This window comes from Ochotona curzoniae, unplaced genomic scaffold (genome assembly GCF_017591425.1).
Source record: "Ochotona curzoniae isolate NIBS_2020 unplaced genomic scaffold, NIBS_Ocur_1.0 contig_605, whole genome shotgun sequence".
Classification (NCBI taxonomy): domain Eukaryota; kingdom Metazoa; phylum Chordata; class Mammalia; order Lagomorpha; family Ochotonidae; genus Ochotona; species Ochotona curzoniae.
The window spans coordinates 392217-505941 of NW_024466491.1; the positions used below are offsets into that span (position 1 = coordinate 392217).

At 64.0% G+C, this 113725-nt stretch overlaps 9 protein-coding genes across 15 annotated transcripts; 5 read left to right on the forward strand and 4 right to left on the reverse strand.

Annotated features, from left to right (window-relative positions):
- Window positions 1-7332: 7332 nt before the first annotated feature.
- On the forward strand, window positions 7333-29293 carry EVI5L (ecotropic viral integration site 5 like). Of its 2 annotated transcripts, XM_040990265.1 has the most exons (20): window positions 7333-7466; window positions 14631-14822; window positions 16593-16782; window positions 17246-17470; window positions 17982-18056; window positions 18593-18718; window positions 19658-19801; window positions 19988-20077; window positions 20909-21006; window positions 21120-21180; window positions 21827-21880; window positions 22578-22610; window positions 24020-24160; window positions 24886-25014; window positions 25583-25723; window positions 25818-25973; window positions 26781-26927; window positions 27034-27129; window positions 27996-28091; window positions 28565-29293. In XM_040990265.1, the coding sequence occupies exons 2-20, from the start codon at window positions 14686-14688 to the stop codon at window positions 28835-28837; spliced, it is 2412 nt and encodes an 803-aa protein (XP_040846199.1). In that variant the 5' UTR covers window positions 7333-7466; window positions 14631-14685; the 3' UTR covers window positions 28838-29293. The 2 variants fall into 2 exon arrangements, with proteins under 2 accessions (XP_040846199.1, XP_040846200.1); XM_040990266.1 differs by lacking the exon at window positions 22578-22610.
- Window positions 29294-30868: 1575 nt separating this feature from the next.
- Window positions 30869-36769, reverse strand: PRR36 (proline rich 36). Its single transcript, XM_040990152.1, has 7 exons — window positions 36460-36769; window positions 36278-36358; window positions 36026-36160; window positions 35595-35930; window positions 33448-34967; window positions 32982-33291; window positions 30869-31365 (listed from the first exon to the last, which is right to left on the reverse strand). The coding sequence occupies exons 1-7, from the start codon at window positions 36767-36769 to the stop codon at window positions 30869-30871; spliced, it is 3189 nt and encodes a 1062-aa protein (XP_040846086.1).
- A 7174-nt stretch (window positions 36770-43943) lies between these two features.
- On the forward strand, window positions 43944-47124 carry LRRC8E (leucine rich repeat containing 8 VRAC subunit E). 2 transcript variants are annotated; one of them, XM_040990268.1, is made up of 3 exons: window positions 43944-44081; window positions 44815-45226; window positions 45299-47124. In XM_040990268.1, the coding sequence occupies exons 1-3, from the start codon at window positions 43944-43946 to the stop codon at window positions 47122-47124; spliced, it is 2376 nt and encodes a 791-aa protein (XP_040846202.1). The 2 variants fall into 2 exon arrangements, with proteins under 2 accessions (XP_040846202.1, XP_040846201.1); XM_040990267.1 differs by having other exon boundaries at window positions 44815-47124.
- A 2306-nt stretch (window positions 47125-49430) lies between these two features.
- Window positions 49431-60556, forward strand: MAP2K7 (mitogen-activated protein kinase kinase 7). Of its 3 annotated transcripts, XM_040990380.1 has the most exons (12): window positions 49431-49646; window positions 51398-51445; window positions 54678-54819; window positions 54933-54999; window positions 55098-55211; window positions 56183-56302; window positions 57121-57228; window positions 57322-57501; window positions 57605-57685; window positions 58063-58205; window positions 58527-58572; window positions 58656-60556. In XM_040990380.1, the coding sequence occupies exons 1-12, from the start codon at window positions 49523-49525 to the stop codon at window positions 58788-58790; spliced, it is 1308 nt and encodes a 435-aa protein (XP_040846314.1). In that variant the 5' UTR covers window positions 49431-49522; the 3' UTR covers window positions 58791-60556. The 3 variants fall into 3 exon arrangements, with proteins under 3 accessions (XP_040846314.1, XP_040846315.1, XP_040846316.1); XM_040990381.1 differs by lacking the exon at window positions 51398-51445 and having other exon boundaries at window positions 57605-57705; window positions 58047-58205; XM_040990382.1 differs by lacking the exon at window positions 51398-51445 and having other exon boundaries at window positions 49449-49646.
- A 372-nt stretch (window positions 60557-60928) lies between these two features.
- TGFBR3L (transforming growth factor beta receptor 3 like) lies at window positions 60929-64872 on the forward strand. The gene is made up of 6 exons (XM_040990153.1): window positions 60929-60982; window positions 61333-61641; window positions 62078-62398; window positions 62681-62822; window positions 62935-63096; window positions 64646-64872. Exons 1-6 carry the CDS (start codon window positions 60929-60931, stop codon window positions 64870-64872), a joined length of 1215 nt encoding a protein of 404 aa, XP_040846087.1.
- A 51-nt stretch (window positions 64873-64923) lies between these two features.
- Window positions 64924-68308, forward strand: SNAPC2 (small nuclear RNA activating complex polypeptide 2). The gene is made up of 5 exons (XM_040990155.1): window positions 64924-65106; window positions 66218-66334; window positions 66414-66482; window positions 67226-67904; window positions 68012-68308. The coding sequence occupies exons 1-5, from the start codon at window positions 64924-64926 to the stop codon at window positions 68299-68301; spliced, it is 1338 nt and encodes a 445-aa protein (XP_040846089.1). The 3' UTR covers window positions 68302-68308.
- A 2271-nt stretch (window positions 68309-70579) lies between these two features.
- Window positions 70580-70828, reverse strand: CTXN1 (cortexin 1). The gene has a single exon (XM_040990383.1). The coding sequence runs from the start codon at window positions 70826-70828 to the stop codon at window positions 70580-70582; it is 249 nt and encodes an 82-aa protein (XP_040846317.1).
- A 1469-nt stretch (window positions 70829-72297) lies between these two features.
- Window positions 72298-80839, reverse strand: TIMM44 (translocase of inner mitochondrial membrane 44). 2 transcript variants are annotated; one of them, XM_040990269.1, is made up of 13 exons: window positions 80731-80839; window positions 79495-79590; window positions 78135-78305; window positions 76806-76886; window positions 76459-76608; window positions 76184-76323; window positions 75966-76051; window positions 75461-75553; window positions 75157-75281; window positions 74649-74699; window positions 73296-73385; window positions 72541-72651; window positions 72298-72419 (listed from the first exon to the last, which is right to left on the reverse strand). In XM_040990269.1, exons 1-13 carry the CDS (start codon window positions 80773-80775, stop codon window positions 72300-72302), a joined length of 1359 nt encoding a protein of 452 aa, XP_040846203.1. In that variant the 5' UTR covers window positions 80776-80839; the 3' UTR covers window positions 72298-72299. The 2 variants fall into 2 exon arrangements, with proteins under 2 accessions (XP_040846203.1, XP_040846205.1); XM_040990271.1 differs by lacking the exons at window positions 79495-79590; window positions 80731-80839 and having other exon boundaries at window positions 76806-76881; window positions 78135-78286.
- Window positions 80840-88088: 7249 nt separating this feature from the next.
- On the reverse strand, window positions 88089-112059 carry ELAVL1 (ELAV like RNA binding protein 1). Of its 2 annotated transcripts, none has more exons than XM_040990385.1 (6): window positions 111858-112059; window positions 101041-101228; window positions 96067-96170; window positions 93564-93717; window positions 91000-91135; window positions 88089-89584 (listed from the first exon to the last, which is right to left on the reverse strand). In XM_040990385.1, the coding sequence occupies exons 2-6, from the start codon at window positions 101210-101212 to the stop codon at window positions 89260-89262; spliced, it is 891 nt and encodes a 296-aa protein (XP_040846319.1). In that variant the 5' UTR covers window positions 101213-101228; window positions 111858-112059; the 3' UTR covers window positions 88089-89259. The 2 variants fall into 2 exon arrangements, with proteins under 2 accessions (XP_040846319.1, XP_040846318.1); XM_040990384.1 differs by having other exon boundaries at window positions 91000-91225.
- Window positions 112060-113725: the final 1666 nt, after the last annotated feature.

Consider the following 113725-nt stretch of genomic DNA (forward strand, 5'->3'; position numbering starts at 1 on the left):
TAATCCCTGCGGCCTGGCATGATGGCTCAGTGGCCACATCTTCCCCCATCAAGTGCCGGGATCCCATAGGGACGCCAGTTCGAGTCCTGCCTGCTCCACTTCCCATCCAGCTCCCTGCCTGTGGCCTGGGAAAGCAGTGGAGGACGGCCCAAAGCCTTGGGACCCTGCACCCGTGTGGGAGACCCGGAAGAGGCTCCTGGCTCCTGGCTTCCGATCAGCTCAGCTCCGGCCATTGTCACCACATGGGGAGTGAACCAGCAGATGGAAGACCTTTCTTTTTCTCTCCTCTTCTCTGTTGATTTGCCTTTCTAGTGAAAATAAATACATCTTCAGAAAGCTTGTACATAATCAAAGAGGCCTTGGTCTTCTCCTTTTATTGGCTTTTTATTTTTTAAGATTATTTATCTGCATGCAAGAGTGACAGAATGAGAGAGAGAGAGAAGAGGGAGAGAGAGAGAGATTTCTGGCTTACTCCACAAACGCCTGGGACAGGTTGGAACTGGCCGGGGGGCTGGGATCTTCATCCGGGTTGCCCGTATGAGTGGCAGGTGCCCAAGGCCAAGGGAGATGAGATTAAAGACAGCAGTACCGGAACCACTGGCTGCATCTGTGTGTGACGCAGGAGATGAGCCACGGAATGAACCACGCTTCTCTCAGTGGCCCTTGTGTGTCCACCAACGAGTTGGCCCCGGACACTCGCTGTGTTGGATATTGGGATTCCAGCACAAATCTCACCATACCAGGGTTATTCCCAGGCCAAAGGGGGTGGGGGCAGACAGACCCTGCAAGAAATCCTGGACAACTTCCTGGAGGAGGAGGCTGACGGACTAAGTGTACGAGCAGAGAAGAGATGGGATGATAGGGAACGCAAAGATCAGGAAGTGAAAACAAACTTTTCGCAGGAAACGAAAGTTATTGGGTGGGACTGGAAGACTCAGGATTGGAACGGGCAGGCACCGGGCTCGGGTCGGATCACAAGACCCTGTGTACGAAGAAAGAGAAGTCAGTAGTTTATCATCAGGGAGGAAGCGCCACCCTCGGCTTGCGGGCTGAGGGGGGGGGGTGTTAGCACAACACAGAATGTCCCAGCCCTGTCACCTGTGGTTCCCGGAAAACAGGAAGGAACCCGGATTTTCTGGAAGTCCACATGGAAATGCTAACGGGACCAGAGTTGAAACTCCTGATTTCCTGCTGGGGAGGGCTCCAGATGGGCCTCTCAACTCCTGGCCCCGGGCGGCTGTTGACATCAGGCGGAGACCCGGATGCAGACGCATCCTAAACAACATGCAAGCACTCGCAGAGGCAACAGCCGCCATCAGTCACCCAGGGCGGCCCGTGTTCTGCCGTGTGACCTTGGCTTAAATATTCACGGATTGGGGCCCTGAACGGTAGCCTAGTGGTTAAAGTCCTCCTCTTACGTGTGTGGGGAATCCCATATGGGTGCGGGTTTGTATCTCGGCTGCTCCACTTGCCTTCCAGCTCCGTACATGTGGTCCGGGAAAGCAATAGAGGACAATCCAAAGCCTCGGGACCCTGCACCTGCGTGGGCCAGCTGGAAGAAGCTCCTGGCTCCTGGCTTCGGATGAGCTCAGCTCCAGCCACCGTGGCCACTTGGGGAGTGACCCAGAGGAAGGAAGACCTGTCTGTTTGTCTCTGCTTCTCTTGTAAATCTAACTTTCCAATAAAGTAAATCAATAAATAAATCTTTTTTTTTTTTAAAGTCACGAATTGGAAAGGCAGAGTGTTGAGTCGGGGTGAGTGTGGGATTCCCAGTGTACCCACTGAGTTCACCCCGCCTGGTTCACTCCACCACCAGGCGGCAGACCAAGAAATCTTGACCCTGCTGTGTTCAAAACTGTGAGCCCGACCCGGAGGCGTGGCCTAGTGGCTACAATCCTTGCCTTAAATGCGCCAAGGTCCCATACGGGCACCGGTTCTAATCCCGACAGCCCCGCTTCCCTTCCAGCTCCCTGCTTGTGGCCTGGGAAAGCAGTGGAGGACGGCCCAAAGCCTTGGGACCCTGCACCCGCGTGGGAGATCCTGGCTCCTGGCTTCGGATCAGCATAGCATCGGCCGTTGCGCTCACTTGGGGAGTGAATCATCGGACGGAAGATCTTGCTCTCTGTCTCTCCTCCTCTCTGTATATCTGACTTTCCAGTAAATAAATAAATCTTAAAAAAAAAAAAAAAGAAAAGAAAAGAAAGAAAATAGCTGCTTCCAGGGTAGTGACCCGGAACCCCAGGAACCTCCAGCCAGGCCAGGAAGGGAGAGAAAGCGGCCAGCCAACAGCTGGCGAGACGGCTGGCATGAGACGCTTCCCCCGACCACAGCAAAGACAGTTTCAGCATCCAGGGAGGACAAAAAAAAAAAAAAAAAAGAAAAAGAAAAAGAAAGAAAATAGAAAGGAAATGTCAGCGAAATGGTGAACAAAAATCTGCCTTTCTAGAAAAATCAGTGGGGTCAGGGGTGGAGGGAGACGGAGCAGGAGGTGAGATGTGTCAGAATCCACATTTCTCAGGACCCTAGCAATTCATCAAAAGCTGATGGTAATTCAGCATCAGAGTTTTTTCTTGCTTGCTTTATGATGTGTTGTTTGTTGTTTTGTGTTTTGGTGGCGGGGGGTGTGGTTTTGTTCCAAATTGTGCGCACACGAAACAGCAAGCTTTACAGAATGTTAACATACCCCTGGGCCTGTGCCCTCCTTACACCCCAACCCAGAAGCCTTCTGCCAAGGCCCACGGATGCCAGGCCTGGGCCAGGAGGGAGCAGGAAACTGGAATCTCAAACCAGCTCAACTGCATGAGCCTGCCTAGCTGCCCCGTCTCGGCCCCCCAACCCTCTCCATGTTCTGAGTGTCACATGCAGTCCCTGGGGTGCTGGCTGGGGCTCCCACACTGAGCCTGGGTTACGGTGGTGCTGGCTGGGGCTCCCACACTGAGCCTGGGCCGCGTGCGGTCCCCGGGGTGCAGACTGGGGCTCCCACACTGAGCCTGGGTTACGGTGGTACTGGCTGGGGCTCCCATACACACATACACTGAGGCTTGGTCACTCACAGTCCCTAGGGGACACACACACACACACACACTGAGCCCTGGTCTCTCACAGTCCCTGGGATGCTGGCTGGGACACACACACACACATTGAGCCCTGGTTAAGAGCCCCAGGTTGGAGCACGGGCTGCTGCGCCCTCTGATGTCCCCAAGGTGGAACAGCTGAGCCTTCCCTCCAGGGCACAGCTGGTGCGCTCCGGGGGCCTTAGGCGCTTCCCTCGGTCCTGCAGGGGGCACCCAACGTCCAGGAAACAGCTGTGGTCACTGCCGCCCGCACCCTTCCCTGCACAGCCCAGGGAGAAGCTCCCCTGGGCCAGGGCTGGGGGGACCTGGACGGGGGCGATGTGTCTCCTCTGATCCAATCCCGCTGGGATCCAGACGAACGTACCCGTTCCCTCTCTCGTGAGCCTGCGCCCCACCTCGCAGGACCCCCTGAGGCTCCACTTCTGGCTTCTCCGCCGTCCTCGCTGGCCGCTGGCCGTTCTCCACCTGCTCTGGTCCACCCCAAGATAAACCTGGCCTGTCTGGTCTGAGCCCTGAGCAGGGACTGCATCCCAGATTAGTTGGTCTCTACGCCTGTTCACCCCCGCCCTCCCCCAGATGCCTGCAACCGCCAAGGCATCTGGGTTTGGGCCACAAGCAGGAAGCCTGTATCTTCGTCCTGGTCTGCCTAAAGCCTGCCTCACGAGCAAGGAGCTGAGATTGGAAGCCGAAGATATTCTTTCTCCTCCTCTCTCCCTTACAAGTTAAAAAAAAAAAAAAAAACCCTAAGCAATTACCAAACGTCTGGAAGAATCTCAGCCGCTTCTGCTTACGGACAACACCTGCTAGCTGGATGATTTGCTTCCAAACCCTTGAGACATCGCGAGAGAGAGGCAGGAGCCGCGATGGCCCTATTTAAGCCTTGCAAAGTCCTGGAGCCTGGCCACGCCCCGACCACACCTTGGCTCCACCCGCAGCCTGGGAATCGGATTACAAACGCTCCCTGTTTTATGCCATGCAGTTCTGGGTTGGTCTCTTACTCAGCAATAATAATAAAATAATCATAATAATAGTAAAAGTGGAACAGCTGGTCGTGCTGCGTGGGAGTTGATTGGCTGGTAGCTGAGGCCAGGATGTGGCTGGGTGTCTGTTATCTGGGTCACCTGAGGCTAGTTCCTCAGATGCCCAGGAGCGACAGGGCTCCATGGCAGGGGCAGGTGGACCTCCAAGTGCTTGTGTCCCACCCACCACAGACAACAAGCAAGCAGAAACTCCCAGCCCCCAATATGGCAGGAACCCTAGGATTCCATCAGAGAGGTACAGCCCTCCGGTAAATGCGGAGTCAGGGAGAAGTCAAGTCGAGGGGTGGGCATTGGGCCGCATGGCTCAGACACTTCTGGGGGCACGTGCACTCCCATATAAAAAAGGGGGTCTTGGGAGGACAGCAGGGGAGGGGAACTGGTATGGCACCAGGATGGGCAAACGCCACGTGTGACATCCGTATTCCATGCGGGTGCCAGTTTGTGTCCCAGCTGCTCCACTTTCCTTCCAGTTCCCTGCTAATGCTTCTGGGAAAGGCAACAGGGTAGACCCAAGTACTCGGGCCCCTGCACCAAATGGAAGACCCGGATGGAGCTTCTGGCTCCCAGCTTCAGTCTGACTCAACCCTGGCTATTGCACTCATTTGGGAAGTGAACCAGTGGATGGAAGATACATGCGTGCTTGCGCTCTCTCTCTCTCTCTCTCTTTCTCTCTCTCTCTCTATAGCCCCGCCCTTTTCTGGTCCCAGCCGTCCAAGCCACACCCTCTCTCGGTTCCTCCTCTATTTCATTCAACCCAAGCTTCGACTCCCACCATCCTGGACGTTGGTCCAACCTCTCACTCGTCTCTCTCAACCGTTCAACAAATAAATACATATTTTAAAAACAGCGAGGTTTCAAAAGGCCATGTTTATGCACCCACAGCTTCCTTCAAGACACGGCATCAAGAAAAGCATTCCTGCTAAAAACGATTCCTACCAATCAATCCAACATGAAAACTCATGAACTTCAGATACGGTTTCAACACGCCACATAGAACAGCGGTCCAGGAAGCCTACGGTCCAAGCAGTTTGGGAGCGAACATGTCTTCCACCACACATTTGTTGGATGTCTCCCCCTCGGGTGCTTACAAAAATGGAATCAAAGAGTTCCCCAGAATAAAACCATCTTGTGTGTGAACTCCGTAGCGAGAGACAGAGAGGGTCAAGTGAATTTGATTTTGATCCACCTGGCACCAGCTGCAAAGACCCCCACAAACTAGGTGGGCGTGACCTTCCTAAGGGTATCCTGGCAAGCCCTAAATTAACTCCTCCCCGTAGCTTCCTCAGCACCACCCCCCCCCCTCCCGTCCCGGGGAGTACTTGCTGATCTCCCCCTCTCCCTCCTTCCCCCCCCCCGCTCCGCTCTGGAGTCAGCAAGCTGCACAGAATCATACAAGCTGGCTTTAGCAGAAAACGAGAAAGTGTTTTTTTTTTTTTCTTAAAAAAAATGGGGTAAGTGGCCCATGCATGATAACTGATATGTATTTTTACCAGCCAAGTTTTTGGGAAATTGGCGTTCGGAGACTTAACAGTTACAGAATTGTAATCGGTGTAACAGAAATAGGAAGGGAGAGGGAGGAGAGGCAGAGGGACCCGCAGCAGGTGCCAGCCAGGGCTTAGCTCTGACCTTGCCAGGGCCCTGGCACGCCCCGTCGTGTCTCCAGCCCTCCAGGTCCCCAGGTCTGACTGTCCTTCAGAGCTGACGGGGTCACCCGGCACCCCTGATTCCTGGGACTCGACCCCACACAGTCGGGGGCTGCCCTTGTAGGATCCCCTCCACCGCCCGTGAAGAGCCACGGGCCCACTCACTCATTCTTCCATCACTGGGCACGGGCTGCTCTGAAATGCTGGGCACCCAGATGGGGCTGAGGACAGCTGACCTAGGCCTGGCACCCTACCCCAAACCCCTAGGCCTGGCACCCCAAACTCCGAACCCCTAGGCCTGGCACCCCAAACTCCAAACCCCTAGGCCTGGCACCCACCCCGACCCCCAGGCCTGGCACCCCTCCCTGAACCCCTACGCCTGGCACCCCAAACTCCAAACCCCTAGGCCTGGCACCCCACCGGAACCCCCAGGCCTGGCACCACACCCCGAACCCCTAGGCCTGGCACCCCATCTCAAACCCCTATGCCTGGCACCCCACCCCGAACCCCCAGGCCTGGCACTCCACCCTGAACCCCTAGGCCTGGCACTCCACCCTGAACCCCTAGGCCTGGCACCCCATCTCAAACCCCTACGCCTGGCACCCCACCCCGAACCCCCAGGCCTGGCACCCCACCCCAAACCCCTACGCCTGGCACCCCACCCCGAACCCCCAACCCCACAGAGCTGTCAGTCCAGGAGGATGAGGGAATGCGGACGGTCCCAGCGCGATCAAAGGTGTAACGGAGGGGACTGATGAGATACAAAGAAGCCCCTTACCCCGGTCTGGACAGGAGGGCCAAGGCCAGGAGGTCGACCCCCCTACGTCAGCCCTCCGACCCCAAGCGCCCCAGGATGCTCTTGCTGGCCACGCCCCCTCCCACGAGCCCCGCCCTTTTCTGGCCCTGCCCCTCCCTCGGCCGTCCAAGCCACGCCCTCTCTTGGTTCCTCCTCCATTTCATTCAACCCACCATCCTGGACGTCCAACCTCTCACGCGTCTCACAACGTCATTGGTCAGAAAGCAGCGCTGCCCCGCCCGCCAGCGCTGTCATTGGCTTATCAGGTGTCAGTCTTCTCTCACAGCACCCCTCCCCGCCCCAGCAGTTGCCAGGGCTGAGGTTGGAGAGGGCGGATAATAATGGACGTTTCAGGACGCCTCGTTATTGGGCAGAAAGCCCGGCTCTGGGCGGGGCTTCGTGCCGAACGCTCGGCCACCTACGCCTGGGGTTCCTCAGGGCCTCAGTCTAACCTCAGGGACACACCCCTCCTCTCTTCCTATTGGCTGTTCCAGGTGTTGCTCAACAAGGTTCCTCACGTTGATAGGCAACACCACCCGTCCTTCACCGCTTCCCTAATTCCAATTCGTTTCTCTGTGCAGAGGCGACAGCCTTCTGACCGTAGCCAGGGACCCTCTCACGGAATGACCACGGATTGGACAGGAGGCCCGTCCGTCTTTAGAGGGTGGGCGGAGCTAGAGCAGCTGGGGGCGGTGCATTGGCTGACGGGACTCCGGGGGCGGGGCAGCGGCTCCTGTCAGCGGGTGAAATGGCAGCGGCGGAGCCGGCGGCGGCCGCGGCGGTCCCGGGGGGCGGCTGAGAGACGGGGGGCCGGGCCCGGGGCTGCGGGGCGAGCGGCTCGCCGGGGATCTGACAGCTCGCGGCCCGGGACGGCGAAAAGCTCCGAACGGAGATGGCGGCGAGCTCGGTGCAGGTAGGGCGGCGCGGGCCGGGCCTCCTGGGTACCTGCTCGGGCCGGCAGCTGCTGCTGTTGCTGCTGCTGCTGCTGCTGCTGCGGCTGCCGGTGGGGCCGGGCAGCACCGTGACTCGGACACCGTCTGGCTCCGGAGCTCGTGTCGGGGGACCTCAGCACATCCAGCCCCGACCCTGGGCCACCCCTCCACCCCTGGCGGCGCCCAGCCACCCTCGTGGCCCATCCCCTGAGGACCCCTCCCCTGCTGCGCTTGCCCCTCCCCCATCAGGACCCCTCCCCCGCAGGCCCAAGACCCCCCACACACACACACACACACACACGCCCACCCTTATGCACTGACCCCCCGCGACCCTCTCCGGGGACACCTGCAGCACTGCCCCATCCCCCACTCTGCAGACCAAGCACCACCCCCCCAGCCCTCCACAACAAGCTCTCTGCCCCAGGCCTGGGACCCCCACCCATTTACTGCCCACCCCCCTGTCAGCCCCTCACATCCGCCAGCCCCACACCATCTCACTCTTTGCCCCAGACCTGCCACCAGCAAGCTCCAGGGCCCCTCCTCCTTCCTTCTGACCCCCACCAGCACCCTTCCCTGACCTAAGGCGGGACTCCAACCCCCTCCCCACAGGGCCTCAGCTCTACCTGCTGGCCCCACTCCCATCACAGCAGCCTCCCAGGCCCCAAGGGCACCCCTAAAAAAAAAAAAAACACACACACACACTCCTTGGCGGAAGGTATCCCTCTCTAGCCCTCTCGGCTCGCTGCACACTTTCCAGATCCCAGGGTAGACCCAGTTTCCAGGAAAGTCTATGCTTACCACCTGCTGGGGACTGCCCAAAGGATGTCGGGAACCACCCCCTCCCTGCCCATGGACGTGGCCTCCCTCCTGGCCTTCTAAGGACACACACACACACACACACACACACACACACACACACACTGGGGTCTCCTGGACCCTCCCCTTCCCATCACACACAGACACACACAGAAACTTGAGGGCCTCTACTCACAATGACACCTTTACACATACTCACTGCCCATCACTGACCTGGACACTGTAGGCCTTACTGCCCAGACCCCTCCTAGAGAATGCTAGAAGATGACTTCCATGTCACGCCAGGCAGCCAGCCTGCTCCTTCACTTATAACCTCCATCCGGAGGGGGAGAGGTGGGGAGCCTGGAGGAAGAGGCTGGGGGGGGGGGTCCCAGGACCACAGCAGGCACCTGTTTCTGGTCTCTTTCCTTCATCCCATCTCTCTCTTTTTCCACTGGGCCTTTTCCAAAGGGGCAGGATACTTCGTCTTATACCCAAGTATCCTCAGAAAGTTTGATGCCCCCATCCCTGGAGTGGGCGGGGAGGGGAGGCTTCAAGACACCTGTTCCTGGCTCTAGTCTTGGAATCCGGGCATCAACAGGCCGATTCTTCCCCTCCGGCCCACCCACCCTGCCAGCTCAAGAGAGAGAGTTTGTTATTCATCACCCAGACAAAACAGCTTCGTTCTGTCCTGGCCTTTGGGACACGCGGGGGCTGGGTCGGGGGCTGTGCAAGACAGCTCTTGACTGCAGGAATCTTTTTTCAGAAAGAGGAAAATTTGTGCTTAGAAAGTAGCTTGGGTTGTCGGATGGAGGGAGTCGGGGGACACGCTTGATTTTTGTCCCTCTGCGCCACGGGTTGCGCTGGAAGACTCGCCGCCGTGTCCTTGTGTCTTGTCACCCATCCTGGGGTTCCCACCTGTGTGACCATGGCTGCTGCGGTTGATTGAATGTGTTGGTAGGGGGTGGTGCCTGGGTGGTTTGGAAGCCATGGCCAGTGGCTTGGCCCTGGCACAGAGGAGAGAGATCCCAGAACTGGCCAGTCGCTGTGGCTTAGCAGGGACTGCGGGGTGGGTGTGAAGGGGTAGGGTGAAGGAGCAGAGAGCTGGGAGACAGCCAAGCCACCCCCGTCCCTCCACCCCCATGCAGGCTGAATCCTGGGGCCTGGGGGTCTTTTCCAAGAACACAAACCCTGTTGGTCATTCTCCATGGGAGATGCGCTGTCAAATTCTGGAAAGTCTTGGGGGAAAAAATTTTAGGGCTGCAGGGAGCGGAGGCTGTGGCCTCGGAGGTCCCACCGTGGGGAGGGCGTGGTCAGGTCTGCAAGGACCATTGCCCACCTGCAAACTGCTATTTGTGGTCCGTCAGCATCTCGCCGAGGAAGGCCAGCCCCTGTGCCAAGCTGTGCTGCAGGAAGCAGGCCTCAGTTGGGGCTGGAGGGGGAGCGGGTTGAAGATAAAAAAATGGTTTCTTACAGAATTTTTTGTGGCCATGCAGAGGAGGGGAGCAGGTGGGGCTGGGGACTGCTGGCTGGCTCTCTCCTTCTTTAAGAGGCGGACAGACTGGCAGACTTTCAATCTGTTGCTTCTCTGCTCAGATGTCCCCCACCGAGGCCTGGGGCTGGGCCAAGGGCAAAGTCAGAAACTGGGAATCCAGCGGAGGTCTTCCCCCCTGGAGCTTGTCACCTGCTTCTTGCGCAGGAAGCTCAAGTTAGAAAGCAGAGTTGGGCATGGAGCCCCTGGGGCGCTGCTGTCGGTTGGCAGGCAGGTGCCCTACCCTGGCAGGCGTCTTTACTGCCAGGCTCCACGTCTGCCCCCGTAGAGACCTGCCATGCCAGTTGGGACGCGCAGCTCTGCCCACCTGCAGAAGGAAGGCGTGGCCCCAAAGATTCCTCAAGGTCACGGGCACACAGGAAGCCACAGGCCTCCTCAGGGTGGCACTTGAGGCCAGAGGGAGTGGAACGAGACGGTCCAGCAGCCGCAGGGAGAGCTGGCCGGGGAGTCTTTGATGTTCTGGGACTTCAAAGAGAAAGACGGGGGTTCAGTTTCCTCGGGCAGGAGTTTGAAGGGAGTGCAGAGCGCAGTCCCTGCCGGGTCCCCAAGCCCCCTCTCTGAGTCCTGGAGATGCATTTATGTGTCGTCTCATTTAATACACCTGCCTAAGCCGAGGGGTCAGAATGCTGCCGCTGTTCCTGTTGTTGCTGCTTCGGGGACAGTGTGAGGCAGGTTCATGTCCAGCTCTGCTGCTGTAGCCTAGAAGACCGGGGCGTGTCTGTGGGGCAGGCGCAGTCAGCCAGCAAGCCTGGCGGCGTGCAGCACAAGTTGTTCTAGACAGCGGAAGGGTTTGGCCCAAGCCCAGGGGTGCAAACAGGTGCCCCCTTGCAGGGGCTGCCCCAGGGTCCCTGTTGAGATGCACGTACGACAGCGGAGGTTTGGGGAGACCTTCCCTGCTGAAGAAGAGAGAGAACTTGGGAATGCACGAGGCCTCCTCTTCCTCCGCCCCGCCCCCAGGGGGAGGTCTGAAAACCTGCTGCCAGGAGAGGGAGAGCAAAGCTGCCAGGAGAGGGAGGGCAAAGAGCAGGTGGCTAAGAGAACTAACTCAGCAAGAAAGAGACTTAGAATGATCTTCCATCCACTGCTTCGTGCCCCAATTGGTTACCACAGCCAGAGAACTGAGCCAACCTGTAGCCAGGAGCCAGGAGCTTCTTCCAGGTGCCCCACATGGCTCAGGGTCCCCAAGGCTTTGGGCCGTCCTCCACTGCTTTCCCAGGCCACAAGCAGGGAGCCGGATGGGAAGTGGAGCAGTTGAGACACATGAACCAGCGCCCCTACGGGCTCTCCCAGCGCTTGCAAGGGGAGGATTAGCCAATGGAGCCATTGCCCCCTCCCTGTCCACTGGGGACGGATTTTTGAGTGTCCTTTTCATGGAGACCTGTTGCCCACTCCTGCATACGCACAGGCTGAATCCGTCCCAGGAGGGACTAGATGCTTGCCTCCCGGAAGCCTTGCCAGTGTCTGGAGCGGAGGGGGTGGCTCTCCAGGGAGACAAGGAAATCTCGCCGCTGTGGACCCTGGGAGGGCTCCTCGAGGAGGCAGGCTCAGGCAAGTCAGAGGCTAGACCTGGATCATCACAAGACCGCCTTCCTCAATGCCCCTCGGGCAAGCCCTGGTGGCAGCTGACTCAGGCTAGAGCAGGAACCCTGCAGAAGCCCCTTCCCCGCTGTGCCCCCCCCGCCCTCCCACCCCCAGGACAGTCCTCCGCCTGAAGTGACCCACGCGCCACCCCCAGGACAGTCCTCCGCCTGAAGTGACCCACGCGCAGATCTCTTTTTTTTAGCCTGGAGACTTTTGTTGGGACTGCCTGACAGACCGAGCGACAGCTGTCCCCAGCACAGGCTTGGAGCAGAGGGTGGAGGCTCGCTCAGGCGTGCGTTCCGCACACCCCGCGCCTCTGATGACCGCAGGGGATTCACGGGGACCCAGTGTGCGCAGTCCAAGCCCCTGTCCCCCACGGAGGGTGGGCCAGGCACATGGCAGGTGGGAGCTCCCCTGTGGGTCTCAGCATCGCCCCCCGAGAGACAGAGGCCCACACCGTGTGTGTGTGTGTGTGTGTGTGCGCGCGCGCTGCAGCGGGTTAAGCCGCTAGCTCTGGCTGATGCCAGCACCCCATGCCAAGGCACCTGTGTGAGCCTCAGCTTCCGGTACAGCTTCCTTCCCACGCGTGCGGAAAGCCAGGATGGAGCTCCTGGCTTCTGCAGTGAACTAGTAAATGGAAGATGTGTCTCTCTCTCTCTCTCTCTCTCTCTCTCTCTCTCTCTCTCTCTCAACCTCTCAAGGGAAAATGGCAGAGAGAAAATTACAATGCAAAAACAATATGGGGTTTTTCAATCAGATGTTACTTTTTTTTTTTTAGTATTTTTTTTTTCTTTTTAATTGGGAAGTCAGATATACAGAGAGGAGGAGAGACAGAGAGGAAGATCTTCTGTCCACTGGTGGCCACAACGGACAGAGCTGCGCTGATCCGAAGCCAGGAGCCAGGAGCTTCTTCGGGGTCTCCCACACGGGTGCAGGGTCCCCAAGGCTTTGGGCCGTCCTCGACTGCTTCCCCAGGCCACAGGCAGGGAGCTGGATGGGAAGTGGAGCAGCCGGGATTAGAACCGGCGACCCTATGGGATCCCAGAGCGTGCAAGGCGAGGCCCTTAACCACTGCGCCATCACGCCGGGCCCCAAGACTTGTTTTTTTTTAAGATTTATTTATTTTGGGCCCGGCGGTGTGGCCTAGCGGCTAAAGTCCTCGTCTTGAACACGCCGGGATCCTATATGGGCACCGGTTCTAATCCCGGCAGCTCCACTTCCCATCCAGCGCCAAGATTGGGCTGTGGGGTAGCGTGTTTGTGTGCACGTGTGTGAATGGGCGAGGTGGGACAGTGTCTGATTCTGTGAGTATCTGGAGGCACAGGTGGGGGAGGTGTGTCGTGCCAAGTACATATATGACTAAGCATAAATGCACATACACACACACCGTTTCATGCATGTATTTGTGTGTACTGTTTCATGTGTGTTACATGTGGAATGTTTCATGTGTGTGTTATAGGCGTACTGTTTTGTGTGTGTATCTGAGTGTATGTGCGTACACACACACACAGAGGGATGCTGGGCCATGGAAAGAGTCGAAAGAAAGTTCTGGAAGGCTCCGAAGGCTCCAGGCTGCTAACGTCAGCCGTGGGTATTTAAGTTGTCCTATTTCTCCAGCGCGGTACGCTTTCCTATATAATAACAGCCTGGCCAACTCTGCCAGCGCTGACCCCATCCTGTCCCCTGGGGCCAGGGAGCCAGGACTGGGGATAAATCATTCCTTCAGGCTTCTTGGGACAGCCTGGGTAAGGCCCGTGCCCCCTTAAGCTAGGTCCTCTCACTGTACAAGGAGGGGGCGGTCCTGGTGGTCCACTGAGCTCCCTTGAGGCTCCGAGGCTCTGGCTCTGGCCCCTACCTCCTGCCCTCCCTTCCTGAAATTTCCCTGGAGCATCCCTAACCCTCAATGAGTCACTCGTTAGGTTCATAGGGTGGGTGGTCCCTGGCAGTCTAAGCCGCTGGCTCGCTCTGCCCACCTCCTGCCATCCCCCAAAACCTCACCTTACTGATGGTGAAAGCAAAGCCCCTGGGGAGCCCCTGCGCGTCTGGGGTTGGCTGAGGAGGGTGATGAAGCAGGCAAGGGGCCAAGTTCTCGGTCAGCAGTGAGCCTGGTGCACCTGTCGGCTTTGGTGTGTTGGCGAGTGGCTGAGCCCAGGGCTTGCGGGGGGCGGGGGGGGATCCTGAAGTTGGCCAGATTTGGGGGGGTGGGTCATGTGGTCTGCCCACATCCTGTCTCCATCCTCTCTGTGGGGACCCCACCACATCCTGCCTCCTGAGCGTCCCCTACATGCCCTCCCCTCCCAGAGACCTCCGTTGGGGTTCCGTGGCTGTGGCAGAACCACCCCCCGCCCCAGAGTCCCGGCCTTAGTGGGATAACAGTGGGCTTGTGGGGACCGTGCGGGAGGGGAGTTACTGAGCAGCAGCTGCTGTTTCCCAACACCCACCCGGACTTCAACATCAGCTTCTGTAAGATCCCAGTCCCTGGAGACCAGAGGAACCCCATGCCTGGCCCCACGTCACACAGCCAGCCAAACAGGAGCCATGCTATAGACCCAGGTCTCTCTGCTCTCATCTGCTTCCTGCCAGGCTATGGCACAAGGCAGGGGTCCAGTCAGCATCCTGGAAGCACAACCCCCCTCTCCCGCCAAAAAAAAAAAAAAAAAACCAGAAGATGGAGGCTGATGGAGTGGGGGCAGGAAGAGCCCAGCTCCCCTCCCAGCCAGCACCCCCTTTGAGGACCTCTGTGATGAGGCTTCCCGGTCCAAGGGGACTCACTTCTTCCAGCCTGCTGGCAGTGGTGGACAAATAGCAGCAGAGAGGAGCCGCCGGGACCGTGCCAGCAGCCCACTGATGAGCTGGGAAAAAGGTCAGGTGCAAAGGCCGGGCCAGCTGCAGGAAGAGGACAAGGACCGAGTCGTCAGAAAAAAAAAAAAAAAAAGGCCACAGAAGTAGCCCCTGGGGTCCCTGTGGGGCCATCGGGACCCTGCGTGACCAGCAGTCTCTGTTGTGGGCCACCACAGTGGACTTGGGGTTGTGCACTTGACACTTGGCCTTGGCACCGTAGTGAGGGACCTCCAGTAGCCAGGGAAGGAGCCGGGTGCACAGAGGGGGGACGTGGGAGGCTGCTGAAGTGTCATGCGCTCACAAGAGAGGGCTTGGGGGGGGGGCAGGCTGGGTGGGCACCCAACATCAACCACCCCATGTCTCTCTAACCCCTCAGGCTGAACTGTGAACTGGCTCCCCCCCCGGCTGCCGACAGGACCCACCCGGCCGCCATGGCGAGCCCCACTCTGAGCCCCGACTCCTCATCCCAGGAGGCCCTGTCGGCCCCCACCTGCTCCCCGACCTCAGACTCCGAGAACCTCAGCCCCGATGAACTGGAGTTGCTGGCCAAGCTCGAGGAGCAGAACCGGTGAGGAGAGGGGCAGGGGTGCTGGGGAGGCAGGCAGGGGGCCAGGAAATGTGCCAGGAAGCCTGCCTCTGTAGAACCAGGCCTCCTGGCAGTCTTGTAGCCCCCAGCCTCGTTCTATCACCTCCTCCCACCCGGTCTTAACCTGCACTCTCGACTATTACTCAGAGATAGCCATGCCAGTGCTGACAGGTCCTGACATGACCTAGTTCCCCCGGGGCCGACTGGTCCGGTCGGATCATGGCCCAGAAGGTGAGGGCCTGATGGAGGCGGCGACCGGCCTGGGTGTGGACCAGGGGGTGCTGGTCAGTTTTGCAGGTGGCAAGGTGTACATGTTCAAAAGTCCCCACCATGGATGGCTAGGCCACGGTGCCGGGCCCGACACGCATTTTCCATATGACAGTTTCTGGATTCAAGCCCCAGCTCACTCCTCTGACATGGCCCAAGCCCTCGGTCCATCTTCTTCTGCTGTTTTCCCAGGCACCTAAGCAGGGGGTTGGATGCCGATAAGAGCATCAGGACTTAAGCCAGCGTCCACATGGGATCCTATCATTGCAGGTGGTGGCTTAGCTTTCAATTTCATTTTCCACGGGCTTTTACAAGATATTTCTTTCCAGGCCCGGTGCAATAGCCTAGCAGCTACAGTCCTCACCTTGCAACCACTGGGAGCCCATATGGGCGCTGGTTCTAATCCCAGCGGCTCCACTTCCTATCCAACTGTCTGCTTGTGGCCTGGGAAAGCAGTGGAGGACGGCCCAAAGCCTTGGGACCCTGCACCTGCGTGTGGGAGACCCGGAGGAAGCTCCTGGCTCCTGGCTCTGGATCAGCACAGCTCTGGCTGTTGCGGCCACTTGGGAAGTGAACCAGCGGCTGGAAGATCTTCCTCTGTGTCTTTCTTTTCTCTCTGTAAATCTACCTTTCCAATAAAAGTAAATCAATCTAAAAATAAAAATACGTTTTCACTTGCTGGTTCACTCCCCAAATGGCTTCAACAGCTAAGACTGGTCCAAGTTGAAGCCAACAGCCCGGAACTCCAAGTGGGTCTCTTCCGTGTGTCTGGCAGGGACTCCAACACTTGGGCCAAGATGGCCAGTGCCTCTCAGGGTACGCGTCAAACAGGAAGCTGAATCAGAGGCAGGAAAGTCAGGATTCGAATCCGGCACTCTGAGATGGCGTGCGGGGTCCCACGCGACAAGCTAAACTCTGTGCCACCATGTCCCTCTGGGCAGAATCAGTCTCTGAGATGGCACCTTACAGACCTTGGCCAGGGCCACCTCCATGTGTAAAATGCAGACTGCCAGCTTCGTGGCAGGCACACACTGAGAGACCCCAGAAATGACAGCTTCCCCAGGCCCCCGAGGCCTGAGGCCCTTGGTTCAAAGACTGGGAATCCCAGGGGGTTAGGGCAGGTGCCCCCCAGTCCCCCAGTCCCCCTGCCCCCCAGTCCCCCAATCCCCTAGTCCCCCAGCCCCCCCTGTCCCCAGCCCCCCAGTCCCACTGCCCCCCAGTCCCCCAGTCCCCTGCCCCCCAGTCCCCCAGCCCCCAGACCCCCTGCCCCCAGTCCCTAGTCCCCCAGCCCCCTGTCCCCCAGTCCCCCTGCCCCCCAGTCCCCCTGCCCCCCTGCCCCCCAGCCCCCCAGCCCCCCAGTTCCCCTGTCCCCCAGTCCCCCTGCCCCCTGTCCCCCAGTCCCCATGCCCCCCAGCCCCCCAGCCCCCCAGTCCCCCTGCCCCCCAGTCCCAGGGCATCTCACCCACAGCCCTGCCTTCCGCCCAGGCTCCTGGAGGCCGACTCCAAATCCATGCGCTCCATGAACGGCTCCCGGCGCAACAGCGGCTCCTCGCTGCTGTCCAGCTCCTCGGCCTCCTCCAACCTGAGCCACCTGGAGGAGGACACGTGGATCCTGTGGGGCCGCATCGCCAACGAGTGGGAGGAGTGGCGGCGTCGGAAGGAGAAGCTGCTCAAGGTGGCCGTGGAGAGGGGGAGGACGCGGAGGGGACACGGTGGGCAGCCAGCAAGGGTGGGTGGGTGCCAGCCTGGCGGGAGTGAGGGGTGGGGCCTGGGGGAGGGGCGGAGTCAAGAGGGGTGGGGGCGTGGCCATGGTGAGGGGGCGCGGCCAGGATCTGTGGTCCGGTGGGCAAGGTTCCTGGGCAGATGTGGAGAAGTGCAGGTGTTCAGGGGGCTTCCATCCAGAAAGGAGGGGCGGAGCCAGGAGATAGTGGGTGGGACCTGGAGTGAGTGGGCGGGCCCTGGAGGGAGTGGGCGGGGCTTTCGGTCCAGTGTCCACTGAGGACCTGGGGGACTCTGGGGCGGCACAGGAACCCCAAGATTCCCTCCCCGGGTGTCTGTGGGACGGGCTCCGTGCCTCCCAGGGCCCAAGTCCAGCCGCGGCCTGCCCCGCTCCCTTCCCCACCCCTGCCCGCCACCAGGAACTCATCCGCAAGGGCATCCCGCACCACTTCCGGGCCATCGTGTGGCAGCTGCTGTGCAGCGCGACGGACATGCCCGTCAAGAACCAGTACTCGGAGCTGCTCAAGATGTCCTCGCCCTGTGAGAAGCTGATCCGCCGGGACATCGCCCGGACCTACCCCGAACACGAGTTCTTCAAGGGCCAGGACAGCCTGGGCCAGGAAGTCCTCTTCAACGTGATGAAGGTGGGCACTGCCCGCGTGCAGGGGCCGGGGGACAGGGCAGAGCAGAGCCTCGTCGTGAAGGTGGGCGCTGCCCGCGTGCAGGGGCCGGGGGAGAGGGCAGAGCAGAGCCTCGTCATGGAGGTGGACACTGCCCGCGTGCAGGGGCCAGGGGAGAGGGCAGAGCAGAGCCTCGTCATGAAGGTGGGCACTGCCCGCGTGCAGGGGCCAGGGGAGAGGGCAGAGCCTCGTCATGGAGGTGGGCACTGCCCGCGTGCAGGGGCCGGGGGACAGGGCAGAGCAGAGCCTCATCGTGAAGGTGGGCACTGCCCGCGTGCAGGGGCCAGGGGAGAGGGCAGAGCAGAGCCTCGTCGTGAAGGTGGGCGCTGCCCGCGTGCAGGGGCCGGGGGACAGGGCAGAGCCTGGTCATGAAGGTGGGCACTGCCCAGCGTGCAGGGGCCAGTGGGGGTGGTGGGCAGAGCCTCGGGACTGGCCCTCACACCTCCTGTCCTGTCCTGTCCTTCCTTCCCCCAAGGCCTATTCCCTGGTGGACCGGGAGGTTGGCTACTGCCAGGGGAGTGCCTTCATCGTGGGTCTGCTCCTCATGCAGGTAGGCGGCCTGGGCCAGCCCAGCTGGGCTCCAGCGGTTGGGGGACAGTGTGTGACCTCTTCCTCCACCTCCCCTGCCCCCTCCCCATCCATACCCTGGGATGGTCAGGGGCCACACCTCCCCCCGGGAGGGTCATGGACACAGAGGGGCACCCAGGGAGCTCAGACCTGGGCTTGAAGCAGTCAGGGTAGTTGCAGGTGGAGGGGGTGGGGAGCTGGGGAGGAGCCAGAAGGGGCAGCAAAAGCAGCTGGACAAGAGAGCAAGCCCTGGCAGCCGCTGGACCCTAGGGTTCAACAGTCCCCCACCTCCCCCCACTTACCACTTCCCACCAAGCGGCTGTCTCTGAAACTGCGGTGGTGGCCACATTGACCAGTAGTATGCCGCGAGGGGTAGCCTGTGTACAATAAATATAAACGGAACAGAAATCGGCTCCCGCATGGGGACTCGGACCGTGATGCCGGGAGCCACAGGCAAGGCTCTCCCCACCACACATACCTGCCGGGTCCTCTGACTCCCACCCCCACCCGGCCCCCCAGATGCCCGAGGAGGAAGCCTTCTGCGTGTTCGTACGGTTGATGCAGGAGTACCGGCTACGGGAGCTCTTCAAGCCCAGCATGGCCGAGCTGGGACTGTGCATCTACCAGTTTGAATACATGTTACAGGTAAGCTCCCTGGGGCTGCTTCCTCACATCCCACTGCCCGCCCCCTGCCCCACCCCACAGGCAGTGCAAGGCATGCACACCCCAATCAATCGCATCCTGTCCCACCGCCCCACCCACCCAAGGAAACTTGTGGCCGAAGGTGGGCAGGGGTAGGGCCAGGCAGAACCAACCACTTATGTCAGGGAACTTGCAGAGAGGGGAGGGTTAGCCCACTCACACACATGCACACACAGCCCCATCCCCTGAGTGTCCCAGGCCAGGCAGAAGCTGTCAAAGTGTTGTCTGCCTGCCTCAGGCCAGGCCAGGGTAGGCCGGGCATGCCTCTCCCAGCCACACGGGTGGTGGTCTGGACCTGCTCAGGCTAGGCCAGGCTAGGCCGGGCATGCCTCTCCCAGCCACACGGGTGGCCTGGGGTCTTTTGCGTCCTCTGCCTGCCACACTTTCCAGAAAGTGTCAAGTTCAGGGTCGTCAGCCACAATGACGCCCAGGGTAGGCTCTGGCCGCTTACCCTGCCAAGGCTCTGGTACTGAGGGGTGGGAAGAGGGAAGGGGGGTTTGCAGCAGGGTTCTGTGGGCTGCATCCACTTGCCCTTCCGAGAGGAACCTGAAGGAATGACCCAAGGCTTCCAAGCCCAAGTTTCCCCATTGTTTGGGGGGGGGCGTGGAGTGTGTAGTGGAGAGCACTTGGGGGGCTGTTGGGAGTGGAGCAGTCAGCCAACACTCCTCCCCAGCGAGAGGTGCAGGGGCGGGCGGGGGGAACCTCCCAACACAGAGTGGCTGCTTTAGCGCCAGCCACCGTGGCCTGTGTCCCCCTATGCCTGGTGCTGCTGTGGCCTCCCCGCTCCCAACTCCGCACCAAGGAGCTGCCTGGGGGGGGCGGGGAGGGAGGCAGCAGGGGCGGGCAGAGGCACTGAGGCCCAGCACCCCTCCTCCCCTACAGGAGCAGCTCCCGGACCTCAACACCCACTTCCGCTCCCAGAGCTTCCACACATCCATGTACGCCTCATCCTGGTTCCTCACGCTGTTCCTCACCACCTTCCCGCTGCCCGTCGCCACCCGGGTCTTCGACATCTTCATGTATGAGGTGGGGTCGGCGGGTCCCCCACCCCACCCCACCCCACCCCACCTCACCTTCCACTCCCCTCCCCTGCCGCGCTCTGCCCACCAGTCCTCCCTGGATGGAGTGAGTCATGCTGGGGCTGGTGCGGTGCGTGTGTGTGTCGGGGGGACGCAGGCCGGGGTCTCACAGCCACGGCCTTGGTTCTTGCAGGGCTTGGAGATTGTATTCCGGGTGGGCCTGGCCCTGCTGCAGGTCAACCAGACGGAGCTAATGCAACTGGACATGGAAGGCATGTCCCAGGTAAGCCGCACCCCCTGTTCCCCACAGGCCCCCCCAAACATCCCTAATGAAGCCTAGAAGATTCCACCACCACCCCCTCCCTCCTTCCTTAGTCTCCCGCTAAGTCCCCCCGCCCCCCACAAGCCTGGGAGCGGAGAGTGTGGCCCTGGCCCCTACCCCGTCAAGGCTCTGATACCCATTTCCATCCCGGGCACCCGGCGCGCTGCCTGCCCCTCATCACCACTTACTTCCCCAGGCCACAGGCCCTCCGGCCCCCTTGGCCAGCATCCCCGCACTCCCCCCCCACCCCAGCTGGCCCTGCCGGAAGAATGCACAAAGCCATGACTGTGCCCGTGGAACACGGGCAGCCATTGTCTGCAGCTGCCGGAGGAGGCCAGCTGGGCCCAGAGCGCCAGCCCGCGTGCGCCCGCTCCCTTTTAACCCTTTGCAAAGGCTGCGGGTGACCCTCCGTGCAGATCCCCTCTGCTCGGATCCCAGCCTCTGCTTCACACAGTCTCCCAACCTTCACTGTCCCCAGGCAGCAGCAGGACAAAGCCAATCATTCCCTCTCCTCCCCACCACTGGTCTCGCTTCTCATCCTCACCCTTCATTCATTCACTCATTCATTCATTCCACCAAAGCTCATGCCCCGCATAGGGTACGGGGCCTTGGCCCAAGCAGCAGGCCACAGCAGGCCACGGCAGACCACAGCAGACCAGAGCAGGCCACGGCAGGCCAGAGCAGGCCACGGCAGGCCACGGCAGGCCACGGCAGGCCACGGCAGGGGTCAGGCGAGCCCTGTGTTGTCATTGACCCCAGTAACCATGACCATGACTGCCCGTATCCTCCCAGTATTTCCAGCGGGTGATCCCCCACCAATTCGACAGCTGCCCGGACAAGCTGGTCCTCAAGGCGTACCAAGTCAAGTACAACCCCAAGAAGATGAAGAGGTGAGCACTGGGCAGCTGGAGGGGGAGGGGGAGGGGGAGGGGGCGGGGAGCTGGACGACAACGTGACCCCCACCGACCCACCCACCGTGGGCTCTGCCGCACCCCCCTTGCAGGCTGGAGAAGGAGTACGCAGCCATGAAGAGCAAGCAGATGGAGGAGCAGATTGAGATCAAAGTGGGTCCTAGGGCGCAGGGTAGGGGTGCTCTCGGTGGATGGGGGGGCCCCTCCGAACCCCGAACGCTGGCCGCAGCCGGATACCCACCTCGCAGATGTCAGCTTAACCCACTGCACCACAGTGCCGACCCTTTGCTTTTTGATTTTTGGGTTGTCTTAGTTTAAGATTTTTTTAATTAGAAATGGGCAATGAGGGGGGGGGGGGGAAGACAGAAAGAGAGAGACATTCTTTCTGCTTGTTCACTCCCCAAATGGCTACAACGGCCCAGTCTGGGTCAGGTTGAAGCCAGGAGCCTGGGTTCCATCCAGGTCTCCCGTGGGTAGCAGGGGGCCCTGAGCCCTTGGGCCATCCTCTGCTGCTGTCCCAGGTATATTAGCAGGGAGCCAGATCAGAAATGGGGCAGGCGGGACTCGAACCGGGTCTCTGCTGTAGAATTGCCGGGTCTACCTGAGTAGCAGGCAGTGGGTGAACCCGCAGTGCCACCATTCAGCCATTCTGAACAGGCATGGATCCTGAACGTTTGCTGAAATGGCCGGCCCTATCTCACCTGGGTCCACAGACGTGGGGAGGGCACGTGGGCAGGGGAGGACAGGGGGGGCCTGACATGTGCCCGCCCCCCTCCCCCATACACACTCCACCCCATAGAGGCTTCGGACGGAGAACCGGCTCCTGAAACAGCGAATTGAGACCCTGGAGAAGGTGAGGGGGAGGGGGTGTGTCCAGCAGCCAGAGGCCAGCCGGCCCCCTGCCCCCTCCACCCTGGGGTCAAGCCCCCCTCCCTCCCCTGCCCCACATGGACCCTGTGAGGCCCTGAGGGTGTGTCCCAGCCCCGGGGGGCGGGATTCTGGGAGGGAGCCCAGCGATACCCTGGTGTTGGGGTAGAGTTGAAACTGCCAGGGTGGGGGTAAGGGTGGGGTGGGGGCGGGCCGAGCAGACCTCATGGGGGCCTGTCCCCTGGCTCCTGAGCTTGTAATGGGGAAATCTGCCCACACACACACACACACAAAATGGGTCCAGTAGAAGAAAACGGGGCAATCTCCCTTCCCACTCTCCTCCCCGCCTCATTGGGGCACCCTGGACCACAGCAGGGTGGGGGGAGAGCAGAGGGTCCGGGGATGGCTGGGGCCGGGGGGAAGGGGTGTTTCCCAGCTGGAACCCATCGCCAGGACGAGCTGGCTCGGGCTCTGGTCTTCCTCCGGCTCCTCTCCTGCTGGTTTTTTCTGCCCCTTATCCTCTCTGTCCGGCTTCTAGACTTAGTCCACTGCCTTAGTGACAAGCGGTTCTTGTCTGTCTCCCCCCCCCCAACCCAACCCCTTCTCCTGTCCCCCCCCCCTGCGTCTTCCGCTCCGCCTCCTCTCCCCCTGTCGCTGGGAACCCCCCTGGCCCGCCCGGGTAGGAGAGCGCAGCTCTGGCGGATAGGTTAATCCAGGTACTGTAGCTTTTTCTGTGCTGTTTCTTTTCTCTCTCCCGACCCCTCCCCGAGTTACTGGCCAGCCAGTAACTCGCCTTTCCCACGCCCCACCCCCCGGCCGCTGCCATTCCGGCCTGCCGCGTGCAAGGGGGCAGAAGGGGACGCAGCATGGGAGGGCAGGGGAGCAGGGCACTGCGGATGGAAAGCAAGAAGCAGGGTTATGCCCGGATGTCCGGCTGGACAGAGAGCTTCCTCCCTCCATGGGGGCCGGGATGCAGGGACCCCCTAAGAGCGGACCAGTTCTAGGCTCTGGCTGGCTGCCCCACATGTGTGCACGCAAGCCCTGTGGGCCCTCACGCTGTTGCGTGCAAAACCCGCCACCTTCTCTCACCTGCTTCTGCTGCTGCTGCTGCTTCCTGCTGTCCAGTGGCTCCACCTGGAAGCTCCCAGCTGCCACCTGTGGGCCCTGAGCCTGGCATGGGGGATGGGATCGGGTGGGGGAAAGAGAGGGGTGGGTTTAACCCCCAGGCTGAACCCCATCCTCACCCGCAAAACCACACAGTAAGAAGCAGTGTGCCCTAGACCCTGCACAAGAACTCGGGTTCTGTTCCTGCTCCCTCCTGCAGAGACCAAGAGCCAGAATCGGGAGGGCTGTCTGGCACTGGGGAAGGGGGTCGTCTGGCACTGGGCCCCGGAAGTGGGTCTGGAACCCCCAGGCTTCTCCAGGCACCGCGGGGTGCCCTGTCCCAGGCTCCCAGTGCGGGCACCGTGGGGTGCCCTGTCCCAGGCATTGAGTGCAAGCACCGAGGGTTGCCCTGTCCCAGGCTCCCAGTGAGGACACAGCGGGGTGCCCTGTCCCAGGCTATGAGTGCAGGCACCGAGGGGTGCCCTGTCCCAGGCTCCCAGTGCAGGCACAGCGGGGTGCCCTGTCCCAGGCTCTGAGTGTAGGCACCGAGGGGTGCCCTGTCCCAGGCTCTGAGTGCAGGCACCGGGGGGTACCCTGTCCCAGGCTCCCAGTGCGGGCACCACAGGGTGCCCTGTCCCAGGCTCCCAGTGCGGGCACCGAGGGGTGCCCTGTCCCAGGCTCCCAGTGCGGGCACCGCGGGGTGCCCTGGCCCAGGCTCCCAGTGCGGGCACCGAGGGTTGCCCTGTCCCAGGCTCTGAGTGCAGGCACAGCGGGGTGCCCTGACCCAGGCTCCCAGTGCAGGCACCGAGGGTTGCCCTGTCCCAGGCTCCCAGTGCGGGCACCGAGGGTTGCCCTGTCCCAGGCTCCCAGTGCAGGCACAGCGGGGTGCCCTGTCCCAGGCTCCCAGTGCAGGCAGCCCCCTCCCCTCACTTGCCGCCCCCCGCGGAAGGCAGGCAGGCAGGCCTCCCCCCCGCGGTGGCAGCAGAGGCTCACGGGGCCCCTGTGTCCTCGCCGTCCCCAGGGGCAGGTGACCCGCGCGCAGGAGGCCGAGGAGAACTACGTCATCAAGCGGGAGCTGGCGGTGGTGCGGCAGCAGTGCAGCTCGGCCGCTGAAGACCTGCAGAAGGCGCAGACCACGATCCGCCAGCTGCAGGAGCAGCAGGTACCGGGAGGAGGGGAGGGATGCACAGCGGGAGCCACGCCCACCGGGAGGCCACGCCCCAAGGGACACGCCCACGTGTGGCCACGCCCGCCAAGCAACCATGCTCCCAAACAGCCACGCCCCCTGCCTGCCAGTACCACAGGGGAGCAGGGGTGATGGCGGGGTCGGACCCAGAGGGCAGCAGGGGTGATGGCGGGGACGGACCCATGGGGGAGCAGGGGTGATGGTGGGGGACGGACCCAGAGGGGAGCAGGGGTGATGGTGGGAGACAGACCCAGAGGGGAGCAGGGGTGATGGTGGGAGACAGACCCACGGGGGAGCAGGAGTGATGGCGGGGACGGACCCACGGGGGAGCAGGGGTGATGGCAGGGTCGGACCCAGAGGGGAGCAGGAGTGATGGCGGGGACGGACCCACGGGGGAGCAGGGGTGATGGCAGGGTCGGACCCAGAGGGGAGCAGGGGTGATGGCGGGGGACGGACCCACGGGGGAGCAGGGGTGATGGTGGGAGACAGACCCACGGGGGAGCAGGGGTGATGGCAGGGTCGGACCCTGTGTGGCCCTGAGGTTTCCAGATCCCACCAGGCACGTGTCTCAGGGGGCAGCCTGAGGCCATAGGCGGCCCCTTGTGTGCTGGATCGGTCAAGGGCGGCTGGCTACCCCGGCCTCCGTGCCAGCCCCCTGAGGCCGCACCCGCACCCCACGCCCGCCCCTCCGCCTCCCCCAGGACAACCCGCGTCTCACCGAGGACTTCGTGGCACACCTCGAAACGGAACTGGAGCAGTCGAGGCTGCGGGAGACGGAGACCCTGGGGGCCCTGCGGGAGATGCAGGACAAAGTCCTGGACATGGAGAAGGTGTGCCGGGGCGAGCCATGGGCAGGGGGCACAGCCAGGTCCCAACAGGGGAGGAACAGCCAGGGCCTGTCCCCTAAAGGCACCTGCTGCTCTCCAGCCAGGGATGCCTCTGTCTGCAGTCCCCCCTGAGGGCCTGGGCAAGTTGGAGGACCCCTCCCCGCTCGCTGCCCGGCAGTCCCCGGCTCTGCACACACACACACCTACACCTGACTGCCCACATAGCAGCAGCTGTACCTGCTGGTCACCTTTATGCATGACCCACTGTGGCCTGCAGGGTGAGGGAAGGCCCACCCCCTACCACACTCAGGCAGAGACGGTGGGGGGGGGGGGTCCTGAGCTGTTCTGGGAATTAACTCCCCCCAAGTGCCTTGCACCCACACACACACACCAGGAGCCCATCACAGCCTCCCAGCCTGCACAGGTGTGCACCCGCAAGCATCTCCAATGCCCCCCCATGATTGCTGAGCTGGGAGGGGCGGGGCCCCAGGACTGGAGCTCCCCGTGGAGGCCTGGTGCCCCCTGACCCCGGGGGTCCGGGACCCTGAGTAGTAGCTCCAGCTCCCCGCAGAGGAACAGCTCGCTGCCGGAGGAGAACAACGTGGCAAGGCTGCAAGAGGAGCTCAAGGCGCTCAAGGTGCGGGAGGCCGAGGCGGTGGCAGCCATGCACGAGCTAAAGTCACAGCTGCAGGAGCTCTCTGACACCTGGCAGGTGAGGGGAGACGGGGAGCCCGTGCACGGGGCGCTGGCCCCGGCCTGGACGGAGGCTGAAGGACCGTCCTCCACCCCCCTACCCCGGACCCCAGGCCCATCTGTCCCGCGGCGGGCGCTGGAAGGAGTCTCCGCGGAAGCTGGTGCCCGGCGAGCTGCAGGACGAGCTGATGAGCGTGCGTCTGCGGGAGGCGCAGGCCCTGGCCGAGGGCCGCGAGCTGCGGCAGCGCGTGGTGGAGCTGGAGACGCAGGTGCGGGGTGTGTGTGTGCGTCTGTCTGTCCGGATCTGTGTGTGTGTGTCTGTCTGTCTGTCCGGATCTGTGTGTGTGTCTGTCTGTCTGTCTGTCCGGGTCTGTGTGTGTGTGTCTGTGTGTGTGTGTGTCTGTCTGTCTGTCCGGGTCTGTGTGTGTGTCTGTGTGTGTGTGTGTCTGTCTGTCTGTCCGGGTCTGTGTGTGTGTGTGTGTGTCTGTCTGTCCGGGTCTGTCTGTCTGTGTCTGTCTGTCTGTCAGCGCCCTGACCGCCCTCCCCTCCCAGGACCACATGCACCGCTCTGTGTGTGTGTGTGCGTTTGTCTGTCTGGGTGTGTGTGTCTGTCTGTCTGTCCAGATCTGTGTGTGTGTCTGTCTGTCTGTCTGTCCGGGTCTGTGTGTGTGTGTCTGTGTGTGTGTGTGTCTGTCTGTCCGGGTCTGTCTGTCTGTGTGTGTCTGTCTGTCGGCGCCCTGACCGCCCTGCCCTCCCAGGACCACATCCACCGCTGTGTGTGTGTGTCTGTGTGTCTGTCTGTCTGTCTGTCGGCGCCCTGACCGCCCTCCCCTCCCAGGACCACATGCACCGCTGTGTGTGTGTGTGTGTGTGTCTGTCTGTCTGTCTGTCGGCGCCCTGACCGCCCTGCCCTCCCAGGACCACATCCACCGCTGTGTGTGTGTGTCTGTGTGTCTGTCTGTCTGTCCGGGTCTGTGTGTGTGTGTCTGTGTGTGTGTCTGTCCTTGTGTCTGTGTGTGTGTGTGTCTGTCTGTGTGTGTCTGTCTGTCGGCGCCCTGACCGCCCTGCCCTCCCAGGACCACATCCACCGCAACCTGCTGAACCGCGTGGAGGCGGAGCGCGCGGCGCTGCAGGAGAAGCTGCAGTACCTGGCGGCGCAGAACAAGGGGCTGCAGACGCAGCTGAGCGAGAGCCGCCGCAAGCAGGCCGAGGCCGAGTGCAAGGTGCGCGGGGCCGGGTGGAGCCTGAGCGGCAGAGGCCCCGCCCTCCTAGGCCCCGCCCCGTTCCGAGGCCCCGCCCCTGACTCCCGCCCCCCTCGCCCGCCCGCAGAGCAAGGAGGAGGTGATGGCCGTGCGCCTGCGGGAGGCCGACAGCATGGCGGCCGTGGCCGAGATGAGACAGCGCATCGCCGAGCTGGAGATCCAGGTGAGCGGAGGGGCGGGGCCAGGCACGAGGGCGGGGCCTGCCCGCGGTGGGCGGGGCTTGACATGCGGTAGGCGGGGCTGTGGACGCCGTCTGGACGAGCCCTTCCCTTCCCTGGTCCTCCCCTGCCCTGCCCTGCCCTGCCCGTCTCTCTCTGCCCTGCCCGTCTCTGCCTGTCTCTGCCCTGCCCTGCCCTGCCCGTCTCTGCCCTGCCCTCCCCTCCCCTGCCCTGCCCGTCTCTGCCCTCCCCTGCCCTCCCCTGCCTGTCTCTGCCCTCCCCTGCTCTGTCCTCCCCTGCCCTGCCCATCTCTGCCCATCTCTGCCCATCTCTGCCCTTCCCTCCCCTGCCCTGCCCGTCTCTGCCCTGCCCTGCCCTCCCCTGCCTGTCTCTGCCTTCCCCTGCCTGTCTCTGCCCTGCCCTGCCCTGCCCGTCTCGTCTGCCCTGCCCTCCCCTGCCCTCCCCTGCCCGTCTCTGCCCTGCCCTGCTCTGTCCTCCCCTGCCCTGCCCATCTCTGCCCTTCCCTCCCCTGCCCTGCCCGTCTCTGCCCTGCCTGTCTCTGCCCTGCCTGTCTCTGCCCTGCCCGTCTCTGTCCTCCCCTGCCCTGCCCGTCTCTGCCCTGCCCTCCCCTGCCCTGCCCTGCCTGTCTCTGCCCTGCCCGTCTCTGCCCGGCCCTCCCCTGCCCGTCTCTGCCTGTCTCTGCCCGTCTCTGCCCTGCCCTGCTCTGCCCTTCCCTCCCCTGCCCTCCCCTGCCCTGCCCTGTCCTCCCCTGCCCGTCTCTGCCCTGCCCAGCCCTGCCCATCTCTGCCCTGCCCGTCTCTGCCCGGCCCTCCCCTGCCTGGCCCTGACCACCTGCCCCCCGGCCCCGCAGAGGGAAGAGGGCCGCATCCAGGGCCAGCTGAACCACTCGGACTCGTCGCAGTACATCCGTGAGCTCAAGGACCAGATCCAGGAGCTAAAGGCCGAGGTGAGGGCGGGGGCCAGGGGCACGGGGGGGGGGGCTGGGGGCATGGGGGGACAGGGGCGGGCAGGGGCGGGCGGGGGCCAGGGGCACGGGGGGGGGCCGGGGGCACGGGGGCCAAGGGCATGGGGGGCCAGGGGCACGGGGGCACAAGGCACGGGGGCACAAGGCACGGGGGGGGGGGGCCAGGTGGGGGCCAGGGGCATGGGGGGCCGGGGCGGGCAGGGGCACGGAGGGCACAGGAGCATGGGGGCCGGGAGCACGGGGGCCAGGAGCACGGGGGCTGGGGGCACGGGGGTCACAGGGGCATAGGGACACGGGGCGGGCGGGGGCACAGGGCACGGGGGCACGGGGGTCATGGAGGCATAGGGGCACGGGGCGGGCGGGGGCACAGGGCACGGGGGCACGGGGGGCACGGCAGGCCCGATCCCGCGTGAGCACCCGGGGCTCGCCTCCAGCGCGCCGGTCCCCCGCCCCAGGTGCGGCTGCTCAAGGGCCCGCCGGCCTTCGAGGACCCGCTGGCCTTCGACGGGCTGAGCCTGGCGCGGCACCTGGACGAGGACTCGCTGCCGTCGTCGGACGAGGAGCTGCTGGGCGTGGGCGCGGCGCTGCAGGACGCCCTGTACCCGCTGTCCCCGCGCGACGCGCGCTTCTTCCGCCGCCTGGAGAGACCGGCCAAGGACAGCGAGGGCAGCGAGGACAGCGACGCCGACGAGCTGGCCGCGCCCTATAGCCAGGGCCTGGACCATTGAGCCCGTGGCCGGTGTGCCTGGAGGCTGCAGCCGCCGAGGGACAGCTGGCAGACGCATTTTGCGGAGGGCAGGGTGGCCGCGGGCTCGCTCCCGTACCTTCCCGGGGCAGTATGCACCCCCCATGTGGGTCCGCTACCCCCCATGTGGGTCCGCGCCCCTGCGAGGCCGAGGTGCAGGGCGGACTGCGGGGGACAGCCGGCCGCTTTCCCGTGTCCAGCAGGCGGCCCTGGGGACGTGGTGGCCCAGGTGGCCCTAGGGCAGCCCTGCTGGGAAGGGCTGAGGAAGGAGGAGCAGCTGCAGGCTGGCATTGGCACAACCACTGGGGGGGGGGGAGGTGGCGGCCACTACAGCCAAAAACCAAAAGCCCCCTCGACCGACCACATGGGGGGGGGGTCACTTGAATGCAGGTGGCAGGGCCGAGCAGAGCTGAGGGCATGAGAGCCCCTCCCCGCCACACCCCCTCTCCCTCCCCACCAGCGTCTCCCAGCTTCCTCCAGGCGAAACCCTGCCAGGTGGGCAGGGAGAGGGACGAGGGGGAAGAGGGCAGGCAGAGGGAAGCGCCCCAAGGGTCCCAGGCGAGTGTGAGCCCAAGAACGGTGCCAAAGTCCAGCCAAGTCCTCAGAGCTCCCCCCTTCCTGCGACCCACTCACCCTCCACTCCCCACGGCCTCGAGACCCCACGGGGCCACATTTGGTGCTCCTGGAGCGGCTAGGAGCCAGCGATGTCCCCCCTCTGACCCCCACCACCTCCATCATAAGCGATTTCCTGACGCTGCCCTGGGGTGTGGGGACACCAACCCCCCCAAGCCCCCACCACCCCCCAGGCCTCCACTTCCTGGCCACCCGGCCACTCTTTGCAGTGTTTTCAAAGCCTGGGGGGGCCGGGGCAGGTGCACACGCGGGCTTCGGCCCCCTGTGCCCTCACACTGCCCACCACCATTTTGCACACTGCCTGTTCACACTCCATATGTCGCCCAGGTGGGGGAGGGGGGAGAGGAAGACGAGAAATAAAGTGTATTTACACGGCAGGGGCTGCCGCTGTGAGGGGTGGAGTGGGGGCGCAGCATGCTGCACAGGTCTGGGTATGGGAGGTGGCTGGGGGAACCGGACCACCCTGGGAGGCTCCTGCTGAGAGCGGGAGAGGGCAGGCAAGCCCACGGGTGTGAGCAGGTTAGAATCGGGGTGGGGAGGAGGTGGGCTGGCCAGTCACATGGTCTGTGACCAAGCAGGGAAGGCTTCCTGGAGGAATGGGGGCAGTTGTTGAACCTTCCAGAAGGTTATATATATATAAAAATATAGATTCCACACATGAGAAGGGTGTGGAGTAAGGACCCCCTAGCCTGCAACCCCAGCCCTGGGAGGGGTGTGCCGGGAAGGGAGGGGGCGTCTCTTGAAGAACCCCAGGCCCAGGCACTGTCCCGTCTTCTGCATTGCGACACCTGCGTGAACGTCCCACGCGAAGTTCGCAGCACAAGGGACCCGCCCTTCCCTGCCGCCTTTCCCTGGGCATCGGCCCTGGCAAGACCTGTGGTCACTCTGCTCCAGCTAGACAGCTGGACACCACTTCCCGGCTGGCCTGGTGGGAGCCAGGAAAGAGAGTAGAAACGGAGCAAGCTTGGGTTCACGGCTGAAGAGATGGGCAACCCAGGACCAGGGCTTCCCCCAGGGCTGCGCGGCTCAGTCTGAGCTCCAACTCGGGCACGCGCCCCTGGCCCCTTGGCAGGACCCCCCCAGCACAGACAGACATGGCAACGGTGTGCAGGGTCCTGGTTTATTGCAGAGTAGGGGGATGCACGGGGTACAGGGAGCCAAGGACAGGGAGGGAGGGGTCTGGGTGAGGAGGGGTGGGGGCTAGCTGGGGCAGTGGGCGTCCAGGGTTAAAAGCAGCGGATGCTTGGGTGGAACCGGAGCAGAGGCCAAAGGCAGGGGCTGGACCCTGGGGCGGACGGGGCAGACAGGACTGTCCGGCGCCATGACCCATCAGCCGAGAGCAGGACTCCGGGAGAGGGGGGGACGGGGGCAGGTGTAGGGCTCAGTGGAAGGTCTCCACCTCCACCACGGTCCAGTCCCCCTGCGGCGAGGCCACGTCGTCCGGAGAGAAGCTGGTGACGGAGGTGATGCTCGCCCGGGACTCGTCCAGCGGGGACAGCAGCTCTGCCCAGCGGCCCAGCTCGGCGTCGCTGAGCGCAGTCCGTGCCCCTCCTGCGCCGGGCCCCGCGCCGCCCTCGGCCGCGGCCAGCAGCAGCGTGCGGCTCAGCAGGTGCTGCACCACGCTGGCCTGCAGCGCCCCGAGCTGCAGCTCGCCCAGGCGCGCCGTGGCCTTGGGGCTGCGCGGCGCAGGGGACCCCGGCTGGCCCTCGGCCTCCGAAGCCCCGGACGCCGCCTTGCCGTCCCCCACGCTGGGCGCAGGGTCCTCATCCGGGGCGCCAGGGCCGGGGGTCGCGGCCTCGGGCCCGTCGGCCTCGTAGATGGTGCACAGTCCGTCGGCGGAGCCCGGACCGGCCACCGGAGGCCACGACAGCAACGCTCCTGAGGGGCAGGGAGAGACGCCGGGCTGGACGCGGGACAGGCACCCGGAACGGGGAGCCCACCCTGTGTGGACACGCCAGAGACCACCCTGCACGGGGAGCCCACCCTGTGTGGACACGCCACAGTCCACCCAGAACAGGGAGCCCACCCTGTGTGGACACGCCACAGTCCACCCTGCACGGGGAGCCCACCCTGTGTGGACACGCCACAGTCCACCCTGCACGGGGAGCCCACCCTGTGTGGACACGCCACAGTCCACCCTGCACGGGAGCCCACCCCGCACGGGGAGCCCACCCTGTGTGGACACGCCACAGTCCACCCTGCACGGGGAGCCCACCCTGTGTGGACACGCCACAGACCACCCTGCACGGGAGCCCACCCCGCACGGGGAGCCCACCCTGTGTGGACACGCCACAGTCCACCCCGCACGGGGAGCCCACCCTGTGTGGACACGCCACAGTCCACCCTGCACGGGAGCCCACCCCGCACGGGGAGCCCACCCTGTGTGGACACGCCACAGTCCACCCTGCACGGGGAGCCCACCCTGTGTGGACACGCCACAGACCACCCTGCACGGGGAGCCCACCCTGTGTGGACACGCCACAGTCCACCCTGCACGGGGAGCCCACCCTGCATGGACACGCCACAGACCACCCTGCACGGGGAGCCCACCCTGCACGGGGAGCCCACCCTGCATGGACACGCCACATTCCACCCTGCACGGGGAGCCCACCCTGCACGGGGAGCCCACCCTGCATGGACACGCCACATTCCACCCTGCACAGGGAGCCCACCCTGCATGGACACGCCACAGTCCACCCTGCACGGGGAGCCCACCCTGCATGGACACGCCACAGACCACCCTGCACGGGGAGCCCACCCTGCACGGGGAGCCCACCCTGCATGGACACGCCACATTCCACCCTGCACAGGGAGCCCACCCTGCATGGACACGCCACAGCCCACCCTGCACAGGGAGCCCACCCCAAGGAGCTCTGCAGTCCCCAGCACCAGCACCAGGCCGCCCACCTGACGACCACGCCCCCAACAAAAGGCCCCGCCCCCAGGACCAGGCAGCCCACCTGATGACCACGCCCCCAGAAGGCAGGGCTCCCCATAGGCACGAAAATCCACACTGAGCCCTCCCGCCGGCCCCGCCCTCCTCCACGGCCGGCCCCGCCCCTCGCTCAGGCCCCGCCCACATCGGGCCCCGCCCTCTTACCTGGTGTCCCCTGCACGGGCCCTCGGCTCCAGGCGGGCTCTCCCTCCCTGCTGCAGGCCCCGCCCCTCGTTAGGCCCCTCCCTCCTACAGCCCCACCCTCATGCAGGCCACACCCCTCGTTGGGCCCCTCCCGCAGCTATGCCCTTCCCTCCCTCAGCCCCGCCCTCATCAGGCCCCTCCCTCCTTCAGTCCCGCCCTCCAGACCCCTCCCTCCTCCCACCCCACCCTCCCGCAGGCCACGCCCCTCCCTCAGCCACGCCCCTCCAGGCCCCTCCCTCCTCCCGCCCCGCCCCTCCCGGCCCCAGCCCCTCCCTTCCGCAGGTCACTCCCTCCCGCCGGCCCCACCCCTCGTTAGGCCCCTCCCGCAGCCCCGCCCCTTCCGGCCCCTTCCTACCTGGCGCGCCCCGCGGCGGCCCGCGGCTCCAGGCGGCCGGGTGGCAGGCGGCGAGCTCGGCGTCGGCGGGCGGGGAGGCGGCGGCGCCCTCGGGCCCGCTGTCGTAGCCGCGCAGCTCCTCGGGCGTGCTGGTGGCGCTGCTGCTGTGCCCGGCCAGGTCGGGGCCGCTCAGCGTGCTGGACGGGCTGCGCGAGGGCGGCGCGGGCGGCGCGGGGGCCAGGGCCAGGCTCAGCCGCGACGACGAGGCCGCGGGGTCGGGGCCCGGGGTGGGCGGGCGGCGCGGGGGCGGGGCCTCGGCGGGGGGCGGGGCCTCGGGGAGGGACGAGGCCGGAAGTGCCGGCGGGGCCTCCGTGAGGGGCGGGGCCTCCGTGAGGGACAAGGCCGGAAGTGCAGGTGGGGCCTGGACGAGGGGCGTGGTCAGAGGTGAAGATGGGGCTTGGATGAGGGGCGTGGTCAGAGGTGGAACTGGGGAAGGCGGGGCCTCGACCAGAGGCGTGGTCAGAACTGGAGCTGGGGAAGGCGGGGCCTCGACCAGAGACGTGGTCAGAACTGGAACTGGGGAAGGCGGGGCCTCGACCAGAGGTGTGGTCAGAGGTGGAGCTGGGGAAGGCCGGGCCTCGACCAGAGGTGTGGTCAGAGGTGGAGCTGGGGAAGGCCGGGCCTCGACCAGAGGCGTGGTCAGAACTGGAGCTGGGGAAGGCGGGGCCTCGACCAGAGGTGTGGTCAGAGGTGGAGCTGGGGAAGGCGGGGCCTGGGCGAGGGGCGTGGTCAGAGATGAAGGCAGGGCCTGGATGAGGGGCGTGGTGAGAGGTGGGGGCGGGCCCAGGGAAGGTCCTGCCGGAGGGGGCGTGGCTATGCTGGAGGGCGTGTCCTGCAGAGCAGCAGTCACCAGGGCGGAGGAGGCCTCAGGCAGGGGTGCTGGGGGCGTGGTCACAGGAGCATGGGAGGCGGAGTCAGCAGGTGGGAGGTCCTGCAGGGAGGGCGGGGCAGGAGGGTGTGCAGCGGGGCAGACCGAGGCCAGAGGCGGGGATTGCAGACTGGGCGTGGCCAGAGGTGGGGACTGTGGACTGGGTGTGGTCAGAGGCGGGGATTGCAGACTGGGCGTGGTCAGAGGCGGGGATTGCAGACTGGGCGTGGTCAGAGGCGGGGATTGCAGACTGGGTGTGGTCAGAGGCGGGGATTGCAGACTGGACGTGGTCAGAGGCGGGGATTGCAGACTGGGCGTGGTTAGAGGCGGAGATTGCAGACTGGGCGTGGTCAGAGACTGGGATTGCAGCATGGGTGTGGTCAGAGGCGGGGATTGCAGCATGAGCATGGTCAGAGGCGGGGATTGCAGACTGGGCGTGGTCAGAGGCGGGGATTGCAGACTGGGCGTGGTCAGAAACTGGGATTGCAGCGTGGGTGTGGTCAGCGGGGAAGGCGTGGCCTGCAGAGAGCCTGACCCCTTGGAAGGGGAGGAGGCTGCAGAGGGAGCAGCCTGCAATGGAGGTGAAGCCGGAGCAGGTGGGGCCAGGGTGGTGGGCGTGGTCAGAGGTGTGGCCTCTGTGTGGGGTGTGGCCAGAGGTGTGGCGTCGGTGAGGGGTGTAGTCAGAGGCGTGGCCTCTGTTAGGGGCGTGGTCAGAGCAGGTGGTGCCTGGGTGGTGGGCGTGGTCAGAGGTGTGGCCCCCACGAGGGGTGTGGTCAGAGGTTGGGTCTTGGTGGTGGGCGTGGTCAGATGCATGGCCTCCACGAGGGGTGTGGTCAGAGGTTGGGTCTTGGTGGTGGGTGTGGTCGGAGGTGTGGCCTCCACAAGGGGTGTGGTCAGAGGTTGGGTCTTGGTGGTGGGCATGGTCAGAGGTGTGACCTCTGTTAGGGGCGTGGTCAGAGCAGGTGGTGCCTGGGTGGTAGGCGTGGTCGGAGGTGTGGCCTGCAGGAGGGTAGTGGTCAGAGTGGGTGTGGCCTGCACGAGGGGTGTGGCCTGCAGAGAGGGGATCCCCCAGGAAGAGCCTGGAGGAGACACAGACCTAAGAGGGGGACCCTGCAGGGTGAGTGTGGGAGAGACTTGCAGAGGGGCTGCCTGCGAGGGAGGCGTGGCCTGGGCAGGGGGCGGAGACAGAGAGGGGCTGGCCTGGGCAGGGGGCGGAGACAGAGAGGGGCTGGCCTGGGCAGGGGGCGGAGACAGAGAGGGGCTGGCCTGGGCAGGGGGCGGGGACAGAGAGGGGCTGGCCTGGGCAGGGGGCGGAGACAGAGAGGGGCTGGCATGGGCAGGGGGCGGAGACAGAGAGGGGCTGGCCTGGGCAGGGGGCGGGGACAGAGAGGGGCTGGCCTGGGCAGGGGGCGGGGACAGAGAGGGGCTGGCCTGGGCAGGGGGCGGAGACAGAGAGGGGCTGGCATGGGCAGGGGGCGGAGACAGAGAGGGGCTGGCCTGGGCAGGGGGCGGGGACAGAGAGGGGCTGGCCTGGGCAGGGGGCGTGGCCGGCGGGGAGGGTAGGGTCTGCAGGGCGAGCGGAGCAGGTGCACAGGTGAGGGCGGGCGTGGTGGGCGGGGCCTGCAGGTGCAGCCCGGCAGGTGGAGGGGGCGTGGCTGGCGGGGAGGGAGGGAGGGCGTGGGCTGCGGCCTGCGGGGGGCGCGGACCCTGGGACCCTCTGGACTTGGGGGGCTGCTGCGTGGGGGGCCGTGCTGCGCCGCGGGCTGAGCGTGCAGGGGAGGGCAGAGCGGTGGTCGCAGAGCCCAGGGGGCGCGAGGCCGGCCTCTGGAGCCCCCCGCTGCCCACCGGACGCCTCCTGGCCGCGGGGCTGGGCTCCGAAGCGCTGCGCTCGGCCGCACTGCCCACTGCTTTCCTGGGCACGTCGGCGGGGGGCTGCGGCCGGGCGCTGGGCGCTGGCCGGGGGAGCCCCATCTCGGCCCCCGCAGGCCGGACACGTCGGGCTGTGGCCGGGGAGGGGGCGGCCGGGGTGGGCCCTGCAGGGTCTGGGAGACAAAAGCAGCAGGCCAGGTGTGACAGGTGGATGCGGGGTCACCCACGCATGCCAGCTGGTCTCTGCACTCGTGCCAGGGTCACGCACCTCTCCGAGGCCCCGAGTTCAGACTGTTCCTCTTGGGGGGTTCCGCAGGTTTCCTTCTGGCTACCAGTTCCTCGGTGGAGGGGCGCAAGCCCTTCTGGCCCAGAGGGCCGGGCCTGCAGACGGACAGACATTTTCCTATCTGTAAAATGGGTCCAACACCCCTGGCTCCCCTCTCCGTTCGTGCCGAGGGATTTGTGCGAAGCCTCTCAGGGTGGAGGAGGTGTTGTGGTTACCTGGTGGTCCCCATGGTACGCCCTGGGCTAGAAGTGGAACCCTGGCCGGGGGTCCTGGCAGGGGGCCGCTCCCCTCTCCCCACTGCTGGGGGCCTGGAGGCTGCGGGGAGGGGGCAGAAGGTGGGGTCAGGGGTACCCCGGGAAGGGGAGGGCGACGGAGGGAGGTGGGGTGGGAACTGGGCGGCGGGGGAGCTGTGGTACCTGGGCTCCGGGGACCTGCCCCTGCACTCCGCCTGGCTGCCGCTGCTCCCGAAGCCCCAGCCGCCGCCTCTGGCAGCGCCGGCGAGCCCCTGCTGCCCCCTGCCCGCTCCCCTAGGGGCCTTCGCCCGGCAGCAGCCCCCAGCAGCCGGAGAGCCGCTGCCGTGACCGGGGGCGGGGGCCGAGGAGAGCCCGGGGGCTTGGGGCTGGGAAGGCTGGGAAGGCCGGGAGGGCGCGAGGCCGGGGTCCGCGTCGTCGTCGCCGCCCCAGCCCCAGCCCCAGCCCCCGCCTTGGTCTTGTCTCTCTTATCCATCGCGCCCCTGAGGAGGAGTCAGACTGGTCAGTGTGTGTCCCCCACCTCACCCCACGTCCCAGGGGGCTTGGCTGCCTGCAGGGATGTGGCTCCTGCCCCCCATCCCCCCCACCCCCTCCGCGCACATCACCACACATGGCGGCCTGGATCCGAGTCCCTGCATCCCGCACACGCTCAAAGCTGGGGGTGAGGAGGGGGACCCTGCCCGCCCCAGCCCCTCCCCGCGCACCCCTGTGCCCCCACAGCCTCAAGGGGAGCAGGGAGTGGGGCGGCCACGGGTTCCTGATACCAGCAACCCGGGGCTCCCGCCCGAGGAACCACGCCAGCCCCCGGCGCCCGTCCCCCAGTTTCCCCGGAGAGACGCAGGCACCTGCCAGCAGGAAGAGCCTCCCGGCTGCCCCGGGAAGCGGCTCTCGGAGACAAAGAGCCCCTTCCCGGCGGGCCCCGACCCTCCCGTTGGTTGCTGGGTCCCCCCCATCCGCCCACGCGCCCCGGGGCGCGCACCCCGTTCCACCTGCTCACCGCGGGTTCCGCTGCGCGCAGGGTCGGCCGGGGTGGGGCTCGGGCCGATCCGGGTTAGCAGCAGCAGGGTCAGGAGAGGAGGGGGCGCCGGCGGAGGCAACCAGGGGAACCCGGCCAGCCCCGCCCCTCAGCCGCCGCGGGCGAGGAAGAGCTGGGGAAGGGGCGGTGGGAATGGCGGGTGACGCGCCGGGAGCGCGGCCGGCGGGAGCGCGCCCAGGAGGTGGAGGGGGAGAGGGCGCGGTGCGCGCTGGAAGGGAGGGGCAGCTGGAAGGCTGCGCCTGAGAACCCTGAAGACCCTCGCGAGGGGAGGAGGGGAGTCGCTAAGGGACCCCCTCCACTTTCCCCCCCTCATCCCCGGCACTCGTTCAAGCACCTGCCGGGACCCTCCAGCCCCAACCACCTGGAGACCAAGATGCGGATAGGCTGGACCCTGGCAACCAGGAGGCGGGACCACCGCGCGCCTCTGGCCCACTGACCAATCCGGTCAGTCAGTGTCCCCGACCGGGGGGGGGGTCCTGGTGAGGGAGGGCCGCCCAGGGTCCCTTGGCACGCACGCACGCGCGCGCGCGCGCACACATAGACTGGGAGTCGGGGAACAGTTGGAGTAAAATAGTCCCGGCCAATGTAGGGAATGACAGATTTGGAGGGAAAGGGGGAGGGAGGAGAGAGAGAGAGAGAGGGAAGGCGCTTCTTCCTTTGGTGGGGGAAGGGGAGGGTGCCAAGCCCCTAGCTTACCGGAGGTCAGAGCCGGGCACGGCTCAGTGACGACAGCAGGAGGGAGGAGATAAGATTATGGCAGGAGCTGGAACGAGTGTGGGGGCCCTTTGGCCCAGAGGACTAAGCTGCCACCTGCCACACTGGCATCTCCGATCCCTGCGCCAACCTTAACCAGCTGCTCATCCAGCTCCTTGCCAAAGCACTGCCTGTGCTCCCCTGCCACCCACGAGGGAACCCCTGGCTCCTGGCAGCAGCCTGGCCAGGCCCTGGCAGTTGACTCTATTTGAGGAATTAATCAGTGAATGGAAAAATCAACCTCTCTCTCTCTCTCTCTCCGGTCACTCCGCTTTCAAATGATTATTTTATTGCATCAACGGATAGAAATGCTCCTGTCCCAGTGGCCCGGCACAGCTGGACAAGGGAGAATGGCAATCATTGGGTGACTTCATCAGCCGGCTTGCAGGGGCGCAGAGGGGATCTGAGCAGGGAGGCAGACACTTCACCCGCCTCCCATCAGCCTTCTGCCAAAGGCTGCCTTCTCCAGGACCTGGCCCGGTCAGCCCGGTCAGCCCGGTCAGCTGTGCGACTTCATTGGACACATCACATCCCTGTGGACTCAGTGGCCTCTCTCCCCATTCCATCCCAAACCACCAGCCTCTGCTTCCCCCCCCCCCCCGCCCCACACACACACACCTGGACAAGCCAGCTCACCTGCTCCTGGGACTCGGGGGGCTTCTGATCCCAGAACGGGAAGGGTCGCGGGAGGCAGCCCAGGATGAACCAGAGATCCTGAGGGCAAAGTTGTCCCCGCACAAGAGACTTTTCTGATGTCTGTGTGTAAGTGAAACGGGGTGTCATGCCCCAACTAGCTAATCCGCCACCTGCTAGCACCAGCATCCCGTATGGGCACCGGTTCACATCCCGGCGGCTCCACTTCCCATCCAGTACCCTGTTTGTGGACTGGGAAAGCAGTGGAGGACGGCCCAAAGCCTTTGGGATCCTGCACCTGCGCGGGAGACCCGGAAGAGGCTTCTGGTCCCTGATTTTGGATCAACTCAGCTCAGGCCATTGTGGCCGCTTGGGGAGCGAACTAATAAATGGAAGCTCTTTTTGTCTCCCCTCTCTGTAAATCTGTATTCCCAATTAAAAGAACTTTTAAAAGATGTGGTGAGACTCTGAAGTGGGCATCTCCTCCAAGGCCTTGCGTGCCACGGGTACCTGCTGCCCCCCACCCAGGGCTCTGAGAGCAGCAATGTCTCACGCGCCCTGGGAGCCCCATCCCCCTGGGTCCTCCCCTTCCAGAAAGTGACAGGCACGAGTTAGCAGCTACCGCCCCTTGGAGCCTCGTCCATGCCAAACCTGCAGCGACCTGCGGCCATTGGCTCCCTCGTGCCTCCTGGCTGGCTCACCTATTTGCTCCGCGCCTTTGCCCTCCCCGCCCTCCCCAGCCAAGGCTGCGGCTTAGACCCAGACCGTGATACCAACTCAATGCATCCACTCCCCTCGCTGGCCATGAGCTCCTGGACTCTGACGCCTGAGGCATAGAGCTGCCCAGGGGCCAAATGCTTGCTTCAGCACGCGGGGTCAGCCCGCCGGCTGGCAACCACGCTGCCTTCAGCGCCAATCTCACCAGGCTGGGCACGCAAGGACTTAGAGTGTGGCCCCCACACAGGCTTGTGTCAAGGGCAGGAATCAGACAGACAGCAGGGGGGTCTGTCGGAGGGGGGCCTTCCTCACTAATCTGCCATTGTGGACAGGTTTTTTTTTTTTTAATTTAAACTTTCCCTCCCCACAACATGGTCTAAATACAACTCCAGATGCCCCACCCACCCCCCCAGGCCCAAGTGGAGATTTGCTTATGTTTTATTTATCTGTTTCTGTTGGGGAAGGGAGGAATGGGAGGGGCAAGGCAATGTTGATCCAGGGGCAGGTCCGACCAAGGTTGGCTAGGGACACCCAGGTGAGCACCCCAACTTTGCTGGGCTTGCTCCCATCCCGCCCACAGCTCCTGCCCCACCTGCCGTTTTTGGTTCATCCCCTGCGCTTCGGCCAAGCTCGCAGGGGACGAGGTGGTTGCACCACGCGAGGTGACAGACGACCCCCCTCCCGTGGGTGCCTGACTCCGGCATCGTCCTCCAGCACCTGCCGGGGAGCCAAGCCAAGCTGCAAAGTTTCAGGGCCGGGAAGTTTGGGATTGCCGGCACGCGCGCTTGTCGACCTGGCCGCGCCCGCGGCAGGGCGGGACCGAGGCGGCCCCGGGAGGCGGGGTGAGGCGGGCCGGTTCCCCGGCTCCCTGGGCTCTTGTCCCGCCCGTCCGTCCTGACTCACCCCGGCCCGCCCCACCCCGGCCTCGGGAACTCTGCGGGAGTCCCGGGCCTCTCCACTCCCGGGGACCCAGGACTCCGCGCGCCCAGCGTCCATCCCGGAGCGGTGAGTCAGGGGTGGGGGGCTCTGCGCACCCATCTCCGGCTTCTGGAGGAGGGGTGGCAGGGTGCGGGTCGGGCTGGGACCTGGGGTGCGACCCAGGAGGAGGAGGAGGAGGAGGGCCGCGCTCCAGGTGCGCTGCCACTGTGGCCTGCGCCGGCTACCCTGACGCCCAGGAGCCGGCGGGGTGGAGGGTGTGCGAGCCGAGGCGCGCGCCCTGGGGGGAAACCACGCAGGCTCCCACAGCAGCACGTTAAAAACTAATCCTGGAGATCTTGACCTGTTTTAACCTTGCCAGGGAGCGAGCTGGGAAAGCAGCCCTTTTGGGGAGAGGGTGTGTAGAGAGCAGTGGGGTCCACTCCATCTTTAATTCTGAAATGCGGACGTGTGGAAAATGCCTCCTGGGCTCCCAAATCAGGCCAGATGCAACTTGTTAAGAGTCCCACGTTGGAAAGGCACCTGCTGGGTCCTGGCCCAACATTTGCTACCTGAGAAGTGACTCTCCCCTTGCCTTCTTTCTTCCCCCTGCCTCACTTTCCCTATAGTGTTAAAAAAAAAAAAAAAGGCTCCCTCGAGGCTTGGAAATGACTGGTTTCTCATTGGGAACTTCAGCCAATGTCAGGTTAGGGGTGATGAGGTGGGGGTGCCACAGGCACTCACCCACCCACCCACCCACCAGGCCGAGCCCCAATAGGGAGGGGGTCAGGACTCAGTGAGTGGCTGTATTTGGGGATGGTCTGAGAGAAGTAAAGCTGGGGTGAGGTATGCGGGTAGTCCCAGACTGCTAAGACCCCCAACCCCCCGTCAACCGCCACCCTTCCCTTCCCCAGCCATCACCTTCCTGCAGGTTTGACAAAATTAAAAAAAAAAAAAATACAGGTGCTTGAGGACAGAGTGGAGGGGCAAGGGGGCCCAGCTTGACAGCCACCTGTAACCACACGAACTCTTGGAAAAGTTGCATTCCTGAACTGCTCTGGCCCCAGAGGCAAGAAGGGGAAAGAGCTAGGGAGAGAATGTGTGGCCTGGCAGGTGCAAAGGGCGGTGTGTGCCGGCGGCCGGAGGGGGTCTGTCTTCAGTCTTTCCCCTCCCTGCTCCCTGACTGCTGCAAGCCCCTCTTCCCGGACTCCCCTCCCCCGCTAGCTGCGGGCAGACAGAGGTGGAGGGGCTGGTCTCCGGTGCATCTGCGGAGCTTTTAATGGCAGGTTTGAGATGTCCGACGTTGAGTCATGGAGACAGATAATGACCATTTGGGCGCTGAGGTCTGGGTCCTGCGTACGGACGGACGGATGCACCTTGCGTCCGTGGGAGCTGAAGGAAGGCGTGAGAGACCCTGACGGTCCATCCATCATCACTGCTGAGTACCTGAGGTGGCGGGAAGGACCCTCGGACGATGTGCCATGAATGGTGGCTGGGACATGGGACCGTGTGTGTGTGTGTGTGTGTGTGTGCCATGAATGGTGGCCGGGACATGGGACCGTGTGTGTGTGTGTGTGTCATGAATGGTGGCCGGGACATGGGACCGTGTGTGTGTGTGTGTGTGTGCCATGAATGGTGGCCGGGACATGGGACCGTGTGTGTGTGTGTGTGTGTGTGTGTGTGTGTGTATGTCGTGAATGGTGGCCGGGACATGGGACCGTGTGTGTGTGTGTGTGTGTGTGTGTGTGTGTGTGTGTGGCGGGTGCTTCTGTCCACAGAATGACTAAGCTTAGGGAGAGCCACTAGTAGCCGAAGGTTCCCGCAAGGTCTCTCCCAGGCTCCCACACTCCCACCCCAGCCCCGGGATGGCTGGAATGTCTCTCCCATTGGATGCTTGATGCCCTTGTCCTGCGCATGTTCCAAATGACCCCCAAGCTGTCCCTTTGCGTACATCCAGCCCCCATCCAGCCCCGCCAAGGCTGTTGAGCCACCTGTCTGCTACCGGATCAGACGCAGGAGTCCAGGAAGGCGCTTCCTTGTGTGTTGGACAGGAAGCGTTTAAGGAACAGGTGAGAGGGGCCTGTGTGTATGTGTATGCTGTGGATCCTGAAGGGGCTCAGCTGAAAGACCCCAGGGCACGCCAAGATGAAGCTAGGAGCCAGGAACTTCTTCTGGGTCTCCCACACAGGTGCAGGGTCCCAAAGCATTGAGCTGTCCTCCACGGCTTACCCAGGCCACAAGCAGGGAGCTAGAAAGTGGGAAGTGGGGTAGTGCCCATATGGGATCCCAGTATATGGCAATGTGAAGACTTTAGCCACTAGGCTACGGCACCGGGCCCACCCCAAAGCTTTGAAGGAACAGAGAGAGATAATACAGGTGGCTGAAGGGTAGGATAGGGTAGGGTGGGAGGCCTCAGGGCTGCCTGCCTGCCATGCTGTGCCCCCTGGCAAGCGAGTCATCCATCCATGGCCACACCAGCACACAGGAGAATGTGGGCGGCGGGAGCTCCTCCCTCCCTCCTTTTCCTTTCCCTTCCAGCACTTTGGGATGACTGCCCAGGGGCCTGTGTGTGTATTTTCAATAATGACATGTTGGTCTAAAGTGAAAGCCAGGGACAGAGTGGGCCGGCTGCCCAGCTTCAGCCTGGACGTAGGTATCACCCCGACAAGCCATCTGGCTGCAGTCCACCACTCCTGGCCCCGACCCTGCCCGGGTCCCCCCCACCGGGCTCAGCTCCCTTGGGAAAGTCCGGTATTTCGGTCACCACCTGCGGCTCGGGCCCTCCACCCCCACCCCGGGGCTGTCTGAGCCTCACCTTGGCCACTCCCTAACCCCTGAGGCCGCACGGAACCCAAACCTGGCTCTAGCCGGCTTTTCCGGTTGGAAGTTTGGAGGTGGGTGCTGGGAGCACACCCCCCCCCCCAGCCCGGAGAAGGGCAGGGGGAGGGACTCGAGCCCTGGAAGTCACGGCTGTCTGGGCTGGTGACCTAAGGGCTCCCCAACTGGGTCACAGATAAACGGGAGGGAAGAATGACAACGTCGGAATTTGGGAACAAAGTGACGCAGGGGGAGGGGAGGATTCCTGAGCTCAGAGGGGGCAGGGGAGCAGGTGACAAGGGGCGGGCGACAATGGCCTCTCCCCTTCCCTTCCACAGCCCCGGGAGGAGGGTGAGGCGCAGACCAAGGTGGAGGAGGTCAGGCTAAAAGGAGGGAACAGGTGCACACAGCCTGAGCCGTTCTGCTGGGATGCTCTCTGGTTTCCTTAAGTTTTATTTGCTTGCGCGACCCCTCATCTATTGGTCATTCCTCCAGGGTGCCCCGTGGCTGACCTGTGTGGGGAGGGGAGTGGATGGGAGTCCGGAGACCAGAGCTCCGTCCTGGTCTCCCACGTGGGTGGCAGGGACCCTACCACCTCCCAGGATGTGTGTGCATGAGGAGGAAGTTAGAAGGAGGACCCCAAGCATCCCATGCAGGGTCCGGGTGGTAGCCGGGTCACGTGAGGATTGGGGGGCGCACACCTGGGGCTTATGGTGGGGGTAGGAGGACCCCTCCTGGTGTCCCCTCCTCCACAACCTCTCCCTGTCCAGGTGGCGCGATGATCCCCGTGGCGGAGTTCAAGCAGTTCACGGAGCAGCAGCCTGCATTCAAGGTGCTGAAACCCTGGTGGGATGTGCTGGCAGAGTACCTCACCGTGGCCATGCTCATGATTGGCGTCTTTGGCTGCACCCTGCAGGTGAGGGGTGGGCCCCCCCACACCCATGCAGCAGGGGCGTGGCCAGGCAGGGAGGGGAGGGGTCAAAGGCAGGGGGGTCAGGAAGCCTTGCCCTGGGTCTGTAACCCGCAGGGCAATGCAGATCCCCGTCCTGGCTACTCTTGGGAGCTCAACGTTACCCTGGCATTCGCTGCTAGAATCTGGAAATTCCTTTTATCTGAAAGGCAGAGTTAAGAGAGACAGAAAGAGAACAGAGAGCTCTTCCATCAGCTGGTTCATTAATGACTGGAGCAGGTTAAAACCAGGAGCCAGGAGCTCCACCTGGGTCTCCCACGTGGGTACCAGGGACCCACTCCCTGGAGTGGGCCAGCCTCTGCTGCTTTCCTAGGAGCTTCAGCGGGGAGTTGGATGGGAAGTGGAGCAGTCAGGACTCGAACCACTTTAAGGTGGAGGATTAGTCTGTTGAACCACGATCTTGGTCTGGGACTTCAGTATCTTTTCTGGAAGGTGACGCAATTCAACCCAAGTTCTTGTTGATGCATTCATTCAATGCTTAGCCGGTGCAGTTCTTCCAAAAGGCTCACCCAGGCTCAGGGCCCCTTCCTCCCACCATCATCTCCCACCGTCATCATCTCCCCCCACCATCATCTCCCCCCCACCATCTCCTCTCCCGCCATCATCTCCCCCCCACCATCTCCTCTCCCGCCATCATCTCTCCCGCCATCATCTCCTCCCTCCCTCCCGCCATCCGTAGGTGACACAGGACAAGATCATCTGTCTGCCAAGCCATGAGCCCCGGGAGAACGTGTCGGAGGCCCCGTGCCAGGAGCTGCTGCCGCGGGGGGTGTCGGAGCAGATCGGGGGGCTCCGGGAGGTCAGTGGCCTCAAGAACAACCTAGACCTGCAGCAGTATAGCTTCATCAACCAGCTGTGCTACGAGACGGCCCTGCACTGGTACGCCAAGTACTTCCCCTACCTGGTGGTCATCCATACGCTCATCTTCATGGTATGTACCAGCTTCTGGTTCAAGTTCCCGGGCACCAGCTCCAAGATCGAGCACTTCATCTCCATCCTGAGCAAGTGTTTCGATTCACCCTGGACCACGCGGGCCCTGTCCGAGGTCTCCGGGGAGAACCACAAGGGTCCAGTGGCTGCCAGCGGCAAAGGTGCGGCCACCGGGACGTCTGTTGCTGCCACTGCCGCTGCCGCTGCCGCCGCCGCCACCACCACCCATGCAGCCGGGAGCGGGCCGGGCAAAACGGGCGAGGGTGAGAAAGAGAGGGAGAAGGTTCTGGTAGAACCCGAAAAGGTGGTGACCGAGCCGCCCGCCGTCACCCTGCTGGACAAGAAGGAGGGTGAGCAGGCCAAAGCTTTATTCGAGAAGGTCAAGAAGTTTCGCGTGCACGTGGAAGAAGGGGACATTCTGCACAGAATGTACATCCGGCAGACGGTCCTCAAGGTGTGTAAGTTCTTGGGGATCCTCATCTACAACCTGGTCTACGTGGAGAAGATCCGCTTCCTGGTGGCCTGCCGGGTGGAGACGTCCGAGGTCACGGGCTACGCCAACTTCTGCTGCAACCACACCAAAGCCCACCTGTTCTCCAAGCTGGCCTTCTGTTACATCTGTTTTGTGTGCGCCTATGGCCTCACCTGTCTCTACACGCTGTACTGGCTCTTCCACCGGCCCCTCAAGGAGTATTCCTTCCGCTCGGTGCGGGAGGAGACGGGCATGAACGACATCCCGGATGTGAAGAACGATTTCGCCTTCATGCTGCACCTCATCGACCAGTACGATTCGCTCTACTCCAAGCGTTTCGCCGTCTTCCTCTCGGAGGTCAGTGAGAGCCGCCTCAAGCAGCTCAACCTCAACCACGAGTGGACGCCGGAGAAGCTACGGCAGAAACTGCAGCGCAACGCCCGGGGCCGCCTAGAGCTGGCCTTGTGTATGCTCCCGGGCTTGCCAGACACGGTCTTCGAGCTGAGCGAGGTGGAGGCGTTGCGCCTGGAGGCTGTGGGTGACATCACCTTTCCTCCGGGACTCTCGCAGCTCGTGCACCTGCAGGAACTCAGTCTGTTACATTCGCCCGCCCGGCTGCCCTTCTCTTCGCAAATTTTCCTGCGGGATCGGCTCAAGGTGATCCGAGTCAAGTGTGAGGAGCTGCGGGAGGTGCCCCTGTGGGTGTTCGGGCTGCGGGGCCTGGAGGAGCTTCATTTAGAAGGGTTGTTTCCTCCCGAGCTAGCCCGGGCAGCCACCCTGGAGAGCTTACGGGAGTTGAAACAGCTCAAGGTGCTGTCGCTGCGGAGTAACGCAGGCAAGGTGCCAGCCAGCGTCACCGACGTGGCTGGCCACCTGCAGCGGCTCAGCCTGCACAACGACGGGGCCCGCCTGCTGGCGCTCAACAGCCTCAAGAAACTAACGGTGCTGCGGGAGCTGGAGCTGGTGGCGTGCGGGCTGGAGCGTATCCCGCACGCCGTCTTCAGCCTGGGCGCGCTGCAGGAGCTGGACCTGAAGGACAACCACCTGCGCTCCATCGAGGAGATCCTGAGTTTCCAACATTGCCGGAAGCTGATCACGCTGCGGCTATGGCACAACCAGATCGCCTATGTCCCCGAACACGTGCGCAAGCTCCGGAGCCTGGAGCAGCTCTTCCTGGCTTACAACAAACTGGAGACGCTGCCCAGCCAGCTGGGCTTGTGCACCGGCCTCCGGCTGCTGGATGTGTCTCACAACGGCTTGCGCTGCCTGCCTCCCGAGCTGGGCCTCCTGCAGAACTTACAGCACCTCGACGCCTCTTACAACGCCCTCCAACTCCTGCCCGACGAGCTGTTCTTCTGCCGCAAGCTGCGCACGCTGCTGCTCGACTACAACCAGCTGAGCCACCTCTCGCCCCACGTGGCGGCCCTGGGGACCCTCAGCCGCCTGGGGCTCAAGGGCAACAGGCTGGAGGCGCTGCCCGAGGAGCTGGGCAACTGTGGGAGTCTCAAGAAGGCCGGGCTGCTGGTGGAGGAAGTCGTGTATCAGGGCCTGCCTGCTGATGTGCGAGAGAAATTGGAGGGAGAATGAACGGGGCAGTGGGGGGCATCTGGCAGCCCCCCCTCCCCGACCCCATTGAGGCCTTTAGACGTTCCGTCTGTCCCTATGCTTCCAAGAGAGGTGGCTAAGCCAGGGGAGAGGAACGGGGTGCCTTGGGGAGCCCCAGGTGAGATCTTGGGGCTGATTCAGGTGGGGCGGGTCAGGCAGCTGTGGATTCAGGGTGGAGCAGGCAGAGAGGGAATTAACCCTGTCCTGGGCGTTTCAGAGACCAAAACCACACACACCTGTGGCTCAGCCCCTCCCTTGAGGCATTCTAGCGTCATCCAGGCCCCTCCTACAGGGCGGAGGGCACATCCCATCCTAATGGGAGGGCACAAGCATCAGGCACAAGACCCTCCCTTCCCAGCCCATCAGAGAGACTGGTTAATCCTTGCTTTTGGTGCCACAAATGGACTCAATGTTTCTCACGCTGGGATGGGTGCTCAATTTGGAGCTGGCTCCAGGTCCCGCCCTGCGAAGACTGACTCAGGAGTGGGCGGGCCGGGGGCCCAGGCAGCTGTCTGTGGATGAACAGTGCCCAGGTAACTGTGGTGGGTGGTCCCTCCTTGGTACTTAGCAGCGAGGGGCAGGCAACACTGGGCTTAAGATGTTGGGGAGTGGGGTGCTTTGAGAGGGAAGAACCCCTGGTTCTTTCTGCACAAGGCTTTGGACTACCCCTTGCCCCCCCACAAGAGCTGTCCGTGGGCTTTCCAAGGCTGGCGGACTCCGGGGTGAGAACTTTTTTTGTTGTTGTTGTTTTTCTTTTGAGGATGTGTGGTGGCCTTACCGGGAGCCACCTAATAAACATGATGGATCCATGGACAGCTCACGAATTGATCTTGCATGTCCACCCCTCCCCACCCCATCGTGGGCTAAGCCGATTCCTACAGACTTTTGCCTGCTGCTCCCCCAGGTGGAAGATGCAACCCAGAGGGAAAGAAATCCAAAGAGGGGAGGGAGGCCTTGGAGAATCAGAAGGAGAAGCTGAAAAACCCAGAGGAGCTTCCACCACGGGCCTTGCAAATCAGATTCTGAGATCCCCAGAAACGATCAGGACTCTGAGGTCGATCCATGTGCACAAGGCTGGTTTATCGAAGCTCAGCACAGCCGAGCCTGGGGTCTTGGTTGAGGGGAGGCAGCTGGCTGACCGGCACCCCTTACCAGGAGTGCCGACCCCCCCAAACAGCACATTCATAGGTTTTTTTTTTTTTAAAGATTTATTCTTATTATTTTTTCATTGGAAAGGCAGATATACAGAGAGGAGGGACAGAGAGGAAGATCTTCCATCCATTTATTCACTCCCCAAGTGCGCGCAACGGCCGGTGCTATGCCGATCCGAAGCCAGGAGCCAGGAGCCTCTTCCGGGTCTCCCACGCGGGTGCCAGGGTCCCAAGGCTTTGGGCTGTCCTCCACTGCTTTCCCAGGCCACAGGCAGGGAGCTGGATGGGAAGCGGGGCTGCCGGGATTAGAACCGGCGCCCATATGGGATCCCGGGCGTGCAAGGCGAGGACCTTTAACCACTTGCGCCACCGCGCCGGGCCCCATATTGAGGGTTCTTCACTGCAGCCTTGGAGCTCAAGTGGACACGGCACAGCCTGCCTGGCCTTGAGAGCTGAGGCTCATCCACCTGCAGCGTGGCCACGCTGCCCTTCCCGCTGGGGTACCTGCCCAGGGCCTCCCGTGACCAGTACCAACCCCAGCGTGCACACGTGCGTGCAGGAGCTAGCTGGGTTAGCTTCCCCACCGGGGAGGGCAGCAGACCAGGCCCTGGGTCCTGTGCAAGGAGCTGCAGGTCAGGGGCGAAGCAGCATCACCCCCTAGGCACGCCCCTCCACATGCGCACACACACACACACACACACACACTTCGGTCCTCGACCCTAATCGAAGGGATTGAAGCTCTGACAGGACGCCGCTGACCGAGACCCAATCGGGAAGAGCAAAAACGCTGGAAGACTGACCACAGGTGACCTGCAGCCGAGGCACCTGCCGTGCGCATGCGCGACAGGCATCACGCCGCGCCTCCCCCGCCCGCGCGTGCGCCCAGGACGCATGCGCGTCGCGGTCCCCGCCTCCTGCGGGAGGGAGGGAGGGAGGACGACGGAGTGGGCGCATGCGCAGCACGGCGTTGCTGGTGGCGGGGAAGACAGGCGGCGTGGCCCGTTTCCAGCCGCGACCTCTAGGTGGCGCGATCCTCGGTGGTGGTGGGGGGGCGCTGAGCCGCAGCGCGCAGGCGCGGAGGGTCTCCCGCGTGGCCGGGGCGGGTGCGCGCCGCGGGCATGCGCCCTGCGGGGCGAGACGGCGGCTCGGCGGGGTCATCCGGGCGCAGGCGCAGTGCGGTGTTTGTCTGGCGGACTTGACGGGCGGCCGGGCGGTGCGCGGCGGGGAAGATGGCGGCGTCCTCCCTGGAGCAGAAGCTGTCCCGCCTGGAAGCCAAGCTGAAGCAAGAGAACCGCGAGGCCCGGCGGAGGATCGATCTCAACCTGGATATCAGCCCCCAGCGGCCCAGGCCCAGTGAGCACGGCGGCGTGGGGGAGGGGGCGCGCGGGGCGGGGACCCCGTCTGCAGGTCCCGCCCCCGCTTCCGGGGCGCCCCAGCTCCTCCTCCTCCTCCTCCTCCTCCTCCTCGTCCTCCTCGTCCTGCTGTCGGTCGGCTCGCGGTGGGGGGGGGGTGGAGACAGGAGAGCGGGGTGACGGGTCCCTGCGAGCACCCCGATATCCCAGCCCTTGTATGGCAGTGAGTGTCAGGACCCCATCTTTACAGCCCCCCGCCCCATCCCTGGCTGGGCAGCAGCTTGTCATGCGGGGAGCGGCGAGCAACGCTCACGACTGGGTTGGGGTTATGCACCCCGCTACACAGGCGGTGCACCCCCCTACACAGGCAGTGCATCCCCTACACAGGCGGTGCACCCCCCTACACAGGCAGTGCACCCCCTACACAGGCAGTGCACCCCCCTACACAGGCAGTGCACCCCCCTACACAGGCAGTGCACCCCCCTACACAGGCAGTGCACCCCTACACAGGCGGTGCACCCCCCTACACAGGCAGTGCATCCCTACACAGGCAGTGCACCCCTACACAGGCGGTGCACCCCCCTACACAGGCAGTGCACCCCTACACAGGCAGTGCACCCCTACACAGGCAGTGCACCCCCCTACACAGGCAGTGCACCCCTACACAGGCAGTGCACCCCTACACAGGCAGTGCATCCCCTACACAGGCGGTGCATCCCCCTACACAGGCAGTGCACCCCCTACACAGGTGGTGCATCCCCTACACAGGCGGTGCACCCCCCTACACGCACACACACGTACACACTCCCGGGTGTCGCATCCTAAAGATCTTGATCCTGTCATGGGGAACCCTCCTGCACTTAGGACAGCCACCTCCATGGGGCTCACTCGGCAAGCCCCCACCCCCCACTGCCCATCTTCATGTACCAGCCCCTTCAAACCCAGGTAGCTAGCCTGTTTCCTGTCCCTTGGGGTGTAAGGCCCGGCTCCCTCGTGGGTCCGGTCCCTTGGACCTTGGGATGTAAGGCCCGGCTCCCGCGTGCGTCCTGTCCCTTGGACTTTGGGGTGTAAGGCCCGGCTCCCGCGTGCGTCCAGTCCCTTGGACCTTGGGGTGTAAGGCCCGGCTCCCTCGTGGGTCCGGTCCCTTGGACCGTGGGGTGTAAGGCCCGGCTCCCTCATGGGTTGGTCAGTGCTTGGCACCCCTTCTCCGTCCACCTGCCAGGGTGCTACCCGAAGGCAGCGTGACTCTGTCTCCTGGGTACCAGCTCCTCTAGCCAACATGCCCACTTAGAACTTGGGCTCCTCTGGAGGGTCCCACCCACCCAGCCCCGCTCCCTTGGGATAGATCTTACCTGTAGGCTCACCTTAGGGGTGGGGTGGGGGGAAGGACCCCATAGTGCAGCTCAGGGGGCGGGTGACCATGCCCGGTGGCAGCGTGGTGGGCAGGTCCCAGGAGCCCCCTGCAGGTGTGTGTGTCTGTTTCAACATCATCTGGCTGCCCTCCCATCTCTGTCTGTTCCTCCTCCCATCTCTGCAGTTTCCGGTACCTCGCGCCTACCTCCCCCAGACCACCCCACTCCTTACCCCCGGCCCCCCCACCGTCCCCACTCCTTCCTCCCCTCCTCCTCCTCCCTCGTGGCGATTTGATTTCTATTCTGTTGGCCGGATCGGGCGTTTCCTGCTGTAATTGATCGTGCTGTTGTTGTTGTTTTTTTTTTTGTTTTATTTTTCTTCCTTTTCCCCCCCATCCAGTTATTATGATCAGTCTAAGCCCCGCTCCTGCTCCGTCCCAACGAGCAGGTACCAACCTTTATGTCATCGTCTGCTTGGACACCCGCACCATCGACACCTAACCGCTGCCAGGCTGCAGCATGGCCCCCCGCCCCTCGCCCCGCCATGCTGCGTGCGTGTGCGTGCGTCCGTGTCTGTCCGTCCCGTCCACCCTTCCTCTCGCTCTCACTCCACACGGGCGGCCGGCCCTCTTCCCCACTCACCCTTCCTAGGCTCGGGTTGGACTGCTGCCTAGGGAAGGACACGGGCTGCCTTACTGTGTGGAAGTCCGTGGCCTGCCGACAGGTGGGGAGCGAGTGTGTGTGTGTGTGTGTGTGTGTGTGTGTGTGTGTGTGCACGTGTGCAAGAACAAACACAAGCCCAGCAAGAATGAGCTATCCGAGCAGCCCCACGATCGGATGGGCACGTGGCTGCACGCAGGGACACCCCCTGGCGGGCAGGGAGCGCGTGCCCTGTGGACAAGAAGCTCCTAGTAGTGGGGGAGAGATTGACTGTACAAGAGGGCCCTGTGTCAGGGGGCGCGCAGGAGCGAAAGTCCGGGAGGAAACGCCGAACAGCCTTGCTCGAGTCCCCGCCGGCCACAGGCGCTTGCGTGCTGAGACAGACGCAGCGGTTCTGAGCGAGAGGCGTGTCTGCGGGGCGGCGTAGGGGCTCTCCCACACGTGGAAGTGTGTGCCAGAAGGAAGGACGTGTGCCGTGTGCACGCATGTAGCCGCACATGTGTGGGAGTGTCTGCCGTGTGGCCAAGGAGGGTGTGCATGTGTGGGGGGGAGTGTGCCATGCACGTATGTGCTTGCATGAGTGTATATGTGTGCATGTGTGGGAGTGTGCACCGTGTGACGGGCAGTGTGCACCGTGTGTGGGAGTGTGCACCGTGTGACGGGCAGTGTGCACCGTGTGTGGGAGTGTGCACCGTGTGTACCGTGTGACGGGCAGTGTGCACCGTGTGTGGGAGTGTGTACCGTGTGACGGGCAGTGTGCACCGTGTGTGGGAGTGTATGCCGTGTGACGGGCAGTGTGCACCGTGTGTGGGAGTGTGCACCGTGTGACGGGCAGTGTGCACCGTGTGTGGGAGTGTGCACCGTGTGACGGGCAGTGTGCACCGTGTGTACCGTGTGACGGGCAGTGTGTACTGTGTGTGGGAGTGTGCACCGTGTGACGGGCAGTGTGCACCGTGTGTGGGAGTGTGCACCGTGTGACGGGCAGTGTGCACCGTGTGTGGGAGTGTGCACCGTGTGTGGGAGTGTGCACCGTGTGACGGGCAGTGTGCACCGTGTGTGGGAGTGTGCGCCGTGTGACGGGCAGTGTGCACCGTGTGTGGGAGTGTGCACCGTGTGACGGGCAGTGTGCACTGTGTGTGGGAGTGTGCACCGTGTGACGGGCAGTGTGCACCGTGTGTGGGAGTGTGCACCGTGTGACAGGCAGTGTGCACTGTGTGTGGGAGTGTCTGCTCTGTGACGGGGCAGTGTGCACCGTGTGTACCGTGTGACGGGCAGTGTGTACTGTGTGTGGGAGTGTGCACCGTGTGACGGGCAGTGTGCACCGTGTGTGGGAGTGTGCACCGTGTGACGGGCAGTGTGCACCGTGTGTGGGAGTGTGCACCGTGTGTGGGAGTGTGCACCGTGTGACGGGCAGTGTGCACCGTGTGTGGCAGTGTGCACCGTGTGTGGGAGTGTGCACCGTGTGACGGGCAGTGTGCACCGTGTGTGGGTGTAGCGTGTGACGGAGTGCCGTGTGGGAGTGTGCACGTGTGCGCAGTGTGCACCGTGTGTGGGAGTGTATGCCGTGTGACGGGCAGTGTGCACTGTGTGTGGGAGTGTGCACCGTGTGACGGGCAGTGTGCACTGTGTGTGCTTGCACGTGTGTGTGTGCACCGCGCATGTGCTCATCGGACAGGCAGCCTGTCTGTCCTTCGCTGAGTCCACAGCTGTGTACCCCTCCATGGCCTCCTGCTCCCATTCTCATTGCTTCCACCTCTCTGCCCTCCTCCTCCATGTCCTCCCCACCAGCCCCCCCACCTGCTGCGAGGCCGTCATCATTGCAGATCTCTTTAGGGCCTTTATGTGACACACCCCCCACCACACACACTCCCCTTACCTCCTGTCACTCAGGCCCCCACTCCCGGCTCTTACCTCGCCCCAAGCTGTGGGCCTCCGGTGGGGGCCTGTCCATCGGGAAGGGCCCAGGACGTCCACCCCTAGGGTCCCTGGTGCAGAAAAGGGCTCAGGTGCAGGGGTTGGACACCTGGGAAGGGCTGGGGAGGGAGGTGCCCTGCAGCCTTTTGCTGTGCCCCTGCCAGGCCCAGGCTGGGGGAATTGAGGGACTTGGCACCAGCCCGGGGTACTGGCCACACTCGGGGTTGCAGGCCAGTGGGTGGGAACCTGGCTGCCGGCACCTCTGCTGCAGACCTGTTGGTTACTGAGCGGTTCTGGCAGCCCCGGGGTGGGGGGCAGGGCGGGAGCCAGCACCCATTGGGAGGGTGAGTGATGGGTGAGCCTTCCAGCTTCCAGGGGACCCCAAGCTCTTCAGGGCTCTGCTGCCCTCTGTCCTGGCCCGGTCTTGGCTCCTTCTCTGTCTTGTCTGTCTCCTCCCCCCCCCGCCCCCTAACACCGCCTGCCTATCCTGGGGTTCCCGCTGCCTGCCCGCTGCCTACCTCCCTGCCTGTGGCATGCCCAAGCTGTCCGCATGCCGGCTGCTGGAAAGAGCCCACCCCCTGCCTGGCCCGAGCCTCCCCCTGCCTGGCCCGTGCCTCCCCCTGCCTCCTGCCAGCCTCAGGGCGCAGGCACAGGCGCTGCCTGGCATCCCCCGTGCCCTCCAGCCCTACGTGGCCCTGGTTCCGTTTGCCTGTGAGTCAGGCGAGGCAGGCAACCCAGGTCCTGGGTTCTGTGCCTGCCTCCTGTCCCCCGCCCAGGCCTAAGCGCCCCCTGGCAGAGGTTCTGCTGCCCCACCCCTACCCCGGGCTCGCAGTGTGGGTGTGGCGGATGAGGGTGCCAAGTGTGCCCAGGGCCCTCCACCAGCCCCCCTCATCACTCTGTCAGCCTAGGCTTGGGGACGAATCCTCAAGTCTCCAGGGACGCCCCTCGCCTTCCAGCCCCCTCCCTTCCCTCATTCTGGGTCCAGGGTGGGGAGGGAGTCCTCGGCTCCCCAGGGCTGGGAAGGGAGGTTGAGAGAGTCCCTACCCCCTCCCCCTGCACGGGGCCAGACCTCACCCCGGGCGCACCCCTGGTTCTCACCCCCCCAGCCCTGCAGCTGCCGCTGGCCAACGATGGGGGCAGCCGCTCGCCGTCCTCCGAGAGCTCCCCGCAGCACCCCACGCCCCCCGCCCGGCCCCGCCACATGCTCGGCCTCCCGCCCACCCTCTTCACGCCCCGCAGCATGGAGAGGTGAGCAGGGCACCGGGCCGGCCTGGCCAAGGGACCCCAGGGCTGGGAAGGGCTGCCGGGCAGGGGGAGTGCGCTGAGCCTCCACTAGCACTGTCCGTGTCCCGCCTCCCCAGCATTGAGATCGACCAGAAGCTGCAGGAGATCATGAAGCAGACTGGCTACCTGACCATCGGGGGCCAGGTACCCCCCCAGCCCCGTGTTCTGCACCCCGGCCCCGGGGGAGGGAGGGCAGAGGGGGCAGGCCCTGGGGACGCTGCAGCCCTCGCTCTCCTGGCCAGCGTTACCAGGCGGAAATCAGTGACCTGGAGAACCTGGGCGAGATGGGCAGCGGCACCTGCGGCCAGGTGTGGAAGATGCGGTTCCGCAAGACGGGCCACGTCCTTGCCGTCAAGGTGAGGCGGCACCCCTCCCTGCCCCCCACCCGCTCTGGTCAGGGCCAGGCCCCTGCACCCCGGCGGCAGCCCCTCCAGCCCCGCGCTGCAGCCCCCCCCGCTGCAGCCCCCCACCCCTGTGCTGCAGCCCACCCAGCCCTGTGCTGCAGCCCCCACCCCTGCTGCAGCCCACCCAGCCCTGTGCTGCAGCCCCCACCCCTGCTGCAGCCCACCCAGCCCTGTGCTGCAGCCCCCACCCCTGCTGCAGCCCCCCACCCCTGCTGCAGCCCACCCAGCCCTGTGCTGCAGCCCCCACCCCTGCTGCAGCCCCCCACCCCTGCTGCAGCCCACCCAGCCCTGTGCTGCAGCCCCCCACCCCTACTGCAGCCCCCCACCCCTGCTGCAGCCCACCCAGCCCTGTGCTGCAGCCCCCACCCCTGCTGCAGCCCCCCACCCCTGCTGCAGCCCACCCACCCACTGCTGCAGCCCCCCCAGCCCCGTGCTGCAGCCCCCACCCCCGCACTGCAGCCCCCACCCCCGCACTGCAGCCCCCACCCCCGCACTGCAGCCCCCCACTCCTGCTGCAGCCCCCACCCCTGCTGCAGCCCCCCCCCTGCTGCAGCCCCCCACCCCTGCTGCAGCCCCCACCCCCGCACTGCAGCCCCCACCCCCGCACTGCAGCCCCCACCCCCGCACTGCAGCCCCCCACTCCTGCTGCAGCCCCCACCCCTGCTGCAGCCCCCACCCCTGCTGCAGCCCCCACCCCTGCTGCAGCCCCCCACTCCTGCTGCAGCCCCCCACCCCTGCTGCAGCCCCCACCCCTGCTGCAGCCCCCCACCCCTGCTGCAGCCCCCCACTCCTGCTGCAGCCCCCCACCCCTGCTGCAGCCCCCACCCCTGCTGCAGCCCCCCACTCTTGCTGCAGCCCCCAACTCCTGCTGCAGCCCCCACCCCTGCTGCAGCCCGGAGCTGAGGTGCCCCCGCTCCCCACAGCAAATGCGGCGCTCGGGCAACAAGGAGGAAAACAAGCGCATCCTGATGGATCTGGACGTGGTGCTCAAAAGCCATGACTGTCCCTACATCGTGCAGTGCTTTGGCACCTTCATCACCAATGTAAGCCCCGCCCCGAGGGACTGCTTGGCCCCGCCCTCATGCCCAGCTCCGCCCCCACGCCCCAGCCACGCTCTGTGTGCCCATCTGGCTCCACCCCCACCCAGCCCCTCCCCTGAGCCCGCCTGGCTCCGCCCAAGCCCCACCCCCAGCCCTCCTGGCCCCGCCCCTGAGTCCTCCTGGCTCCGCCCCAGCTCCGCCCCCTTGAGCCCTCCTGGCTCCGCCCCCACGCCCCAGCCACATCCTGTGAGGTCATCTGACTCCGCCCCTACTCCCCAGTCCCACCCTGTGGGCCCATCTGGCCCCGCCCAAGCCCCGCCCCATGAGCTCTCCTGGCTCCACCCCAGCTCCGCCCCCTGAGCCCTCCTGGCTCCGCCCCCAGCCCCTCCCTGAGCCCTCCTCTCTCCACCCTGTGAGCCTTGCCTGGCCCCGCCCCAGCCCCGCCCTGAGCCCTCCTGGCTCCGCCCCAGCTCCGCCCCTGCGCCCTCCTGGCTCCAGCCCTGCCCCCTGAGCCCTCCTGGCTCTGCCCCAGCCCCGCCTAGTGAGCTCTCCTGGCTCCGCCCCAGCCCCACCCCTGAGCCATCCTCGCTTCGCCCCAGCCCCGCCCTGAGCCCTCTTGGCTCCGCCCCTGCGCCCTCCTGGCTCCAGCCCCGCCCCCTGAGCCCTCCTGGCTCCACCCCAGCCCCGCCCAGTGAGCTCTCCTGGCTCCGCCCCAGCCCCGCCCCCTGAGCCCTCCTGGCTCCGCCCAGCCCCGCCTCGTGAGCCCGTGCCCGGCCCTGGTGTCTCAGACCCTCCCGTTGCGTGCCCCGTGTGCCCTGCAGACAGACGTGTTCATCGCCATGGAGCTCATGGGCACCTGCGCCGAGAAGCTCAAGAAGCGGATGCAGGGACCGATCCCCGAGCGCATCCTGGGCAAGATGACGGTGGCGGTGAGCGGCCCAGCCGGGCCCCGGGGGGCCGGGGCGCGAGGGGGGCCGGGCGGTCGCCCCAGGTGCCGGGCTCACCACGGCCGTGTCCTGCAGATCGTGAAGGCGTTGTACTACCTGAAGGAGAAGCACGGGGTCATCCACCGCGACGTAAAGCCCTCCAACATCTTGCTGGACGAACGGGGCCAGATCAAGCTGTGCGACTTCGGCATCAGCGGCCGCCTGGTCGACTCCAAGGCCAAGACGCGCAGCGCTGGCTGTGCCGCCTACATGGCCGTGAGTTGTGGGGGTGGCCCACGACGGGCGGGGGGGACCCCCGGGAGGCCAGCTGCCCCCCCACACCCCTCCTGGGGTACATCTGCCGCCTCCCTCCCCGCAGCCCGAGCGCATCGACCCCCCGGACCCCACCAAACCTGACTACGATATCCGGGCGGACGTGTGGAGTCTGGGCATCTCCTTGGTGAGTACGGCCTGCCCGTGTGCGCGCCCAGGGCCAGGGGGGCACCAAGCCGGGCAGGTGGGAACCCTGCCTGCTCCTGCACCATCCAACCATTTGCACGCCCAGGGCCCAGGGGGGCACCAAGCCGGGCAGGTGGGAACCCTGCCCGCTCCTGCACCATCCAACCATTTGCGCGCCCAGGGCCAGGGGGGCACCAAGCCGGGCAGGTGGGAACCCTGCCCGCTCCTGCACCATCCAACCATTTGCGCGCCTTGGGTCAGGGGGACACCGAGGGTGATGGGCGGCTGGGTACCCCGCCCACCCGTCCCCACGCAGTGCCAGTGGGGCACCGCCCGCTCCTGCATCGCCCACCCACCCTTGTCCCCTCCTCCGTACAGGTGGAGCTGGCCACGGGGCAGTTCCCTTACAAGAACTGCAAGACGGACTTCGAGGTCCTCACTAAAGTCTTGCAGGAGGAACCCCCGCTCCTGCCAGGCCACATGGGTTTCTCGGGGGACTTCCAATCGTTTGTGAAAGACTGGTGAGGACTGTGCCGCCTCTGGGGGGGGGGGCACCGCGGGGCTGTTTCGGGGGGGGAGTTTGGGCGTGGTGATCTCTGGAGCTCTGTGTGTGTGCCAGCCGGGCTGCCCGCAGACTGCGGCCCCGGGGAGTGGGCCCTGCCCACCCTGCTGGGCCCGGGTGACTGTAGGGGCGCTTGGCTGGCCTGGCTGGGTCCCACCCACCCCCGCAACCATCAGAGGCTCGAGAAGGCTAGGAGCTGTCACAGGTCGCTGAGTCCCGACCCCGGCAGCAGGCTGACCCCTTCCCGGCTCTCCCCTGTCTGTGCCCTGCCTCCTTGCAGCCTTACTAAAGACCACAGGAAGAGACCAAAGTATAACAAGCTACTTGTGAGTACCCCGGCACCCGCGCCCCCCGCCCAGTCCTGGAGGAGCACCCCCCTGGTCCTAAGCCGCATCCTTCGGGCCCCCAGGAACACAGTTTCATCAAGCGCTACGAGACCCTGGAGGTGGACGTGGCCTCCTGGTTTAAGGACGTCATGGCCAAAACCGAGTCGCCCCGGAGCAGCGGCGTGCAGAGCCAACCCCACCTGCCCTTCTTCAGGTAGCCGTGTGGCAGCGGCCAGCCCTCCCCTCTCCCTCACCACCGGCCCACCCCCTCATCCCCGCCCAGCTGCCTGCCTGGGCAGATCTGGGGACCCTGGACGGCCGCCGAGGCCGAGGCCGAGGCAGGGCGGAGGACAGCCGGGAGGGGGCGCCCACCTGCCTGCCTGCCTGCCTGCCTGCCTGCCTGCCCACCCACCCGGCCTGGGCTCGGCTGGCTGGCTGGCTGGCCGGCCGCGCGGCCCCAACAGACACTGTGAACGGAAGAGGGCAGGCCGCAAGCGGACTCGCTATTTATTCAGTCGGAACCTCCAGGCCGGGGTGGCAAGAGCCTTGCGCCCCGCACCCCCTGTCACAGGGCGAGGCCCCCCCACCCCTGCACATGCCCCTCCCTGCCCCCCCCACGCCATCCCTGTGTCCCTGCCTCTGTCCTGGCCCAGGACGCACTGTGGGTGTGATAGGTTGTGGCCACCCCAGCTGGCTTCTCTTCCCCTCCTCTGCCCCCCCCCCTTCTCTCTCCCTCTCTCTCTCTCTTTGATCTCAGGGGGTCCTTTTTTGGAGTTTAATGTATTTTATTGTACTGGGTGGGGCGCTTGGGAGAGGAAAGGAGGAGCGCTTGGCATGGGGTTTGTGAGTCCCTTCCCAAGTTTTACCAAAGTCAGGTTTAGCTGCTTGAGAAGAAGGTTGCGGGCGTGGGGGTGGGGGCTGGCAGCCCAGCTGTGGCTCGTCCTCAGGCCTGGCTCTCTCCCCCCCCCCAGCCCCGGGGTCAAGGCACGGTCACAGCCAAGCCAAATGGAGCTCAGGGGGGTGGCGCGGGGAGCCCAGGGGTGCTGCAGCCACCCAGGGAGGCCTTCAGGGAAGGTGGGTGCAGGTGCGGCTCTTACGGGGGCATGGCAGGGCGCTGCCCGGAGTGAGGAGGAAGAGCCCGTAGGGAGTCAGGAATGGAGGGCCAACGGAGTGGATGTGGGGGTTCGCGGAAGTGTGACAGGTGTGCGCCCACGCCCCTCGGCCTACCCCCCCCCCAGGGCCGGTCCCTGGGAGTCCGCTGGCCGTGACCGTGGCGGTGGCGGCCACAGTGGCGATGGCCAGAGCAGGACAGGACCCGGGAAGTGTGCGTCCTCTTGGTTGGCAATGGCCACAGACCAGGTGGGCTGGAGAAGCAACCAGAACCACAGACAGAAAAATCCCAACTGCACCAAAGCGAGGCGCCTCGCCAGGGCTGGCGGGGGGCCAGGAGGCCTCCCGGGGGGGCCCACGGCAGCCACTCCCCTCCCCCCCCCGTGACATGCTGCATGTGTCCCCCGGAGTAGCCGTCACACCGCCCTCCCTTCCCCACTCGGCTCCTCGTGGCGGGGGCCCCCCCGGAGTCCCAGTGCTGCCCACCCTTGGGCCTGGGCTGGACCTCCCGGTTTGACTTTTATTTAAACTTTGACTCTCCGTTTGTGTGTGTGTGTGTGTGTCCACCCTTCCCTGACCCTTCTCCTCCCTTCAGTGTCGGGCGGGGAGCCCAGGGGTGACGCTCTCCCACCTTCCCGCCTGTCCGTTGCTCTCACCAGCCACCGCTCTGGACGAGGCCCAGGGTGGACGGGGTGGGCCGGGGTAGGGTGGTGGTGCTGGGGCTTGCACGGCCCCGGCCCACCCCGGCTTCACGGACGCCCCCCCCGTCCCCCCCTCAGGCTGCCAGTGTTGTCCGTCCCTTTTTCAAAAATGAGACGTCCTTGTTTGTTAACTCTGTAGACGCTTCAGAATAAAACCCCTCGTTTTTCCTCCAGGGAGTCTGGTGTGTGTATCTGTCACCACGGGGGGCAGGGGGGTGTCTGGCAGGGAGCCCTGGAGAGGGTCAAGCCAGGGGGGCCCAGCCCGGTGCGCCCCCCCCACCCCGGGGATGCTGAGACAGTGCTGGGGGCTGGCAGGGTGGAGACAGGCAGCCAGCTGTTCCCCCTCCATGCCCAGCTCCCAGGAAGCTCTGACCTTCTCATTACTGCCTGTAGCAGGAACCTTTAATCCCACAAGGCCTTGGGAGCCGGCTCTGATGTCCCTTTCTTGCTTGGTCCACCACCCCCGCTCCCCGCCCACCCCGGGTGGCCACACACAGCTTGCCCTGCTGCCACCCCTGGGCACTGCGACCTCCCGCTGGTGCAGCATGCTCGGCCCTGCCCTCCTGCTGCTGCTGCTGCTGCTGGGCCTCCTGCCCGGGGTCGGCCCCTCGGCTGGCAGGCCACTGGGTACGTACGGATGCCTGCCTGCAGGAGCCCTTGGACGAGTGAAGGGGTGTCTGCCCAGCTGGGCGCCTCCTTAGCAAGTCACAGCCAGGAGACCCCACAGCGTCTCTTGAGCATCTGCTGCCCCCTCCCTCTCACGGCCTTTGCCTTCCCTGTCACCACAGGTGACCACCTGCCTCCCTATAGAAAGGGGGAGCCGCCTGGGAGAAGGGCAACACCCCATCTTCATCACCCAGCCTCCGGGGGGCAGGCACAGGATTTACCCTCCCCGGCATGTGGGGCGCTGTGCCCGGGGGGGTGGCCGCTGGACCAGGCTGTGCAGTAGGGGAGCGAGGGGAGTGACCTGGTTAAATCCAGGCCCTGTGCCTCAACCACATCCCTTTTCGGAAGGAGCCGGCCAGGAGGTGGGGGAGACAGAAAGGGGAGGCAAGGGAGCCGGGCTGCGTTACCCGGGGCACAAGGAGCAGTTCATTCCCTCCCCCAACCCTGGCCAGCGCCCCCTTTCCCCGCGTTGGCGCCGGGGCCCTGGTTGCGTAGACCCCTGTTCAGTTTGGAGCTGTCGGAAGCCGAGGACGTCTTCCCGCGCCGCGGGGGACCGCTGGAGGTCCCCGCTGACAGCCGGGTCTTCGTGCAGGTGCGGATAGCCAGAGGCCCTGGGGCTCCTGGGGGGGGGGGGCAGGAGGAGGCCTGGGGACCCTGATGGGATGGATGACCTGTCCTGGGGGCTGGGAGTCAAGAGGAGGTGTCCAGGGGGCTGGGGGCAGGAGGAGGCGGTGGCCTGGGGACCTTGATGGGATGATGGCTGTATCCCTCCCAGGACCGGTCCAGGGGGCTGGGGGGCAGGAGGACGCCTGGGGCCCCTGAGGGATGGATGATGGCTGTATCCCTCCCAGGCGGTCCTGGTCCATCCAGGGGGCTGGGGGGCAGGAGGAAGCGGTGGCCTGGGGACCTTGATGGGATGATGGCTGTATCCCTCCCAGCCAGTCCTGGCCCCTCCCGGGGCTCCTGGGGGGCAGGAGGAGGCCTGGGGCCCCTGAGGGATGGATGGTGGCTGTGTCCCTCTGTCCCAGGCGGCCCTGGCCCGTCCGTCACCTCGCTGGGGCCTGGCCCTGCACCGCTGCTCCGTGACGCCATCCTCGCGGCCCACCCTGGGGCCAGCCCTGGTGTTGCTGCGCGGGGGCTGCCCTGCTGACAGCTCAGTGGCCTTCCAGCCCCCTCTGTCGCCCCTGCACCCTGGTGCCATCCTCCCCGTACGCTTCAGTTTCCGCCTGCGCCCGGTCTTCAACGCGTCCGTGCAGTTCCTGCACTGCCAACTGAGCCGCTGTCGCCGCCGCCTCCTCCGGGAAGGCCGCCGGGCACCTGCACCTCAGACGCCCCTGCCACCTTTGTGGGTGAGCGCCACGAAGCGATTGTTCGGGGATTAGGGATCTAAGGGCGAGGAAAACAAAGAGTTTTGGGGTATAGAAAGGGAGGGCAGGAATATATGGGATCTTAGACTGAGGGGACCCCCGGGGCAAGGGCTCCCCTGTGGACACAGCTCCGGGAGACGGAGGGCACGTTCACAGATGCCCCCTGGTAGCCTCTGGGCCGCGGCGGAGAGCTAGCGTCTGTTTGGAGTCCTTCAGGAAGCAAATGCCAGGCTTTGAAGTCCCCCCCGCGCTTCCCTTTGCCAGTGCCCGTCTCAGGGTGAGGCGTGCGCCGGCGGTGGCGGCAGCGGCAGCAGCAGCGGAGGTGGCGAGAGCCCGGGTGCAGAGAGCCCGCACGTGCACACGCTGACACAGCCCATCGTGGTCACCGTGCCGCGGCCGCCCCCCAGTGAGAGAACGCACGGGGGTCCCTGAGGTTGCAGGGTGGTGTGTGTGTGTGTGTGTGTGTGCATGCATGGGGTCCTGAGCCAGGTCTCAGCGTGCTGCTCCATCCCCAGTAGGACCACCCAAGGGCGTCCCGGGCAGGGCCGTGCGGCCGCCGAAGCCGCCCTCGCCAACCCCCGCAGCCCTGGAGCCCGCGCCCGTGGTGGCCCTGGTGCTGACCGCCTTCGTGCTGGGAGCGGCGCTGGCCGCAGGCCTCGGCCTCGTGTGCGCGCACACAGGTACCCAGCTCTGCCCTGCTCCGGGGAGGGGTCTCCCAGTCTAGGCTCGGCTGTCGCCCCAGGGGTCTCCCTCCCTAAAGCGGATCTCTGGCCGGGGAGGGGAGGGCGCTGACTCCCGGGGCGCTGCGTGCTCCTCTCTCCAAGCACCTGCGCCCCCGAGAGCCTCGCCCTGCGTCCCGCTTCCCTGCTGCCCCGGAGGTCCCAGTGAGGCCGGTAAGAAACGGGGAGGTTAGCGGGGAGGGGCGGTATCGGGGACCCTTCAAAGCGTTTGGTGCTTTACGCACGTACACCGGGACCAACCGCAGGCAGACACTTTAAGGTGGAGAAAACCAGGCGCCCTTGGACACCCCGGGGCGCCGGGCTGGGGAGCATGGTCCCCAAACCCTCGGATAGGAGCATTTGGGGTTTGGAACCCCTGTTCCCGCGTTCATCCCTGCCTGTGGACTCACGCAGGAGGCCCATCGTGTGCGGGGCGGGGATGCAGGGGGGCGACCTGCATTGTGCACCCCGCTTTCCCTTGTCCAAACACCGCGCGCGCCCCTGGCAGGATCCGCACATTCGCCTCCAGCCCCCCAGCACAGGAACTAGGCTCGCCGGAACAGACCCTGGACCCGGAGGGACCACCACGGCTCCCCCGTTTCTCCCCTCCTCCTTTTCCTCTGCCCCAAATAAACGTGTGCACTGGTGGGCTGTGTCCGTCCAGTGCACGCGACGTGGCACTGGGTGCAAGGGCCCAGCCGGAGGGGGATCTGCACTGGGAGACTGCGTCAGGTGGCCACGATCGATCGTCGGGGGGGATCAGGGGTCGATCAAGGGTCTCCCCACCCGTGCCCCTTGCCTCCTCCCGCCCCCACCCGTGCCCCCTCCCGCCCCAACCCACCCGTGCCCCTTGCCTCCTCCCGCCCCCACCCGTGCCCCCTCCCGCCCCAACCCACCCGTGCCCCTTGCCTCCTCCCGCCCCCACCCGTGCCCCCTCCCGCCCCAACCCCCCCGTGCCCCTCGCCTCCTCCCGCCCCCACCCGTGCCCCCTCCCGCCCCAACCCACCCGTGCCCCTTGCCTCCTCCCGCCCACCCGTGCCCCCTGCCTCGGTCTCCCGACCCACCCGTGCCCCTTGCCTCCTCCCGCCCACCCGTGCCCCTTGCCTCCTCCCGCCCACCCGTGCCCCCTGCCTCGGTCTCCCCCCACCCGTGCCCCCTGCCTCCTCCCGCCCCATCTTCACTTCAATGCACGCCGCCTGCTGCACCCCTCTCCCCTTACACTGTCCCCAGCTGCTAGTTCACTGCCCTCCAACGTCCCAACGGCCAGGGCTGGGCCAGCCGGGGGTCTCAGACCCCATCCAGGTCTCTCCCACGCGGGTAGCCGGGTGCCCAGGCACTGGGGGCCATCGCCTGCTGCGTCCCAGGGCGCGCGGGAGCTCCCTGCTGGGGTCAGGCACTTCAGAGGTGACAGACAGGGAAACTGAGGCTCGCGGGAAGGCCCGCAGGTTCCCGGGCCACTTGGACACTCCCATCCCCTCAGCTAGGCTCGGCCTTGCCCGTGCCCGGACAGCCGGCCCTCGCGTCGCCCTGTCCCTCCAGTCGCCCTGTCCCGCCCCTGCTGCCCACGCGGGCGGCGCGTCCCCGTCCACTTCCGCCTCCGCGCCGAGCTGTCTTGGCCGCGGCGGCCGCCGTAGCCCCGCCCCCGAGCCGCAGCCCCGCCCCCGAGCCGCAGCCACGAGTGCGGCGCAGGCGTTCGCTGGTAGCCCCGCCCCCGAGCGCGCAGGCGTTCGCTGGTAGCCCCGCCCCCCGAGCCCGCGGTCCCGAGTGCGCAGGCGCTCGCCGACCAGCATGAAGCCGCCGCCGCGGCGACGCGCCACCCCGGCGCGCTACGTGGAGGAGGCGACGGGGCCGCAGGCCTGGAGCCCGCACGAGAAGCGGCAGCTGCTGCAGCTGCTGCAGGCGCGGAGGGGACGGCCGGAGCCCGACGCGGCCGAGCTGGCCCGGGAGCTGCCGAGTCGCAGCGAGGAGGACGTGAGCGGTGGGGCGGGGCCTGCGCGGCGCGGGGGCGGAACTGAGCGGCTGGGGCGGGGCCTGCGCGGCCTGGGGGTGGGGCCTTCGTGGCGTGGGGCGGGGTCAGAGAGGCTGGCCTCAAGCGGGAGCTGTGCGCTGCTTAGGGGCGTGGTCTTGAGCGGTGGGGCGTGGCTTGTGCAGCGTGGGGCGGATTCGCGTGGCTGACCTAAGGAGGCGTGGCCAGGGTGTGGGCGCGGCTTGGGGGCGTGGCCGCGCATGTAAACAGGGCGGGGCCGGGGCGCGCTCACCTGTTAGGTGGGAGTGACTCAATCACTAGGTCCCATTTGGGGGTCGTGGGCCAGAGGGGAGGTGTGGGAGGCCCCGGTCAGCCTGCCCTGCTCTGCCCTGCTCGGCTTGCCCTGCTTGGCCTGCTCTGCCCTCCTCACCCTGCCCTCCTCAGCCTGCCCTCACCCTGCCCTCCTCTGCCTGCCCTGCTCTGCCCTCCTCAGCCCTGCTCTGCCCTCCTCACCCTGCCCTGCTCTGCCCTCCTCACCCTGCCCTGCTCTGCCCTCCTCAGCCATGCTCTGCCCTCCTCACCCTGCCCTCCTCTGCCCTGCTCAGCCTGCCCTCCTCTGCCCTGCTCAGCCTGCCCTGCTCTGCCCTCCTCACCCTGCCCTCCTCTGCCCTCCTCAGCCTGCCCTGCTCTGCCCTCCTCAGCCTGCCCTCCTCAGCCTGCCCTCCTCACCCTGCCCTGCTCTGCCCTCCTCACCCTGCCCTCCTCTGCCCTGCTCAGCCTGCCCTGCTCTGCCCTCCTCACCCTGCCCTCCTCAGCCTGCCCTCACCCTGCCCTCCTCTGCCTGCCCTCCTCTGCCCTCACCCTGCCCTCCTCTGCCCTCAGCCTGCCCTCCTCTGCCCTGCTCAGCCTGCCCTCCTCTGCCCTCCTCACCCTGCCCTCCTCTGCCCTCCTCACCCTGCCCAATCTGCCCTCCTCACCCTGCCCTCCTCTGCCCTCCTCACCCTGCCCTCCTCTGCCCTCCTCACCCTGCCCTCCTCTGCCCTGCTCAGCCTGCCCTCCTCACCCTGCCCTGCTCTGCCCTCCTCAGCCCTCCTCAGCCTGCCCTCCTCTCCCCAGATCCACGACTTCGTGCGGAGGCTCAAGGCCCGCGCGCTCCGAGAGGCGGTGCAGAGGGCGCGTCGGGGTGACCCGCGGGGGCCTCGGAGCGAGGCGCAGACCCCGGCGCCCATCGAGGTGAGGCGGGGGTCCCGGGTGCAGGAGGACCTGGGGAGGACGGGGGGAAGGGAGGCTCACCCCCGTCTCGCCCCCGCAGGTGTGGCTGGATCTCACGGAGAAGATCACAGGCCCGCTGGAGGGAGCGCTGACCACGGCCTTCTGCCAGGTACTGCCCGGGCAGGGCTGTGGGACGCAGGGCGGGGGGCAGGGGTGTGTGGGTGCAGAGGTGTGTGGGTGCAGGGGGCGGCTGGGTGCAGGGGTGTGTGGGTGCAGGGGTGTGTGGGACGCAGGGGTGTGTGGGTGCAGGGGGCAGCTGGGTGCAGGGGTGTGTGGGACGCAGGGGTGTGTGGGTGCATGGGGTGTGTGGGACGCAGGGGTGTGTGGGTGCATGGGGTGTGTGGGTGCAGGGGGTGGCTGGGTGCAGGGGTGTGTGGGACGCAGGGGTGTGTGGGTGCAGGGGTGTGTGGGACGCAGGGGTGTGTGGGTGCAGGGGTGTGTGGGACGCAGGGGTGTGGGATGCAGGGGTGTGTGGGACGCAGGGGTGTGTGGGTGCAGGGGGCGGCTGGGTGCAGGGATGTGTGGGTGCGGGGGTGTGTGGGTGTATGGGGTGTGTGGGTGCAGGGGGCGGCTGGGTGCAGGGGTGTGTGGGTGCAGGGGCGGCTGGGTGCAGGGGTGTGTGGGTGCAGGGGTATGTGGGACGCAGGGGTGTGTGGGTGCAGGGGGCAGCTGGGTGCAGGGGTGTGTGGGTGCAGGGGCGGCTGGCGCAGGGGAGGCCCAGGCGGAGAAGCGCCCCTTTCTTCCTTCCCGCCGAGTTGACAGGGTGGGAGATGGGGGTTCAGGCTGCATGCACGGGGGGCGGGGGCGCTGCAAGCAGTGGCAGGTGAGAGGACGCCCCCTTCCGCCCGCCAGGCACTCACCATCGCCACCACGGAACCCACCAACCTCCTGCACTCCAAGCCCCCCAAACCCACGCAGGCCCGTGGGAAGCCATTGCTGCTGAGTGTCCCCGGCCCCGAGGCAGCTGGTCCCACCGCGGGGGCTCCGGGCTGCGCCCCCAAAGTGCCTGACCCCGCCCCCAAAATGACTGACCCCACCCCTATAGTGCCTGACCCCGCCCCCAAAGTGACTGACCCTGCCCCTATAGTGCCTGACCCCGCCCCCAAAGTGACTGACCCTGGCCCTATAGTGCCTGACCCCGCCCCCAAAGTGACTGACCCTGGCCCTATAGTGCCTGACCCCGTACCCAAAGTGACTGACCCCTCCCCTGAAGGAACTGACCCCACCCCCAAAGTCACTGGCCCCGCCCCCAGGGCAGCTGACCCACCCCTCAAGGTGCCTGACTCCACCCCTGGTGCACCTGGGCCGGCCCCTATAGTGACTGACCCCGCCCCCGATGCTCCTGACCCACCCCCTGAGGCAGTTGGCCCCGCCCCCGAGGTGCCTGGCCCCGCCCCTGAGGCAGTTGGCCCCGCCCCTGAGGCACCTGCCAAATCCCCTGGCGGAGACTTCACGGTGGATTTTGAGAAGATCTACAAGTACCTGGCCTCCTCGTCCCGCGGCAGCCAGGGTCCTGAGCTCTCGGCTAGCGGTAAGCCGGGGCTGGGAGGGGAAAGCAGAGGGGTCGGGTGTGTGTGTGTTCTGGGGTGCACAGAGCAGACCCCCTCCTCACGCCTCCCCCCCGTCTGCCCGTGCCAGAATCGGCCGTGGTCCTGAACTTGCTCATGGCCCTGCCCGAGGAGCTGCTGCAGCTGCCCTGCACCGCGCTGGCCGAGCACATGGCCCAGACGTATGAGCACTTGACGGCCCCTGAGCGCAGCCCCGCCGCCGCCGAGGGGAGCCCCGAGGCCCCGGCCAGCCCCCGAGCCCCCGCAGAAGCTGGGCCCAGCGCTCCGAGGTCCCCCTGGCACACAGCTGGCATCTGTCCACTCAACCCATTTGCGGTGCCCTTGGAGCTGCTGGGCAGGGTGGCCAGCCCCACAGGGTGAGCAGCTGGGCGGGCTCGGGGCTGCCAGTGGAGGACATGAGGGAGGAGCCAAAGGGGGTGCTGGGCCCCACCCCAGGGCGCCACCTGCCATGCTCTCAGCCCCTGCCAGCCCCTGCCCCCTTGCTGTGCCTTGAATAAAGTGCTTGTTTTATGTTGGATTCCCGGAGTGGGAGAGCTTGGGGTTTGGGGACCCTGCATGGGGTGCGGAGGTCCAGGCCCTGTCCAGGGTCACCTTGGTGAGAGGCGTGGCTGAGGGGAGGAGAGCTGAGCCAGGGGCCAGGGCGACAAGTGTGTCAGCGGTCAGGACAGCGAGCCAGCCAGTGTCCTGTGGTGACGGTGGGGACGGGGAAGCAGCAGGGTCAGGGAGAGCTGTATGGGTGGGGTAGGTTGGGTGAGCTGGCCAGAGTGTGTGTGTGTGTGTGTGTGTGCTGGGGGGGTGCTGCAGGCAGGGGAGTGAGCCCCCTGGGGGGCTTGCAGCTTTAGGGACAGGAGAAGTGAGGGGCAAGGCTGGGGAGGGGGCGTCTGGAGCCATGGCACCTGCCATAGCCGTGTGTGTGTGTGTGTGTGTGCTGGGGGGGTGCTGCAGGCAGGGGAGTGAGCCCCCTGGGGGGCTTGCAGCTTTAGGGACAGGAGAAGTGAGGGGCAAGGCTGGGGAGGGGGCGTCTGGAGCCATGGCACCTGCCATAGCTCTGTGTGTGTGTGTGTGTGTGTGTGTGTGTGTGGCGCGGGGGAGCCAGGCATCCTCCCAGGCTCCCGCTGAGCGGTGGCGGTAGGTTCGCAGTTGGCAGAGCCCCGTGCCTTTTATAGACAACGCGCGCTTCTCCCCACATGGCACACAGCCCCCCAAGAGCGGGCGGGGGGGCCCCGCCACACATCCCACGGGCAGGCGGGCGGGCAGGCGGGCAGGCCCTGGAGCAGAGCCAGCCTGCCAGCACACTGCTCCACACACACAGTCCTGCTTCCAAGGCAGGAGGGAGGGGAGGAGGCCACCTCCAGGACTGGTCAGGGCACCCCGAATTCCCAGGAGCCAGGGAAGGAACCTGGGGAGGGAGAGAGGGAAGGAGGCCACCTCCAGGACTGGTCAGGGCACCCCGAATTCCCAGGAGCCAGGGAAGGAACCTGGGGAGGGAGAGAGGGAAGGAGGCCACCTCCAGGACTGGTCAGGGCACCCCGAATTCCCAGGAGCCAGGGACAGAACCCAGGGAGGGAGAGAGGGAAGGAGGCCACCTCCAGGGCTGGTCAGGGCACCCCGAATTCCCAGGAGCCAGGGACAGAACCCAGGGAGGGAGAGAGGGAAGGAGGCCACCTCCAGGGCTGGTCAGGGCACCCCGAATTCCCAGGAGCCAGGGAAGGAACCTGGGGAGGGAGAGAGGGAAGGAGGCCACCTCCAGGGCTGGTCAGGGCACCCCGAATTCCCAGGAGCCAGGGAAAGAACCCAAGGAGGGAGGGAGGGAAGGCAGATATTGCCCGGAACTTGGGGTGGTCCTGGATTCAGGAGTTTACAAGCCTCTGCCCACCTGTGTATGTCGGGGCCCCCTCCCCTCCCCACGGGACTCGTGGCACGTGGCAGCAAGGAGTCTCCCGGACCCCCAAAATGGACCTGCCAAGGGGGACATGGTTCCTTCTCAACACGCCACTGACAGGAGGTGCCAGCTCAGCGCGTGCATGCAGTAAGCGCTCAGTCACAGCTTTTATTCTCATCACCGCCATCGCTCAGAGAGGCAAGGGAGGAGTGACGAGGTGTGGGGGTGTGGCGGGGAGGGGGGCCGGGGGAGCCAGGCTGGTGCTGCATCTTCGGGGAGTGTGCAGTGGCCACACGGCGCGCGGGGGTCCAGCGAGCCTGTCCGGCAGGGCTGGAGCCCGCGCTCAAGTCACGGTGGAGGAACCGGAGGTTACAAGGACCACAACAGGGGTGCGGGGGACCGGGGAGTCCCCACCTCCGGGGGTGGACATGACACTTGTGACCCACCCGGAGGGGAAAGGGCAGTGCTGGTCCCACGCTGGGGCCGGGGAGTGGGCGCGGGGTTGATGGGGGGGGGACCTTCCTGGCCTTCAAGGTCAGCCAGGAGGGTGACTTTGGGGCAGGGCGTTAGGGACAGCGTCGAGAAAGGCACAGGTGAGGTGGCGAGTGGGGGTGGCTCCAGCCGGGCCAGAAGGGGAGACACGAGAGGGCCCCTCTCTCCCTGCTTCCCACCGCCGTCTCAGGGTGCTGGGTGGGGGTTCCCAGCCCAGTCCCTCCCCGGGGCAGCCCTGGGGCGCCGCGCCCCCCCACCCCGTCCTCACACCAGCGCGTAGTCGAACTGCCCGCGTTCCAGGGCCTCCTTGTGGTCGGTCCAGGATGAGGCGGGCATGCGGCTGTAGGGGTCCAGCAGGATACGCACGCAGCGCACCATCAGCAGCACCAGCACCACGAGCAGGCAGAGCACGAAGGCGAACACGGTGCGCTGCTCGGCGTCCAGGCCTGCGCCCACCGGGGGCCCCGTCGACGGCGGCAGCGGCTCGGGCGACAGCGTCCACGCCGCGCTCATGGCTCACATCGCCACGCTCGCGCGCGCGCGCGCCCCCTGAGAGAGGAGAGAGCAGGGATGAGGCCCCTGCGGGAGGAGGGAGCAGGGATGAGGCTGCGCCCTCCCACGCCGCCCGCCGCCACCATCACCCCGACTCCCGGCAGCCGCCCTCGCCACCGCCGCCCGTCCACTTCCCGGGGAGCCGGCCACGTCCCCCGCCCCCCGACATCGGGCGTATCTCGGGGTGAGGGGAATGGGTGGGTAGGGGGGTCCCCGCCGGCCAGCGCCCCACATCCATCCACCCATCCTCGTGCGCGCCAAGGCGGTGATGGGGGGACACCGGACCCCGAGCCGCCCGGCCTGGGCACAACAGGTGCGAGTGCGCGCGGCCCCGCGGCGTGGGTGGGCGCGGGTGGGCGCGGGTGGCCGTGGCAGGGCCGAGCTGCCCGCGGCGCCCACCTCACCTCGCTCGGGCGCCCACCTCGCTCGCGCTCTTTGTTCTCGGTGGCCCGGGACCCCCTCCCCCCACGGCCGCCGCCCCCGCCCCGGCGCGCGCCCCTCACCCTCGCCTCCACCTGGACGCGGGCGCACAGACCGCCTGCTCCCGGTTCCGGCTCCGGCTCCCGCACAGCTCCGCTCCGGACCGCACCCCGCCGCCGGCGGCCCCGGCTCAGCCCACCCCACCCGCCCCTGGAGCCGTGGCGACCGAGGCGGGCGAGGCGCGCGCGAGCCGGGCCGCCGCCGCCGTTCCCATGGCGACGGGGGCGGGCCCGCCAAGGATGCGCGCGGGGAGCGGGGAGCGGCCGGCTGGGGTGGGGGGGGGACCCCGACTCTGCTCCGGCCTGCGGGAGCCCACCCGCCCACCTCCCCGCTCCTCATCCTGCCGGGACCCCTGGGCGGACCAGCGTGCCCACCCCCCAACAATGGACACCTTTCACGGCTGCTGTGGTGATGGGGTCCCCCACATGCAGGTCGCAGGGAGTGGTACCCTGAATCTTCATGCTCCCCCATCTTCCCCAATCCCTGGGCGGCCTGCCATCCCCTTCCCCCAGACACTGACGCCCCACGCGGCTCCTCCGCAGTTGGGTCTGTTTATTAGCTCAGCTGACGTACGGGAAGAAGGGCAAGGGCGAGATACAAAACGGGGCCTCGGGTGGTGGCCGGGCTGTGGCCGCCACCGCCGTCTCGGGCCAAGTCCGCGCCTGCTTGGATCTCGGGGGCTGGGTGGCCTCCCCCACCCCCCGGGGAGGGTCCCTGGCTCGGAGGGTCCCTTGGCACCTGCGACCCTGCTCAGTGCCGGCCGCCAGCAGCCCCACGTGGCCCCGGGCGGGGCGCGGTCCTCGTCCAAGGTGCTCTGGCAGCCCGGCTGGCGGCCCTGCAGTCCGGTGGCGCCGCGGGCTGTGCGTGCCCTGTTCTGGCCGTTAGCTGGCAGCGCGGGGGGGAGGACCCCCGGCCCCGACCCGGGCCCCTGGACCCCCGGCGGGCTGGTGGCTCAGAGGATCTGCTCTGTACTGGAGGCTGAGATGTCCAGGAGGCGCCAGGCTGCGTAGGGGTTCAGTTCGTCCTGGTCGCGGCAGAGCGCCCACACGTACAGCATGCGCAGTACCTTGTCCTGCACACACACACACACACACACACACACACACACCCCACAGGGGCGGTGGGCTCAGCGCGGTGGGGGGGGGGGGGACGCGCCCTGGCCCGCCAGCAAGTCGGGGCTCCCGTCCACTCACCGGGTCGCCCTCCACCACCTCGCCCCTGGGGTTCCTGACCACCATCACCAGCTGCGCCTGGAAGGTGACGATCAACACGGGGCCCTGCTCCATCATCTTGCCCATGGCCAGCTGTGGAGGGAGCACGCGGGACGTGGGTCCTCTGCCCACCCAGTACTCTAAGGCCCTGGCCTCCGCCCAGCCCAGCCCGTGCACCCCGCTGTGAGCGTCCATTCTGAGCTTGCTGGCACAGGAGGTGTGTGTGTGGGGGGGTAGTACCTGGGTTGGCCAAGTCCCCACAGTCACGGGGATCGTGCCGGATGCCCGGAAGTGGGACCCCTTCCCCATGAAGGTGCGGGCAAGAGGGGGTGGTGCTGCGTGGGGTTTGGCATGGGCAGTGCCCAGCAGCTGCCTGGGACTTTTGCCCTGATGCATGGTCCCCCAACATGGCACACCTCCTTCAGCCACAGTGCCCACAGCGAACCCCGGATACCACCTCTATTTGTGTGCCACCCACGCACTGGGGAACTGGGATCAAGGCGGTTCATGGCCGCCACGGGGGCCCACCTGTGTGCCTGCTCCCCGGGCCCTGCCCACGCCCTCCTGGCCCGTGCCCTCGCCCTTAGCCCCTGCCCACGCCCCCGGGCCCTGCCCACACCCCCGGCCCCTGCCCACGCCCTCCCGGCCCCTGCCCACGCCCCCGGCCCCTGCCCAGGCTCTGGCCCTGCCCACGCCCTTAGCCCCTGCCCACGCCCCCGGCTCCCCCGCACGCTCACGTCAACGTTGTCGATGTCCAGGATGCGGGAGTGAAATTGCAGACCCAGGGCCTTGGCCTGCTGGATGGGGTGAGCCAGCTGGCTATACGTCTACGAGGAGAGAGGAGGGTGTGAGAGAGCCGTGTGCAGCTTGGTCCCGACCCCCCCCCCAGCCCGCCTCAGGGCCACCCCCCCCCAGCCCTGGCCCACCCCGATGAGAACACCAAGGCTTGATCCAGAGCCCGTGCTGGCAGCCAGCAGCCCTCCCCGCCATGCTGGCCCCTGGCGGTCACGGCCACGGTCATTGGGTTCATCTCCGGTGTAGCCAGTGACCGACCAGATCTGATCAGCTGAGGGGTGAGGAGGTGAGAGGATGATGGGGGGGCGCATGGGAGTGGGTGGGAGGAGGGCAGGGTGTCAGGCCTGCAGGTGCAAGAGTTTTAAAGATGACTTTTTTTTTTTTTTTAATTGCTTCCCGTGGAAGCCACGGGCAACTTGGGCTGCGATGGTAGCGGCCACGGGGAGCTGCCTGGCCGAGGTCACGGGCCTCAGCGTGATCCTTCTAAGGGGGAATCAAAACAACGACAGGAAAGAAAGCGAGGAAGAAGAAGCCAAACTCAAAAGCTGCCTGGCGGATTAGTCACGGCCCAGGGGAGGGTTCGCCAGGCACTCCGACAGCGCTGCCTCCGCGCGCTCCAAGTTCTTTTTGCGAGTTGGCTGCAGAACGGGCCGAGCCAAAAAAAGCCTCGAGCTGGGGCTTTGCCCAGGGGAGGCCGCAAAAAAAAAACCTCCAAAGAAAGTTGAGGCCAGGCCTGATGCGGTCAGGGAGTTGGCAGGGTGAGGGTGAGGTGGCCGAGTAGCCAGGGCAGGCGGCGGCCCCAGGACCTTGGGCTTGGCCCTTCCGGTACGCGGCAGCTGGGGCGCCATCGGGACACACTGGCCCTGGACAGGAAGTCCTCCGAGGGTCTGTTTTGGGTGTGTGTGTGTGTTGGGGGGAGCTAGAGGACAGACCCCTCAAGGGTGGTGCTGGGGAGGTTCTGGGGCTGAGCGGGTACGTGCAACCACACACATCCCCCCTGACCCCCAACCAGGCATGGTGTGTGGGGGAAGAACCCAGCCCGTACCCCAAGTCCAGCTGGGCAGCGGAGCCTGCCTTGTCTCTCTAGGGGAGGCAAAAGACGGGATGTGGGGGCAGGCGGAAAGGGGCTGCCTTGCAAGACCCCGGCTGTCCCTCGGGCGAGGGAAGGATGTGCTGTCGGGTGGGGGGCCCAAGGGGTGGCCCCCCGGGCCCTGTGGGTGATGGGGTGATGGGCCCTGCGTGGCTGCTGGGGAGGACACCGAGGCCGGGGGAGAGAAAGGGGGTCCCCCACTCACAGCCTCGTAGCACCAGTCCCGGAGGATGTCCAGCTCCCCACAAATCATGGCCTGCCGAGGGGAGGAGAAGGATTCAGGGCCGGAGCCGGGGGAGCCCCAGGAAGCTTCTGTGTGTGTGTGGGGGGGGGGCAAAGGGGGGCCAATTCCTGACCTGGGGAATAAGGCGGGGCGCGAGGGGAGGGGAGAGGGAGCAGGGCTCGGCTCCGGGCGCACAGGGAAGGCGGAGGGGTCGGCCTGCTGGTTGGGGAGGTAGAGGCCAGTGGCTGGGGGTGGGGTGGGGCTGGGGTGGGGGTGGGGAACGTGAGGAGCCCGCAGCCCCTGCACCTCCGGGCATCTCGGGCCCTGACCCTAAGGATGCCCTAGGAGTGAAGTCACCGAGGGCAGGATGGGACACTGCCCGGACGGGCCCGGCGTGGCCCAGCCGTGGGGTGGCAGGGGCAGTGTGTGTGTGTGTGGGGGGGTGCCCGGCCGGGGACGGGAGGGGCTGCGGGGCGCGGGCCACGCGCACCTCCAAGATATTGGGAATGATGTCACTCTCGCACTGGCGCAGGAAGCGGTCCTTGTCGAAGGCCGGGTCCACCCGCAGGATCTCCGTGAGCACCTCGGACATCTCCGTCTTGGAGAACAGGCCCCCTGGGGTGGGGGTGGTGGTGGTGGTGGTGGTGGTTGGGGCGGGGAGCGGAGAGGGAGAGCGGGGAGGCAGGGAGGGGGCGTCTGGTAAGTCCAGGTCCCCTGCAGGAGTGCGGGGAGGGGCGGCCGGCACTGAACCCCTCCCTCCCTCCCATTCCAGCACCCCCCACCCCCCCACTCACCCAGGAGGTCAGTGACCTTGTCTGTCAGGGCCCGGGATGCCCGGATGAGCGCGTTGTCGCTTTCGTCATATTTCATCTTCATCTCGAAGAACCCTGGGTGGCAGGCAGGAGAGGGTGGCGCTGCTGGGGGTGAGGGTGCTTCCGCACTGCCACCACCCACTGATGGCTGGCTGGCTGGCTGGCTGGCTGGCTGGCTGGCTGCCACCATGCGCCCAGCACCAGGGTTGGGGGACCTTGAGCGAGGCCCCCAGCTAGCTGGCCAGGCCGCGGATGCTCGGCGGGGCCCCTGGAGAGACACTGCATTGTCCCGAGCGGTGCCCGCCCGCCCCCCGACAGTACAGAGGCCTCCGGGACGGTGGGGGGGCGGGGGGCATACAGCACCGGGGACACTCGGGGTGCAGCCACGGCCTGGTACCTGCAGCATCAGCCCCCCGCCAGGGCGGCTGCGGGCAGGTGGTGGTAGCGGGGTCCCCCTCCTACGCCACGGACGGATGGACGGACTCACGATTGAACACCACGTTGTTGTCCTTGAAGTCCTTCCACTGCTGGTACCACTTGGAGTCTTTGTGTAGCACCACGCCCAGGGCCTCCCTGGGGGAGGACGGGGCTGTCACCACCCACCACCCACCCCCAGGACACCACGCACCTGCCGGGGCCACGCCCCACCCCGTACCCCACCCCCCTCTCCACCCAGGGCCAGCGCCGGCTGAGCCCAGGACCTACTCGTTGGCCTGGAATACTCTGCTCTCCTTGAGTTTCTCTCCCGCAAACTCGGTCCTCTTGCGGAGGCGTGAGGGCCTGCGGTAGGGCCCCGTCTGGCCCAGCACACTGTCATCAATTTCTTTCTTGACCGTCTCTACTCCCTGTGGGGGTGGTGGGACAGCAGGGGGTCTGGGTGCAGAGCCTGGCAGGCGTGGGGCTTGTGGTGTTCCCCCCCCCCCACTCACACACACGAGCCCCAGGCTCCCCACTCCCCAGCACTCGCCCCACTCACCCACCTGGGACAAGGCTCTGAAGGCGGCCGTCTGGCCCAGCTTCTCGCCGCCCTTGGACACGGACTCGGCTGACTGCTTGGCCGTCTTGGCCGCCTCCTCCACGCCTTCCTTGATCTTGCGGCCCAAGTCACTCTTACTGACTTCCTCGAGGCTCTACTGAGACACGGATGGGGGCAAGGAGGGAGGGAGGAGCGCTCGCCCTGCCACCCCACCGGGGACCCCCCCACCACCCCAGGACCGTCCTGGCCCAGCCATCCTCCATGCCCACCTCCGCTCCAGGAGGGTAGACCTTCATGACACCCCACGCACCCACCCTCCTCTGCGGGGACTGCCCTGCCGGGGGCGCTCACCTCCTTCATGGTGCCCGACAGCTCTCCCAGCTTCTTTCTGATGGCCTCGCTGGTACGCAGGGTTTCTGACTCAATGCTTTTCTAAGGCAAACGGGGGGGTGCTCAGTTGTGTCTTTGGGCTGCACCCGCACCCCCTCCCACGCAGGAAGCTGTCCTCTCCAAATCTCCAAGCCCCCCCGACCCAGCCCCTGCCCACCCCTGAGCTGCCTGCCACACCCCACCCCCCCCAAGACAACTTCATCCTTTGCGTGGAGATTCAGAAAGCAAAATGAAGCAAAATGAACTTTCCTCCACCTGCAGGTGCCGGGATCCCAAATTGTGCACTGGTTCTAATCCCGGCTGCTCCACTTCCCATCCAGCCCCCCTGCCTGTGGCCTGGGAAAGGAGGACGGCTCAAAGCCTTGGGACCCTGCACCCGCGTGGGAGACCCAGAAGCAGCTCTTGGCTCCTGGCATCAGATGGGTTCAGCTCCGGCTGTTGCAAACCAGACAATGAAAAATGTTTCTCTTTGCCTCTCCTTCTCTTTGTAATGCAGTCTGCCTTTCAAATAAAAATAAATGAGCTTTAAAAAAAAAAAAAAGCTGACTCACTGAACTGAAAGGGCAGAGTAAGAGAGAGATCTTCCACCTGCTGGTTTACTGCCCAAATGCAGACAACAGCCGGGTACTGGGCTGGGCTGCAGCCATAAGCCCGGGGCACTATCCAGGTCTCACCTACAAGCAGTGAGGACCCGAGCACATGGGGCCATGTGCTGCTTTCCCAGGCGCGTGAGCAAGGAGCTGGGGCAGAAGCGGAGCAGCCGGGACTCGAACCCCGGCCCTCGGATTGGGCATGCGGGTGTTCCCCAGAAGTAGCCTAAACAGCTGCCACCCGACCCTGACCCCCTTCACGCCATCGTTTCCTCCCACCTCGCCCCCTCCTGCCCCTCAATGCTTTCCCGCAGGGCCTTCCTCGGGGGGACGCACACAGCGAGGAGGGTGGGCCCAGCCCCGGTAGCAGCCACAGTGGCTTTGGTGATTGCGAACCACGCTGGCACTGTACCCTGGTTTCCGCCAGCACGACCAGCAGCTCTGAGAAGCAGAGTGGGGCAGGGCAAAGCCCGGGGTGCAGCAGGTCACCCAAGGGCCTGCCAGACAGCCACGCCGCTGCCTGGCCACATCGTACGTGTTCCCCGGAACCCGTTGCCTCCATCGCCTGTGGCGGTCGGGTCTGTGGGTCACCTGCTGGGCTGTAGTGTGACCGCTTAAACCCTGTCGCTCTTCCTCCTGGGCGTCGGGGACAAGCATCACAGCCCGCGACAGCTGGGAGGGACGAGGGCAGGACACTCACGTATTTCCTCCGGGCTTCCTGGAGCGCGTCGGACTCTTCCAGCCTCCTGGCCTCATCCCGGAATTTCTGGATGTTCTCTCTCATCTCTTTGTTCTTGGCCAGCTCCTGTTTGATGTTTTCCAGCAAGCCCGACAGGAATCCTTTTCTGTTTCCAGTAGAGTATGCTCTGGGCTGGGAAGAATGAGATCGGGGTGGAGGTGGGGTTAAAAAAAAAAAAAAAAAATCTCTACATCTTGGGTGACCCAGATGGCGAGAGCTTCGGGAAGAAGTGCCAACAGAGTTTAAGTACCACGCCAGGGCCTGCCAGGGGCCTGGGGGGGAGGGAGTACAGAAACTAGCAGGGCTGTGAGGCGGCTGGTGGCGGCCACGTGTCATCACAGGTGTGTCCGACACAGCTGAGGATGCCCCCCCATTAATGGTAACACGCAAAAAAAAAAAAAAAAAATCACATAGCAACAGCAGCGGCTGTAACAAGGTGGCTCTCCGTAGCCAGCCCAGAAACTGTGTCGCCGGTCAGGAACGCTGTGTACTCAGACTGCTGGGAAAGGTCCAGTCTCTCTCTCTCTCTCCTTGATTTTGAGGTGCCTTTGCAGTGGGAGCCACAACAGCTTGCCTTTCCTCTCCCCTCCAAGGACAGGGCGCAGGCCAGACCAGGCAGCCTCCGTCCCGGGGACTCCAAGCAACACACAGGCGGCCTGGAGGGCTCCGGCTCCTGCTGTCCAAGGGGCAGGTGTAGGCTGCTACTCCCTGGGCACGCGGTGAGCTGTCACTCCCCTGGGGCCACTTGCAGGTGTCCAGATGGCACCTGTCTCACTCAAAGGCCTATGGCCAACGGGTGGATTTGCCCATCTCAGCCGCAGGATGGCAGTCAGTGAAACACCCCAGCCCCCCACCCCCCCGCCACACACGGGGGGGGACACGCCATGGACCAGAACCCAAGACTCAACTGCAAACTCAAACTCAGGCTACCCGGGGGCACTCTGCCAGCTCTGGGGGGGGGGTGGGCACTGGCCACCCTGGGGCCTTGGAAAGAAGCCCTCACAGGGCCTCGAACCCCCCAGGGCTAACAGATCCCCCTGCCAGCAGGCCTGTCACACCCTCTGCTGCCGTGGCCAAAGGCTGGGCACAGGGGGCGGGACCCGGCCTGCCATCTGCCATCCTCTTCCTGCCCAGCTCGGAGAGGGGTCAGATGCCACCAAAGGGGACATAGTACTGTACCCAACAGCATTAAAAGCAAGAAGCTGGCCTCCACTGGGGACCCCTGGCCGTGGCCCCTCTGCTCCTCCCCCACCAACAAGGTCACTGACACACCAACACACAGACAGGGGTCCTGTCTGCTTGGGACCCGCTGGTTACTTACCAGGGTCGGTGCTCCACCTGGCTGGCCAATCTGATAGGCTGGGCCATGGGGGAGGCTGTGGCCGGAAAGAAACTGGCTCCCACTGCGAAGGCACCTCTAATCAAGGAGGAAGGGAGGGAGGGAGAGAGAGAGAGCCATTTAAACACTGCCTGCCCAGGAAGTGCCCAGGGGTCCCCGTGGGCCAGGATCTCTACAAACAACCCGGAAGTCCCAGAAGCCAGCGGACAGGGGTAGACTTGCGACGGGTCACTTTGCCTCTGGAATGAATCTGCTATGTCAGGGTCAGGGTGAAGGCATGCTAGCCAGGCCACCTTGGGGTGGGGGTGGGTAGGAGGGTCTCTTTGGCAAGGGACTCACTTCACCATAGGGGGAAAAAGCACTGATGGCCTCTTGGAAGTTTCCTGCAAGTCTGTACCCCAGCACCGAGCCTGGCCACCCGACAGCCCAGGACCCAGGAGGACCCCAAGGGCATCTGGTCCTCTCTGCTCCCTGCCTCCTGGTCACTGTGGCGGCCCTGAGCGGCATCCCCCCCAGCACCTCCTTAGCCGCTCTGCAGGGTCCCTCTGTATGTCACCTGTCCATTGGCCTACGTCCTCTGATTCTCTGAGAGGAGAACGCAGGGACCCCCCCTTCTACAACCGCCAAGCGGGAATGGGCAAGTTGTGGTGGGGTTGGCCTGGCGGCTTCACTTCCCAGCCAGTCTCCCAGGTTCAAGTACTTGGGGGGGGAGGAGGTGTCCTTGCCACCTGCCACGTGGGAGACCCAGAAGGAGCTCTCGGCTCCTGGTTTGCAACCAGCAGGTGGTATACAGGTCCTTGCACGGTGAAAAGGAACACATTTGAAAGGCAGCGAATCCATCCCTGAGTTTCAGATGGGGTCGGCCACCTGTGGGTACGGGAGGCGGGGGTGGGGGGGGGACAGGCCATGCAGGACGGTCCGTCCTCGCAGGACGGGCTGTGACTGTCACGGGTGTGCGTGGGTCTTCCTCCGCCTCGTGCTCCCCGGAGGGCCTGTGGGGGGCTCACGCGGCGGCCAGCGTCTCCTCAGACCCCGCACATGGCCGACCCCTGCCCGCTGCGCTCGGTCCCCGCCCTCGCGCCCGGGCTACGTGCTCCCGGCCACGGCCACGGCCACGCCTGAGCCCCGAGTGCAAAGCCCAGGGAAGCGGCCCGCGGAGGCCTGGAGGAGTCCCTGCGAGCCGACACCCTCCCCGACCGGCCTCGCGGATCGGCTCACCCGCGGACAGCGGCACCAGCCACTCCGCAGCGCCGCCGCCGCCATGTCGGAGGATCCCGTGTGACCTTCTGGCGTCGCGGCCTGATGGCGTCACTCGCCGCTCCTGCCTGGGAAAAAAAAGTCTACCTGGGAGGTGTGGCTTCGGGGCAGGGCGAGGCCTGTGATTGGGCAGGACGAACCAGAGTGACGGACGCTCCTAATAGGGGGCGGGACATTTCTAAAGGCCTTACTTCTGAAAGGGTTGAGTTCTGCAAAGGCGGGGCCTTTGATTGGACACACCCCAGGAGGAGGGCGGGCCCTGCTGGGACGCTCAGGCCTGTGATTGGCGGAAGTCTGCCGAGGGGGCAGAGCCAGGGAGAAGCTGCAGGATCCTGCAGGAGCGTCCGGCGGGCGGGCCAGCCCCGGCGTGCTCGGCTCTGCCCCTGCCCGGCCGTGAGGGACACCCCTGCTGGGTGGACACACCAGCCCTGCCCGGCCGTGAGGGACACCCCTGCTGGGTGGACACACCAGCCCTGCCCCTCCCTGACCGTGATGGACACCTCTGCTGGGTGGACACACCAGCCCTGCCCGGCCGTGATGGACACCCCTGCTGGGTGGACATACCAGCCCTGCCCTCCCCGGCCGTGAGGGACACCCCTGCTGGGTGGACACACCAGCCCTGCCCTCCCCGGCCGTGAGGGACACCCCTGCTGGGTGGACACACCAGCCCTGCCCGGCCGTGATGGACACCCCTGCTGGGTGGACACACCAGCCCTGCCCCTCCCTGACCGTGATGGACACCCCTGCTGGCTCCGGGCCGCTGTCCACCCTCCTGGGGCTTCTGCACAGAGGAGCCTGGAGCGGGCGGGGGCCAGGGTCGGTCCAGTGTGGGGTTCACTGGCATTCCCTGGAGCATCGGGCCCAGTGGGGTTTCGCTGGCATTCCCAGGGGCGTCAATGCCCAGCGAGGGTTCACTGGGATTCCCAGGGGCATCAATGCCCAGCGGGGGTTCGCTGGCATTCCCAGGGGCATCAAGGCCCAGCAGGGGTTCGCTGGCATTCCCTGGGGCATCAAGGCCGAGTGGGGGTTCACTGGCATTCCCAGGGGCATCAATGCCCAGGAGGCAGCAGCTGATGGCCCCCTGCCGCCACCCAGGCTGGACAGCAGGCTGGAGAGCTTCCTGGCTCTTGCTGCTGACCAGCCCAAGTCCTGGCTGTTAAGGGCATTTGGGGGCGTGAACCAACATATGGGCGCTTTCTTTTTGCTTCTCAATTGGGCGAATGAATGGTGGGATGGAAGCTGAGGTTTTTTTCCCCCCACACACACAAGTGTGTGGAGTTAGCTTTGTGCTGATTCCCGAGAGCCAACTGGTCAACTGCCAAACATTGGAAGCCAGTTATCAGAACACGGCCAACACTTAGCAACTAATTGTTTAAATGTAATAGACTCAACGTGCATCACTTTCTAATTATCTGACACTATGTAACGATCATCTGTGCCCTTAAGGTCAACTTTAAAGTCTTCTTATGTGGAAGACACAATAAAAACGGATGGACAGATCTTCTACTTGCTGGTTCACTCCCCAAATGCAATGCCAGCCAGGCTGCGACCAGGTTACAGCCAGGAGCCGGGGGGCTCCACCAGGTCTTCTCAGGTGGGGCAGGGACCCCGAGCTCTTCAGCTGTCACCCCTTGCCTTCCAGGATGTGCACCAGCAGGGAGCTGGGACTTGAACCTGGATATTCTGGTGTGGGCCACGGGCATCGTGGGATGCCCCTGACTGCTGTGCTGCCCCGGGCACTGTGGGATGCCCCCGGCTGCTGTGCTGCGCCTGGCCCCAACGCTGCCCAGTAGGGCGCTTGCCCTGTAGGTCTCTGGCAGTCTCCCATCTAGGAAAGTCCCTCACAGTTTTTCCCCACGACCTTGACGGTCTATTAAAAAAAAAAAGTCAGCTGCCTGAGCTTCCTGGTTACAACTGCTGAGGACACACACCATACAAATAGTCGCCCCAGGATCTCGGCCACCCTTACCAGCCTCAGACACACATCCACACCACAGTCCCAGGATCGTCCCAGGGCCTAAGACACACACACACACACACACACACACACACGCCACGGTCCCAGGGTCCTCCCAGCACACCTGTGTCCCAGGCAGAGAGGAGGTGGCCTTACACACGCGGGCTGCCAGATTCCTGTTCCACTCGGTTGCCTGGCCTGGGCCTCCACACTCCAGCAACCTCAGGCTCGCCGTTCCTTGCTCCCTGTGGGTTTTGGCTGCCATCTCCTTCCCCCCCCCTCCCCCCGCCTGGCTGCCTCCTCCATCTCTTCTACTTCTTGCTGGAATGGTGATAGCAACTGGCCCAGGTTGCTAGGCCGCAGGCGGCTGCGTCTTCACTTGGCCGCAATCTGATAGCCTATCTTCAAAGGGGGGTGGGTTGAGTCCCCGCGTGCTGGGTTCGATTCCCCGCTGTGGCTCCAGATTCTGCCTTCCTGGTTTCACGAAGACCCCGGGGGAGGCAGCACCTAATGACTCAAACACATGGGTCCCTGCCACCCAGGTGGGAGACCCGGATGCTGCTCCTGGCTTCAGCTTGGATGAACCCTGGCCGCTGCTTGGTATTTGAGGAGTGAACCAGGGGGTGGAAGCTCGACTCTCAAAGTAATAATGAGACACTAAGTGGATGAAGCTCTCGCCTTTTTGGTACCACCAACAAAGTCATTGGGGACCAAACTCCTGAGCTGTGGGGGACAGGCGGAAACCATCACACACCAGCTTTGTCAAATTAGCGCTGAGTTTCTGTTGGTACACCCTGGCCTTGGCCGAGGCTGCCCACCTTCCCCCTGGCAGCCCAGACTTGCCCTGCGAGGTCCTGGCAGCCTCCTTAGCGGCTCCAAACTCTGCCATCTCGCAGTGCGCCCCTCTTGCCCTTTCACACTGTCAGGGCCCACTGATTGGGGTTGGGGAGGAGGTGGTGCAGGAGTACCCAGTTTCTGGTGACTCACAAGGGACCCCACTGACCAGGAAGCAAAGGACTCTGTGAGTGCCATGCTATCCCCAATCCCCGAACTTGGACAGCCAGCTCCCGGGGCCTGCACCCTTTGTCTGTCCGTTCAAGAGGTTCTGCAAGCTGGACCCATCTCTCGGGACCCTCCATCTGGAGACGTCTGTTGGAACAGGGAGAGCCTGGTCTACCTGGAGGGGTGATGCCTAGCTTTCGGGCACGTGACCCGTGGGCACCTTAGCCCCTTCCTTTCCTTGTGGCCCACACTGGCAGCACCCCTGACTTCCCGTCATTTCGGAACCCTGAAAATGAAAGAATTCAGAGGTGTGAATGGAAAAGGCACCGCGAGCCTTGGGATGGACACTGTCCTTGATTGGCCTGGAACGTCTGGAGGATGGGTGCGTGAATCAGGGTACTTGATTGTACCCAGTGCCCACCAGCCCGACAACCCCACCTCCGCTGTCTTGAGGGTGGGACCACTGGGTGGGCTCAAAGAGGGCCTTGTCCCACTAGCCTTTAATTCAACAGGGTTCCTGGAAGCCTCTCAAAGGGGTCACCCACCCACCCACCCTGTCCACCGGGGGCAGAACAAAGGGCAGTTGCTTCTCCCTGTCCCGGTCTGGTCCCGTGTCTGTCACACACACTGGTGGCACTTCTCCCGGACAACGCACTACCCGTGTTCTAGAACCCCCTTTCAATACTGCTGAGAAATCAAGGCTTGAAGGGAACCAGGAGGTGGGATGAGCCTGGCTGGATTCTGGGCTAAGGGAGGGTGTCCCTGGGAGACCACCAGGGTGGGTCAGGAGATCCACTGGTTCTAGTAGCATCCTTGGAGAGGCCGGCCTCTCTCCTCTCAGTGAGGCTTGATGGGGCTGCGTCACCCCGACTGAGGATTGACCCCCCCCCTCTTGTTTTTGCGTGCATGGGGGCACCCTGGCCCCACTGCAGAGAGGGTACAGGACGCTCACCCCGTGCCTGGCAGGCACAGACCCCTGCAGGAGTCAACCCAGGTCCCTCCTGCTGCTTCTCACCCTGCTCAGGCTGGACAGGCGCTGGGCCTGTGGGCCTGGAGAGGGGCGCCCAGGATAAGGCTGCTGGCAGAACAGACCTGGCAGCCCTGCCAGGCCCTCCTGGCAGGGGGTCAAGGCCAAGGCCTGGCACAGGCTTCCCTGGGGGGGGTGGGGGGGGTGGGGTGAGGAGGGGCGGGCAGAGGTGATCCTCCCTCCCCGCCCCCACGCCTTCCCTTCCTGGGCCGTGGGCTGCTGTGAGTCACACACCATCACCCCTACGCCATTCACGTCTCAGTTATCCCACTTCATTTATTACCAAAATATCACAGAATTCCAGTCATTGGTTAACATACAGCACGGAACACAAACCTGGAAACCTGTGGGAAGAACCAAGGACTTGGACAGTTGAGTCGTTTGGAATCAGTCGTTAACACCCCAAACCGTATCGCTCCGAGCTTCAAAAATAGGCTTTTTGTTTTTATGTGTTTTTTTTTTTTGTTGTTGTTGTTGTTTTGTTTGTTTTTGAGAGCTTTGGAAACTGAATTAAAATGTCTACACAGCTATGAACAATTGTTTAATAAAACTTTTTTTTTTTCACGTTTCCATTACATGTAAATATATCAATTTGGCATCTCTATAAAAACTCTGAAAATGGTGCAAAAAAGTTTCATTCTCTTTGAGAAAGCCATTGACAAAAAATATTCACACTTCACTAAAATTTCGAAAAATGGTCTTCTTTCAAAGCTTCGTTATTAATCTGAAATCTTCGCATTTATCAAAATCTACGTTTGCTTCTTCCTCCTAAAACACTAAAGAACATTTATTCACACGGATTAAAAAAAAAAAAAAAAGAGGCGGGGGGGGGAGGAGAGATGGAAAACCGATAACCATTTTTTTTTTCCCTTTCTGAAAATAATTGTTTTAAAAAAAAAAAAAAGGCAAGTCACATGGAAGCATCCTTCAGAGAACACAGCGGGACTCATTTATTGCCGACTTTTGGACAGCAGTCGTCAGATTTTATTGGAGACGAACTCGGGGAGGAAAACAAAGTTAAAATGAAAAAAAAAAAAAAAAAGGCACCTCAAGGAAAAAATAAATAAATAAATAAATAAATAAAATCAAGTATTTCATAGAAAATAAAAACCGGAACTTGACACACGCCAGGGTACAAAGCGGCTAGCCATCTACCGTGCAAGGGGGGGGGGGGAGCAGGTGGTCCCCAGGGTCACCGGGCAGCCCCCTCAGGCCTGATGCTTAACACAGCTTCACACAGCTACCTGTAACAACTTCCGTGGGGGGGAAAAAAACCAAAAAGTTTCATTTTTCTCCCTTGAAATGATCAAGAAAAAAAAAAAAACAAAACGCAATGAGCTGACAGCGATTTGCAGAAGCTAAGAGCCCGGAGCGGGGGTTCCCGCTTGCGCCCTGCACCCTGACCCCACTGGGGGGGCTGCATGCCCTCCTAAGGAGCTGCCCCAGGGACTGGGAGGGGAGTGCTAAGTAACAGCAGCCTGATTCTCCCAAGGCCAAGGTGGACGGCTCTGGCTCTGTCTCTCTCACACCTTTTAGGTCAACCGCCCTCGCTGGCTGCCCTGGCCCAGCAGGGACGCTCCCGGAGTGGCCCATTCAGGCCTGGGTGAAGGGTCTTTCCATGCCAGCACCAAGGGCCCACTCTGACATGTTAAGGCCACTGCCCTTGGTGAGGGAGGACCACCCCAACTCCCACTTCCAAGAGGAGACAGAGGGGACCTGGCACCACAGCCTGCTCCCAGGCCCCGGGGTGCCCTTGTCAAGAGTCCACACGAGCTGCAGGTGTGGAAGGGACTGAGCGTTCCAGAGGGGCCCAGTGGCTGGCTACAGGCAAAGGCTGGGCAAGCTACAGGGAGAAGTTCAGTTCGGGCAGATGGGCCCCTCAGGGTGGGGTGGTGGGTTCAACCAGTCAGCCTTGCAAATCCACAGCCACTGGGGGTCTCCTGGGGGGCCTGCGGTGGCAGGGTGGTGGTAATCACACATGGCCACAAGATCTCCAATTCAACCTCAGCCGCTGGGGCTCAGCTAAATGCAAATGTCAGGAATCCACTCTTGGGTCCCTGAGCTGCTGTGACAGCGGAATTCTGACCCCCCCCCCCCCCAGCCCCGGCAGAGAACCACACACCCTGCCGTGGGCCACTAGCCCTTCTCAGAGCCCAGGGAAGGGAGGGCTCACCTTCACTATAGAGGATGGGGCTACGGGAATGCGGCGAGAACCCTGGAGCTCCTGCCAGCGGGAAGGGGTGGGGGGAAGCCCTGGGTGGACAGGTGGGTAGGGGGCAGGGAGGAGACGGCGGCTAAGCCTCTGGACCAACCTCCCACTTTAAATACACAGATAAATAAAGGAAGAAATCATAGCTAGCTCCGCAAACCCAACAGCTCAGTCAGGCCATCATTCCATCATACCCAGAGTAAAGGGGATGTCGGCACGTGGCCCTGGCAGTTAGGATGCCGTGTCCCCGTCACGGGAGACGTGGGCCCAGCTCCCTGCTAATGCGAACCCAGCAGCAAGGGCTCCAGTGGCTGGGCTCTCCTGCCACCCACCCACCCACCCACTCATGTGGGTGACGTGCCTGTGTCCCGGCCTCTACCCTCTGGCCCCCCAAACAGAGCACCTGGGCAACGGGGTTGGTGGGGGGAACTCTGCACACCTCTTTTGCTCAGCTCTCCACACGATCGTGACCAGCTTCGGTCTCGGGCCAAAAGTTCATAAATACATAAATATATAAATAAATAAATACAGACACACGTACATACATACAACCTGCCGGTACTACAACGTCTGGTTTTGATCCTGTCCGCCCAGCGGCAGCGACGGAATCAAATGGCGACGACCACCAGTCTGGAAGAGCTGGGGAGGGGAGACCTGGCCCTGCCTAGCTGGTGGGGGGGGGGGCTTCCCTTCCGCCTCCCCCCACTAGCTCTGGGGTTCCAGGCACCCCACCCTTGCCCCGTGACAGCACACGGCTAGGCCACAGGTTCAGTCCATGGGGGGAAGGGAGGGTTGGTGGTGGTGGTGGTGGTCTTACGAGTCCTCTCCCTCAAGGCTGGGACCCCCCCCCCCCCCGCGTACCTTCCCTAGCCAAAAAGAAAGAAAAGGCAAAACAAACAACAAAACAAAAAACAAAACAAAATTCGAGCAAAACAAAATCAAATTTAATGGTCTTGAATGCAAAAGTAAAAACAAAGAAAAAACACAAAAAAGCAAAAGAAAATGAACAGAACAGAACAACCCCAAAATGTCAAGGTGGTTATCAAGAGAACTCGGAAGAGTTAATCTTTTTTCTTTTCTTTTTTTTTTTTAAATCTACAAATCAAAGGTCGTCTTCTTCTTTTGTTGTTGTTAATAAGACAGCTGGCAAGAACTAAGTACTTCTCTGTTTTAAGTGTTCGTTCGTACGAAAAGCAAAATTCCAAAACGAAACCCGACTAGAATCGCAGAGAGAGAACAAATCTAGCGCTCGCAAGGAGGGGATGCGCAGGACGCGATGCTCAAATGTTTCCTCGTGGTATTCAAAAATAGAGTTATCTTACACCGTCAAGCTCCGGCCAATGCTCTTGGAGACCCGAGGCATCGCCGTCGACAAGTCTCAAGTGAGGGGGTGCCATGCATGCGAGGTGGGGCGCAGGAGGAGGAGGAGGAGGAGGAGGAGGAGGGGGGGGTCACATCGCATTGGGGTTGGCCGCCCACGCCCCGGCGGGCCCACTCAGCAATACACGGGAGTTTCTGGAAAACTCTTTGGTCCGTTCCCCCGGGGTGCCCGGGGCTCAGAACTCACTTATAACATCTTTTCTCTGGAGGAGGAGGAGGAAAAGGGGCCCCGGCCCGGCGTGCGGTGCCCCCCTACCTCTTCCCAGGCAGGTAGCCCACCTCGGATGGGGGGACCCCCCTGCGGCCACTTCCCCCCCGGTGGGGGGGGGCCCGCTCAGCATAGGCCAGGACTGGAGGGGGGCTGGGATGTGGCCCCCGGGAGGGGTTGGGGGGACCCGCGGGTTGAAGGAACACCCCCCCCCCCTCCGTGCCTGTCTAACCGGTCAAGACTAAAGGCGACAACTCCAAGATGCGGTTTGCGAGGACAGCGAGGGGGGACCGCGTGTCAGACAGTCCGAGAGACTCGGGTTAGAGCATGCTTCGGCTTCTCCACCGTCCAGAGGGACTGGTTAGTCAACGAGGTCAACTTAGGTTTCCGTTTTAATATATATATATATATATTTTTTTTTTAAAAGGAAATAACTTAAGAAAACGTAAAATTGGTCTGACATGGGTGGGATTTGCAAACATTTGAACATGTCGGTGGCATCCCAGAGTATAAAAACCTTTCCACTTCTCGTTTAGACTAAGACAAACACTTGTGAAAATTGGCGCAAAATGAGTTGTACACTAACCAAAAAAAAAAAAAAAAAAAAGTTTCAACTTCTTCACTCTTAATTATCTATTCCGTACAAAAAAAAAAAAAAAAAAGAAAAGAAAGAAAGAAAGAAAAAAAAAAAAAAAAGCACGAGCGAGTTATTTGTGGGACTTGTTGGTTTTGAAGGAAACCTGTAAGATTTTGTCCCCCAGGCGGTAGCCGTTGAGGCTGGCTATGGCCATTGCGGCCTCTTCATAGTTTGTCATGGTCACAAAGCCAAACCCTTTGCACTTGTTGGTGTTGAAATCGCGGATCACTTTGACATTGGTGACGGCGCCAAAGGGGCCGAACATCTGCCAGAGGATGCCCTCGTCGGCGTCCTGGCCGAGGTTGTAGACGAAGATGCACCAGCCCGAGGACGCGTTGCCTGGCGCATTGACGCCAGAGAGCCCACTCATGTGGTCTACACCCATGGGGGAGAACCTGGCGGGCGAGAGCAAGCACAGGGTCAAGGTCAGGCGGGCCCGGCACCCCCACGCGGCGGCACCTGGGGTGCAGCGCCCACCGGACCAGGGGCAGACCGTGGGAGCTGCCTAACTTGTACATGGCGACCCACAGAGCCAGTCTTCCTCGTGCCCCGCGATTCGACCCACAGAAGGGTGGCAGTGCCCGGGGGAGGGGGGCGGGGACAGCCTGTGTCTGCACTGACCAGCAGCTTTCTCTTGCCATGATACCCCAGGGGGCACCCCTTAGCTCACTGCTGCATCTCCCTCACCTTCCTGCTCTGCCAGCAACCCTGGCTACAACTCCAGGTCAGAGTCCACAGCTCCTCCTGCTTCCCTGGTTACTAAGTAACGGGGCCGCCCGCTGCCAGCTGCGCCCGGCCCCATCAGGGGCAGCTCTGCTCCCGTTCCTGCACCCCAGAGCTGGAGTGTAAGCTTTGGTTGGAAGCAGCTGTGCCAGCCGTTGCCAGCCCTCGGGGCACACCCCTCCTTACTGCCTGCCACTGAGACGGCAAGCCTGCATATGCCACAGGAAAACCCCGCTCTCTGAGAAGAGCCCTCACGCCCATTTCCTGAGGCACTGCCAAGGCCAAGGCCAAGGCCAAGGCCAGCCATGAGGCCCCCGCCCAGCCTTCCCTGCTTGTGGCAGGCAGCCCCCTCGGCCACGCGGGGCCGTCCGTTACAGAGTAGGGGAAGGCGCTGTGGTCCGGGGGCAGGCAGGGCTGTGAAAGGCTCAACGCCCGATGTGGCTGAGGTACTGCGTGGGCACGGACACTCGGCCTGAGCCCCCCCCACCCCGCGGCCACGGATGGGCTCAGTGGCTGGGCCAAGGCGGGGAGCCCCAGGTGGCCAGGCCCCAAGCACTGCAGGCCTCCTGCACGGGAACCGAGGAGGGTCTGATCCACAGCTCCAGCATGGCAAGCGGAGAGCCAGGCAGCAGCCTCGCCTGGCGTGGCACACCTGGCTCCACTCCCGTGTGACCCATCCAACACCCCCTACACACACACACACACACACACACACACACACACACACACACACACACACAAGTCGGTGGGAAGCAGGGCTGTGTTTAAAACAGAGGTGTGGCGACACCCCGGGCACTGTCTGCTTGCAGGGGGGTGGTTCTGCACCCACACTGGACACGAGAGCTGCCAGACGGACGGCACGGCCGCTGCTACACGCACAGCTCTGCCTCGCACGGTGGCGGGGGAAATCTTTCCAAAGGGACCTGTGTACCTGCCGACTCTGGCAGCCGCTGCCAGGCCTGGAACTGAGCCCTGGTGTGGGCGGGGGGTGGCGTGCCCAACGGCAACGGGTTGACGGGACGGGCCTGGCAGCACCCCCAGCCTTCTCCAGGTTGCGTGGCCGCCAGCAGGCCTCCCGGGGACCCACCTGAATCTCTGTGCCTGATGGTGTACAGGGCCTCCGAACCTTCTGGCAGGCGAGTGGTACAACTGTGAGAGGAGCGCCACGTTTTTGTTCTGGTTGGGGTTGGCTGCGAACTTCACTGTGATGGGCTCAGAGGAACCTGGGGGTTTATGACCATTGAAACTGGTAATTGCCTCTTCTGCTTCGGACCGTTTGTCAAACCGGATAAACGCAACCCCTCTGGACAAACCTTTTTAACAAACCAACAAAAACGGAGTTAGGGGGGAAGCAGGCAAGGAGTTTCAAATCAACTGAAAAGCAAAAGACAAAGTCAGTCTACTGTGGTCCTCCCTGGCTAAAACGGAAACGAAACCAGATTCATTCGTCCCAAGTTGCAGGCCCTGTCTCGAGGCAGAGCAGCGACTTCAGTCCCCACGGTGAGAGCCATGTTGGCGGCAGACACCCCAAAGGGCCCCCCTGAGCCTCCTGACGCGCTGCAGCATTAAGATGGGCCACAGGCGTGGGCATCGTTTGCTCAGCAGGTGCCCAGAGAGGGTGTGCACGACCGGAACCACCACCCTCTCCTTGCTCTACGCTGCTGCTCAGTCCTCACTTTGCAGTCCTGGGACGGCCTCTGGGTTCCCAGTTCCCCTCCAAGGAGGCCCCGCTGTGGCCCGTGTCCTGCAACCTTGGCCAAGCCAGTGGGATTACTGCATGGAACCCCACCCCCTTACTGAAGAGAACAGCCGGGACCCACAGCCCGAGTGGCAGAGGCTGAGCAAACCTGGGAAGGGGTGGGGGATGACGCGACCTGCCCTTTAGCCCCCTGCCCTGCCCTGTCCGCCCCCAACCCTGCAGGTCTGGGAGGCAAAAAGCAGCAAGGCCTCACCGTTCAGCTCAAGGAATGGGGTGAGGAGAATCTGAGGGGATGCTAAGCAGGGTCAAAGGGAAGGCCAGCGTGTCGGGGAGAGGATGGCTGAGGGTCAAGGCTGGGCTGGCTGAGCAGTCATGAGATCTTCCTTAAGAACTCAAAGGCCCCAGGGGTCTCCAACCCCAGGCAAGGTGGGGCTTGTCACTAGGCCAAGGTCTTTTAGCATGCAGTAAATGAGAGACCCAAGCAGGACAACTTGGGCCTTGGTGACCCTCTGGGCGAGCGTTCAAGCTGTCCCCAAGTCCACGTCCCAGCCCCAGAAGGTTCTGCCTCCTGTGCCTGTGGTACCGTGGTCCCTCTGGCCTCAGCCAGATTCTCTTCGGAACCATGACCACCCATCTGGGTCACTTGCACCCCGGACCCAGCACAGTGGCCTCCAGGTTGCCCTCGCGTGGGGTTCACAACTGTTCAATCACCCACTTGGAGTTCAAGTGGGTGGAACCCACTATGAGGAACCCATGAGGTTATTAGACCTGGCAAGATGCGCCGGTGCCCAGGGCATCCAGGGCCTGACCTGCTCCAGCCGGGCAGGAGTACCAGCTCAGAGAGCTAGAGGAAAACCAGCCCCAGGCAGGCACCACGAGACACGGGCACGGCGGGTAGCTGTGTGCCTCAGAGAGTGGCCAGGGTCCCCAGCAAAGCCAGGTGGTGGGGGCTCTGCCTTAACAGCTCGGGCTCCTTGGGGGCTGTGGGGCACCGGGAACAGGGCAAGGGAGCTAAAACACTGACAGTGGGACTGTGGCGGGGGCCCCGGGCTCACCGATCAGTTAGCTGCCTTCTCAGCCAGCATGTGGGTAAGAAAGAGGTGCTTTGCAGTAGACCTGGGGATCACACCAAGTTAACGGCCATCGCCCAACTCTACTTGTGGAAGGGACCCCAGGTCTGTGCCGGCCCACAGGCTCCCCCAGCGCCCCAGGCCGGAGTCTCCAGCTCGGCAGAGCCTGATGCTGGCCGCTTCCCGCCTCAGCCCCAATCCAGCAGCACTGTACCCTGACCCCCGGGAGGATGCGAGTAGCTGAGGGAGCCACAAGACGCATGGCCGTGGAGGACCAAGGTGAACACCTGGCACACCTCCAGCCCAGCAGCCACAGGGCCTGAGCTCCTTGTGGCCAGCTAGCCTGCCAAGGGGGTGTGCAGGGAGAGCGCATGCGTCGGATGGAGATGAACCCTGTCTGCTGGGGCAGCACAGTTCCCATTCCTGCTGAGGCACCCTGAGTTCCGGGCCAGGTGGGTGCACAGCAGGGCTTGCTGGGGGGCACATCTGCAAAGGCCCCTCGGCTCCTCTTGCCCAAAGCTGTGCACCCACTTCGATGCTTCAGAGGGGCCAGCCAAGTGGCCAGGCCTTCCAGAGAGCCGTCGGGGCCTCTGCCTGGGGGGCCCCGGAGCACCGCAGACCGAGGACAGGCTCCTGAGGGAGGGACAGCGCTACCTGTGACACCGCATGGTGACGGCAACATGGGGACTTGAAGGACTGACAGCTGCTGCCACCGTTAACACCCTGCTCACAGGCAAGGCCAGGGCCCCGGGACGCCGGAGGGAAGGCACTGCCAGCACCGAACGTCCTGAGCCTCATGCAGCCAAAGCCACTGTCCTCTCATGCTGAGGGCGGCGCGGGACACTGCAGTGCCGAGGGCGGCGTGTCGGCCTCTGGCCGTACCTGTGGTCTGGTCCACGAGGACCCGGGAATTGATGATACGGCCAAAGCGAGAGAACATGTCCTCCACGTCCTTCTGGGTCATGGTCCGCGGGAGCCCGCTGATGTACAGGTTGGCATCTTTGATGACCTCAGAGCTGGGGCGCGCGTAAGACACCTTCAAGACAAAAGCGCTGGCTAGGATTAGGGCGGGCCTGGGAGCAAGGCATTGAGGAGGGTGCAAAGCCAGCGCCGTGGCACCGCCAGGCCACACCAGCACTTGTGTCAGGTCACCCTGTGGCACCTCCTCCTGTGGCCTTCGCATCTGAGCGAGGAGGACGTTCCTCCGAGCAGAGACGGAGGGTCTGCAGCGCTGGGATCCGAGCCCCAACTCTCCCACCCCCCTGCCTCGGCATTACGCCCTCCTGGGAAACGCTGGCACGTGAGCCACTGCTGGGGACTCGAACGGGGGCACCCGAACCAGGAGCCTGAAGGTGGCCTGTGCGAAGCCTGCAGTGTGGAGCATGCCACGAGGTGCAGAGGGGCCCACCGGCCACCTGGCTGGCAGCAAAGGCCTATGCCGAAGGCAGTAAGGTCCCGAGGCTGAAGCCAGGAAGGGCTCAATGCTCCCAGGGGTGAGGGCTAACTGCGTGCAGCCCCCAGACACCAATGCAACCATCAACAGCAATGGCAGCCAGGAGGACCCAAGGGGAGGAGAGGAAGCCGAGTGCTCTGGGAGGACGGGGACCTGCACCTGCCGGACAGAAAGAACCCTCTCTCGCCCACAGAAACGGGCGATCCGTGACTGCACTAAGGTGCCGTCGGGTGTCTCGGGGTGGGAGTCTAGCTCTGCGCCCCACCCTGCTCCCACTCCCACGCGTGCTGCTCTGCGAGGGGGCCAGGTACCATCCTTGCCCGGGAGGCAGCTGGCAGGTAGTGCCATCAGAGATGGAGATTCCAACCAAGAGCATGACAGCTGAGCAGGGCCGGGCCTCACCGAGGGGGCACCGAGGATGTGGCAGGGAGGCTACAGGGCACCTTGCCATCAGCCCGTGGGTCAGGAGCCCTGGGGACACTTGGTCACTCCAGGATTCGGGTCAGGGCTGGTACATACCCAGAGCACTGGCTCCACAGAAAAGGGGACCCCTAACTTTGTAGCCAGATGGTCACAGGTGCAGGGAGCCCTGACTGGGGACTACCCCCCTGGACTGGTGGCAGCCACACCAGCTCTGGGTGTGTGATGTCAGAACGGAACTACAGGACAGCAGCAGCTGCGGGGCACGTCTGGGGACCGCACAGACAGACAGACAGGCTGTGCTGATGCCTACTGTGCCCTGCGGATGAGTCACCCTTCACCTGGGACCTGGGGCCTCAAGGCAGAGGGAGTAGGACCCGTGACCGGGGCATCGCGTGCCCAGGCGCAGGCTGCTTTGGCAGAACTAGGGCAGCCGGGGAAGCGCTGTGAGCTGGATTCCACTGGCTGAAGGGAGGGCGGACTTTCACGCACATGGTGAGGGTGGCACGACTGGGCAGCCTGCGGGTACAGGCTCTGGCCTCAGCAAGGGCTGTTGCAAAACTTCCGGCATCACCAGTCACAGGAAGGCTCAAGAGTACACAGAGCCAGCTGTGTGTCCGGGCTTGGGAGCAGCAGGGCACTTCCTGGGCGGGCCTGGCACAGGGAGCCAAAGGCCCCGGGGTGGCGGCAATGCGAGCCGTGTGGCTGCCTGCCACAGCCTGCACTGTGGGGTCCCCTGCAAGCCGCACTGCACCCGGGGGGAGAGGGGGGTTTCTTGTGGGTCCAGGGAAGGTTCAGCCACTGGGAAACCCAGGTCACAGGGCACTTGTGGGCTGGCCGGCAGCTGCAGCCCTGGGTGCCCAGTGCAACTGTTGCTCAGTGCCCAGGAAGCACAGGCCTGGTGCCAGTTGTCAAAGGCCCTTCCCGGGCATGCCAGCGAATTGGAGTTCACACAATTGTGCCTCACCAAGTTTGGGGAAGCTGCAATTACGACAAGACAAACTTAGGCTAGTGCAAAGAATATCGGAACCCACACACGGGGTTTCACCGCATACGTTTCTCAACCTTTCTGCTGAGCTCCCGACAGGATCTCTTTCCCGATGGCTTCAGATCAGGGGAGGTGCTCTTTGCCAGGGTGATGCCCGGCCACCAGGGGAAGCCAGGTCACGGGGCCCAGGGAGGGGCTCTGTGCAGCTTCCTCCTCCTCTTCCACTTGCCTTGGTGGCAGGCAGCTGCCAACCTGTGTTTACTGCCTGGGTCATGGCCAGCCCTGACAAAGCAGGGGCACAGGGGACGGGTGGCACTGCAGGGCGAGCCAGGAGCCAGCAAGGAGAGGCCCTGGGCCGGACGTCGTGCTGATCTCACATTTCCATCACGGGAGCCTCGCGCTCGTCAACAGAGGTGGCTTGAGCCACTCGTGTGAGGGCAGTCCGGGTGCACTGCCAGGGCCCTGGGCGTCGCGGGGAGGCCCGGGGTGGTGGTGGTGGTGGTCGGGAGGGGCGTCAGATCTACCTTGATGGTCTTGGACTGCAGCCTCAGGCCGTTCAGCGTGTTGATGGCTTTCTCCGCATCCTTCGCAGTGACGTAATTCACAAAGCCATAGCCCAAGCTGTGTCCTGCGTGGAGACACGGAGACGTGGGCAAGGGGCAGGGACGACTCCCCATCCTCCCTCCGAGCAGCAGCCAAAGGCCGGGTCAGGGGAGGCGCACAGAGATGTCAGGAGCACAGGCCTCTGGGGGACTGGCCGGGAGGTGGCAGCCTGCACGTGAACAAACGGACCCCTGTGTGACCGAAAACAAACATGTGCCACTGTCTGCTGTGCAGCCCAGACCAGGGGTCCCATGGGTGCTGCAGCTGTGGGGCCTGATGCGTGCCCAGCTGCCCCCACTGCTTGCAGCTCACTTCCCTGCCCAGCCGGAGAACAGAATGGGGCAGCCAGAGGTGAGCAGAGCCCCGGCCTGTCAAGCAGCCTGCTTGCCCTGCATCCCAGCCTCTTCTGCTCTGGCAACGTCAGGTGCTCAGGTTCTGGGGGTCAGAAGCAACGCACAAACCCCGAGCATCAAAGAAGACCAGGGTCCGAGACAGAATGTCCCTGCCTGCTGCTAAAACGGGCCGGGCAGTGATGACCCCAGGGGACCTGGCAGGGGTGGGACCAAGGCAGAGCTGCTGGCTGGCAGTCGTGAGGACCTAAGAGGTGGCCGGGAGAAGGACACAACCCATCCTCTGTGCTGTGAACGCCGGGTGCAGGTGCTGCTCCTGGCTGCTGTGTTAACAGAGGCCAGGCGGACAGAGGGACAAGGTTGGGCATGCGTGCCCAGCGTGGAGTTTAACCCGGCTTTGCTGCTCTCCTTCTAAAACACACTGCTGCCTGACCTCACTGGCCAGAGAGGGTCTTCAGCTCCCGGCAGGCAGGCCTCTTCCGTCCCCAGGCACTCGGCGGGGGTGGCTGGGAACGCTCACTCAGGCCCTCCACTGGCTGAGGCAGTCTCTCAGCCTTTGCGGGTCCAGTTCTGGTCAAGGCCCGGCCAGCAGACTCATTCCCGCTGAAGCCCCCAGTCGCCCCGTGGTGCCCTTCAGGCCGCCGGGCCGAGGCGCCTCTGTGCGAGCCATCACACGTTCTGCACAGACTGGGCTCCTCTTAAAAGCAACCAATAAAACCTGGTCCTCTTTTTGAGGCTGATCTATCTGGAGCCACACACTCTGTCTGCCTGTCCCAGCTGGGTGGCGGGGACCCGGGCTCGCGGGCCATCTTCCACTGCTTTCCCAGGAGCATCAGCGGGGAGCTGGATCGGAAGCAGAGCAGCCGGGACACAGGCTGGCGTTCTGGTGTCATAGGAAGTGACCTCACCCGCTATGCCCCACAATGCCAGCCCCGACCCGACTGCAGGGGCCCCAGACTTGGCCCCAGACGCGCGGGGGGGAGCACATACCAGCAGGGTCCAGCCTGGCACACCGCAGGGCAGAGCCTCCGGGCCGCAGACTGCAGGACGGTGCTGGTCCAGCCTGCTGGGCACCACTCTGACCCTCAGAGGTCCTTGACTGCTGCCCTCTGACCCCTCTGGGCCACAGCCCACGGAGCCTGTCAGAGCCCAGGACAGAGCCCTGGCCACTCAGATCTTCCTGCCTTCACTCTGCTCACGACCTGGACCACTCATCATTCATGTGGCCAACACGTCGCTGGGACCCACGCCCTAGGCCTTGCATCTTCTGCCCCACCTGGCTCTGTGTGGTGGGGAGACATGGCCACGGCCTTGGCGAGGTCCTGGTTCCTGCTCTGCTGGGAGAGCCCGGTGTGGTCCCTGCCGACTCTGGGTTACGTCCAGGCGAGTCTGGCTGAGCTCCTGGGGCACTGCGCATGGCCTGTCCTCCAGGATGTGACGACACCTCCCAACTGCCCCCTCAGCCTCTGCGTGACGGTCCCTGATGTGTCACCTCTGGTCCTGGTCTTGGCCATACACCCCTCCTGACCGTGCACGTGCCTAGGGAAGTCACACCGTGGTCGGCCACACCTCCCTATGCAATCTGCTTTCTCCTGTAACCCTCCTCATCCCAACATCCTAAGCACCTGCTCTGTGTCAGGCCTGGCTGGGGCCGACACTGTGCACGACAGAGGATGGCCGCTGCCTCAAGGACCCTCGGCACACCCCCGGGGGCAATCAGCCAACCCACTGGGGCGGTGGGTGGTGGCAACGCTAACCAAGCCAAGGACGGAACAAGCCTCAAAGACAAAAGTCTCCGCAAGGGCGCTGGGCAGCCAAGAGGAGCTGACGGGCCATTACAGCTGTGTTACCACGGTGGCCAGGGTGGCCTGTGGTGGAAGGGGCCTGGCAGGGTGCCAGTATCCTGCCAGCTGAGCAAGGGCCGGGTCCCTGAGGCGTGCTCCAGGAAAGACCAGGTGGCCCGAGGGGTGGAGCAGAGGAGCCCAGGGGAAGGATGGAGGTGGCGGCCACGGGGAAAGGCGTCTGTCTGTCTGGCAGTGTGGCTGTGAGCCAGTCCAGCTGTAGGTTAAGGGTGGGGCAGGAGGTACAGGACAGAACACTGCAGAAGGTGCTGGAAAGCATTCCTGCGCAGGGAAGGTTCTAAGGCCTGGGCCAAGGCAGAGGGGAAAACAGGGTTTGTAGCTCGCCCCTGTTGACACTGCAGAACCCTGGAGCCCGGCCCACGCCGGCAGGTGGCTGTAGGGGCTTTGGAAGCTGCCTGGCTGGGGAGCCTGACCACTCAGTGACACACCAAGGGGAGAGGAGGGCACGCAGCACCCAGTTCCTGTTCCTCCAGGCAGCGTGCCTTCGCCGTCTGCACCAGGAACGCCTGGGCTGGGGGACAGAGAAGGGAGCTCTGCCGTGGGGGGCTGTGCTGCCCCCACCAGCAGTGGGCGGAGCTCCCAGTAAGGATGGGCAGGGCCGGCTGTGATGGATCAGCCCCGAGCTAGAGGAAGCTGGAACATTAGGAAGTGCTCGTGGGGGCCCGGCGCGATAGTACAGTGGTTAAAGTCCTTGCCTTGAACGCGCCAGGATCCCATTTGGGTGCCGGTTCTAATCCCACCAGTCCTGCTTCCCATTCAGCTTCCTGCCTGTGGCCTGGGAAAGCAGTTGAGGACGGCCCAAAGCCTTGGGACCCTGCATCTGTGTGGGAGACCCAGAGGATGCTCCTGGTTCCTGGCTTCAGATCGGCTCAGCCCTGGCCATCGCGGCCACTTCCATCATCAGACGGAAGATGTGTCTCTCCTCTCATCAAGTTCCTGTAAAGCGCATGTCGGCACCGATGCTCAAGCCTGCGAGACCTGGCGTGCACTCGCGTGCCTCCTGGGAAAGCAGCAAGGAGCCAGCCAGCGCAGGCTGCTCACGGTGCTGGCGGGCCCTGTCAGGACCAGCTACTCTTTCAGCGCGCCTCCTGTTAACACGCCCCACGGGGCAGCAGCTGCTGGCTCCGGTACTCGGGGCTCTGCTCCTCCTGGGGAGACCCAGGTGAAGCGCAGGGTTCCTGGCTCTGGCCTGAGCCAGACCCCACTGTTGCAGGCACTTGAGGAGTGAACGCGGGGATGGAAGGTCTGTCTGTCTGTCTCCCCAAATAGATACATTACATACATACATATATATACACGTATACATATGTGCTTTCACTTTCAAATAAATAAACCTAAAAAAAGAAAAAAAAGAAGCACATTGTTATGTTAGGACCACAGCCAGGAGCAGCGAGGATAGAGGCTGCCACGTCCTGGCAACTGGACAAGGACAGTGGCCTGGTAGCCGTCTCGCCATCATCAGTCTCCTGGCTGTGTAGAGGGCCACAGCGTGCTCCTGAGCTCAGCACGGGCAGGCATGCCCCGGCCCCGGTCCCGGGATGTTCTCTGCGGCTGGAAGTGGCTTCCTAGCCATGGTGCTGCGGGCACCATGTGCCAGGGGAGGCCCCGGCCTCATCAAACGCTAGTGCCGTGAAAGCAGAAGGCGGCTCGTACTTGGGGGTCACTGCCACCCACACGGGGGACCTGGCCGGAGTCCCAGGTCTCTGGCTTAGGCCTGGACCAGCCCCCGATGCAGTGACCGTTTTGGGGGGGGGGGGAGTAAGTCAGCAGACGGACGCAATCCCCCTCTCTGGACGGATCCTGCCCCCAGGCCAGCCGCTCTGTCAGGGCAGCTCCGGCTCCTCTGCAGCCAACACGGGGCACAGACGCCGGGAACCCTTGCAGAACCAGGCTGCAGTGCTCACTGTGCATGCTCGGCAGGGCTGCAAACCTGCACACCAGGCCTCCTGCTGCGCGGGAGACGAGAGAGGCAAAACCCGGTGGCACGGTGAAACTCGAACACTCCTCTCCACAGGAACCCTGTGAGCCGGGATGACTTCCCGGGTCAGGAAAACAGTGGAGGCTTCTAGAACATTCTCACACTGGCTGACTGTGTATCTTCTCAAGTCTCTCTGCAGGACCAGTGCAAACGCAAACTCCCCACAGAGCTGGTCAACAGGCCGTGGAACACACCTCTGCTCTCCACAAACAGGAAACGTGCTGGCTCCTTCCCCAAACTCAAATTCGAGTTTCCACGATCGGGACTTGGTCCCAACCAGCCAGCTGGCAGCCCGGGGGGCCTCGCCTCCCACGCTCTTCTTGGGCACCAGGTCTTGGGACAGCCCAGGAGGTGGGCCCTCACAAGCAACGCCCCTCAACCCTGACACTGCAGGTGGAGCCGGAGGCCCAGCCGTCACACTGCAGGGACTGCAAGGACAAGGCTCCCCGTGGCGGCCTGCTCCAGGGCGGAGTGTGAGCGGGGGCCTGGGAGGCCAGGCACGGGTCCACCTGGGTCCTCTGCACAACGGGACACTTGGTCAAGCCGTGCAGACCAAGCCAGATGAGGCTGTGGCTTTCCGGTGTAGCCTCTGTGTCTGGGGGTTCCTCTTCTCCCCGACGGCACGCACGGGCTCTGTCTCCCGGTGCCTCTTCCCGTTTAGGGATCAGGGCAGGGGAGCGAGCCGCAGCCCACCGAGGTCCTTACCTGCCACTTTATCCCGGATGAGCTTGGCGGACTCGACCTCGCCGATGCTGCTGAAGAGACTCCGCAGCTCCTCCTGCGTCATGTTCTGCGGGAGGTAGTTGACGATGAGGTTTGTTCTCCCCATGTCGTCCCTGCAGTCTTCAGCCATGTGGTCTTCATAACCATTAGACATTGTATGCTTTAAAAATCTGCAGGCGAAGACAAAGGGCGCAGTCAAACTGTTGTACCGTACGAGGGCAAAACCACGGACTACTGCTGTGCCCTATATACAGGGTGCGCGTGCCTTACCCACAGGGCCACACTCCCACCCCGGGACTTCTTTCGACCACTCCAAGTTCAAATGCAGACCACGCCGAAAAAAGCTGCCCAGGGCCGCTTCTGGCAGCTTTACCAACAAGTTGCCAAAATGGTGAAATGACCAAGATGCCCATCTGATGAATGAAAACTTCATAGCATGTGTTTTCCATAAACTTAGCAAAGATCTTAAAACACTTTGGCCTGGAAGCCGACACGTCCCATTTCTCTCCAGGACCCCGGCACAGCACATCCACGAGTGGGGACTCCCACTCACTGGCTCGCTCCAGCTCCGGGAGCTTCCGAAAGAGCCACTAAGACGACCACCCCTGCCAGCCCCAAGCGCATAGCACTTGCAGGGCAGCAAAAACGATTCTGCTACTTCAACAGTGGGGTGCAGGCACTCAAAGCTCGCAACAGAGAGAGGGTGCACCCCAACACCAGCTCCTCAGCTGGGAGAAACAGGCCCCCCCAAAGACACGACAGACAGAATCGTGGGCACACGCTGCAGTGGCTCTGCAAACCTGAAACCACCCGAAAACGAAATCTAGGGTTTGGCTGCTGCGGCACACTGACATCCCTTATCTGCACAGGTTCGAGTCCCGGCTGCTCCACTTCCACTCCAGCTCCCTGCTTGGGACCAGCGAAAGGAGGGGGGAAGGACCAAGTCTTTGGGGGAGACCTGCCCAGCGCGCCCCACTGTGACCATCTGGGGAGTAAAGCAGCAGCGGAGGGAAGCGCTCTCTCTGTAACTGCCTCCCGACACACAGCACGACCCTGTCACAGCCACCTGCCGGCCAGCCCAGCATCACCATACACACTCCGTCAACATCTGTACCGTCTGCCCCTCAAAGGAGTCCTGCCCACGTGGCTGCCCGTGGAGAGTGGGAACCTTCTGCACCCCAGGACAGAGGTGTGTGGGGGGGTCCTGTCCTCACAGCAGGCTCTTCCGAGTCTCCGGGAACTCAGCCTGTTTCCTTGGCTCACCGAGGCTGCAGTGCGCAGCTCTGTGTCCCTATGAAAGCCCAGTACCTGTGGCCACGTGGCCCTGTCCCTCTTTAAAAATGGCCCTGGGGCGGGTGCGGCAAAGTGGGTTAAACTGCACCACTTTTGACACCCACAGCTCATCCCAGAACACTGGCTGGAGTCCTGGTGCTCGGACTGCAACCCCGCTCCCGGCTGAGGCTCCTGGGAACGCAGGGGAAGGAGGCCCACGTGCTCAGAACCCCTCAAGCCACGTGGCAGACGGACGGAGCTCCCAGCTCTTGGCTTCTTCCACCTGACCCAACCCTGGCTGCTGCGGCCAGGTGGGGGGTGTGGGGACCAGGATTTGGAAACTTCCTCTCGGTACGTCTTCCATCTCTCTGCTTCTTAAATAATAAAATCAGCACTCCTGCCAGGAGTCCACAACTACACAATCACCTCTCGTATGGGAATTGCCCACCTGCCCGGAGTCAATGCCTGGGGCTGCCCCGGCTCCTCTTCTCAGACCACGCGCACGCCAAGGGCAGCCTCCAGCACCTGTCACGCAACTTACGACACAGCCGATCAGCTTTGAGACCCACGGCCAAAGACGGGACAGTGAGGCTTCCCAGAACCAGAAATGTGTGCCTGGCACACGGCACCAGCAATGGAAACCGCAGCAGCCCACTGGGGGAAAGTGGCTGCTGGCCACATGAACGCGTGGAGCAGCGGCAGTTCCCACGCGAGGTGCGTCTGGCCCCTGACCACATTCCCATGTCGGGGGGACACTGGGCAGTGTCTAGAGACGCGTTTGGTTGCCAGCTGAGGCTGGCAGTAGGCTGCTGGTACCCACCTAGCGGGTCGGGAGCCAGGGACAACGCTCAGTAAACACCCTACAGGCCCAGGATGGCCCCCACGCGCTGAGCCGTCCAGCCCCACGGGGTTACGCTGCCGAGGCTCCAAAAACCTGACCCGGAGGACTACGAATCCATGAGGGAGGGCGACAGATACGCCAGCAGCTCAGCTGGCCAATGGACTCACAACTCTGTCGGGGCAGCCAGCGCTGGGCAGTGCCCACCAACACCCTTAGCGTGAGCCCCAGCTGGGATGGCTTACGGCAGCAGGCCGCCAGCCTCCAGAGACGGGTCAGACACCCACAGAGGAGCACACCACGCGATGGATGGCCGTGGAGGAAGAGCCATGAGCAGCGTGGGGTGGCTCAGGAGGCGCGCACTGCCCTAGACGGCGCTGGCGGGCCTCATCCATCTCCCTCCCACTCCAGGCCTTTCCTCCAACGCCTCGTGAGGAGGGCACGGGGGCCCCGTTCCTGCTGTCCAGACATGGACCCCTCAAACAAGGGTCCACGCACACGCCATAGCCTGACACACTCACGCCACAGCCTGACACACACACACGTCTGGCCCGCTGCCTGCCTCTTCGGATCAAGTTTTACTGGAACGCGGCCACTCCTGCAGGTTGACGCGCTGGCCGGTCTCAAGCCACGGTGACATGACAGGGCCGAGCAGGAACCAGCAGATGGCCCGCTGAGCCCAAGACAGGCCTCCCCACCTGGCCCGCGACAGACTCAAGCCGGCGGACAGAGTATTTCCAGAATGGATCTGCGACACGGAGTACGGTAAAGGTTTCTCAGTGACAACACCAAACCCACTGTCTTTAAAAGAAAACAAACAAACAAAAAAAACCCCTGAAAATTGTATTTTATAATCATTTCACTTTTTTCAAAAAAAGATTTATTCATTTTTATTGCAAAGTCAGATATACAGAGAGGAGGAGAGACAGAGAGGAAGACCTTCCGTCTGATGATTCACTCCCCAAGTGGTCACAATGGCGGGAGCTGTGTCAATCTGAAGCCAGGAGCCAGGAGCCTCTTCCAGGTCTCCCAGTGGGTGCAGGGTCCATTTCTTTGAGAAAGAGGCTGCTAGAATTACAATCCACAGATTGGAGAAAGTAATTACAAAGTGAACTGCGTTTGGAACATTCTCTGATGTTCTCAAAACAGAACAACGGGCCCGGCGCAGTAACCCAGTTGCTGAAGTCCTTGCCTTGTATGTGCTGGCATCCCACGTGGGCGCCAATTCATATTCTGGCTTCTCCACTTCCCATCCAGCTCCCTGCCTGTGGCCTGGGAAAGCAGTGGAGGACGGTCCAAAGCCTTGGGACCCTGGCACCTGCGTGGGAGACCCAGAGGTGGCTCCTGGCTCCTAGCCTCCGCTCCAGCTGTTGCAGCCACTTGAGGAGTGAACTGTTAAAGACGGAAGATCTTCATCTCTCCTTCTCTCTGTAGATCTGACTTTCCAATAAAAACAATCTTAAAATCATGAGAAGCCTCAAGTTGCAGGACAAAGCATCTGAACAAACACAGACAACAGGTGGATAGCAAGTAACTGCGTGACAAGATGCCCAACCCGCCGGGCACCAAGAAAATGCATGTGAACACCACACGGAGCTCCCGCTGCCTGTCACAGTGGCTGAGACAAAAGTGGACAGACCCAGGGACAGTGAACCAGCCAATGTCAAGGGCGGGGAGCCCCTGGGGAGGCGGGTTAAAATTAGCCAGGCAGAGAAGGAGGGCTCTTCCATCCGCTGGTTCGCTCCTCAGATTGCTGCAATGGCCCGTGTGTGTGGCTGGCCAGCCGGGCTGGCGCTTCTGGGGGGGCTCCCACTCCCCCCGGACCATCTCCCACTGCTTTTCCCGAGCCGTGAGCGCGGAGCAGCTGGGACAGGGACAGGCGGCCTCAAGGGCTGCTGGCTGGCATCAGCCGGTGGCTGGACCCACCGACACCCGGCACCGACCAGCAGCAGGCGAGCAGTTTCACCAGCTAAGCACACCGAGCATGCGACCTGGCAATCCCAGCACCGATCCAAGATGCTGATGACGGGGTTAGCGTGACTGTCTCCAAACACCCGGATGTCTTTCAGGTCCAGGGGGGCACCGGCACGCCAGGCAAGGGAATGCTACTCGGCAATAAAAAGGTGCCGCCAAGTCATGCCCGCGCCGCCCACGGGCATCTCAAATACCTTCTGCTAAATGAAACAAACGAGACTCCACAGGCCACAGGCACTGGGAGTGTGCGTCTGCATTCCAGAAAGGGCAGTTACAGCTGGCACCGATGCGGTATGCAGTTCGGGGGCCTGGGCATGTGCCATGCCAGCGCCCCCCCTCGTGCTGCAGGGCAGCGGCAGATGGCACAGGCTGCCGTGCCGACAAAGTGCCCATCTGCGTGTGGCCGCAGCATCCTCAACGCTTTATTCTTAGAGGGGCCAACTGCCGGCTAACACAGGTGCCCCGACAGTGCCCGGGGAGCATCTGCAGGGACACAGCTGGCCTGCCTGGGACGGGCAGCCGGGGCAAGGGTTCATTTCACAGGGCGGCAGGAGATTTTGAGGGACGAGACTTTCCGGTGTCTTGGCCACAGTGGCAACTCCATGCATTTGCCAAAATTCAAACAACTCTACAACCAGAAAGAAGGGCCACTGCACAGATGCACACACAAATAAGAGAGGCTGAGGGGGCCCGGCGCGGCAGTCTAGTGGCTAAAGTCCTCGCCTTGCACGTGCCGGGATCCCATACGGGCGCCAGTTCTAATCCAGCTCGCTGCCTGTGGCCTGGGAAAGCAGTGGAGGACGACCCAAAGCCTTGGGACCCTGCACCTGCGTGGGGGACCTGCAAGAAGCTCCTGGCTCCTGACTTTGGATTGGTTTAGTTCCGGCCATTGTGGCCACTCAGGGAGTGAATCATCAGACGGAAGATCCTCCTCTCTGTATATCTGACTTTCCAATAAAAAAATAATTAAATCTTTATTTAAAAAAAAAAAAAAAAAGAGCCTGAAGAACTTGGCCCTGATGGCCAACCTGCTCTGCGGGGACCTGCCCTTCACCTGAGCCGAAGCCGCATCCCTCGGCCCTCACGTGCTCGGGTGGCCACAGATTCCAATCACTGAATGACCAGTGAGTCCCAGTGGTCCCAGCGCACCGCCCCACCTGGTGTGGTAGGCCTGCAGACTCCTCTGAGCTGTCCCCCTGGTCCACCCCCGCCTCAAGCCCTTACTCCCAGGGGGCCAGGACGCAGCTGTCACCATGGACCAGTTCCCCGGGAAGAAATTATCAGCAGGCTTTTTTTTCTTTTTAATAAAGGTTTATTTTTTTTTTTACTGGAAAGGCAATATTTACAAAGAGAAGGACAGAAAGATCTTCCATCTGCTGGTTCATTCCCCAAGTGGCCGCAACAGCCGGAGCTGAGCTGATTCAAAACCAGGAGCCTCCTCCGGGTCCCCCACGTGGGAGCAGGGTCCCGAGGCTTTGGGCCGTCCTCCACTGCTTTCCCAGGCCACAAGCCGGGAGCTGGGTGGAAAAAGTGGAGAAGCTGGGACACACACCGGTGCCCATAGGGGATCCCGGCAGTTGCATAGGGAAGATTAGCCAACCGAGCCACCACCCGAGGCTCTGCAGTGGGGACTCCTCTGGGTTCCTGTGCTGGCTTTGAGGTAAGGCTGGCCCCGTTGCAGGGTCCCCGACAGCCTCTCCTTCATCCCCCGGGCTCGTCTTCCCCTTAGAACAGCAGGCTGCTCTCCTCCTTGGCGCCTCTGGACACTGTTTCTTACTGGCTGCGTCACTGTCGAGTTGGCGTGGCGACCTGCTTGCTGTCAGGTGCTGGCCTTCCGGCACTGTCCATGGCCCTGATCCACAGCTGACAGAAGGCCATGGTGCCTGCCTCACCGTGCCTCCTTCGCTTCAAGATTGTCAGGGAGCACCCCCCCAAAGCCAAGTGCAGGCAGCCGAGAGGGAAGCCTTGGCCTTCACCAGGTGAGACCGCTGGTCTGGAAGCAGGTGCCAGGGGAGGAAGCTTGCTGGAACAATCCCCAGGGCAGTAGATACTCCAGCTCCGGCCCTGACCCCACAACGCAGCACCTGCTGATGTTGGAGACCTCTCCGGCCGCAGCGGCCTGTCTTCAAGATGCAAGTGCGAAGGCGGCCAGGAACTGCTCTATCACCTGACCCAATTACAACTGGCACGCCAGACGGGGCGCGCGGAGGCCTGGGTGGATGCGGCGCCCAGGTGCCGGCCCTGGCCCATGGCGGAGACGATCGCCTGGCTGGGGCGGTGTCGGCTAAGTCACAGTGATTCTGGACCACAGAGGCGGAGCCGAGACTCCTGCGGGAATGACAGACTGGGTACAGCCAGTGTCTGGCCCGGGCCAAGCCAACAGGAGCCCTTGTGGCCTGCCACAGCCCAGGGCCGCGCGGGGAGAGCTGCTTCTGGCACACTCCAGCGCTGGGCAGTTAGAGCACAGAGCGGGGAGGTCCCCACCTGGCACCAGGGCCTGGCCGACGGCAGGCCAAGTCCTGGCCCCTCCTCTTCCTTCTTGCACAGAATCAAGACCCATGTGTCCCCCTGACCCGTCCAACCATGAGCGCCTTCACCATGGCGCCTCTGTCCTTGCTGCCTCTCCAAATCTGCCGTAGCGGGTGGCGCGCTCACATCTGTCCCCCCTTCCCAGACAGGCGGGTCAGACCTCCACGCCGTACCTGTTCGACCTCTGCCCGCCCCCTGCCCAGCCCTCGCCAGAGCCCTGTCACCTCTTGCCATGCCAATTGCCACGGGGACAGGTCCCTGCTGCACCCATCACTTCAAACCCAGCAGCCTTACCCTCCAGGCATCCCCTCTCCCTCCCGGCTCCTGGCTCCACCGGTCCACGAGGTCCCCCAGGCCTCTCAGAGAACCCAGCACCTGTCGGGCACTGGGCAGTCCCGTCCCTCGGCACAGCTGCTACAGGACCCTCTCCATTTTTTTTTCTTTGAGACACAAAGGTGAGAGCGTTTGATTCACTCCGCAAACCCCCAAAATAGCTGAGTTTAGACCAAGCTGAAGCTAGGAGCTGCGAACCACTCATTCCTGGGGGTGGGGGGGGTCTGGACCAGCAGGAGGCTGGAGTCAGGAGCCTAAGCCTCACAGCAGGCCCACGGAAGGCGATGCAAGCACAGCCCCCCGCCCCTGCCGTCCCAGGAAGGCCTAGAACCCCCCCTAGCAGTTACTGCAGCTGCCTCCCCTTCGGTCAGCTCCAGGGCCGCATCCACGCGCCTGGGTGTCCAGGCTCTCCAAACAAAAGCCCGGCCCGGGACAAGCTCGGCTTTCACCCCACACTAGCCCTCAGAGTCAAGCAGGGCTCTCCCCTCCCCCGCGCAGCCCCAGCACTGCGGGGGGGGCCCCCCAGGAGCTCTCTGCATCGGAAGTGAGTGTGTGCGTGGGGGGGGGGCCGACATCCTGCAGGAAAAAAGCAGGTCAGCCTCTGCCCACGCAACCGCACGCGGGACACACCACTCCATGGCCCATCAGAGGCTCATTTACAAAGCGGTAACTTTGTGCGGCTCCGGGATGCCCTGCCCGCTCCCCCGTTGCGCCGCTGAGCGCTCCTGGCTGAGACAAAGCCCCCGGGTCCACTCCGCTCCCGGCTGGCCCCCCGTCCGCGCTTTCCCGCCCTCGGCTCCCCTCCCCCTCCGAGGCCTCCTCACCTCCGCCAGGAGGCACCCGGGGGCCGGCCGGGCTTGGGTAACGGCTCCCCTTCCTGGGGCCTCCACATCCGCCCGAGCCTCACCATGCCCACGTCCAGCAGCGAGCTGAGCCCCGCGCACGCCGTGACCATGGCCTCCCCGGAGCCCCGCGGGACCCGGCCCGGCGGCCACGGCCGGGCAGCTCCGAGGAGCGCAGGCCTCCGCTCGCCTCCCCTCTGCAGCCTGGCTCTCGGCCGCCACCTGCAGGCGGGCGGCGGGCACGACGCTGCGCCCGGCTCCCGGCTCCGGCAACTGCCCGCGCCCCGCGCCGCGCGCGCCAACAGTTGATGCCCGGGTGGGGGCGGGGGTCCGGGCTGCGGGCTCGAGCGCCGCGCCGCCCAGGCCGTGCCGCCCAGGCCCCCATGCCGCCCAGGCCGTGCTGCCCAGGCCCCCATGCCGCCCAGGCCGTGCCGCCCAGGCCGTGCTGCCCAGGCCCCCATGCTGCCCAGGCCCCCATGCCGCCCAGGCCGTGCTGCCCATGCCCCCATGCTGCCCAGGCCGTGCCGCCCAGGCCCCCATGCCGCCCAGGCCGTGCTGCCCAGGCCCCCATGCTGCCCAGGCCCCCGTGCTGCCCAGGCCCCCATGCCGCCCAGGCCGTGCTGCCCAGGCCCCCATGCCGCCCAGGCCGTGCCGCCCAGGCCCCCATGCCGCCCAGGCCCCCATGCCGCCCAGGCCGTGCTGCCCATGCCCCCCACTGCCCAGGCCTCCATGCTGCCCAGGCCCCCATGGTGTCCATGCCCCCGCTGCCCATGCCCCCATGCTGCCCATGCCCCGCGCTGCCCATGCCCCGCACTGCCCAGGCCCCGCACTGCCCAGGCCCCCATGCTGCCCAGGCCCCGCGCTGCCCATGCCCCGCACTGCCCAGGCCCCGCGCTGCCCATGCCCCGCGCTGCCCAGGCCCCCATGCTGCCCAGGCCCCGCACTGCCCATGCCCCGCGCTGCCCATGCCCCGCACTGCCCAGGCCCCCATGCTGCCCAGGCCCCACACTGCCCAGGCCCCGCACTGCCCATGCCCCGCGCTGCCCAGGCCCCGCACTGCCCAGGCCCCGCGCTGCCCAGGCCCCGCAGTGCCCAGGCCCCCATGCTGCCCAGGCCCCGCTGCCTCTCAGCACCCAGAGACCAAGGCAATTGGCTTCAGGCCCCAAAACTTGCAATCGGTACCAACGGGAGACAACACTGCGGGTCGGCGCTGAGGCCCAGGGGGTGAGGCATCCTGTACTGATACCGGTTCGAGTCCCGGCTGCCCCACGGTGGATCTGGGTAGGCGCAGGTACTTAGGGCCCTGCACCCGCAGGTATTTAGACCCCCTCCGTCCCCCCCAAAGTGCCTGGCTGTTGGCTTTGGAGCGGCCATTCCGGCCGTCTGCGGAGAGAACCAGCGGATGGAAGATGCGTCTCTCCTGCTCTTTGTAAATTCTGCCTTTCTAATCCTAATAAGAACACGAGGCAGGGAGCGAGAAGAGCAGCCAAGCAAGCCGCAATTCTCCTTTCTCCCCCTTGTGGCCCCATAATACGGGACTCTGCACCCCAACACTGACTCCCACCAGGCTCCTCACACAGCACACCCCCAGCTGAGCCTCCAGGCCGGGATGACCACAGCGCCTGGGCCCTGCAGGGCCGTGCAAGGGGGTCCAGGGGGTCCAGGGGGTCCAGTCCTCGGCAGCCCCTGCTGGCCACTCGCTCTTGGCTCCTGATGGGCCGTGTCCTCCTCCGCACGACCCCCCCCCCAGGATCCCAGCACAAGACCATCACACCCGACACGGCTCAGCTCGGGCACCGAGAGCGAGCAAGCCAGCCAGCTGCAGGAACTTCGGCGGCAGAAGAGGGAGTCTTGCTGGAACCAGAGACCCCACCCCCTGGAGCTGGCTGATCCTGAGCCTTACTGGGGAGCTGTGCACCCTGGGGGGGACCCCTCGTGGGATGCGGGATGCAGACCCCTAGCCAGTGAGCACCCCCACCTCCGCCTGGGCAATGCACGTGAAGACCGGGGGATGTGGGGAGCTGGCAGGGGCCGACTCCCTACCCTCGCCCCCACGTCTCCTCCCCTCTGCACCCCCCTGCACACAGTAGGTCTCCAAGACCCCAGGTTTTTTTTTTTTTAAAGTAGAGCCTCGCTACAGCGGACACACCGGAAAAGGAAGAAGGCGCATCCACCCCATTGTTCAACCGCCAGCAGTTTTCAACACACACACACACACACACACACACACACACACACACACACGCACACGCGCGCGCGCGCACACACACACACAATTTGACAAACCCCCGAAGTCCCACGCCCCACGATCAGTAAGCTTTGTTAAAGAGATGGCGCTCACCAAAAAAAAAAAAAAAAAAAAAACCCACAAAAAACAAAAAAAGAAAAGAAAAAAAAAACGATTTTTTTTTGTGTGTGTGTGTGTGTGTGCTTCCTTCTCTCCCAATTTTGCTTTTTCCCCGAGCAGCTCTGCACGCTCCTGGGGGTGCACGCGAGATGGCAGGGGCAAGGTGGAAGAGACGGGTGGGAGGAATGGAAATTTAGAAAAAATAATAATTTAAAAAGAAAAAAAAAAAAAACAAACCCCGACCTGGGAGATCTCCTCCTCCCCCCCACCCCCGCCCGCCGCCCCTCACCCCCAGCCCCACCGATCGGTCCTCCTCCTGGGACGGACCGACCCCCCTATTTTAAAAAATAATCATAATAATCATCATGATAATAATGAATAATAAGGGCATGGGCGGCACTGCCCCGCGCTGCGAGCCGGTGGGCCGTGACCCCCCGCCCGCTGCCCACCCCGCGCGCGCCCCCCGAACCCCGACCCACCCCCGCCCGGGCGCGTGCACGACACGCCGCCCCCCTCGAGGAATCCGGGCCCGGGGCCAAGCCCCCCGAAAACCTGCGGCCGGGCGCCCTTGCAGCAGCAGCAGGCCCCGGGGCCTCGAGCAGGCCGGCAGGCGAGCGCAGGCCCCGCCGCGGCCTAGCCCCGGTTCAGGCGCCTCCCGCCTCACCTGGACGCGGGCGGGCGGGCCCGGGCTGGGGTGGGGGTGCTGCTCCGGGGCGGGCGGTCAGTCAGGCAGGCGGGCGACCAGGAAGGGCGGGCGGCGCACAAAAAAGGGGTTCGGTACGGTCTCGGGGGACCGGTTCAACGGAGGCGGAGGAGACGGCGACGACGGCGGCGGCGGCGGCGGCAGCGGCGGCTCCTCCTCAAGCGCGCACGACCCGCTCCGGCCCGAGCCCCCGGACACGCCTCCTCCCCCACCTCCCGGCGCGCACGCTGATTGGCCTGCGTCCTCCGGGGCGCGCTGTTCATTGGTAGGAACGGCTGTCGCGGCGCTGCGGAGGCGGGATTTCCGGTCGGGGAGGCCTGCGATGAGGGCTTGGGCGGCCGGCGGAGACGCGCGGGTGGCCGGCGATGGCCGCGGACGAGAGGACGAGGCGTCCGGGCCCAGACCCGCGACGGAGGCCCGCTCGAGGCCAGCACCTTACCGTGGCTGCCTCGTACCTGTCTGCAGTCCCAGGCAGGTAGGGAGGAGTCAGTACAAAGGGGACCGGGGCTGTGGGTGCTGGTGGTGCTGAGTGGTGATGCTAGGGGAGGTGATGGGCCCCAAGCCCCGGGTTCGAATCCCAGGTTGGGGGAAGCCGATGTCAGCTCGCGGGACCTGCTGCTGCGAGGAGTCAGGGCCTGGGATGTTAAGAAAACTCACCCTCATTCGTGACACTTCCCTTGCACGTATATTGTATATCCCTTCCTTGCAGCCTTACCACTTACTGTGCAAGTCATAGTTTGTTTATTTTTGTTTATTTTTTTTTTTCCCCCAAGGAGGTGACATGCTGGATCAGCGCTGTCCGGGAGAAAGGAAAGCAAGCCACAGATGTGAGGCACTTACTGCGTTTGAATGTATTCTTAGTATTATTTTTTAGGAGGGTGGGTGCCACGATGCCACAGGTGGGAAGTGCTTGAGTCTGGGGTCAGAGTGACTGGGCTGAAGTCCCCAGCGCTTCTGCGTTTGGCATCCTGCACTTGCATGCTGAAAAGGAGCAGGTAGTTGGGGCCCCACCCAGCCACACCCACATGGGAAACCTGGTTGGAGTTCCACGCTCCTGGGTTTGGTTGTACCATTCCAGTCCGTGACAGGCATCTGGGCATTTACCCCACAGATGGGAAGATTTCTTCCCACCCTGGGTCTGATGAGAGGGCCTCAATTGCCTGATTCTCCACCTCCAAGCACCAACATCCCCATATGGGCGCCGGTTCTAATCCCGGCAGCCCCACTTCCCATCCAGCTCCCTGCCTGTGGCCTGGGAAAGCAGTGGAGGACGGCCCAAAGCCTTGGGACCCTGCACCCGCGTGGGAGACCCGGAAGAAGCTTCTGGTTTTGAATCGGCTCAGTTGGGGCCATTTGGAGAGTGAAGCAGCAGATGGAAGAACCTTCTGTGTTCTTAGTAAATATTGCCTTTCCAATAAAAATAAATAAATCTTATAAAAAAAAATAAGATCGCCCCCACCCCACCATTTTTTAAAAAGGGTTTATTTTATTTACTTTTTATCGGAAAGGCAGATCTATAGAGAGGAGGAGAGACAGAAAGATATTCCATCCACTGGGTCACTCTCCAAACAGCCACAACTAAGCTGATCCGAAACCAGGAGCCTTCTCCAGGTCTCCCATGCGGGTGCAGGGTCCTAAGGCTTTGGGCTGTCTTCCACTGCTTTCCCAGGCCACAAGTAGAGAGCTGGATGGGAAGTGGAGCATCCGGGACTCGAACCTGCGCCCCTGTGGGGGGGGTCCAAGTCCTTCAGGGGAGTAGCTCATTCTTCGTTATCTCGTTTCTTCCACTTGTCTAAGGCTTCCTCGGCCTTCCTTCCGGGTGTTGATTT

Bases quoted from the DNA above. Each gene is read 5' to 3' on its own strand.
- EVI5L (XM_040990265.1), top strand. From the start codon at position 14,686: ATGGCGAGCCCCACTCTGAGCCCCGACTCCTCATCCCAGGAGGCCCTG. The intron at 18,719-19,657 runs GTAAGCTCCCTG...CCTCCCCTACAG, and splicing joins AGTTTGAATACATGTTACAG to GAGCAGCTCCCGGACCTCAA. The intron at 25,974-26,780 runs GTGCGGGGTGTG...CTGCCCTCCCAG, and splicing joins TGGTGGAGCTGGAGACGCAG to GACCACATCCACCGCAACCT.
- PRR36 (XM_040990152.1), bottom strand. From the start codon at position 36,769: ATGGATAAGAGAGACAAGACCAAGGCGGGGGCTGGGGCTGGGGCTGGG. The intron at 36,161-36,277 runs GTACCATGGGGA...TTTTACAGATAG, and splicing joins TTCCACTTCTAGCCCAGGGC to GAAAATGTCTGTCCGTCTGC. The intron at 31,366-32,981 runs GTAGGAAGGGGC...CCTGCCCCTCAG, and splicing joins GCCGCCGCGGGGCGCGCCAG to GAGCGTTGCTGTCGTGGCCT.
- LRRC8E (XM_040990267.1), top strand. From the start codon at position 43,944: ATGATCCCCGTGGCGGAGTTCAAGCAGTTCACGGAGCAGCAGCCTGCA. The intron at 44,082-44,814 runs GTGAGGGGTGGG...CGCCATCCGTAG, and splicing joins TCTTTGGCTGCACCCTGCAG to GTGACACAGGACAAGATCAT.
- MAP2K7 (XM_040990380.1), top strand. From the start codon at position 49,523: ATGGCGGCGTCCTCCCTGGAGCAGAAGCTGTCCCGCCTGGAAGCCAAG. The intron at 54,820-54,932 runs GTGAGCAGGGCA...CCGCCTCCCCAG, and splicing joins ACGCCCCGCAGCATGGAGAG to CATTGAGATCGACCAGAAGC. The intron at 57,502-57,604 runs GTGAGTTGTGGG...CCCTCCCCGCAG, and splicing joins GCTGTGCCGCCTACATGGCC to CCCGAGCGCATCGACCCCCC.
- TGFBR3L (XM_040990153.1), top strand. From the start codon at position 60,929: ATGCTCGGCCCTGCCCTCCTGCTGCTGCTGCTGCTGCTGGGCCTCCTG. The intron at 62,399-62,680 runs GTGAGCGCCACG...TCCCTTTGCCAG, and splicing joins CGCCCCTGCCACCTTTGTGG to TGCCCGTCTCAGGGTGAGGC. The intron at 62,823-62,934 runs GTGAGAGAACGC...CATCCCCAGTAG, and splicing joins CGTGCCGCGGCCGCCCCCCA to GACCACCCAAGGGCGTCCCG.
- SNAPC2 (XM_040990155.1), top strand. From the start codon at position 64,924: ATGAAGCCGCCGCCGCGGCGACGCGCCACCCCGGCGCGCTACGTGGAG. The intron at 66,335-66,413 runs GTGAGGCGGGGG...TCGCCCCCGCAG, and splicing joins AGACCCCGGCGCCCATCGAG to GTGTGGCTGGATCTCACGGA. The intron at 66,483-67,225 runs GTACTGCCCGGG...TCCGCCCGCCAG, and splicing joins TGACCACGGCCTTCTGCCAG to GCACTCACCATCGCCACCAC.
- CTXN1 (XM_040990383.1), bottom strand. From the start codon at position 70,828: ATGAGCGCGGCGTGGACGCTGTCGCCCGAGCCGCTGCCGCCGTCGACG.
- TIMM44 (XM_040990269.1), bottom strand. From the start codon at position 80,775: ATGGCGGCGGCGGCGCTGCGGAGTGGCTGGTGCCGCTGTCCGCGG. The intron at 76,609-76,805 runs GTGAGCGCCCCC...GTGTCTCAGTAG, and splicing joins TGTCGGGCACCATGAAGGAG to AGCCTCGAGGAAGTCAGTAA. The intron at 76,052-76,183 runs GTAGGTCCTGGG...GTCCTCCCCCAG, and splicing joins AGAGTATTCCAGGCCAACGA to GGAGGCCCTGGGCGTGGTGC.
- ELAVL1 (XM_040990384.1), bottom strand. From the start codon at position 101,212: ATGTCTAATGGTTATGAAGACCACATGGCTGAAGACTGCAGGGACGAC. The intron at 93,718-96,066 runs GTAGATCTGACG...TTTGTCTTGAAG, and splicing joins TGCAGTCCAAGACCATCAAG to GTGTCTTACGCGCGCCCCAG. The intron at 89,585-90,999 runs GTGGGTCCCCGG...CTCGCCCGCCAG, and splicing joins CATCAGGCACAGAGATTCAG to GTTCTCCCCCATGGGTGTAG.